A 144,179-nucleotide genomic window follows, 5' to 3' on the forward strand; every position below is an offset into this window, starting at 1 on the left:
GAGAAGGCATGGGAGAAGGTCATGTGGTCAGATGAGACCAAATTAGAGCTTTTTGGAATCAACTCCACTTACCATGTTTAGAGGATGAGAACAACCCCAAGAAAACCATCCCAACCGTGAAGCATGGGGGTGGAAACATCATACTCTGGGGGTGCTCTTCTGCAAAGGGGACAGGACGACTGCACCATATTGAAGGGAGGATGGATGGGGTCATGTATTGCGAGATTTTGGCAAACAACCTCCTTCCCTCAGTAAGAGCATTGAAGATGGGTCATGGCTTGGTCTTCCATCATGACAATGACCCCAAACACACAGCCAGGGCAACTAAGGAGGGGGTCCGTAAGAAGCATTTCAAGGTCCTGGAGTGGCCTGCCCAGTCTCCAGACCTGAACTCAATAGAAAATCTTGGGAGGGAGCTGAAACTCCAAAACTGAAAGATTTGGAGAAGATCTGTATGGAGGAGTGGACCAAAATCCCTGTTGCAGTGTGTGAAAACTTGGTCAAGAACTTCAGGAAACATCTGACTTCTGTAATGGTAGACAAATGTTTCTGTACCAATTGTTAAGCTCTGTTTTTCTAGGGGGTCAAATACTTATTTTATGCAATAAAATGCTAATTAATTATTTAAAAATCATACAATGTGATTTACTGGATTTTTGTTTTTTAGATTCTGTCTCACAGTTGAAGTGTACCTACGATAAAAATTATAGACCTCTCCATTCTTTGTAGGTGGGAAAACCTGCAATACTGACAGGGGGTCAAATACTTATTTTCCCCACTGTATATTCCTTCAGAGCCTAACCTAATAAGGAGTTGTTTGTGCAGAAACTGCTACCTGAAGCACCCAATTATCACTAACTGTCAGTAAGTTTCATCCCTGTCATTACGCCACAGATACATTTGACATTTCAAAGTTGCACATCCACCAGACAGAGAAGTCGAACTAGCTTTGCATGGCAACGGTTGAAAAGCCATACAAGAATTCACAGTTCAAAAGTATTTGGACACATAGTTCAAAAGTATTTGGACAAATAATAGCTATCGCATAATTAACCTTAACTATTGATTACATGCTTGATAAGCATTGATAAATGTTGATTATTATGTGCATATGAGTAATATATATCCTTCGCTATTAATCCTGTAATTGAAAAATGCTGAACTGTTGGGTTCTTCAATGTGCTCTTCACACTGCTGTCATTGTCAGAGTGCAGCAGATAATCAATAAATGACTGACTTTGCTCCTGTGAGCAGTTTTCCTGTCAGTAAAGCAAACTGAAGGCTGTCTGCGAGTTTACTCACAGAGACCACCTCCCTCCCCATCACTGACACACACTTCCTAACAAATTTGCCATCAGGTCCAGCTGATTTACCAGGATGCACCTTTCGGATCTCCGCCCTTACCTCATCCACAGTGACGTAATCTCAGTACGGTGCCCCCGCATAGCTGCTGGATGGAGCAGAGCAGCTGACAGCAGCAGAGGTGGAAACGCCGTTGGGTGGAGCAGAGCAGGAGGCAGCAACAGAGGTGGAGACGCCACTGGATGGAGCAGAGCAGGAGACAGCAGCAAAGGTAAAGATGCCGCTGAATGGAGCAGAGCAGGAGGCAGCAGCAGAGTCAAACCTGGAGTAAAAGCGATTGAACTCCTCGGCCATAGCCGTGTCCCCGTGTGGCCCACTCTCCTTCGCTTTGTATCCAGTAATGGCTCTCATATCACTCCACACTTCCCTCATGTTGTTGTTTTTCAGTTTGCTCTCTAACCGCCTTTTATAATCCAATTCAGCTTGCTTTATGCTCTTCTTCAGGTCATGTTGTACAGCTCTGATATGGTCCCTGTCCCTTGTTTTAAAAGCCTCCTTTTTCAAATTTAGTTGCTGTTTAATGCTGCTTGTTATCCAGGGCTTGTTGTTTGGGGAAACATCGCACTGTTTGAACAGGGGCCACCACATCCGTGCAGAATTTAATATAGTCAGTGACACAGTCCACCTCTCCCTCCAAGTTGTCATCAGTACCCTGTGTGACCAGAAGTGGGTTCCATTCAGTAGACTGGAAACAGTCGTTCAGATCTTCGCTGGTCTCTGAGGTCCACCTCCTGTGAGAACTGGTGGTTACAGCCAGTCTAATTACACGAGGTCTGTAGGACGAAAGTAGATGGACTAAACTGTGGTCTGACTTGCCCAGAGAGGGCAGGGCCATGACATTGTATGCATCCTTCACACTGATGTAAGAGATCCAGCGTTTTGTTGTGCCTTGTGGTACAGCTGACATACTGAGTGAAGCCTCCTATATGTGGGCCCAAGTCCACATGATTGAAATCTCCAGAGATAACAATCAGTGCATCAGAGCGTTGACACTGGATCCCTACCACGTCACGAATGATGTTACACGCTACAGAGGGGTCTGCGCACAGTGGAATGTAAGCAGTAATGGCGACGATGTGTGAAAACTCTTGCGGCACATAATAAGGTCTTAAACTCACCGCTAACACCTCCACCTCCCGGGAACAGATCTTCATGGTTATGTGTCTGGGGTGGCACCATTTATTGTTTACAAGCAGCACAAGTCCTCCTCCTTTCATTTTCCCACACTTCTGTGCCTCTCTGTCCGCCCGCACCAGAGTAAAGCCGGGCATATTGACAGCTGAGTCGGGGATAATGTCCGTAAGCCACATCTCAGTCAAAAAGAACAGGGTACACTCACGGTACGTCCTGTCCATTTTCAACAGTGCCTCCAGCTCCGCACATTTGTTAGAAAGTGAGTTGACGTTCCCCATGATGATTGATGGCAGGAAAGGTTTAAATCTGCATCGCCTACCCTTCAGCTTAGCCCCGGCTCGGCAGCCACGGAAGGGTTTTCTCAGCTCACGAGGGATCAGGTGAGTGATTCCTCTCTGTTTACTCCGTAGTAGAAGGAGCTCCTATGTGTGTATGTTATAACACACATCTTGTATCAAACACTATAAATACAACATTCATCCAGCGCTAACACAGAGCTACATGGGACTGCAGCCTCTACAGTTGGCGCATGGAGCAGAGTGAACCAGACTGACTCCAAATAAGTAGTTTTATTTAATTGTTTGGCTTTTGTTTTTTGTGAGATGCCCTCAGTACATGTAGTAGGGGCAGGTGCGCCATCTGGCGTTCAAGAGATTAAACTTCAGTCAGTGGGTCAATCTGCTCCATTTCGTTACGTTTTACCCCCATTTCGTTATTATCCATCCCCATTTTGCTAAAAAAAAATTAAATAAAAGTACTTAATGGAATCATATATGCAGGGGTGGTGGCCAAGTGGTTAGTACACTTGGGTTTGGTGCAGAAGGCCCCCGGTTCAAATCACACCACTGCCGCATTTCTCTAGGTAATGTGGAGTTGCGCCAGGAAGGGCATCCGGCATCAAACTTGTGCCAATTCAACATGTAGATCCACCTTGAATTTTCTGTGGCAACCCCGAGTGCAAACAAGGAAGCAGCCAAAGGGACTTAATTGAATCATATACGTTTTGCTCCTGTTTTGTTATTATCAGTCCCCATTTCGCTCCATTTCATTTAAAAATAATTAAATAAAAGTACTTAATTGAATCATATTTAATCATATTTGGAGTCAGTCTGGGCAGTCTGCTCCATTTCATTACATTTTACCCCCATTTCGTGATTATCAGGCTCCATTTCGCCCCATTTCGTCTATCTTGTATTTTAGTGTAGCCGATTTCTGTAATGTGGTGCAGCTCTCCTGTGTTCTCAGGTATGTGACTGAAATGGGAGTGAAAGAAAGATTTCTAAAATCTGAGGACATAACTGAGAAGAAACGAGCACAGGTTCTAGTAGGACTTGTTCTTGATTTACTGGACAACTACAACTGCAAAGCGAAGTTAGTAGCTCAATGTTACAGTGGAGCAGCTGTGATGGTGTCGGGGCTAAATGGAGTGCAGGCACGCCTAAAAGACGCGCTTCCCCAAGCACTCTTCATGCATTGTTATGCGCACACTTTAAATCTGGTCATGTCCCAGGGAGCATCAAACATCAGAGAATCCAAAATATTTTTTGCAAATCTCGGTGGACTGTCAGCGTTCTTTCCACGCTGAGTTTTGCCAAAGACAGCTGCCGCGCGTGGCACAGGTGAGGTGGAACTTCAGCAGCAGGCTGGTGTGACCACGATCAGGGGCGTCCGGGTACCTGCCTCTGAGCGTGCGTAATGAATTGAGAGACTGACTAAGAGTGATGACGTATTATTTTTAATTATTATTTGAACGTATAGACCCTCGGTCAAGTGATCTCCTGCATACCACAAAACCAAACCAAAAACTGATCTGAGAAACGACGCGAGACAGTAGATTAACCCCACATACAGCCCTCCATCACAAGCGCAAACACAGCACAATTGGGCATGACAGTCACACAACGGGCCAAAGATAAACCTTTCATGTAGATATACAGTGGTCCCTTGTTTATCGCGGGAGTTATGTTCTAAAAATAGCCCGCAATAGGCGAAATCTGCGAAGTAGTCAGGGTTATTTTTTTTACAATTATTATAGACGTTTTAAGGCTGTAAAACCCCTCACTACACACTTTATACACTTTTCTCAAACAGGCATGAACATTTTCTCACTTTTCTCTCGTGTGTAAACACTCTCAAAGTTCAAACCTTAGTAGAAAAATATGACCAACCTGTTTTCAGGCCCAAACATTTGTTTGAGAAATAAAAATAGAACGTTTTCCTATAAATAATTATGATGGCTTTTAGAACTAACAAATTTAATTTTAACGATCAACCTACGAGGTTGGACACATAAGAAATTATTAATAGTGACTGACCAGTATTTCACAGTTCCTCTGATCGCTGCAGGTGTCTTTTTCCGAGTGAAGAACACAGTTATGGGTAGTTGTTGGCGCTGTTTTTTCTTCTGGGCGAGAAGATTCTTATAAACAGACACGCAGAACACAATGCTCGTACTCTCCCTTTGCGGTGCCGCAACAGGTGTCCCGTCAGCTTGACAGAACACCGGCCTGCTTGATGAGGACGCAGAGCACAACGCACTGTAAAAAAAAAAAAAAAAAAAAAAAAAAAGCAAAATTGGACTAAAAAAATCTGCGAAACTGCGAGGCGCTATATTTTCCAGTATTTCTTTTTCTTTATTTTTTCTTTTTATTTTTGATAACTCTCACATCCGAGGGGGCGAGGTTGATGACGTGAGGGGGCGTCGCCCCCAAACGCCCCCTTGTGGCGCCGGGTCCGGTACTATGTACCCAGGGCCCAGAGCATGGGGTGGGGGCACGAAAAACTGGGATTAATACATCTTTGTGTTGCACATTATTAATGTCCATACAATTAGAATGAATGTATAAATGTTAAGAAACATAATTCTGTTCTAACAATAATATTGAAAGATCTTTGAGGGCCCTTCCCACCCCTGCACAGTTGTACAATGGTTTAGTCCAGGCGCATAGACGGCACTCTGCTCCCCCCCCTCCCCCCACACACACACATCCCAAACGGGATCTGACAGAAAGAGGAGCTGTTTAGTAGAGCTGAAACAACTCGATTTAATCGATTATTAAAATAGTTGTCAACTAATTTAGTCATCAGTTAGTTGTTAAATAACTTTGTTTTACCGCAAGTGTTTCATTTCTTCCATATAAGTCAACCGTTTCTGCAGCGCGTCATTGGTTTGAACCTTGAACTAATCAAAGCAGTGATTCGCAGATCGAAGCTGCATTATTGATTCATTGTTTTATTTCGCTTTATCTTAATTTTTCCCCACTAAAACCCCAAAGAGCCTATGTCTGTGAGTAATATTTACCTTTTTATGTTCATCTGACCTGTTATGGTCTTCTGAAACAGTTGATAGATGTATTTTATAACTTAAAAATGGGGCCGATGCTAACGTGTTAGCATGTCTATGGCGTGTTCAATGTTAAAGTTAGCATTAAGCTGTTGCAGCTGTCAGCAGTGTGCTTTTGTTTTCTGTATAATAATTCATGGCTCAGCGTTTGTTGTTGTAAAAGAGTCAAATGTATTACAAATTGTAATATTTAATTTATTTTTTATTTATATAATAGCAGGGGTGGTGGCCAAGTGGTTAATGCGCTTGGTTTCAGTGCAGAAGGTTCCTGGTTCAAATCCCACCCCTGCCACATTTCTCCATGTAATGTGGAGTTGTGTCAGGAAAGGCATCCGGCGTAAAACCTGTGCCAATTCAACATGCAGATCCACCTTGGATTTGCTGTGGCGACCCCGAGTGCAAACAAGGGAGCAGCCGAAGGGACTTACATTTATATATTAGTAATAATAGCAACAACAATAATAGTAATAATAACCAGTAATGCTACAATGCAATTTTAGAGAAAGAAACAAAAGAACCTGATTAAACACAACAGAAAAGATAAATCCAAGTAACAATGAACATAAATAAATAAATATTGAAATAAATAACTGTTTCCTGTGAACACCTAGTGACTCTTAAACCTCCACTTCACCCCTGTTTTATTTAAGTTTAATGACAATTTGTTTCGGGCAAACCGAAAAAAAAAAAAAGGAAAATTAAAATGCAGTAAACTGCACATTTGTGTCTTTTTTCATGAAAATATCTTATTAAATATAACATATTACACTTTAGTCAGGCCTTTAAAATACTTTTGTGGACTCTTGCTGTAATATGTTGTCAGTGGTTGAGATAGTTGCTGTAGGCATCTAAAAATGCTCATAATCGGGTGAAACCTGATAGAAATCTTTTTGTGGCGTGTCGGTGATGTATGTATGTGCAAAATAAAACACTACTCCAGGTATGTTTTTGACAAGAATATAACATAACTTTGTTACAAGCTCAAAAGTTGATGTTGCGTGATAAAGGCCTTTTAATAATAATTCACTTAAATAAATAATGGCAAAACTCACATGTAAGTAAAAAAACAAAACAAAACGATTAATCGAAAAAATAATCGACCGATGAACTGATTAGTAAAATAATCGTTAGTTGCAGCCCTAGTGTTTAGGCTGAATTAAAATATGTCTTTCCTAAAAAATCAAAGTTCGGATTTCAAAAAAGAAGAGAAAAAAGGACAGGAAAAGAAAACTAAATGAGGGAAAGCAGCTGCTAACCAAATTCTTTGAAAAGAGAGGTGAGCTTGAAAGCTAGCTATATTGAGTTGGTCTGGGGGACCAAATTGCACCATTTTCTAGAAAAATGGGGGGGGGGGTGTCTTCAGTATGACTAGTACCTAGGGCCCAGAATTTGGTGCTACGCCCTTGACCACGATAAGCGAAAACAAAACTTTGGATGTGCCATTCAGTCTGGCCAGAATGGATGAATTTTGCCAAAGTGTTGAGAGAGAGAGAAAGCAAAATTCAGCGACATTCATGAGGACACCATGCGAGCCGCAGGTGCGCTGAGCGTGCCCCGTGGGAAGCCTGATGCACGAGCACACTACAAACAGCTTCACTTGGCCGTGATTGATAACATTCTCACACAAATCAGGAACAGATTTGAAGATCAAAATAAAATGAGGTTTGCTGGACTTTTGGTTTAATGCATTTAAGCAGACATTTCCCGAGGCGGAGCTCCGAAGTTTGACAGACAGCTATGGTCCTCATTTTGATCTGAATCGACTGAAAGCTGAGCTCAAAGTCATGTACAATATGTCAAACTTTCACGAAGAAGTATCAGGGATCTCCTGGCTTTTCATAAAAAGATGGGCCTTTTGGACAGTATGACAGAACTGTATGCACTTGCGTGTCTGATCCTGACCATTCCCGTTTCTACTGCATTCGTCGAGCGTTCGTTCTCAGCCCTCAAACGGATAAAAACATATGTAAGGGACACAACTGGAGAAGAAAGACTCTCTTCTTTGGCATCTCTGTCAATTGAGAAGGAACAGTCAGCTGAAGCAGCGAGGACACCTGCACGACGGCATTATTGAACGCTTCGTAAAAAAGGACAGACACATGGATTTTATTTACGAGTAATGGGTGAGTTACTTTTCTATTACATTCTCATATAAGCTATAATAAGCATTTTTTTTTTCTTTTAATTGTTCACATGTGCTCTTTGAGCGTATTGATTGATGTTGAGCTTAATTTGGGCGCACTGAAAAGTTTTGCTGCATTGTATTCGTGGCTGTTCAATTATGTGCGCAGTGACTCCTGTATTTTGGCAAATTGTACATTCATATATTGATTAATGATTGATATACTCACTGGGATGCATCGTTGCTTTACTTGGCGTATTTTAATTATTTGCATATTGCTGGATGCATGTGGCATGGTGTGAAGTGTGGTCGTTGCGTTATCCTGCACAACGTGCATTTTGTTTACATAGGTTACAGTTGGTGTCTACTGAAACGACACTATATATATATATATATATATATATATATATATATATATATATATATATATATATATATATATATATATATAATCTCTAGAAATCTGACCAATTTTATTAAACCCTCCAAATCGTGACTATCCAGGGTTGGGACCAGGAAGCAGAGTTGTAGTCTTACACACCTCTCTGCAGCTTCTCTCCCCCTGCCATCCCCCCAATACCCCATCCCCTTAGAGACGGTGCCTGCTCCTAGACCACCAATAACCATTAAAAATCTTTTTAAGCATAAAAATTCAAAAATAAAAAAATAATATAGCACCTTCAACTGCACCACAGACTAAAACAGTTAAATGTGGTCTATTAAACATTAGGTCTCTCTTCTAAGTCCCTGTTAGTAAATGATATAATAATTGATCAACATATTGATTTATTCTGCCTTACAGAAACCTGGTTACAGCAGGATGATTATGTTAGTCTAAATGAGTCAACACCCCCGAGTCACACTAACTGTCAGAATGCTTGAAGCACGGGTCGAGGAGGAGGATTAGCAGCAATCTTCCACTCCAGCTTATTAATTAATCAAAGACCCAGACAGAGCTTTAATTCATTTGAAAGCTTGACTCTTAGTCTTGTCTATCCAAATTGGAAGTCTCAAAAACCAGTTTTATTTGTTATTATCTATCATCCACCTGGTCATTACTGTGAGTTTCTCTGTGAATTTTCAGACAATTTTCTGACTTAGTGCTTAGCTCAGATAAGATAATTATAGTGGGTGATTTTAACATCCACATAGATGCTGAGAATGACAGCCTCAACACTGCATTTAATCTATTATTAGATTCAGTTGGCTTCGCTCAAAATGTAAATGAGCCCATCCACCATTTTAACCGCACTTTAGATCTTGTTCTGACATATGGCATAGAAATTGAAGACTTAACAGTATTCCCTGAAAACCCCCTGTTGTCTGATCATTTCTTAATAACATTTACATTTACTTTAATGGACTACCCAGCAGTGGGGAATAAGTTTCATTACAGTAGAAGTCTTTCTGAAAGCGCTGTAACTAGGTTTAAGGATATGATTCCTTCTTTATGTTCTTCAATGCCATATACCAACACAGTGCAGAGTAGCTACCTAAACTCTGTGAGTGAGATAGATTATCTCATCAATAGCTTTACATCCTCATTGAGCACAACTTTGGATGCTGTAGCTCCTCTGAAAAAGAGAGCCTTAAATCAGAAATGCTTGACTCCGTGGTATAACCCACAAACTAGCAGCTTAAAGCACATAACCCGTAAGCTGGAGAGGAAATGGTGTCTCACTAATTTAGAAGATCTTCATTTAGCCTGGAAAAAGAGTCTGTTGCTCTATAAAAAAAGCCCTTTGTAAAGCTAGGACATCTTACTACTCATCACTAATTGAAGAAAATAAGAACAACCCCAGGTTTCTTTTCAGCACTGTAGCTAGGCTGACAAATAGTCAGAGCTCTATTGAGCCGAGTATTCCTTTAACTTTAACTAGTAATGACTTCATGACTTTCTTTGCAAATAAAATTTTAACTGTTAGAGAAAAAATTATTCATAACCATCCCAAAGACATATCTTTTATGTTCGGCTGCCTTCAGTAATGCTGGTATTTGGCTAGACTCTTTCTCTCCGATTGTTCTGTCTGAGTTACTTTCATTAGTTACTTCCTCCAAACCATCAACATGTCTGTTAGACCCCATTCCTACCAGGCTGCTCAAGGAAGCCCTACCATTAGTTAATGCTTCGATCTTAAATATGATAAAGCTATCTTTATTAGTAGGCTATGTACCACAGGCTTTTAAGGTGGCAGTAATTAAACCATTACTTAAAAAGCCATCACTTGACTCAGCTATCTTAGCTAATTATAGGCCAATCTCCAACCTTCCTTTTCTCTCAAAAATTCTTGAAAGGGTAGTTGTAAAACAGCTAACTGATCATCTTCAGAGGAATGGTCTATTTGAAGAGTTTCAGTCAGGTTTCAGAATTCATCATAGTACAGAAACAGCATTTGCGAAGGTTACAAATGATCTTCTTATGGCCTCAGACAGTGGACTCATCTCTGTGCTTGTCCTGTTAGACCTCAGTGCAGCTTTTGATACTGTTGACAATAAAATTTTATGACAGAGATTAGAGCATGCCATAGGTATTAAAGGCACTGTGCTGCCCTGGTTTGAATCATATTTATCTAATAGATTACAATTTGTTCATGTAAATGAGGAGTCTTATTCATGGACTAAGGTTAATTATGGAGTTTCACAAGGGTCTGTGCTAGGAGAGATTTTATTCACTTTATACATGCTTCCCTTAGGCAGTATTATTAAAAAGCATTGCTTAAATTTTCATTGTTACGCAGATGATACCCAGCTTTATCTATCCATGAAGCCAGAGGACACACACCAATTAGTTAAATTTCAGGAATGTCTTTCAGACATAAAGACATGGATGACCTCTAATTTCCTGCTTTTAAATTCAGATAAAACTGAAGTTATTGTACTTGGCCCCACAAATCTTAGAAACATGGTGTCTAACCAGATCCTTACTCTGGATGACATTACCCTGACCTCCAGTAATACTGTGAGAGATCTTGGAGTCATTTTTGATCAGGATATGTCCTTCAATGCGCATATTAAGCAAATATGTAGGGCTGCTTTTTTGCATTTGTGTAATATCTCTAAAATTAGAAAGGTCTTGTCTCAGAGTGATTCTGAAAAGCTAATTCATGCATTTATTTCTTCTAGGCTGGACCGTTGTAATTCATTATTATCAGGTTGTCCTAAAAGTTCCCTGAAAAGCCTTCAGTTAATTCAAAATGCTGCAGCTAGAGTACTGACAGGGACTAGAAGGAGAGAGCATATTTCACCCATATTGGCTTCTCTTCATTGGCTCCCTGTTAATTCCAGAATAGAATTTAAAATTCTTCTTCTTACTTATAAGGTTTGAATAATCAGGTCCCATCTTATCTTAGGGACCTCATAGTACCATATCACCCCAATAGAGCGCTTCGCTCTCAGACTGCAGGCTTACTTGTAGTTCCTAGGGTTTGTAAGAGTAGAATGGGAGGCAGAGCCTTCAGCTTTCAGGCTCCTCTCCTGTGGAACCAGCTCCCAGTTCAGATTAGGGAGACAGACACCCTCTCTACTTTTAAGATTAGGCTTAAAACTTTCCTTTTTGAAAAGCTTATAGTTAGGGCTGGATCAGGTGACCCTGAACCATCCCTTAGTTATGCTGCTATAGACTTAGACTGCTGGGGGGTTTCCCATGATGCACCCAGTGTTTCTTTTTATTCACCTGTTTTTGCTCTGTATGCACCACTCTGCTTTTAATCATTTGTGATTGATCTCTGCTGTCTTCCACTGCATGTCTTTTTCCTGACTCTCTCCCCTCAGCCCCAACCAGTCCCAGCAGAAGACTGCCCCTCCCTGAGCCTGGTTCTGCTGGAGGTTTCTTCCTGTTAAAAGGGAGTTTTCCTTCCCACTGTCGCCAAGTGCTTGCTCTTAGGGGGTTGTTTTGACCGTTGGGGTTTTTCTGTAATTATTGTATGGCTTTTGCCTTACAATATTATGCACCTTGGGGCGACTGTTTGTTGTGATTTGGCGCTATATAAATAAAATTGATTTGATTTGATCATCCTGGAGCTGATCAATGGGTGAGCCTTTGCCATTCTGGTTATTCTTCTATCCATTTTGATGGTTGTTTTCCGTTTTCTTCCACATGTCTCTGTGTTTTCTGTCCATTTTAAAGCATTGGAGATCATTGTAGATGAACAGCCTATAATTTTTTGCACCTGTGTATAAGTTTTCCCCTCTACAATCAACTTTTTAATCAAACTATGCTGTTCTTCTGAACAGTGTCTTGAACGTCCCATTTTCCTCAGGCTTTCAAAGAGAAAAGCATGTTCAACAGGTGCTGGCTTCATCCTTACAAAGGGGACACCTGATTCACACCTGTTTGTTCCACAAAATTGACGAACTCATTGACTGAATACCACACTACTATTATTGTGAACACCCCCTTTTCTACTTTTTTTTTTTTTTTTTTTACTAATAGCCCAATTTCATAGCCTTAAGAGTGTGCATATCATGAATGCTTGGTCTTGTTGGATTTGTGAGAATCTACTGAATCTACTGGTACCTTGTTTCCCATGTAACAATAAGAAATATACTCAAAACCTGGATTAATCTTTTTAGTCACATAGCACTACTATTATTCTGAACACTACTGTAAATACAGGTGGGGTAATCACGGTGCGATGACAGTCAGGTGTGGTGAAGGTAAGAGCGAGACAAAGATGAGGCCAGGAGGTGCAAGAGAGTGCAGTAAAAATAAAACACAAAGCAGACAGAAGCAGAGAATTTAGTGACAGAAACTACAACTTAAAATGAGACCAAAAAAGTTCAAGAAAATAAGACTAAGACTAAACAAGAACTGAACTACATGTGGCAACAGTATTATAAACACACAGTACAATCAGTGACTAAAAAGGAAAAGAAAATCAAAACAACAAAAAAGTAAATAAAGGGCAGTGACTAAACTAAAACAGCACTCACCATGAGGCTAAAGAAAACAACCAAACAGAAAATCACAGGGCAGGATCACAGAAGGAGGGCAAAATCATAACAGGAGCCAGGACAGGGCCAACCTATGACAGGTACGTTTAGTCTGTGAGGACTAAATGACAGAAGAGACAAAGTCACGACTTCATTTTGTGCTCAAAAACTCATTTATTGCCACAGCAGAGAAATAATCAAATCTCAAAAGCTTAAAGGGGCTTCATGACCATATTCTGAATTGTCAGTGGTGGGCGCCGTAGAGATATTGGACTCAGTGGGACAAATTTAAATCTCTGTACTCTGTCTTCAAGGTCCATGGTTCTCAACCTGAGGGAGGGGACCCCCTGCAATGCCCCTTTTACAATCAAAAACAACAACAGATATAACTGATTTGAATTTTTTCCAGAAAGATTTGGATTAATGAGGGTGGAGCAGGTCTAAGCAACAGGACGGATCTGCATCTGGATGGATTTCAGAGAATAGTAATAACCCTTCCAGTGGTACCACACCACTCCAACTGCAGACACTGAGTTATCACTACCCCAGCGGTAAATCCCGTTAGGGTTAGCATAGTGACAGCTACCATACCAGAATCCTCCATAGTACACTTTAGCACAACTTTTTGACCAGGTATCTTGGTCTTTGTCAAATGTCGAGAATTTCATTCCATTATGATGAGTCAGGGAATTTCCTGCAGAAACACAACAACCACAGTGTGTAATCACAGTACTACTACAGTAACTGTGTAAATGATAAACAGTAAATAGACAGGAATTCTGCTGTGATTTTCTATCAGATGTTCTAAGTGTTTTACAATGAGACACACACATACACACACGTTACAATCTCCATACTAACTCCACTTCCAGAAATATGACTATAAATATAGGAAATATAGACTGGAATGGACGTGCGCACCTCTATCTATTAGCGTCACTCAGGACAGGAAGGCGCCATTACTAAGGGTGGAAATGTGCAGCTCATCAATAATAAACTGACCACTTTTTTTGCACTAGCGTCACTATTTCTTAATGGATTTTAATAAATGTAGGCTTGTTTCAAAGCCCTTTGAAAGCTCTTTCCAATGCACCTATGCATGTGTGGGTGAAAAAAAAAACTTTTATGTAAAATGCAGAAATTTGGGGAAATTACAACAAACTGTGCTGCTTTTCTCGCTTTATTGTCGCTATTTGTTAACAGATTTTAATAAACGTAGGCTTGTTTTAAAGCCCTTTAATTGCTCTTTCTAATGAACCCTTACATGTCTAGGTAGAAAAAAATGTTTTATGTAAAGTGTGGAAATTTGTGGAAAATATTCCATTCTGTTCATTTACTGTGATTTTTTTTTTTTTTTTTCCTGTCATCATAATTCTCGATGGATTTTTATAAATGACGCTTGTAAGTTGTATTCATGCTAATTAAAAGGTCTAACGAACCCATACATGTCTGGATAAAAAATCCTTATGTATTAAAATATTAATCTGAAGTATGCCTTGACATTGTGCTCATTTATCTTGCTGCTTTTTCCACTGTAATATTACTGCTAGACTTTTAATAACAACATATATATGATTTTTACTAACATTTTATTACAAGTAGATATAAAGCCATTAAGAATTTATGACTTTTGACCCTCAGTCAGGGTAAAAAGTACCTCCTCCATCCCTCCAACCACACTGTTCAAATTTTAATGCCTCCTGTGACCACCATGTACATATTATATTAAACAACAACTGCAAGTATATATACATAAATATATTTAAACATTTTTGTTTCCGCATGTGAACGCAGCTTAATGAAAAGAACTTATGGCGTTGAGTTATAGTCTCAGTATATTGACATTAAATTGCGGCATAACGACTTTAAAATAGACATTTGTTTTACATAATTACATTAAGGCTCTTGTACAGTTCATTTTAGTACTGGAGAATTTGTTTTTGTGGTTCGTGCAGTTGATGATGAAGCACTGGCTGCCTTTTTCTCCTCATATCGCTTCTGTTTAACAGGATCAAGGCGCTCTCTCCACCCTCAGTAACGGCCGCCGTGCAGCACGCCGCTAATCACGTGACGTCCATTCCATGTTGTGTGGGCCGCTGAAGAGGAGGTACTGCTAGCCCACCACCACCAGAGGGCGCCCTGCTTGGAGTGCGGGCTCCAAGCACGAGAGGGCGCCAGACCCAGAAGAAGTGACAGCTGTCACTCATCCTCTGCACCAGCTGTCACTCGTTCATCATCACCACCATAAAAGCCGGACTGCAACTCCACCTCCCCGCCGAGAAATCGACTACCATTACTAAGGTAATTTCTCTGCTGAATTTAAACTGTGACTTACGTCTGATCTGTTTGCCGCCGTTGTCCTGTGGTGCCCTTTCAGCTGGGTTGGCGGTCAGTGAGAGAAGCGACGTCTTCGCCTCTCACTCCATCCAGATAAGTGGTTACAGGAGCTGCTAGTGTGTTCCTAGTTTGGAGGTGGAGGTGCTCCCTCCTCACTGTGTTTGGACTGAGAATTACTGAGTGTGCGGACTCACACTCACTCATCATATTTCTGCTTTCTGCCAGCAGTACCAGGGTCGACAGCCGAAGACAGAGGCCACCTGGGGACTCGGGACTTGGCGGCTCCGGTGTTCTTCAGACCGTTGGTGGTGGAAGCCGTGTGGGACGCGGCTTCTCTCTCGTCGGGGGTCTTCTATCTTCGAGCCTGCCCACACGTCACCTGGTGTTAAATTGACTGTGCAAATTACTGTACGTTTCGTTGTGTATTATCACAACATTAAATTGTTACCTTTTTGGCTTATTCATTGTCCGTTCATTTGCGCCCCCTGTTGTGGGTCCGTGCTACGACACCTTCACAACATTCCAGTCTCTATTTCCATGGACCGGCCAACTGACCATTGCCTTCACCCTTCCCAGCGTCTGTGTGAAATGATTTTTAACCATTTGACTATTGACTTGACCCTGAATTTAAGTAGATGCACACATGCATTTGTTATGATATGAACATGCGGAAAACAAATTATTATTTAGCAATTTATTTTTAGTGCAAAATAAATTTTCACTCACAATTTCAATATGAGCATCCTGTCCTGCTTCAAAGTATATAAAAAAAATTTCTTTAAAAATAAATCTTTCTCTGTCATGTTATTGCTTAACTTAAAAGTGTATAAATTAACAAAAAAATATCATCAAAAACAATGTAACAGTGAAAGTCTGAAAAAGTAAACAATACTCACAATACTTAGAGCTGTTGTCGCGCACCTTTTCCACCCAGCCATTTTCCTTTTCCCATTTGCCCATGTACTTTTGGTTTCTTTTTTGTTTTGTTTTTTTCGAGGAGGAGTAACGACGTTACAGACATTGCTGTTCGTAGGCGTGTCTGCGGTGCCAGTGTCGGTATTAGCCATGCTACTTTGTTATGGTCATCCGACGACCGTCGTCGGCTCATGATTCTCGTCCAGGATCTTCTTGCGAGCAGATGTCCCTCAACCAATGAGATAAGAGTGATTCTGTATCGTCAACGCGTGTCTGTCAGCTCATTGGTGAAGAGCAGGAGAAAGGCTGGGATCATATTTACCGTAAGTTTCCATATAAAGCGCCAGTCAATTCCATTGACATTTTACAGACTTTGATTCTCACAGAAATACGGGCCAAACTACATCCCGTTTCAGGTCAATACGGAACGCACACTTTTATTTCCAAATAAGAGACGATTCCGTTTTTCAAGGGACGGTTGGCAACCCTAAATCTGAGGTACCAGCGAGTACTTCTATCTTGAGATGCTAGCTGTGCACTGCTAATCTGAGGTGCTACTGTGACAGAGGCCAGTAGGAGTCACTGTGCATGTGATACTGTATAGGCCTCACTTCTCCGACTGGCCACTCAGGTCAGAACCTGAGTTTTAGCCGACTGGTCAGAGCGTCTGCCTCCCATGCTGGAGATTGTGAGGTTGCGTCCCGAGTGGAGCGAGCGGGAGGAGTCAATCACAACACAGACGAGAGAGTACAAGCTGCTACACTAGCGTGCACTGCTAACTCACCTGCCCCTCCGTTAATGAATCCTGACACGTGCATTCTGTAGCCATCACATGCTTCATCCACTGAGAACGACTTGTAACGAGCGTAGACTTGATTTCCAGAGAAATCCTCCATCAGGACCAGAAGCTCAGACTTTCGCAGGTACGTCAGGTGGTGGATGTTGTCAAGACCTGAAGATACACAAGTTACAAAGATGATGCATGTTCACAATATGTGTAATTTTATGACTGATGATAAATACAGGAAAATAACTCGACATCTTCAAGGGGAGATAACTGGACTTTAATTTATCTGTTGGTTCCACTTTGTTACATCAAATATTTTTAATCACAAAACATTTACCAGCAGCATAAATCTTTAGGACAATTAGCCTTGTTTACTTATTAATGTGGGTTAAACATTTTGAGAAAAGTCAGATGTCAGGTGATCTGTCATTCTGGACATCCCAGCTGGGCAACACCTACTGTTTGGACAGACATGGACTAATACCTGTCCACTGTGATGTGCGTGTGTCTGCTATATTTACATGGACATAAATAAAAACATATATCACTGTGGCGACAAGCTGCAGTACATGGAGTGGAGGTTGAAATGGACTGTCAGATCAGAACACGCAGCGGGAGATCTAACGTCATGTCACCCACTTGAGCTCTTTCTATTTATTTCCAGAGATCAAGAATCCAGTGACCAATTTCATATTTATTTACCACCCCAATTCCAGTGAAGATGGGACATTGTGTGAAATGTAAATAAAAACAGAATACAACGATTTGCAAATCCTCTTCAACCTATATTCAATTGAACACACCACAAAGACAAGATATTTAACGTTTAAACTGATAGACTTTTTGTTTTTGTGCAAATATTTGCTCATTTTTTAATGGATGCCTGCAACACATTTCAAAAAAGCTGGGTAAATGCAATGTTTTTATATGGTGTGTGATTTTAATTGTTTGGGGTTTTTTTTTGTAATTCTTCCATGTCCTTCCTGATATGAGGCAGATTCCTGCAGCTTTCAAAGAACAGCTCTGTAGTTCAGTGGTAAACTCTCTGACTGGCAATCAGAGCTTTTGGTAGGTGGGAGTTCGTGTTCCGTGGGTGGTATGTTGGTTTTTTTTTTTCTTCTTTTTTTTTTTAATTCCACATAAGCGGCATAATCTGGTCCCACAGGTACCGGCTGGTTTTTATTTTTTTATTTATTCCACATAAGCGGCGCGATCATGTGGTGCACCTCGCACTGTTCTTGCTCAACAGACACCGTCGCGTGCATGAACTCTCGCACTGGACTTGTGCACGCCTACTCGTCAGTGCGGTGTTTCGTGGTGCACAAATTCGAACTGTTTCGCCATTTTTGACCAGACGTCGACCAAACTTCGCACTATGTGTGAAGGGGCCTTAAAAATGTGCCTGTCCTGCCTTCACTGCACATGCATCACTTCTGACCATCTGTAGCGATTCACAGATTGACTGCACTCCAGTCATCATCTATCTCACCGACAGATATCTGACGTTTTGGTACAACAATCATTTCCACATAAATTCTGCATTATTTCATCATAAAAGACGGGGGAGTGATCAGAGCACCACAGCAGCACGTCTGAGTCTGACATGCTGCTGCTGTGCCTGCGTCATTTCAGAGCATCAGTAGCGAGTCACCGATTATCACCTCGTTTCTGCTTAAAACTGACTTTAAAATGATTTAAGACGATTTACTTTATTGTCTGATGGTTAATAATCACATTATTCCCTTTGATCACTTTGGGTGTAGACAGTCAGACTCCGACACATGGGCAGTGAAGGCAGGGCGGACCCATTTTTAGAGGGGGCCACTCGGCCACAGTGGGTAACTCTGTTTCATTGGCTGGAGAGCTCTTTGCACTGAGTGCTTCTGATTGGCTCACACAGATGCAAGTTATTTATGGGTGATTCTTTAACTACGGGCACTATTGGCCTTGTAAATGTAATTTCCACCACACCATTGCCTTACAATATAAAGCACCTTTGGGCAACTGTTTGTTGTGATTTGGCGCTATATACATGTGCTCTGATATCACTGTTTATCTCCATAGAAACTACCCAAACAATCTTTCATACAAACTGTTTAGGGACATTACAGTGTTGTGGTGGAAATTACGGCAATAGTGTGGGACAACTACATTTTGTTTAAAAAAATCACAACAGTTGTATGACATTGAATACCCCAATTATGTTTTGATTATTTTACTGAGATTTTATTCAGAGATATTTTAAAACATTAGAAAAATCGTTTCTTTACTATTCATTTTTATCATTGAAGATCAAAAGTCTGGGTGTGGGACAAGCACAAAACAAAATTTCACACTTTTATATAAAAGTGTGAAATTTTAGTCTATGATGACTTTTTCACCTTTTCTCAGCATCATTATATGCAAATATTGCTGTTTTGTGCTTGTCCCACACCCAGACTTTCCCCTTTTTTCTGTTTTTCACACAGTATGATCAAAGGACATAATAAGTGCCCGTAGTCTAAGAATCATCCTTATAGCACCGGCTGGTTGCTGCCTCCTCTTTTACTACTGTGCTCATTGTTCTGCATGTTAATTTTTTGCCACATAAAATTCTATTCATAAATAGTTTTTAGCCCAAGTGTTAACTGTTTCTTCACTGACATGCAAAATTAAAGCAGAACAGCAATAAATAAATGTCTACACTTTGCTTTGATAGTGTGTGTCTGCCTCCTTTTCCACCCTAGAGGAGGAGAAGGCGGAGACCAGCCAATAGCATGGAACCACGCCCCCTGACTACACCCATTTATTTGAATGAAGGGTCATGGGAGGCTGGAGCCTATCCCAGCAGTCACAGGGCGTGAGGACAGAACACACCAGTCTGTTGCAGGGCCACACATAGACACACAGTCACACACACACCTACGGACAAATTAAAATTTCCAGTTCAGTATTTTCTCGATATAACACAATGCACATTAAAGTCAATCTATTGGAAATGTTTTTCACTTTAACAGCTACAGTTTAAGAAAGAAACACCTTCAATCAAGCTGCTTCTTAATGTTTGTATTTATTTTTAAACCTTAAGTCTCTTTGGCTGCACCCTTGTTTTTACTCGGGGTCGTCACAGCAGATCCAAACTGCATGTTGATTTGGCACAAGTTTTACGCCGGATGCCTTTCCTGACGCAACTCCACAGAATGTGGCAGGGGTGGGATTTGAACTGGGAACCTTCTGCACTGAAACCAAGTCAAGTCAATGCCTCAATTCCACTTAGTGCAGAATTGCATTAGTAAAACTCGGACATTCAGTGTCAAGTTCCGGTCACATTACCTACAAGCGACAGGAAGCGCCAACAACTTGCCATTCATTTTCAATTAGAGTGAGCGTTTAGCAGCAGGAAGAGACAACAGTCACTCTGCCGCCAGCTAGGTGGGGCCAAAATAGGCCGGAAGTCTATTTCATGCAAATACAGAGTGATGCAATATGGTGACAGCCAATCAGAGTGAATAGGCAGCAAAACTTCAGCTAGTTGTGAGCTCAAACAAAATAATCTAACATGGTGTAAAATGCTGTAAAACAGCTACGTTTCTGTTTCTCATATGTTTTGAAAAAGTTACTGAGAAACGAAACATACACTTCTAAATCTAACAGTGCTGCATTTGTAACCAGATAACACCTCTGAAGACAAGTCATCTTACAAAGATGTAGTGTGAACGCTCCAGGAACAGCCATCACACGGCAAAGCCAAGTGCACGTCACTGTCAGTTGTAGCTAATGTGACCGTAGGGTCATAGTGGCTGAATGAAGTTGTGGATGTCAAAAAAATGCATTTATTGTCATCATTATTAATACATGAAAAATGTCTTTAAATTTTCTTTAGACGTGGATCTTTGTCTAAGGTGTGGGGGGGAGGAGCTTTTCACTCCCCTCTTTTGCTCGGCACCTGTACGGCCTCTGTAAATGAAAGGAATATCACACTCACCATCCATCAGAAACAGACTTGGTGCGTATTTGAACCAATGTGAAATATGTTTTAAAAACTCTCACCGTAGTAGCACTAGATGCTGTCTATTATTGCTCACTGTGGCAAAATGAGACTAGAGAGTAAGTAAACCCACCTTATGTCAAAAGTGATTGATGCCCTGTCAGCCAATCAGAATCGATGATGTCACTATGTCCTGCCCCTAAGCCCCTCCCCTAGTCCCGCCTCCAAGCCCCACCCCCTATGACATCACAGCCAATCAGAATTGACTGTCACTAAGCCCCGCCCCCCATTATGACATCACAGCCAATCAGAATCGATTACGCCACTATGTCCTGCCCCTAAGCCCCCGCCCCCGGCTCCTCCCCTAGTCCCGCCCCTGGCTCCTCCCCAAGCTCCTCCCCTAACCCTGCCCCAAGCACCGCCTCCAAGCCCCACCTCCCCTCCCACCCGGGTCTAATATTTTAATGTCATTTTATTTCATGAATTAAAGAATGATTAAAAATACCTAGATCTTTTTAATGTATTAAAGAATTAACTAATTCTGAAATAATTAAACATAAATCAGTGTCTATTATCTAATACCCGTTTAATATTTTTAATTCTTAAATTAAAGCGCCTCCTTTTATGGTTTTTAATGCCTCAATTAAAGAAGGAATAAAAAATACTGTATCTTATGCATAATTATGGGAGGTTTTCTTCAATTTAGTGATTAAACACGAATATTTTAATACGCCATTAATATTTCTTAATTCTTGAATTATCGCGTTTCCTTTTCTGTTTTTTAATTCGTAAATTAAAGAAGGGAAACAAATAGCCGTCTCTCTCGGCTGTAAGTCTTTGCAGCAAGACGGTCAAATACCCACGCATAGAGCCGCTCGCGGAAACATGACCCCACGGCTGTAATACCTGTTACAGACGCTAGCTGTGTCTGTGTGCGTGCGTGCGTGCGTGCGCGCGTGCGTGTGTGCGTGCGTGTGTGTGTGTGTGTCAGGCCGGATGGTCTTTTATAACATAGTAGAGAAGCGTTCGTCACGCTTGTTTGAAGGCTGAAAAAACAAACCTCCTTCTCACTCACACCAAATGGTGTGTCTTTTAAGATATCAGCCGATCGATCATGGTGCGCGGGACACCCGCTGATCGGAGATGCCGCCCCGAGGTGATGAAGGCGGAAAAAAAACAAAGTTTCTTCTCCGTCACTCCCGGCAGGGTGGCTGGGTGTCAGGCCAGATGGTATTTTTAGAGCAAAAGGTGCCAGTAAGTGTTTTTCACAAAAACCTCGTTTGAAAAACAATTTACCCTTTTCAACAATATTATAGGAAAGAACACAGGCTGTATAAGGTTTAGAATATGTGCTTTATTACATTCATTAGTCACACACAGAGAAAAAAGCATATGTTCATGGTTATTAAACACAAATTTGGTCCACTTACATGAAGAAAAAAGCATACGTCCATGTTTATTAAAGGGTAACCATCAGGCTGTCGCGGTAAATTAGCTGATAGATGATTATTATGTCTCCAGCTGCGTATAATAAACTCAAGTCTGCTCAAAGCCACTTTTTTAAGGCAACAAGTTCGCATATTTTTTTTGTAAAGTCAACTTATTATATTTTACACATTTTGGGATTCAAGCATTAAATCCTTATCTCAACACTTCACGGTAACGTTCACATGCCAGCAGCTTGGATGTTAAGTCCTAAATCTAAACATTTTCTTTGCTCACTTGTATTGCTGCAAGTTCCTGCTTTACCACCTCATTCTGACCAAGAAACATCTGAAGTGGGTCAAAAAAATAACTGAAACTGTTCTTGAAAGCAGCTTTCTCCTGGTTAGTTTTTAATACACCCTGAAGACATCACGATTCTCTGATCAGATTTCTTGGGAGACTTTCTAAAAGGGAGACATCTATTGTTTTAATATGAAAATCAGCCGTCAGCATTTTATGTCAAGTGTTCCCTGAAAATCACAGATAACTGAATGACGGAGAACTGAAGCAACAACTTTGAAGTTTCAAATAAAACAGGGTTCATCAGCATTTTCTGGTTTATCAGAATCTGAATCAGAACAGCTTTTAATGGCCAAGTATCCACAGAATACATGGAATTTGACTTTGGTTTGAGCCGCACTCTCTCTGTACACTGTAAATGCATGCAAACATACAAACGAATTAAGTTAACCAGACTCAGTTTTCAAGCTGTAGCTTCAAGAAAATTAAGTTGACCTGAATATGATGAATGAACAAAACTATTTTGAGAATTAAGCCGTCACTTGCTGGATGCTCACAGTAAATACATTACTGTAATTTATTTTTTCAGTACAGCAAAATAAACAAGTTACTGTAATCTAGATTTTAAGTGTATTTGAGTACTGCACACTCGCAATAATTAAGGTAATCAAATCTGCTTCAAGACAACATAAATTACTTTGTAAGGGAGCAAGTTTGCATTTTTTGATTATTTTCATTTTTAGTAAAGTCATCTTATTATTTTTTACAGTGTATGGCATGTAGAAATACCCTAAACAGCGAATAATCCGCAGTAAAAATTGTACAACGTGTTTTTAAAAACCGCTTGTAATTATGAAGAAACTAGTTTAGCTAACAACTGCTACAGAAAGGTGAACATTTATTAAAATGAATCTGAAATACACGAGTTGACCAACATCAGGAGGGTAAGAGTTCTAATGTTAAAACTCACTGTTGTTACTCCGCTGTTTTATGATTTGTAAAAAGCTGCACCAGGCACTTGAAAATTGCACATTTCCGACCAATTCTGTCAAAAACATTAACAGCCTGTGAGCCGACACACTGCTGTCAGTGTGACAAGAGGAAAGTGTGTCATGTAGAATCTGTGCATTTGTTCAGAGCGTATAATTATAAATCTCAAGTCGTTTTAACGTGGATAAAGATTTAAATGCGATTGTTTTGCAGAAGTTCCACTGAAAACACACAGAAGCTGTAATTTTTTACAATTCACACGCCGTATCTTTGATAGAAACAGTCGGTGGTCATTTATTGAGAAATCTAACTGGCGGAGGGTTTTACGCTTTAAACGCTTATTTGGTTGTGAAAAGCTCCACAAAAACTTCTACTTTTCGAGCTGATGCTGACTGTTTGCATAAATTTTTGGCTGAGTGGGGAAACGTCTGACATTATATAGCCAATATGTTTTTTTTTCTTACTTTACGAAACTTTAGTCATATTACTAAATCATTGTTTTTCTTTTTTTCTTACCTCATGAAGGCGACTCTCTCTCCGGCTCCCCGTGTCGTCTAATAACCCTCTGGGCTTCATTTGTCTTCTTCTTCTCGTTAAACCAGAATAAACTTTTTATGCATCGCAATTATTCTCTCTCAAAAACATTCATTAATACCAGTCCAAAATATCCTCGAACCTCCGGGCATCTTGCAGGAGCGACGGTCACGTCTCGCCACAAACTGAAAGAAAAGATGCGACTTATTAAATATTTAGCCTACACTTTAAAAAAAAACGTCATGATGTGATTTTTTTCTTCTTACCGTGTAACACGAGTCCGTCCCCGCGGCGCCCTGTTGACGGTTCGACAGACCTCCGTCGGTTAGAACACACCAGCTCCGCGTTATTAACCTGTATTTTTTAATATAAATTAGATTTCAGAGGGTTTACTATCTCTGTTGCTGTGTCTGGGGGAAAAAAAAACTTGATTAAACAGTGTTAAATAAACTCCTAACAGAATATCCACAAACTGTAACACAGACCATACTTATTAATGAAATATTTACACTTTAAAAAGTTATGAGCTGATTTTCTTACGTCATAAAGGAGAGTCTGTCCCTGGCGCGTCGTGTCGTCTAAATGATCCTCTGGGGTTAATTTGTCAGGCCGAATTCTTCTGCTCCATCAGAATAAACTTTTCTCACCGTGGGGCTCTATATCTAACAAAAAACATCATTTAAAAAAATGTTTTTACCGCCGAGGATCTTTTTTAAAAAAAAAAAAAAACAGAAGCATTTCTATAAAAGATTACTTAATTCACTTGCCGTGAAAGACTTTCGCACTCTGAAGAAAAAGAAAACTTCATTCCGAGAGAATGAACGTCTGCTCCTGTCAGCGGCTGGAATGAAGGAAAAACACTGCAGCAGGAGGCGGGACAGAAAACTGGTCCAGCCTCCGGATTTAGCCTGACACCTCGGACCGAGGGACACAGCAGGACCTCATAAAAATATTGCTTCAAACGGGACCTGTGACGCTGGCCCGGTTTGTCAAAAGAGGTGCGACCTTTTGCGCTAAACACCCCAAATACACACACACTTTTAAGACGCAAATATCCCCAGCCCCGCGCGTGTAGTGGTCCCATACTATGAACAAAAGTGGATGGATAGCAAAGTCATGACGGATAATACAGAAATAGTGGACCTTTTAATAGTTGCACTAAAAGAATGAAACGCTACTCACAGGAGAATTAGTTTTCCCAGCTTCAGACTGTCTTATTCCAGACATGTCAGAAACCGCATGAACAAAACATCTACATATCTTTAACACCAAAGAGATTTAAATATATCTGTACATACATATGTACATACTCATATTTTTTCCCATTTCTATTTCCATGTTTCCTTTTTGTGAATATTTACAAATAAAATAAAGGTCACTGCGTGTATTAAATACATATCAGCGCCACCGGGGCGTCGTACCAAGATGTGCTGTCTTTATACACCGAAAATACTATCGCAAACGATGATCTGGTTTCTGATTTTGTGAAAAGATATCGTAATTGCCTTAAGAAAAGGGGCAATACCTCCTGTATCCAGCTACAAGGACCTTCGCACACTTTTAAATGCTGTGACAGCTTGTGTTAACCTTTGATCCTAATTTTTTTTTTTTTTTTTTATGTTTTTTCACGTGAAAATGTAACCCCTGTCTTAGGACAACCTCCCGATCATACCTTTTAAAGTTTTATCGCGTTTGCACGCTTTAAAACATTGTTATTAAGTACACAAAGAAGTGTTAATCTTTGATCCTAAATTTTTTTAATGTTTTTTTTTTCACCTGAAAATGGGTTGGATGTGTGAGAGCGGCCTTCCGATCATACCTTTAAAGTTTTACCGCGTTTGGATAATTTAAAACGTCATTATTAAGCGCAGAAAGAAGTGTTGACCTTTGACCTTGAATTTTTTATGTGCGTTTTTTGTGAAAAAATGCTTCTGGTGTGTTGAGAACGCTCTCCCGATCATACCTTTAAAGTTTTACCGCGTTTGGACGTGTTTAAAAATTGTCACGGCTCGTGTTAATCTTTGATCCTAAAATTTTTTAATGTTTTTTTTTGCCTGAAAACGGACCGGATGTGTTGAGAGCGGCCTCCCGATCATACCTTTAAAGTTTTATCGCGTATGCACGCGTTTAAATATTGTCCCTCACATAAAAACATGTTCAAGCTAAAATATCTAAAAATATTTCTAGTACCCTCAACAAAGCAAAAATATTTATTGAATTACAAAGCTCTACATATTTTATATCATTCACTTGTTTCGCCATGTCTGAATTACTGCGTGGACGTTTGAGGCAACATTTACAAATCCTCACTTCGACCATTACCTTTATGATACCTTGTCAGTATTCATGACAGCCAATTAAGCAGTGTCTTTACTATAACCTTGATTAGCAATTTTAATGCGTATTCTTTATTCTATACAACATATAGCCTATTGAAATGATGTAAACTAAGGTGCAGCAATACAAATTCTATGGAAAAGAAGAGACTTACATGATTAATTATAACATTTATTAAAATAAGGGCTTACTTTCATCAATCAGCAACTCCGTCACTACATAAACGGAAAGTTCACCCCTTAAAAGTCCAAATTTAAACACTGCTGACAAGACGAGCGGGAGTAGAGCGTTCTTGGTCACCTATATGAAATTCCACTCAAGATCCATCAGGTTCTTGAGCAGTGTGGCTACCTGGGGATTCACCGTGGTTGACTTTTTTTGAACAAGTCTACCCGTCCTTTTGGAAGTGGTCATGCCGCAGCAGGTCTTTGTCACCCTTTCAGGATTGATCCCAGTGTATCACCTGAAAAAACGGTAGTCCGAGATCGGAGGTTGGACATAAATAAAATCTCCAATATAGAGCACGGCTGGGTAATAAAATCAGAACTATGTTTAACCAGATACATTGATGAGATGGCTATTGGCGCATTCCAAACATATGGACATACAGGATTGTTGATAAACAATCACTAGTAATTTGGACAGGATCTTCAGCATCTTCTTTGTCTTTCAGCCGTTCCCGTTAGGGGTCGCCACAGCAGATCAATCGTTTCCTTCTCACCCTGTCCTCTGTCACACCAACCACCCGCATGTCCTCCCTCAGCACATCCATGAACCTCCTCTCTGCCCTCCCTCATTTCCTCCTGCCTGGTGGCTCCATCCTCAGCATCCTTCTCCCTATGGGTCCCTCCTCTGCACGTCCAAACCATCACAATCTGGCCTCTCTGACTCTGTCTCCAAGCTGTCCCACCTGAGCCGTCCCTCTGATATGTTCATTCCTAATCTTGTCACTCCAAAAGAGGGTTGTTGTTTATAGAAGAAGTGAACCTTCTATCGTTAATTTCATTTCAATTTATGTCATTACAGCACCACGAGAGAGTTGACCATACAATTTAATGTCAAAATGACTGCTGTGAATAGGTCAGTTGGAGAAGAAGAGGCTTACTGTTATGTGTCGATGCAGATTGAGGAGCGAACCTGCGTCAGACAGGACCCAGCACTAAAAATAACCAAGAAGCGGTTCCATCAACAAAAAAACAATTTATTTTTCACCTGTGCCTAAATAAATCATACAAAAAAAAACCCAACCCAATGTCCTTCAGGAGGAGTGACTGCTGGCACGCTCTCCAGTGTTCACGGGGAGAGAAGTCCCATGCTCCTGGACTCACTACCAACAAACAGACACCCCCCAGGTGGACACGACAAACTGATTCTCTGTTGAAGCACAGAAGATGTGAGGCACGTTAGCTATTATAGCCATTTCTTTCACAGAACACATGCTATCAGCAACACATCAAGGTTTATACTTTTTATCTTTATGCACATGAGCAGCTTCTCACAATAAGTGGAGGATCACTTATCCTGCACGCCACAACAGTGAGAAGCAAGCCACACCATTCTCATCACAATTTCACGTATACTATGTAGCAAAACATCAAGTTATTATCTACAATTAATCCAACAGTTAATTACCTTTACTGTGTGCTGACAGCATGTGTCCTCACCCTTCCTTGCTTCACAGGCTTATTGTGTCAAACCCAGGTGCAGTCCTCAGCGTCTCACAAACGAACATCACAAGGTCGAGTTCCCGGCAGTTCTGCTTGGCTCACACCTGCCTTAAAAGCAGAACGCCATCCAATTATCTGCTACAGCTGAAAGTCTTTAGGGCTGCACGTGAGCACCAGTCCCAGGTGCCTCACATGATATTGACGAGGGTGAGGATTCTTCAGCCAGCACCTTCTTTTCCACAGACAAATCAGCTTCCATGCCACCTGAGGAGCAAAGAAAAGAAAACAACACCAAAACCTCCAGCCACACCCCCCGACACACAACACTTACTTTTGAATGAATTCAAGTGTGCTGGCAGCCTCCTCTTGGTACTGTAGTACACTGAAATTACAGCGTCACAGTTACACGCTCTGTCCCATCTGAAATATGAAATTGGAGTTATTTCAGAAAGCATCTTGAAAATATCTCTAATCGGGTTAACATTCATGCTTTGCTGGGATGACTATAACTTCGGCTCATCTGATGCGAATGCGCAAATTCACCAAATACCAAGCAGTGTTATTAGATCATGGGGAGGGTGAGGGTCTTCTCGATGTCAGCCTATGGAAGATGACTATAGGGTACAGAAAATATATACATGTTGTGAGAATATTCAGTGCAATAAAAATTTAAGAAAGAAGAGGAACAAACTTACGTCTGCAAGAAGGACAAGTCCATCCGTGGGCTCTCTGAAATAGACCATCAGCAGCCGGACCACATGGAGTGTCACCTTAGAATCCTGCGAGAACCATCTGAACATCTTTGTCGGCAGTTTTGCTCGAAAGTATTCCACAATAGCTCTTCATATTCTTCCACGGTGAGTTCCAGGAGACGCAGCGCGTGAAGGTTTGTGAGAAGCTCAAAACGAGAATAGGTGCCCCTCTTTTGGCTGAATTTTGACTTTTAAGGGGTGAACTTTCCGTTTATGTAGTGACGGAGTTGCTGATTGATGAAAGTAAGCCCTTATTTTAATAAATGTTATAATTAATCATGTAAGTCTCTTTTTTTCCATAGAATTTGTATTGCTGCACCTTAGTTTACATCATTTCAATAGGCTATATGTTGTATAGAATAAAGAATACGCATTAAAATTGCTAATCAAGGTTATAGTAAAGACACTGCTTAATTGGCTGTCATGAATACTGACAAGGTATCATAAAGGTAATGGTCGAAGTGAGGATTTGTAAATGTTGCCTCAAACGTCCACGCAGTAATTCAGACATGGCGAAACAAGTGAATGATATAAAATATGTAGAGCTTTGTAATTCAATAAATATTTTTGCTTTGTTGAGGGTACTAGAAATATTTTTAGATATTTTAGCTTGAACATGTTTTTTTATGTGAGGGACAATATTTAAACGCGTGCATACGCGATAAAACTTTAAAGGTATGATCGGGAGGCCGCTCTCAACACATACGGTCCGTTTTCAGGCAAAAAAAAACATTAAAAAATTTTAGGATCAAAGATTAACACGAGCCGTGACAATTTTTAAACGCGTCCAAACGCGGTAAAACTTTAAAGGTATGATCGGGAGAGCGTTCTCAACACACCAGAAGCATTTTTTTCACAAAAAACGCACATAAAAAATTCAAGGTCAAAGGTCAACGCTTCTTTCTGCGCTTAATAACGACGTTTTAAATTATCCAAACGCAGTAAAACTTTAAAGGTATGATCGTAAGGCCGCTCTCACACATCCAACCCATTTTCAGGTGAAAAAAAAAACATTAAAAAAATTTAGGATCAAAGATTAACACTTCTTTCTGTACTTAAGAACAATGTTTTAAAGCGTGCAAACGCGATAAAACTTTAAAAGGTATGATCGGGAGGTTGTTCTAGGACAGGGGTTACATTTTCACGTGAAAAAACATAAAAAAAAAAAATTAGGATCAAAGGTTAACACAAGCTGTCACAGCATTTAAAAGTGTGCGAAGGTCCTTGTAGCTGGATACAGGAGGTATTGCCCCTTTTCTTAAGGCAATTACGATATCTTTTCACAAAATCAGAAACCAGATCATCGTTTGCGATAGTATTTTCGGTGTATAAAGACAGCACATCTTGGTACGACGCCCCGGTGGCGCTGATATGTATTTAATACACGCAGTGACCTTTATTTTATTTGTAAATATTCACAAAAAAGAAACATGGAAATAGAAATGGGAAAAAATATGAGTATGTACATATGTATGTACAGATATATTTAAATCTCTTTGGTGTTAAAGATATGTAGATGTTTTGTTCATGCGGTTTCTGACATGTCTGGAATAAGACAGTCTGAAGCTGGGAAAACTAATTCTCCTGTGAGTAGCGTTTCATTCTTTTAGTGCAACTATTAAAAGGTCCACTATTTCTGTATTATCCGTCATGACTTTGCTATCCATCCACTTTTGTTCATAGTATGGGACCACTACACGCGCGGGTCTGGGGATATTTGCGTCTTAAAAGTGTGTGTGTATTTGGGGTGTTTAGCGCAAAAGGTCGCACCTCTTTTGACAAACCGGGCCAGCGTCACAGGTCCCGTTTGAAGCAATATTTTTATAAGGTCCTGCTGTGTCCCTCGGTCCGAGGTGTCAGGCTAAATCCGGAGGCTGGACCAGTTTTCCTGTCCCGCCTCCTGTTGCAGTGTTTTTCCTTCATTCCAGCCGCTGACAGGAGCAGACGTTCATTCTCTCGGAATGAAGTTTTCTTTTTCTTCAGAGTGCGAAAGTCTTTCACGGCAAGTGAATTAAGTAATCTTTTATAGAAATGCTTCTGTTTTTTTTTTTTTTAAAAAGATCCTCGGCGGTAAAAACATTTTTTTAAATGATGTTTTTTGTTAGATATAGAGCCCCACGGTGAGAAAAGTTTATTCTGATGGAGCAGAAGAATTCGGCCTGACAAATTAACCCCAGAGGATCATTTAGACGACACGACGCGCCAGGGACAGACTCTCCTTTATGACGTAAGAAAATCAGCTCATAACTTTTTAAAGTGTAAATATTTCATTAATAAGTATGGTCTGTGTTACAGTTTGTGGATATTCTGTTAGGAGTTTATTTAACACTGTTTAATCAAGTTTTTTTTTCCCCCAGACACAGCAACAGAGATAGTAAACCCTCTGAAATCTAATTTATATTAAAAAATACAGGTTAATAACGCGGAGCTGGTGTGTTCTAACCGACGGAGGTCTGTCGAACCGTCAACAGGGCGCCGCGGGGACGGACTCGTGTTACACGGTAAGAAGAAAAAAATCACATCATGACGTTTTTTTTTTAAAGTGTAGGCTAAATATTTAATAAGTCGCATCTTTTCTTTCAGTTTGTGGCGAGACGTGACCGTCGCTCCTGCAAGATGCCCGGAGGTTCGAGGATATTTTGGACTGGTATTAATGAATGTTTTTGAGAGAGAATAATTGCGATGCATAAAAAGTTTATTCTGGTTTAACGAGAAGAAGAAGACAAATTAAGCCCAGAGGGTTATTAGACGACACGGGGAGCCGGAGAGAGAGTCGCCTTCATGAGGTAAGAAAAAAAGAAAAACAATGATTTAGTAATATGACTAAAGTTTCGTAAAGTAAGAAAAAAAAACATATTGGCTATATAATGTCAGACGTTTCCCCACTCAGCCAAAAATTTATGCAAACAGTCAGCATCAGCTCGAAAAGTAGAAGTTTTTCACAACCAAATAAGCGTTTAAAGCGTAAAACCCTCCGCCAGTTAGATTTCTCAATAAATGACCACCGACTGTTTCTATCAAAGATACGGCGTGTGAATTGTAAAAAATTACAGCTTCTGTGTGTTTTCAGTGGAACTTCTGCAAAACAATCGCATTTAAATCTTTATCCACGTTAAAACGACTTGAGATTTATAATTATACGCTCTGAACAAATGCACAGATTCTACATGACACACTTTCCTCTTGTCACACTGACAGCAGTGTGTCGGCTCACAGGCTGTTAATGTTTTTGACAGAATTGGTCGGAAATGTGCAATTTTCAAGTGCCTGGTGCAGCTTTTTACAAATCATAAAACAGCGGAGTAACAACAGTGAGTTTTAACATTAGAACTCTTACCCTCCTGATGTTGGTCAACTCGTGTATTTCAGATTCATTTTAATAAATGTTCACCTTTCTGTAGCAGTTGTTAGCTAAACTAGTTTGTTCATAATTACAAGCGGTTTTTAAAAACACGTTGTACAATTTTTACTGCGGATTATTCGCTGTTTAGGGTATTTCTACATGCCTTACACTGTAAAAAATAATAAGTTGACTTTACTAAAAATGCAAACTTGCTCCCTTACAAAGTAATTTATGTTGTCTTGAAGCAGATTTGATTACCTTAATTATTGCGAGTGTGCAGTACTCAAATACACTTAAAATCTAGATTACAGTAACTTGTTTATTTTGCTGTACTGAAAAAAATAAATTACAGTAATGTATTTACTGTGAGCATCCAGCAAGTGACGGCTTAATTCTCAAAATAGTTTTGTTCATTCATCATATTCAGGTCAACTTAATTTTCTTGAAGCTACAGCTTGAAAACTGAGTCTGGTTAACTTAATTCGTTTGTATGTTTGCATGCATTTACAGTGTACAGAGAGAGTGCGGCTCAAACCAAAGTCAAATTCCATGTATTCTGTGGATACTTGGCCATTAAAAGCTGTTCTGATTCAGATTCTGATAAACCAGAAAATGCTGATGAACCCTGTTTTATTTGAAACTTCAAAGTTGTTGCTTCAGTTCTCCGTCATTCAGTTATCTGTGATTTTCAGGGAACACTTGACATAAAATGCTGACGGCTGATTTTCATATTAAAACAATAGATGTCTCCCTTTTAGAAAGTCTCCCAAGAAATCTGATCAGAGAATCTTGATGTCTTCAGGGTGTATTAAAAACTAACCAGGAGAAAGCTGCTTTCAAGAACAGTTTCAGTTATTTTTTTGACCCACTTCAGATGTTTCTTGGTCAGAATGAGGTGGTAAAGCAGGAACTTGCAGCAATACAAGTGAGCAAAGAAAATGTTTAGATTTAGGACTTAACATCCAAGCTGCTGGCATGTGAACGTTACCGTGAAGTGTTGAGATAAGGATTTGATGTTTGAATCCCAAAATGTGTAAAATATAATAAGTTGACTTTACAAAAAAAATATGCGAACTTGTTGCCTTAAAAAAGTGCCTTTGAGCAGACTTGAGTTTATTATACGCAGCTGGAGACATAATAATCATCTATCAGCTAATTTACCGCGACAGCCTGATGGTTACCCTTTAATAAACATGGACGTATGCTTTTTTCTTCATGTAAGTGGACCAAATTTGTGTTTAATAACCATGAACATATGCTTTTTTCTTCAGGTAACTGGAACAAGTACCTTTTTTCTTAACGTATGCTGTGTTTAATAAACATGAGCAATTGCTTTTTTCTCTGTGTGTGACTAATGAATGTAATAAAGCACATATTCTAAACCTTATACAGCCTGTGTTCTTTCCTATAATATTGTTGAAAAGGGTAAATTGTTTTTCAAACGAGGTTTTTGTGAAAAACACTTACTGACACCTTTTGCTCTAAAAATACCATCTGGCCTGACACCCAGCCACCCTGCCGGGAGTGACGGAGAAGAAACTTTGTTTTTTTTCCGCCTTCATCACCTCGGGGCGGCATCTCCGATCAGCGGGTGTCCCGCGCACCATGATCGATCGGCTGATATCTTAAAAGACACACCATTTGGTGTGAGTGAGAAGGAGGTTTGTTTTTTCAGCCTTCAAACAAGCGTGACGAACGCTTCTCTACTATGTTATAAAAGACCATCCGGCCTGACACACACACACACACACACACGCACGCGCGCACGCACGCACGCACGCACACAGACACAGCTAGCGTCTGTAACAGGTATTACAGCCGTGGGGTCATGTTTCCGCGAGCGGCTCTATGCGTGGGTATTTGACCGTCTTGCTGCAAAGACTTACAGCCGAGAGAGACGGCTATTTGTTTCCCTTCTTTAATTTACGAATTAAAAAACAGAAAAGGAAACGCGATAATTCAAGAATTAAGAAATATTAATGGCGTATTAAAATATTCGTGTTTAATCACTAAATTGAAGAAAACCTCCCATAATTATGCATAAGATACAGTATTTTTTATTCCTTCTTTAATTGAGGCATTAAAAACCATAAAAGGAGGCGCTTTAATTTAAGAATTAAAAATATTAAACGGGTATTAGATAATAGACACTGATTTATGTTTAATTATTTCAGAATTAGTTAATTCTTTAATACATTAAAAAGATCTAGGTATTTTTAATCATTCTTTAATTCATGAAATAAAATGACAAAATATTAGACCCGGGTGGGAGGGGAGGTGGGGCTTGGAGGCGGTGCTTGGGGCGGGGTTAGGGGAGGAGCTTGGGGGTGGGGCTAGGGGAGGAGCCGGGGGCGGGGGCTTAGGGGCAGGACATAGTGACGTCATCGATTCTGATTGGCTGTGATGTCATAATGGGGGCGGGGCTTAGTGACGTAGTCGATTCTGATTGGCTGTGATGTCATAGGGGGCGGAGCTTGGATGCGGGACTAGGGGAGGGGCTTAGGGGCGGGACATAGTGACATCATCAATTCTGATTGGCTGACAGTGTCATCAATCACTTTTGACATAAGGTGGGTTTACTTACTCTCTGAGACTGACACACACTGTTGATGAATATAATGGCTTGTTGTGTATTTAAAGCAGAGTGTTTGTTTTTAAAATGTGCACTGTGGTTCTGCAGTGAATCAGCAGCTGTGACCCTCTGTCCAGTCCAGAACCACTGCACTTATAAAGTGAAGCAGACAGAATGGACAAACACTTATTTAGTGACTCTGGTTTAGTTGATCAAATACGATTGTCATGTCTTTAGGTCAAAGACATTTCTAATTTCTTAAGATTTATAAGTTAGCTAAGAAGTTATAAATAAGTTCTTGTTGGTAAATAAATATGCTAAAATGTATGATAAAATTGTTAAAATCTATGGTTAAAAAAGTTAAAGTGAGACATCTTCTCCCTAAAGGATCGTTTTGGTTATAGTTTGGAGTGAATGCTCTTCATGATAATAGACAATTTTTAACGTTATTTCTCTCTGTGAGAACAAGCTAGCTGGACTGCAGAAAGAAACCTGAAAAAACTCATGAAGACAATGTTTGCTCTAAAACGTTTGAGCCTTGGGAAGTTTTTGTCTTTTTACCACACACCCACAGACAGCAATAGCAGTTACAACAACTACTAATACTACTACTATATGTTTTTGGAAGAAAACTTCACTAAAGCAAGAAAAGCAAGCCTTGTGTCCAGAGTTTGCTTTATGGGTTCGTTGGCTGTCTAGTAGCACACAGACACGTGTTGTGACGACAGCACAGTGATCAATCAAAAATACCATGATTAGATCGATTTTGATTAGCTAAGATCAGTCTGGGACAGCCCTAGTTTGGAGTTGATGACGTTTTCATGTCTCACCAAGCCAGTACTCTCCAGCGGCGCTGCCGAAGCCCATCTTATAGCGATCCCAGGGCTGGTAGAAGTTCACCATGCCGTCCACTCTCTTCTGGAACACCTGAAGCCGTAATTATTAAACACCAAAAATCGACACAGAGAGGAGCGTTCAAGGTGTCAGACAAAAGTGCAGAATGTTGAGAAAAATGAAACACGGTGATGAAGTCAGGCGATGAACATTTCCAAGACACTGATTATGTCTTGGCCTTTATTTATATCAGTTATGAAGAAATACAAACCATAAAACTAAGAGAATGTGCAAGAAGGAGACAAGTGAGGAAAGCCACCAAGACACCCAGACAACCCTGAAGACTTTATAGGCTTCTATAGGCTGAATAAAATATCAGTAAAATAATCAAAACATAATTGGGGTATTCAGTGTTATACAACTGTTGTGATTTTTTTTAAACAAAATGTAGTTGTCCCACACTATTGCCGTAATTTCCACCACAACACTGTATTGTCCCTAAACAGATAGATAAATAGATAAACAGTGACATCAGAGCACATGTATATAGCGCCAAATCACAACAAACAGTTGCCCCAAGGCGCTTTATATTGTAAGGCAATGGTGTGGTGGAAATTACATTTACAAGGCCAATAGTGCCCGTAGTTAAAGAATCACCCATGTGTGTGTGTGTGTCTATAACTTTGATCACGGACAAACTGGGGAGAGCTGACATTTGCCGTTTGGTATGCTGATGTATTTTGGGCCCAGGATCAACGCTGCAAAAACAGAATATTGACATAACTAATTAATTACTCCAAACAAAGCAATACATGCACTCCTCACTGACACAATATATACACTGGCAAGTGAACAGGTGACTCCAATTTCTTTATGTGCAGCAGCTGATGACATCATCAGCCACATTTCAAAATATGAACAGTTACTGCAGTGACTCATAATCAGCTTGTCTAAAATTGTTATAACAACAATTCCCTTGCTCTATTAATGCCTCTGAAGAAATGAACAGATTCAGAAAAATACATATTGTCTTAGTTGTTTTAGCTACTGAACTAAGAACTATTAATATAATACTAGACTAAGTATACACTTTACTGTACCATGCAAGATTTCACCTGCTTTGAGAGAGAAACCCCCATCCTGATAAATATATTTTACTTAGAGAAAGTAAATTCTGAAATATCAAAATTATCTATCAATTTACTCTTGAAGTACAGCTCTTCAAAACTTTGTAATAAAATTGGTTGATGACTGAATTGCTAGTTTTATGATGCCATGACAGAAAAAAATAAGCTCATTAATCTGTCTTTCAAAGTTGATCCATTATTTTGGGGTGCCAAATATTGTAAATACCAAATTTGAGCTTTATGCGTCCATTCAGAGCTGATATATTGCTTTCTGAATATGCAAATACAGGTTCAAAATGGGTTCGCGCCATATTACGGTACCCTACTTTGCAATTTTTTTCACTATGAAGGCATTTGAGCTAGATAAATGTTTTTTTTTTTTTTTGACATAATGTTGGTATATCAATATGCTCAAAAGAGACTGGAGGCCTATTTTGGAAATTCTACGATCATGTTCAATTTTCAAGAGTCAATAATTGACAAACCCTTCAAGTTATGACCACAATGTTTAACACACATATAACTAGTACCCCAGATATGTGTATTCTACAATATGAAGATTATCCATTGAATCCCTTCTTTAATACAGCTCTTTGAAATTTTGTATTTTTTGTGAGAATGGACAAACTGCCAAATTTGTGATGCTACAGAATGAAAAATTAGCTCTGTATCCCATTTTTGAAATTTACTACTGTATTTGGGGTGCCCAAATAGGGTATATTCCAAATTTGAGCTTTATATCTGCATTTTTAGCTGAGATAATGCCTTTTAAAAATGAAAAAAAGCTCAAAATGCATTCGCAAGTGTAAAATAGGATTGTGGGTACCCTGATTTTATATATATATATATATATATACGAGGTCTGTCCATAAAGTATAGGTCCTTTTTATTTTTTTCAAAAACTATATGGGTTTCATTCATATGTTTTTACGTCAGACATGCTTGAACCCTCGTGCGCATGCGTGAGTTTTTCCATGCCTGTTGGTGACGTCATTTGCCTGTGAGTACTCTTTGTGGGAGGAGTCGTCCAGCCCCTTGTCGGAATTCCTTTGTCTGAGAAGTTGCTGAGAGACTGGCGCTTTGTTTGATCAAAATTTTTTCTAAACCTGTGAGACACATCGAAGTGGACACGGTTTCGAGAAATTAAGCTGGTTTTCAGTGAAAATTTTAACGGCTGATGAGAGATTTTGAGGTGATACTGTCACTTTAAGGACTTCCCACGGTGCGAGACGTCGCGCAGCACTCTCAGGCGCCATCGTCAGCCTGTTTCAAGCTGAAAACCTCCACATTTCAGGCTCTATTGATCCAGGACGTCATGAGAGAACAGAGAAGTTTCAGAAGAAGTCGGTTTCAGCATTTTATCCGGATATTCCACTGTTAAAGGAGATTTTTTTTTAATGAAAGACGTGCGGACGGGTCCGCGCGTCGGGACGCAGCCGGCGCGGTGCGGCGGCACAGGAAAAACACCTCCGTGTTGATAACCATTTGTAAAATCCAGGCGGCTTTTGATGGCTTTCAGTGGAGTGAGTATATGAGAAATTGTTTAACAGCTGGACATGTTCCAACTTGTCCTTAAGGCTTCCAACAGAGGTGTTTTTCCTGTGGAGGAGCGTCGCGGCGGCTGCGAGCCGACGCTGCAATCCGCCCGCACATCTTTCATTAAAAAAATCTCTTTTAACAGTGGAATATCCGGATAAAATGCTGAAACCGACTTCTTCTGAAACTTCTCTGTTCTCTCGCGACGTCCTGGATCAATAGAGCCTGAAATGTGGAGGTTTTCAGCTTGAAACAGGCTGATGATGGCACCTGAGAGTGCTGCGCGACGTCTCGCACCGTGGGAACTCCTTAAAGCGACAGTATCACCTCAAAATCTCTCATCAGACGTTAAAATTTTCACTGAAAACCAGCTTAATTTTTCGAACCGTGTCCACTTCGATGTGTCTCACAGGTTTAGAAAAAAGTTTGATCAAACAAAGCGCCAGTCTCTCAGCAACTTCTCAGACAAAGGAATTCCGACGAGGGGCTGGACGACTCCTCCCACAAGGAGTGCTCACAGGCGAATGACGTCACCGACAGGCGTGGAAAAACTCACGCATGCGCACGAGGGTTCAAGCATGTCTGACGTAAAAACATATTAATGAAATCCATATAGTTTTTGAAAAAAATTCAAAGGACCTATACTTTATGGACAGACCTCGTGTGTATATATATATATATATATATATATATATATATATATATATAAACAAAAAAAAAAAAACTACTTGGAATTAAGCAGAAATATTTTGCATATGTTCATCAGACATATGTGGGTACTTGTAAAAAAAAAAAAAAAAAATCATGAGAATCCGAGTCTGACCAGGGAAGATTTTGGAAAATCTGATGATTTCACACGGAATGACCCAAAAGAAAGTGATTTCCATTGTGGTCCATTTAAAAATCAAATGACAAAATGGAAGTAATAATGAAATAAAATAACAATAATACAGAGAATAATAATAATAAGAATAGTGTGTATATGATAACAAGAACCTAAACAATTCTTAAATACATTAAGACAGTAAATTAACATTAAAAATTATGTAATTAACAGGAAATAAAAGGGCTGAGTTCTTCTTCTAAAAACTGTTGAGATCTAAGGTTCTAAAAACATTCTGAACTCACACACATTCCAAATCAATATAGAAACTTTGTATAATTTATTATCACCCTTGAAAAAGGTCAGCTACTGATTTTATAAACACTACACAATCTAGATGCCGTGGATCCCCACAGGCAACGCGCTAGTAAATTTTAATTTTTCAAGTTTTGTGTCCAATAAACAAGCAAACCACTGAAATAACACTGGAAACAATTACAAATCTAATAGAAATATGAAGCTGAAAAACACTGAAATCAGCTGTTGTCCTTCGTGGATTCATGTATCCATTGATGATGTCCTGCTTTGATGCTATTTTGCATTATCTGTTTGTCTGACAATGTCATGTAATTTGTTACTCAGATGACATTATAGGATTCACCTGTTACCTTTTAAAAAAATACATTCCTTTCTGGTGTTTAGTACACACTGGTGACAGCTTAATCAAAAAAAAGCTAAAATAAACACAAAGTCTCTACACAGACACCAGGGGGTGTAGTAGAGTCCACAGAGACTAAAGTGTTTCTATGTGGACTCTGAGATGAGAATAAGATGAACCTCAGACTATTTCTAATTCTGAGTGGAACCTGCTCGTTTTGATGCTGACAGGTTTTTATATGTTTTTTTTAACGGTCTTTAAAATTTTTGGGAAGCTTTTATTTTGACAGACTAACAGGAAGTGCTCAGAACCACTCTGTGGGACTTAATGACTGGACATAAACTGAAATACTCACTGTCCAACGTCCCCCCTGTGAATTCATGTCACAGTACACCTACATGAGGACACATTATTAAAGGAATTAAAAGTAAGCAAACATCTGAAAGTCAAAAAGTCTCCCAGAGGAGATGAAAGTCTACCTCCACACGAGATGTGGCTCTGATGGGATAGATGACATACACTCCACTGGGATGGGTTGTGTTCTGGTGATGGATGTCACTGCAGTCCCGTGGTAGGAAGGACTTATTTCCGAAGGTCAACACCAGCGCCAACAACAGGAGGATGATGTGGACCTGAAAGCAAAGGTGATGATGAAGACTCTTCAATCTGACTTCAATCCACTAAAACTTGTATTACAGGTTTAAAAAAACAACAACAAAACTGCACATGACAGCAACTTTGGGATTAAGAACGGGGCTCAAAAACACTTCAGTGATTTTCCTGTCGGACAGGGAATCGAACCAAGAACCCTCTGGTCATTCAATTCAGTCTATTGTCATCATACACAGCAGAGCCGGTCCACTTAAATTATCAGCACCAATCAGGCAGTAAAACATAACAAGAGCAGCATTCAAAGATAATCAGAAATAAAATACAATGTGATAAAATACAACACTGAGCAATACAAGGCAAGAAGAGGAAGTTCCTCAGTCGTCTGTTATTATTGATAAAGTGCTGATGTGATATGGGTGGCAGTGAAAGTCGAGGACCTTGGCGGACCAGACCCGGGCGGCGGGGGCTAGCTCTGAGGTTGTGGACCGTCACCTGTGGGGGAAGGAGCTAGAGCTAGAGCTTGTGCGGGAGGCGGAGCAATACCAGTTAGATCCAGTGGGCCTTGCCTCCACGCACAGCCTCAGCTCTGGAACCACTCTCCTTAATAGGCGTTGGACCTTATTCTTCTCTAGAGTTGCCCAGGGTGTGAGGCACCGGAAGGGTATGGGAATACTCACGAGTCCCCGGCTGAGCGCCGCTATGTTGGAGTTTACCCCTGTAGGTGGGAAGGTCACCTCCCTGTGCCTTTGGGTGGCAGGGGGGAAACTCTGACTGTTGTTTGTGCGTATGCACCAAACAGCCGTTTGGAGTATTCGGCCTTCTTGGAGTCCCTGAATGGAGTCATGTATTGGGCTCCGGCGGGAGACTCCATTCTTCTGCTGGGGGACTTCAACGTACACATGGGCAATGACAGAGACACATGGTGAGGGGTGATCATCGTATAATCATAATATGATCTTCATAGCTGGAATACAATGTGCAGGTGCGGCGTGCCCCACTGCTGTCCGGTGGCGAGTTGATGCGTGTCATTGGCTTGGTGTGGCGCACCACAACTCAGTTAAACAGGACATGACAGCTATAATACACCTATTATGACATGGACACCATGTACCTCTGTAGGAGGAATAACAGGGCAACTGGTCCACTAGGCCTTCACAACATAAATAAAAATAAAACTCACCTTCAGAACGGCTCCAGGTATGTGTCACAACACAGGGCGAACTGTTGTGAAAGTGTAGGAACACGGACCCACAACAGGGGGCGCAAATGAACGGACAATGGAGTAAGTCAAATAACAACACTTTACTGTTGTGAAACTCACACAACAAACACAACAGATTACAATCTCGGGAACAAGCCGAATTCCAAGGTGTCGTGTGGGCAGGCTCGAAGGTAGGAGACGTCTGTCCAAGTCGAACTGGAACCACTCGATTTCCACCGCCACCGAACCCCGGGAATACTGGAGCCGCCAAGTCTCGAACTCCCAGGTGACCACTGCCTCCGCTTGTCGGATCTGGTACTGCTGGCGAGGAACAAAAACAGTCAGAGGTGGGTGCGCTGCACCCAGCAACACGGACGGTGGTAACACCACCTCCTCCTCTCGTCAAGAAAACACTGAAGTGCAGGAGTGTGAGTACTTATCCAAATACTGTTTCCTGCTGCTCTTCTCTCTCTCTGTATAAAGGCAAAAAGTAATCAAGGTTGATATAATCGGCTGGATACGTTACCTCCTCGGTAGAAACGATATCTCGGCAATGAGGTGGAGATGCCGTCCTGCTGATATACCCCACTGATGATTGCTGTCAGCTGTCTCAGGTGATGGGTGACAGCTGTCACCCTGGCTGCTCCTGTGAGGCGGCAGCGCCCTCTGGTGCCTGGAGCCCGCACTCCAGGCAGGGCGCCCTCTGGTGGTGGTGGGCCAGCAGTACCTCCTCTTCAGCGGCCCACACAACAGCGAACACCAGCAGGAGCTGCAGCCTGTGGTTACCACCCTCTCATTGTGGCAGTGCTGTAAGCTGCCAACATAAGCACACAAATGCCTTGTCCTTCACAAAATATAATTCCCATATGGTGCAATGCTCACGGCACGTAACACATGATTGCAAGCGCCACACAGTCTGAAGCATTGACTGCCAGGTGCCAGGTGATTGCCAGGGCACACACGTGAACCACAGTGCGGTCAGCTCACGGACCTAATAACCCACAGAGCGGAAAGGCATGGGGCTGGAACACATGTTCCCTCAGCTGCGTCTGTGTGCAGTTGATCACGCTGCTGCATGTGCATGAGGCTGGAACACATTTGCGTGCTCATAAACAGCTGATCGCTTTTCTGCATGTGTGTGAGCCCATCTGGACAGTGTCTCCTATTGTCCGCCAAACAGCTGATTCTCTGGTGGGTGTGAGAGAGAGAGAAAGGGGGGGGTGTGCATGTGCAATGGGGAGGGGGGTATGTGGCCACTGGTGCATTAATGTCATGACCTGCCTCCACTCTGGTTTCCATATTTTATCTAATATATAGACCAATGTGTGTCATGCAGGGTCCCCTGTTCATGGGTTCACTGCAATGCACCAGAGACAGGTAGCTATTACTGGTAATAACGGCTGTGGGTGTGCACGATGGCGCACAGATGTCCATAATAATCCGATCACACGCATCAAATGCACTCCAGTGATGCGATCGTCAAGGGGCCCTGGTGTATATGTGATCGGTCCATGGGTTGGATGTCATTTGACACCCAGCAGTGTGACATGGCAGGTCCTCAACAGAGCAGACCAGAGCGCTTGCTCTCTCACACCTCTCCCTTGTTTGCCTTACACCCAGACCTCGGGAGTCCATCGGGCCGCACATGTACAGTTGCATTCTGCATATTCCTGATGCATTCTGGGATTTCATGCTGTTTCTTTTTCTCTCTTTTTTTTTTTTTTTGCTTCTTTTATTTTCTTTTTTTTTTTATCTTTTTGTATTTCATGCTGTGTTCTGGCTGCATTCAACCTGCACTCTGGGTAGTTGTACTGTATTTGGGAGCTGCTGCACTCTGATTTTGCGCAAATCATTCAAGTCAGCTTCGACACACATTCTGGGTATTCATACGGCATTTGTATACTGCTGTCCTGGCAGGCCCATTAAAACTTAAGGAAATACTTTTTTCGAATGTTCCTCAGAATAAATGTATGGCTCGGTTTGGTCCCATTCTATCTCATATTATTGCAGTCTGGCGCTGCTGCTAAAAAAGTCTGGGATCAAGTGTAGCTGGAATCCATGTCTCCAGTCTTTGATAATGAAGGTATTCTGATCAATAAAGTGGCTCCATAAAATGGGCCAATGTAGGCAATGGCATTATAATGGTGTACGCTCCCTTGGTAATGTATTTGGTGATAATGGACTTTTGTCATTTGAAGATCTTTGTGTTCAGTTTAATTTGCAGAGCTCTGCTTTCTTTTTTATGTCCAGTTGAGAACTGTTGTGAAAACTTTTGGGGTACCGTGGCAGACCCCACTTAAAGACCACCCACTCCTTAAACTGATGAATAGCACTTGTGGATCTTAGGGTCTTTTTTCTAGACTATATGTGCACATTTTAGAAGAGTTGTATGTCCCATTATATCTGGATGCTTGCTGGAGAACTGATGTTCCTAATTACCTCCTGAGTTTTACAGTGAAGCGGTTTGGGACTCTGTGCTTTGTTCGTCCAACAACTTTGATCATCAGTAATTCACCTGAACTTTATTAACAGGACATACATGACGCCTCCTAAACTCACAATATGAAGCTCAAATCTGACCCAAACTGCACCTTATGTCACACAAACTCTGTGGGTACATTTCTTCATCTGGTTTGGGAGTGTCCAGGTGTGTTTTATTTTGGGGAAGTAGTAAGAAACAGTTTGTCCAAACTTTTACATGTTAACATTCCTTTGTCACCGGTGGTTTTATTGCTGAATGATATGTCTCAACTTAAGTTGTGCAAAGCACAAGAAAAGGTCCTCATGGCCAGTTTACCTGCTGCCAAGAAGATGGTGGCAATAAGGTGGAAACCCCCACATTCTCTGTCTTACCGTCAGTGGGTGTTGTCTTTTATAGATGTAGCATAGTTTTTCAAGTTGTCCACTGCACGTGCACACTATGCTAAGGGCCCTGTCCCACTGGCGTTTAGGAGGATTTGCGCATGAAATGAGAGACAACAGCTGAGCGGTCTGCAACAAAGGTGGGTGGAAATGACAAATTGTCCCGGGGTGGATCAGCGAATACATGAGGAAGAAAAGCAGATATAACAGGGAACAGAGCGAAGGCGATTGCGGAGGCGCCCCCATGAGGGGCACAGCGGGCCGTGATGCACTCGCTTCATCAATGCCCACTCTGTCTTGCATGTAGCGACATACCATTGCGACCGTGATTATGCGGCCGTGCTGGCCGCGCGTCATATCTGTTTTGCACGCTGTCCCGGTCCGCCGCCAAGCCGCACCAACCCGTCGGTTGCGGATATCAGCGGATGACAGGGGATATGCGGCGTTGGTTGTGTATGTCCTGCGTATGTCTTCAGTATGTGTTCAGGCAGTGATGTGGATCTCATGCGCAGCAGGATTTTTGAGCCCCTCAAAAATCCTGGCTGCGGACATGCGTGCCTCTGCGGATGATCACAGACATGTTCGGATGGCGGCCGACTCATACAGGAATGTTACACGGTTATTGCGGTTGTTTTGCGGATGTGGGCCACTTTGTGCGCATTCCATCCGCAATCCTCCTAAACGCCAGTGAGACAGGGCCCTAGGAGGAAACTATCGTTCTCTGGAATCGAGTAGTGGTTGATCTTAAGGCTTTTTGACGTGGAGGTTACCTTTGATGATGTGTTGGCAAGATTTGAGTCATGTCTCCAGAGTGTGTGGATGTGGCACTTTCAGTGAGGTTGTCCTGGGCCTGTTTATTTTATTTTGTTTCATGATGTTTGTCAGGTCCTTGGTGTGTTTTTCTTGGTTACAAAGTTAAATAATAAAATTTGGGTCAACCACACACAAAAAAGGAACTAAGCTATAACAAAAGGCTGGACCTCCATTTGACTGTGTAGGAACATCACAAAATGATCCAAAGCTTCATCAAATTAAATAGTCTTTCATTTATCAAATATTTAGAAGTCAGTTTGGACACAGGCCACCACAGGAACAGACATCAGTACATTTGAGGGATTTCTTTCTACACCCACAATCGGACTTTCTACACTCTTGCTTGGCCCACAGCTCAGTAGTTTATGCCAACAAGTTTCATGCTCAAGCAGCATATCTGCCATCACTATTGAGTAATTCAGCTTTCAGTGTAACTGACGTATCACAATCAAGACCTTTGTATCCATTTATAACAATAAGATATCTAGAACCTGCTCCCTTATCAGATCAATCTGCAGGACATTGCAACTTGTTTGTCCTCTTTTCCTGACACAGTATACAACATCATGTCCAATCAGTCTGATCTTTTTCATCCCCTTTGGGAAAATACTGTTCACACAAACACAAGAAAATTGATCACAAAAGAATAGATCCAACTAATCACCTACAGTGATTTTCAGTACCCAGAATGATACCCATCACCACAGAATGAACAAATAAATCCAACATCAAGAGAGTTCCAGAACTGGAGATACAAGCTAAAATAGTCAAACACTGCCAGTGTTACCTGCAATAATTTCAGTCTGGTCTTTCAGTTTGAATTGAAGACAACTTATGGTGAAATCTGCAGGCGTTTTGTCATGAAAGGATCCTATTAAAATGGGTTCACTGTCACACAGCATCCTTTGTGCATACAACTAAATTTATTCATTCTCTGAGAAAATAACCCTGTAAAAGTCTAATCATATTATTTTACATATATTATGATATATTTTAAAGTGGATTTAGCAATGTGGTCTACTGAATTGAGATACATTTACTTTATGTCGTGTGATATCATGTAACGCACTATGTGCTGCCATCTGCAGATCAAAAGAAACCGATCACTTGAGTTACTCTGTACTTTGGAAATAGAATATAGCATGCAATGCTTTAGTTTGCACTAACACCTGGTCCACAGTTGACCATGACATTTTGTTCATATAGGTCACATGACAAAGGGCAAAGGTCAAATAAAAAATTTCTATCCAAGTGTACATACAAGTGTATTATGTATCTACAATCAGCATAGGTTCTGAGAAATTATCCTTCTTAGTAACCGGCTGTTAACAGATGACCAGATGGATGATGGATGGACAGAAAAAGAGATATATAGAATTGCCAAAATAATATTCACAAGCACATAATATACAGTGTGAGAGCAACATGTGCACTGTAAAATTAACTATAGCCATTATTTTACAACAGTACAGCATATAAGAGGGTGTCCAAATGTCGATGATACTACCTACCACCAGGGGGCACTTTCAGCCTGTCACTATGTCTGAAATATTCAGTTGGTCATGCTCTATGACTATGCCAAAGGGCATGTTTGTATCACAAAATGCATGATTCACCTGAGTTTTCCAGCTTATCATGTAGACTTTTATGACCTGCTGCAGGTCCAACCGCTCAGCAACAGTGGTGATAGTGTGTGGAAAAAACTGTGCAGAGTAAATGTGCAAATGGGAGGCAGGGTAAATATTCTGACATGTCAATCCAAGATAAGGAAAAATAAGAAATTATAGACAAACTGTAAGCAGGATATGAACAGAAATATATCCAGTGGTTCAAGTGAGTTGTCGTTTTGAGGACAAACTCATTAGTTGTGACTTTAACTGTATTTATTTCTGTTTCTCAGCATTCAGAAAACATGGTAATTGTTAGGATCCCATTGGGTTGTTTTTAGGGTCTTGGTAATTTGTGTCAGTCCTTGTCCATCTGTCCCGTCTTCTAAATGGTCAGTGTCCAAGATTTCTGTTGTAAAAAGGCCCTTTTCCACGACATCGATCCAGCACTACTCAGCTCAACTCGACTCGGTTTGGTTCCAGGCGCGTCGTTTTCCACTACAAATAGTACCTCCTCAACGTGGTCGGGGTTTTTAGAGCAAAGTCCAGTGACGTGGTTTTATACGTGACACAAACAACAATGGAGGATTCTGCGTGCTGACTGCTCTGTGGGGTTTTTTAAGAGAAAGCAGCAGATGAAACACGTTTCAAAAGTACAGGAGACTTTGAGAAATCATACAACAATATGAAGCCAAAGACGAGAGGATACAAGCTGACGATGCATGAACGGTAAGCTAATTGTAGCTAGCTTCCTAGTAAGTAGCTCATAAGTAAGTCCAGTGGACAATACTGTAATAACTGCAAGTTGTTTCTATTAAGTGTTAAAATGGTGGCTGTCAAAATAAAGCACTATTTTGAATTAATTACAGCACCTATAACGCCTTTAGTCACACTTAGCTCTGTTTTGTTTAAACGTGACTTGGTCTGGAAATAAAGACTTGTTTTTGAAAGTAATAACTGGGTTGTTAATACTTTTCATTCCAAAGTAACTTGCTTTGATAACGTATTAATAAATCTCAAATGTGCGTTTACTGACATTCATGCACAAAATGTTAGTTCGGTTTTAATGACCGTGAATTAACATCATCATTGAACTCAAACAGCCTTAAAGCTGATGTTTTCATCCAGATTTTAATGTTCAATGGACAGATTTAAAATTACAGTTAAACAGTTCTCCTGATTTAAGATCAATTTATGTCACAGCTTGTTTAATACCTCCTTGACATATGTAACAGAAATCACCCAGATCCTTTTAATTTTACCAGATTATTTAATGCCCCAAACACACACAGATATGCAATTAAATGATTCACTTAGATTAAGTAATCACAGACCTGTAATCAATTACATTATTTTAAAATCACCTGACAGCACTAATTAAAATATGTATGCTCTGTGTGCGTGTTTCAGATGGTTTTCTCAGAGTCACCGCTGTAAAACGCTGACACAGAATGGGACACCTTTGTCATCATTTGCCTACATGTTACACACCTGTTGTCTTTCATTGAATTTTGACCAACAATACATTTTTGTACTTTCTGCAGAAATGTCTCCACTTTTGTGCCACATAAATTTGATTTGTAAAGGTTACCAAGGTTTACTGACATAAATTAAATGCTGAAAAATTGGAATCCTGTTTGAGCATAATCCAGTAGTAAAACAAGTTTTACATTTAATGGGGCCATAAATGTAAATGAAAGTAAACGAACAGTAAAACTGGTTGTTCAAAAATATCTGAATAAATTATTTCATGTTAAATCTCATTAAACCATAACCTTCGTACAGCCAGAACTCCTTGATGTAATGGCGCTATCACTCAAGTGTCTAAACCTTTTTGTTTATGTTAAATACCATTTGTTAAAATCTCAGTTTAAACATAATTATTCCAGCATCTTTGTAAAGATTCAGCCAGATGTAGTGTGCAGTGTCTTCTGGAGTGGCAAATCCCAAATTAAAAATTCTTAGAAATGAATCATCATTGCACCAAAACATCAATGACAAAATGTGTTTTACTGTTGACTCAGCCTGAACTGACACAAAATTATGATACAGTCACATAAGTCAAAGTGTTTACTGCAACTAAAAGAAGAGCAAATAAAGAAGAGCAGGTGTCATTGAGGATCAATCGGATTTGTTGATCACGATGGGCCCAGTTCAGCTTCAGCCTCAATCAGGATGGACAGATTCTACTGCTGGAACAGGCTCCATCTTCTCTTGACTGGACAATAATCAAGATAGAAATGGGAAGTGATTAACAAAAGCAAGTTTAAATAATAATAACAATATAATAATAATAATAATAATAATAATATATAATAATAATATATAATAATAATATAATAATAATATGAGCGAAGCTCACTCATGGTACAGGGCGTCCTAAACAGGAAGTGCCAAAATTCAAGTCCACAGTAAAAAAGGAAACGTTCAAATGTCAAACACTTCCTGGGTTGACAGACGAGATCCCATGGAATATCACTGGAACTCAGTGGCAAGCTGGGAAGTGCCAAATTCTCAGTCACAGTGAAACAGGAAATGTTGAACACTTCCTGGCAGCGAATTTGCAAAACGTAGGATGGTAGGGGAAGGTTCTGCCCTTTTCACCTCTGGGTTCCACCCTTTTCACCTCTGATTGGCTGGAAGGTGATCAGCAGTAGGAGTCTGTTTTGAAATGTTATCTCGTGCTCAGGCAGGGCAGACTGACTGACTGACAGCTGAGTAGAGAGAAATGTTTTAAAAGTGGTAAATGTTTTAAGCTAAGTGGTAAATATATCTGCAAAATAACGAGAAGGCTGTACTTGATTATCGCAGGTGAACAGTTTATCAATGGCTGCTCACCATCGCATCTTCAGTAAAGTTACTATCCTAGTAGTGAGCAAACTAACATTAACGTTATCTACGCTGCCATTTCTGCTCGACCCCCACATGGCTGCTTGCAGCTATATATTTTTTATGTATTTGTATTTGTTTTTGTTGCTCCTGCACCTTTGAATATTTGCACGATCCCAGATTAAATAAAATATAGGTTTATCAGTATAAACAGATAAACCGTATAAACAGTCATTTCTATATTGTATTTATTACATTTCATGTCAACACATAAATGCAAGCGCCTGTTTTTCTTTGTTTCTTTTTGATATTAGAATTCTACAATCTAGTAATAAACTGTTATACATGTTCATGCCTTATTTCCCTTATAGACCGTTTCTTCCTGAATGATGCCTTGAAAAAGTTTCTGGTGACCCAGTGTATCTTACTACCAGTCACCTCGTTATTACTTCACATTATTAAACCATTTAATCCCCAAATTTTCCCAGACATGAAAATATGTAAATCATGTGCCAAATTCGCCAGTGCGTCCTCATCAAGCTCGCTGCTTTGGCTGCTGTTCATTGTCGGACTATCCATGATACAATCATACGGAATATCCATATTGAGACCAACACACACGTCTCGCCTTTTCATGTTATCGTCTGTGGACAGTTCTTGAGTTGCGCATGATATGATGTCTTCACTTTATGCACAGCAGGCGGGTACTGGGATACCCGCCCGCTACCCAATACCTGCCTGCTACTGCGGGCAGGTATAGCCAGGTAGCGTAAATGTAAATCTATGCTACCGGCCCAGCAACGCCTCAGTAAGTGATAATCAAGGTTGGGTAGGATTACTTTGAAAGAATACACGTGGATTACATGTATGTATGTACATACATTTGTATTACTATACATGTGGATTACATGTATGTATGTACATATATTTGGATTACTTGTAATCTGATTACTTTTGGATTACATTTCAAAGTAATCCTACCCAACCCTGGTGATAATAATGGACTATTATGACATGTTAGGCCCACTGAGGTGGGGGTGGGGGGAGGTATGTTTACGATTTTAATTTGAGTGTGTTGAACTGAGCTGGCACAAAGTCATAATAACATTTCTGAGTGAGATACGAGGTCTGTCCAAAAAGTAACGGACCTTTTTATTTTTTCAAAAACTATATGGATTTGAATCACGTGTGATTGCGTCAGCCAAGCTTGAACCTTCGTGCGCATGCGTGAGTTTTTTCACGCCTGTCGATTGCGTCATTCGCCTGTGGGCAGGCTTTGAGTGAGCACTGGTCCACCCCCCTCGTCGGATTTTTATTGTCAGGGAAATGGCTAAGCGACTGCCGCTTTGCTCCATGACATTTTTTTCAGAAACTGTTAGAGACAGCCAGTTGGAAACCATTCGAAAGATTCAGATGGCTTTCGGTGAAGATTCTGTCAGCGTCACATGGCTTAAGGAGTGTTAAAACCTTTTTAAAGACGGCCCACAGCAACAACACCTTTCACCTCACCTCACCTTACCTGGTTTCCAACACCTCCGTGTTGGAAACCATTCGGAAGATTCAGACGGCTTTCGATGGCTTTTCAGTCGAGTGAGTATCCGAGAAAATGTGTAACAGCTGGACATGCCACAACATGTCCTGTGAGACTTCCAACACGGAAGTGTTTTTTTGTTGCGCGCCATGAGCGGCTCCGTGCCGATGCGCGAAATCCTCTGCACGTCCGTTGCTTTTTGGACAGACCTCGTATGTTCATATTTTGATGATTGCACAGAGAAAAGTGTGAATTCTGGAAAATTTGCCAATCTTGGTGATATGTTTATTTTAACAAACCTTCCTAAGGTTTTTTTTGAGAGCATTGGTGTAACAATATGATTATGTCTGTGCCACTATAATGTAAACAGCTCTGGTCATGTGACAAATTGCACTACGCACTTGATATTGCACATACCTCATTCAAAGCCTTCCATGTCTCCATTTTTGCTCTACATGTACTGATGATTGATTCAGTAACATTTTTAAAGCCTTAAAAGTGTCAAGTTTTTTCCGGTCACAATTGTGACCAATGGGTTGAAATGGGTTAAGAGTGGAGATTTTTTTTACTGCATAGGCCTACATTTGGACCCAGGCATTGCACAAATCTGCATACGCTTTAATAGGATACTGTTCAATGGAGCCAACAGAGTAAACAACAATCCAACACTGTGATGACATTGTAAGTTCACATTTTCATCTCAAAACTACCCCAAAAAGCTAAGACTAATCTAAACACGCTCTAAAAAAGGCTATGAAAACATGAGCTTGGAATATAAATATAACGGCATGGCGCATATATGTGCGCATACTGTTACGATCGAGATAAGACAACGGCAGTTCTTGAATTTAAGATTAAGTTTTATGGCCAAATCAAATAGCCAATCATGGTAGACACCTTCTAACCAATCAGAGGCGAAAAGGGCGGAACCTTCCCCTATTATCCTACATTTCGCAAATTCGCTTCCTGGCATGGGTGGAGCTAGAGTGGAGGCCAGGGTTTCACTGGACTCCCCTGAAATCTGATTGGACACAGATGATTGACATGTCACGACACCACACGTCTGGTTGAAAGAGCTGAATTTTCAAATCAGTGAGTTACATTGACTGCTAGGTTCCTCCTGTCCAGTAGTTGGTGCTGTGCACCACAAAAAGTTCTAATCCACCTTAGTAGAAAAAGAAAAATGTTTGCTTCAGATTTGAACTGAACACGTTGTTTGAACTATGGACTTCTAATCACACCAAACATATTGGTGTGTAAACGACGATATTTTATGTCAGAAATGAGGTCCAGGTTGTTAAAAGCAGCATTTCTCCTTTAATTCGGGGGGTCTTATATACACGTTTAACCTAACAGACAGCAGCTGGTTCATGCTCTGCTGGCTTTTTAGTGCAGCAGATAACTGAAACAATCCTTCAAATGGTGATACAAGCATCAAATACAGCTGGAGCAAAATTAATGGAGCAACTTTAACTTTTGACCCCTGTACAAACTGAAACTGACCTTTGTCACCATTGTTAGAATTTATCATTCTTATCACTTATCATGTTTCCATCCCCTGACTTGTCTAAAGAAAACTGGCAATAAAACTGATTATTATTTACAGGTTTTTATCAAGTTTTAGAGATTTGCTTTCAGTTTGAATGTGAAGAGGATCATTTTAGAAATTTTTAATTCTTTATTTTTTGTTTTTCTTGTATTTAAAATGGTATAAAAATTAAAAATTAAAACGGGGTCTAAAAGGTTTTAGTCATGCTCATGTTCTCAAGAGCCATTTTACTGAAACAAGTCTGAAGGACCTAAAGGACATGATTTGATGGCGAGAAGCTTTTCCAGGCATGTGAGAGGCAAATATAGAAAAATGCTTAAAAAGGTGGGGTGGGGGGGGGGGTGTCTAGGGGAGGCGGAGCTCCCCCAGAAGCTGAAAGGTTTTTGCTGTGCTAATGCTCTGCTGAAGCATTTACTCAAAATAAAGTCTGAAGGACCTAAATGACATGGTGAGATGTTGACGAGCTTCGCTCATTCATGTCCGCGACATATGCATATCCATCCATCTATCCATCCATCCATTTTCTTCCGCTTTATCTGGATCGGGTCGCGGGGCAGCAGCTCAAGCAAAGCCGCCCAGACCTCCCGATCCACACACACCGATGCCAAGGCGTTCCCAAGCCAGCCGAGAGATGAAAATAAAGTCTGAAGGACCTAAATGACATGGTGAGATGTTGACGAGCTTCGCTCATTCATGTCCGCGACATATGCATATCCCATCCTCCATCCATCCTCCCATTTTCTTCCGTATCTGGAGTCGGGTCGCGGGGGCAGCAGCTCAAGCAAAGCCGCCCAGACCTCCCGATCCACACACACCGATGCCAAGGCGTTCCCAAGCCAGCCGAGAGATGTAGTCCCTCCAGCGTGTCCTGGGTCTTCCCCGGACATATGCATATTAATAATAATAATAACAATAATAATAATATAGTATTTGGGAGCTAAGAGCTACATGAAGACATTTATTCTTACCCTTGATAACATGTTGCTGTGTGATCCTGCACCTTGATGAAGCTGGTGACGGGTTAGAGGAGCCTGGGGAGTCATTTTAGGGCGGTGTCCAAACCCTCCTCGCTTCTGGAAGTGGATTCTTCAAGAAATACACACGACTTTATTACAAGCACAACACGACACGGCAACATGTTAACCCTCTGGGGTCCTAGGGCATTTTTTGTACAGTTCATTCGCCTGGCATTAATGTTTTATTATTGCTATTAACAGCTATTAACAGCTCTCCCTGCATCCCACAATCAAGTTTCTCTTTTTGTTCAGGACAACCTGTGCTTTCAGAATATATGTGTTTTTGTTGTGTTTTATATTGTAATAAAGGTTTACAATCAAAAATAGGCAAGGAAAAATAAAGCGAAAAATAATTTTCCACACACATTTATTCAAAACACACAGCGAACTATAATAAACAACTGTTTTGACACTTTATAAAGGTAATTTGAGGTCTTCTGTGAAACACTGTACAACAAAAAGGTTCAAACAATAAACACAAACGCACATTTTGAACAATATATTCAAAATGGTCTATGTGCTTTGTTATTTTGATATGGTAATCAGTGCTTTACGCAGAGAAAGCAACAGAGTTATCCAGTAACATTCACATGCAAACTAGTGGAGCAATCCTGATAGTTACACACTCTTCTCTCCTGAGATTTGCCCCATGAGACTGTTAACGCGCTTCTTGTTAATGTAGTTTTATTTCCATGTGTTTTTATATTTGTCTATTTATTGGTATTTTATTGTATGGATGAATTGTGTATGTATGTATGTATGCTCTCGGGCAGATGAATTTCCCCTTATAGGGGATGAATAAAGTATCTATCTATCTAATCTATCTATCTATTTTTATATCCAAAAATCACCAGGCCAGCAGAATTACATCCCATAGTGCTACCTTAATTGATAATATATTCAGCAATGATATTGAGAATAACACTGTGAGTGGATTATTAATCAATGACATTAGTGATCATCTACCAGTTTTCATCGTTTATAATAGAAACCATCGGCGGAATCAGCCAGAGGAGAAAATAAAATACAGGCGAGTGCGGACAGAGGAAAACATGAACACCTAAAGAAGGATTTACAGGAGCAAAACTGGGAAAAGGTATACAGTGAAAGTGATGTTGATAGTGCATATGAAACTTTTTTACAAATATTTACATCATTATATGATAAAAATTGTCCAATTAAACAAGACTACAGAAAACAAAAAATCCAAGCTCGACCATGGATGACGAAAGGGTTACGAAATGCATGTAATAAGAAAAATACACTGTATAGGAATTCATAAAACTAAAGACTAAAGAGGCAGAAAATAGATATAAGAAATACAAAATAGATTAACTAATATTATACGGGTATGTAGGAAGGAATTTATAGTAACATATTATATAATAACAAAACAATATTAAAGGAATATGGGATATATTAAATAGCATTATTCAAAAAGGTAATAAAAAACAGAGTTACCCTCAGTATTCATTGATAAATAATGTCAAGAAGGAAAATAAGGATGAGGTAGTCAACGGTTTTTAAGATTTTTTGTAAATATTGGACCAAGCTTGGCAGAAAAAATTCCCGATTCCCAATCTGAGGATTGGGATAATAATCTTATAGAAAGAAATCCCTGTTCAATGTTCCTCACAGCAGTGGATGGAAATGAAATTATAGACATTGTGAATAATTGTAAATATAAAACATCTACCGATTTAAATGAAATTGATATGGTGGTGGTAAAACAGGTCATTGAATGGATTGTAGAACCATTAACATACATCTGTAACTTATCATTTCAAACCGGTAAATTTCCCAATCAAATGAAAATAGCTAAGGTTGTGCCGCTGTATAAGACTGGGGATAGACACCACTTCACAAATTATAGACCTGTTTCTTTGCTTCCACAATTTTCCAAATTATTAGAAAAGTTATTCATAAGATTAGACATATTCATAATAAACATAAATTACTTACTGATAGTCAATATGGATTCAGAGCACATAGTTCAACATCACTTGCATTAATAGAATCAGTTGAGGAGATTACAAACGCCATAGACCACAAATTACATTCAGTTGGAATATTTATAGACCTTAAAAAGGCTTTTGATACAATTAATCATGACATATTAATCAATAACTTGAACAGTATGGGATTAGGGGGTTGGTGTTGCACTGGGTGAGAAGCTACTTAAGTAACAGAAAACAGTTTGTGAAGTTGGGGGAATATACATCATCATGCTTGGACAATGCTTGTGGCGTCCCACAGGGGTCAGTATTGGGTCCAAAACTGTTTCTAATTTATATAAATGATATTGTCAATGTTTCCAAAATATTAAAATTAGTATTATTTGCAGATGACACAAGCATTTTTTGTTCAGGGGGGATTTGCAGGAGTTACTGAGGAGGATCAGTATAGAAATGGGAAAATTGAAATATGGTTTGACAGAAACAAATTATCATTAAACTTAAGTAAAACAAAATACATGTTATTTGGCTATTGTAATACAGACATACAGGTTCAGTTACAAGTCGAGGGGGTAGATATTGAAAGGGTACATGAAAATAAGTTTCTGGGGGTGATAATAGATGATAAGATAAACTGGAAGACTCATATAAAACATATACAAAGTAAACTGTCAAGAAGCATTTCAGTTCTAAACAAAGCGAAACATATTCTGGACCACAACTCACTCCGCATTCTTTACTGCTCACTGGTTTTACCATATTTACAGTACTGTGCAGAGGTATGGGGTAATACTTATAAAGGTACAACACAATCACTATCAGTAATGCAGAAAAGAGCTATAAGAATTATTCATAATACTGGCTATAGAGATCATACAAATCCACTATTTTTACAATCCAAATTCTTAAAATTCACAGACTTGGTTCATTTTCAAACAGTACAAATTGTGTATAAAGCAATAAACAATTTACTTCCAGCAATATTAAAAATATGTTTTTTAACAGATCAGGGATTACAGTCTGAGGGGGAAATTTAATTTAAAGCATCAGTGGGCACGAACAACATTAAAAGGTTTCTGTATTTCTGTCTGTGGGTGAGGATGTGGAACAGATTGGGAGTGGGGCTCAAGCAATGTCCAAGCATGAACCAGTTCAAACAGCGGTACAAAAATATGTTTTTTTCTGGGTATAGGGAGGAGGAAGGGTAATGAGGGTTAGGGTGTTTTGTTTTTTTCCTTCGGCTTGTAATATATAGTATTTTGTATGTAAGTAGGTATGTGAAGGTGTATATTTATGTTTGTGCATATATATGTGTATATATGTATATGTGTATGTATGTTGATGTTGTATGTATATATATATGTTTATGTATATGTATATATATATATATTGATATCGATTTAGGTGTGTAGGAATCTATGTGTAATGTGGCAAAGGGTATTACTGGTTGTGGGGAAGAAGGGTAGGGATAAAAGCTGATGCTTCACCCTACCCCTTTTCGGACATGTTGGGTACACAGTAGGAACTTTTTTGTTGTTGTCTTTACTGATCTATCTTGTAATTGTTGTTGTATCAAATGTTCGAAATAAACAGTTTTCATTCATTCATTCATATCTATGTTTTAGCATGTGAGATTGTCATCAGAGGCTCTCCGTCTGCTCCGTCTGCTTTCACTTTCGCTGTGCGTAATGGTGCAGGGCGTACTGAGTATGTACTAATAGTATGTACTCATTGGAGCACCCAGGGGGCTAGTCAAACGGGCCAACTAGTAACATATCATTCCTGAAAATGATCTTTGGCTTTTCACATGAGGTAAATCTGCCATACAATTGGATTTTGGAGAAGCATGTGATGGTGAACCATTTCCGACTGGACACTCACATTGCGCAAGTCATCACACAGCTTCTATGAGGAATACAAAGATGGCCAATGGCTGGCTCGAAAGTCCACGGAGTTAATGCCTTAGAGGCATTAAAATATGACCTTAAAAATCAAAACTGGGAAGAAGTTTATGTCAGTGATGTTAATGTAGCATATAACTCATTTATGAAAATATTGATGAAATCATACAATAAAAATTGTAAATTAATTGAAATTAGTAAGAAAGAGTAAATAAACCATGGCTGACAAAGGGAATAAAAATGCTTGTGCAAAGAAAAACTATTTATACAGGTGCTTTTTAAAATTGCAAACAAAGGAATCAGAACATAAATACAAAAAATATAAAAAACTATTAACAATAATTAGGAAACAAAAAAAAGATTATTACAGTGAAAAACTAAATAAGAGTAAAGATAATATGAGGGTAACATGGGGAATTATAAAAAGTGTGATTGATAGTGATGGAACGAAAGAAACTATTCCAAATTACTTTGTTAAGGAAAATAAAGAGATATATGATATAAAAGAAGTTGCAAATGGGTTTAATGATTATTTTTCAAATGTAGGGTCAAGTCTGGTGGGAAATAAACCAATAATAGAAGATAAATTATGTACATTGGTAAATTCGGTCAATAGTATTTTCCTGGACAATGTGGAAAAAGATGAAATAAGAAATATTGTAAAAAAAACTGTGTAAGCAAAAGATCAACTGACCATGAAGATTTAGACATGATGACTGTAAAAAGTATAATAGAAATTGTTATTGAACCATTTACTTATATTTGTAATCTGTCTCTGTCAACTGGGGTTTTTCCAGATGAAATGAAAATTGCTAAGGTAGTCCCATTATATAAAAATGGAGACAAACATAATTTTTCTAATTACAGGCCAGTATCATTGCTTCCACAGTTTTCTAAAATTATGGAAAAAGTTTTTGTAACAAGATTGGATAAATTTATTGAGAAACATCATATTTTAAATAATGCTCAGTATGGATTCAGAACAAAACATTCGACAGCTATGGCAATTATGGAACTAATAGAGAAAATATCAACAACAATAGATAATAAGGATTATTTTGTAAGTATTTTTATTGACCTGAAAAAGGCTTTTGATGTTATAGACCACTCAAGATTGCTCCACAAGTTACAACAATATGGAATAAGAGGTGTTGCACATCAGTGGGTAAAAATACTTAGAAAATAGAAAACAGTTTGTTCAGATAAATAATACCAAATCAGAATTGTGTAACATTATTTATGGAGTACCACAAGGATCGGTACTTGGACCCAAACTGTTTATTTTGTATATCAATGAGTTTGTGAATGTATCCAATGTGCTTGGCAGCATTTTATTTGCTTTGAGTTGGAAAAAGTTAAACATTGGTTTGATATAAACAGATTGTCACTAAATATTAATAAGACAAATTTCATATTGTTTAATGATAGAGCGAAAAAAAATAATGTGTCATTACAAATAGATGGAATGGATATACAAAGGGTAAAAGAAATGAAATTTTTAGGAGTCATGATTGATGAAGATCTTACATGGAAGTCACACATAAATTACATAAAAGGAAAAATAGCGAAAGCCATTGCTGTTTTGCATAAAGTAAAATATTCATTAAATAGTTATGGTTTATTAACATTGTACAATTCATTGATTGTCCCATATTTAACTTACTGTGTAGAAATCTGGGGATCAACATATACAACCTATATACAACCTTTATTTATTTTGCAGAAAAGAGCTTTAAAAGTGATTAGTAACAGTGGTTTTAGAGATCCATCTAATCCATTGTTTATTAAGTATAGGGTACTTAAATTTCATGATTTAGTCGATTTGAAAATATTACAAACGATGTACCAAGTTAATAAAAATACTTTACCAACAAACATTCAAAATATGTTTGAAAAAAGAGTAAGTAGTTATAAATGAAAGGAATAGAAGTCTTTAAAAAACCAAGATTTAGAACCAAAGTAAAGGAAAGGAGTATTGCAGTAAACGGTGTCAAATTATGGAACAATCTTAATAAAGAAATTAAAGAATTAAGGTCGCTTAAATTATTTAAAAAAACATATTAAATTAGATGTATTAAGTAAGTATGAAACTATGAAGTAAGTCAGTGGGCTGCAAGAAAGTCAAAAAAAAAAGTAAACTGTTAATAATGTTTGGAGTGTCTTAAGTTTAAATGTAACCTGTCAGTGATGTAATCTATTAATTAATGGTCATAATTATGAAATGGGTCAGTGGTATGTGACAAGTTAAAGAAATGCAATCTGTTAAATAATGTTGACTATGATGCTGTATATTGAAAGATTGTATTGTTAAAAGGGGCAGAAATCATAAGACTTGTTCTTCTTTCTGCTCCTTTTCATTCTGGTATTGTGGTGCTTTTGTTTTTTGCTTTTCTGTTTTTCTTTTAAATGAATGAAATAAATATAAAAAAAAAACTTTTTAAGCAAAAAAAAAAAGTAAGTTTCTATCTCATATCATTAAAAAGTTATTTATAATTTAGTAAAGCTTGGTCTTAGTCGTCATATACGATGGCGTCGGCCCCAGAGGGTTAAAAAACTGGCATTAAATTAGATGTACACACGTTCATTATTGACATGCTGACGTTAGGTGTGCTTTTATTTGTTAGAAGTGAACACTTTCAAGCTGAGCACAGAGTTAGCTAGCTTGCTAATTAGCAATCAAAGCTAAGTACGAGCTCACTGTTTCTGCATACGCTAGTCAACGATGTTACTTTCATTTTCATTTTGGCATCTCTTCACTGGCTTCCTGTCCCAGTGAGATCAGATTTTAAAGTTCTGCTACTAGTCTATAAAATTGTTCACAGAATGGCACCTCCCTACCTAGCTGACCTAATTAAACCTTACGTACCATCCTGGGCTTTGCATTCTCAAGGTGCAGGACTATTTGTGTCCCTAGGGTAAATAAAAAGTCTGCAGGTCATAGAGCTTTCTCTTTTCATGCCCCTGTTCTCTGGAATGATCTCCCTGTATCAATAAAACAGTCAGATTCTGTAGAGACTTTTAAGTCCAGACGTAAGATGCACTTATTTTCCCTTTCGTATGGCTAGCATACTGGCATAATATGTTTCTATGCTTTTTTACTCTTTTAATTCATTTTATTAGTAAACGGAGCGTGCCACGGCCTCAACTTTACCTAAATTCTGGGTCTTTTAGTGAAGCTTAGGGCTAGTGGCCGGCGATCACCTTAATATTTCTCCTGTCATTCTTGTTGCTTAATGCTGACAAATTACACTGTATTTGTCTTTCTGATGCTTGATTCTGCTTTTTTCTTTTCTCTCTGTTAGAGGTGTAGACGGTATCTGTTCCAGAAACCGTCCTGTGCACCAGCAACATTCCCTGTATGTTCGTTTTATGAATTGTTTAGTAATTTGTGTCTGTAGCATGGCACAAGCAGAGGGTCATCCCTTTGAATCTGGTCTGCTTGAGGTTCCTTCCTCAGAGGGAGTTTTTCTTTACCGCTGTTGCTCTGAGGGTTGGTAAGGTTAGACCTTACTTGTGTGACTCGCCTTGAGGCAACCTTGTTGTGATTTGGCACTATATAAATTAAAATAAATTGAAAAATTAAATTGAAAATTACTTTAACACAAGTTTAGACTCAAAATATCCTTGTTTGTTAAAGTGCTCTTACTGCCAATGGGTTAAGTAATGTTTAAACGGTGCTTTCATGCAGACTACGAACTATAAAGTATTTACAAAATCACTTACCAGTCGTGGTCATTCTGCCTCCCAGTGCTCGCCAGTCAGTGACCATAAATGGTGTTCGTGTGGTCAAACCATTTCCAGCCCTTACAGTTCTACCCACTCCGGCTGTTGTGGTCCTGTAATCACTTTTTCGGCTTTTCTCTGCATTCCTGTAATGTCCGGTGAGCCATGAGCGGCACAAAACTGGGAGATCTTCTCACTTCGTCCAGCTCGCTCTGTATTCTCTCTTCCACCACAAAACACAGAAAGTCCGCAACTCATCCATGGATCAGGGTGTGGTTTTGTGCGAGTAAAAAAATAACTTGCCATGAAATGAAAGAAACTGTCGCTGTAACACCGCAGCAAATATTTAAAAATGGCGGGTTTGAATCTCGTCTCGGACGGCGCTCATGACTCGTCCAATGATGATATTCTCTGACGAGTCAGTGGCCGTCAGCCTGTTGACGTCACATTTTAGTATCAACTCGGCTCGCTTGGAACCGCTCCTGAGCAGGTACCAAAAAAAGCACCTGGTACCAGGTACTAACCCTAATGGAAAAGCAAAAAACCAAGTAGAGTCGAGCCGAGTAGTGCTACTTTGTGCAGTGGAAAAGGGCCTTTAGTTCTCTGTGTCCGAGTTCTTTGTCAACCTGTCCGGACTTGTCCTGCGTTAGTCAGTATTAGTTCTCTGTGTCTGTTCATCTCTTCTGTCTGTGAGTGTCTGTGTATGTGGGCGTGTTGTATGGATGAATGAGTGGTAGTTGTGGGTGTGTTTGCTGGAGGCGTGGAGCGTAGGTGATAACACATCTTGTCTCAGGCACTCCTCTTTACCTCTTACCTGTGTCTCTCTCTGGTCTGAGTCTGGGGTCCCGGTCCCCATTTCCGTATGTCTTCACTGCTGTCTCTCTGTGTCCGTTCCCTCCGCAGGCTCGTTAGCAGGCTGCTCCTCACTGCAGGCGTGCTGTGTTCTGTCCGTCATGGTTCAGTCCCACCTGTTGGCTCATGTTATATTTCCTGGTCATGTCTGTCTTGTCTTTCTCACTGTATCCTCCAGTCATGTCTCCCCCCAGTCTTGGCATCATCCTTCATTTTTGCACCTGGGACTTTTCATAAGTGTAACTAGTTTCTGTATCACTGTGTCTTATGTTCCGTTCGCTGCTGCCCTGTTATATCACTTGGTCTGCCTTCTGCCACATTCACACCGCACGACACGCGACGCCACAAATTTGCATGCCTCGCCTGGCGATGGACGTGCCACCTTCGCCCGATGTGTCGCTCTGCTTTCGCTGCGAAAATTCACCGCAGTGTGTCATCAAATAGGAGGAGCTTCCATTCCGCTTGCCAGCTACAGTTGTCAGTCAAGTCAACACCGGCGGACCTTGATCACACGGAGCGAGTTGCTGTGCTCTATTTGTTGTGGAAAGCTGACAAACGTCACCAGCGGCGCCATCCCTGGGTTCATAACATCCTCATGAGACGTTCACAATTCGGGGAGTTTCATCATTTGCTGCAGGAGCTGTGTCAACATGACGGCCGCTTTCAGTTGTACTTCTGCCTCTCCAGGTCCCATTCCCGCGCACACATGTGAACAATTTAAAAAAAAATCTGGCTGCTGCTGCAGTTTCTCGCTGTCCTCTCCAACTCTGTCATAATTGTTTTATAAACCAGTCACCATTTGTTTTATTGTACATCTGTGTAGTTAATAAAATTATATTACAGACGATTCATTCGCACGCATGTGAAAAAAAACTGGCTGCTGCCACTGCTGCGGTGCTGCTGCTCGCTCTCCCCTCAAACTCTGTCATAATTGTTAAATAAAGGACAAAAGGGACATAAGTCCTGCTCACAGGCTGGCTACCAGACGGGACATGTCCACATCAGTATAAACTCCAGACATCTCCACATCACTACATATCCAGTCCCTGATTGGTCATCGCGACGCGACAAGATGAAAAGTTCAGATTTTTCAACTTGGGGAGGAGGCAACGCGATTTGCGCCACTCGCGCCAATCGTTTCATTCGCGTTCATTGTGTCAAATTGCGTGGCTTGAACTTTTGTGGCACCACAACCCGTCCTTCCATAGGGATCACATGGCAACCTGTCGCCGCCGTCGCTTGCGTGTCGTCCGGTGTGAATGCGGCATTCCAGGTCCATGTCATGTTTGGTTCTCTACTGCCTTCTTGTGTCTGAGTTGTCATTTGGTCTGCCCTCCGTGTCCATTTCATGTTCGGTTCTCTGCTGCCCTCTTATGTTCACCTTTGTCCATCACATCTTCTCTGCTCTTTTCCCAGCTGCAATCCATCGTCTCATTAGTGAATCAGTATTTAACATCACCTGTGTTCATGTTCCTTGCGGGTCCATTGTAGGTGGTTGTCTTTGTGCAGTACTGTTTAACATTCTGTTGTTAAAAGTGACTGCTTACCTTTTGTGATGTCCTGTGTTCTCTCCACTACTCCATTTTTGTAAGTACTAAGTTCTGTTTTTTGTACTCCCTTGAAGATTGACTGCCTTAGTTAATATACAAATAATGAATGTTTATGAGTTCAATGTTACGAATATTTCATGAGGTGAAAGCTGGAACATACCATTCAACGAGGTGAAGCCAAGTTGAATGGTATGTTCCAGCTTTCACTGAATTAAATATCTGTTCCACTGAGAAAATGTAGAAACATTCATTATTTGCTTTATATAAAAGCTAAAATTGATCCTTGTCATTTGACATTTTATTAATTTATAAACAACAGAAAAGGGACTTACATTTTGGTTTTCCACTGCTGCTAAAGTCCAAATTGTGACGTGTAGTCCAGTGATGCTGTGCACTGACTTAGGACTTCCATTAAAAAAAAAATAAAAAATGAGACTGTGTAGTTCCTCAGCCCAACCAAAAATCATATCGGCTTTTCATCTGAACAGTTCTTCATACATCCAGACGGCTTACAGTGGAGTGGATTTTGTGTGTGTTACAAGAATTAGCAGCATCAGTTAGCTCAATCAAGTCATCGTGTTGTTGTCCCCCTTGCGCATGCACACACATGCAACTGGGTTGGCGCTTGTGTGCGTGTGTACTACAAAAAAAAAGAGTGCAGTGAAAAAAAAAACAACCATGTCAGAAATGAGTCCAGCTTTTCATTCTTTGTTCCTTCTAACAGCCTCCAGACAGCGCAGTGGATTTGTTTTGTGTGCGTTACAACAATTAGCAGCGTCAGTTAGCTCAATCAAATCATGTATTGGTAGAGTCGTTGTCCCCCCTGCATGCGCACACGTACTACCAAAAAAGACTGTATACATCTTCAGGGCAGTAGGAAAAAAAAAATCACATCAGAAATTAGTCCAGCTTTTCATTCCAACTTCCTGCCAGCAGCCTCCAGACAGCGCAGTGGATTTGTTTTGTGTGCCTGCACATGTGCATACATGTGCACAAGGACATGCTTGTGCATGTGCAGGTGCAATGGTACCAAATGTATGGAACCACTTTTGGACTCTAAATGCAATGCAACACAAATGGGATGAATTAATCCATGTCATGTGACATACAAAGCACCAATCAAATGACAAGGATCCACTCAGCCATTATAGAAACCTTGCCCTGGATATTCACCCGAAGTGGGTTGATATTGTATTTTTGTTGTGCCTACTCAGTCTCCAGTTTTTGTCCACCGCTCACCAACTGTAATTAAACCCTGGCATCTTCTGAATCCACCTGTGTTTTACTGTCCTGCATCTTTGGGAATTATCAGATTCTGTTTATATCTTGGCCTCAAATCTTAACAGTAATTATGTGACAACCAATATTCAGCCATGTTTGAGGTGTTGAACTGTACATGTTTCATGTGTGGTGCACTATGCACCTAAAAAGTGAAGCATTGTTTCCAAGACGTAAAAAATAAATAAATAAAAAAATCCCAGGTTTCTTTTTCCTTGTTAATTTCTGACTTGATGTCAAAGAATATTAAAGGTTTTTTTTTTCTTGTAAAAAAATCTTTTTTCTTCCAAATTTGTGACTTTTGCTCACAAATTTACAAGATTAAAATTATATGGGGGGGGGTGAAATACAGTGAGGCAAATAAGTATTTGATACACTGTTGATTTGGCAAGTTTTCCCACCTACAAAGAATGTAGAGGTCTGTATTTTTTATCGTAGTACACTTCACTGTGAGAGACAGAATCTAAAAAAAAACACTGTATGATTTTAATTAATTAATTTGCATTTTATTGCATGAAATAATATTTGATACAATAGAAAAAACAGACCTTATATTTGGTACAGAAACCTTTGTTTGCAATTAGAGAGGTCAATCACTGCATCACTGCAGCGTCTGCAGTGATGCGGTCACTGTATCGGACCGTCGTGGTGAAGAGAGAGCTGAGTAGGAGGGCAAAGCTCTTGATTTACCGATCGATCTACGTTCCGACCCTCACCTATGGTCATGAGATTTGGCTCATGACTGAAAGAACAAGATCGCGAGTACAAGCGGCCGAGATGAGTTTCCTCTGCAGGGTGGCTGGGTGCTCCCTTAGAGATAGGGTGAGGAGCTCTGTCACTCGGGAGGAACTCGGAGTCAAGCCGCTGCTCCTCCACGTCGAAAGGAGCCAGCTGAGGTGGCTCGGGCATCTTTTCCAGATGCCCCCTGGACGCCTCGATGGAGAGGTGCTCCAGGCACGTCCCATCGGGAGGAGGCCCCGGGGAAAACCCAGATCACGCTGGAGGGACTACTTCTGTCAGCTGGCTTGGGAACGCCTCGGGGTTCCCACGGAGTAGCTGGGGGAGGTATGTGTGGATCGGGAGGTCTGGGTGGCTTTGCTTGAGCTGCTGCCCCCGCGACCCGACGTAGGATAAGCGGAAGAAAATGGATGGATGGATGGATGGATGGATGGACCTTTGTTTGCAATTACAGAGGTCAAGTGTTTCCTGTAGTTCTTGACAAAGTTTTCACACACTGCAGCAGGGATTTTGGTCCACTCCTCCATTCAGATTTCCAGATCATTCAGGTTTTGAGTTTCAGCTCCCTGCAAAGATTTTCTATTGAGTTCAGGTCTGGAGACTGGCTAGGCCACTCCAGGACCTTAAAATGCTTCTTACGGAGCCGCCCTGGCTGTGTGTTTGGGGTCATTGTCATGCTGGAAGACCCAGCCATGACCCATCTTCAATGCTCTTACTGAGGGAAGGAGGTTGTTTGCCAAAATCTTGTGATGTATGACCCCATCCATCCTCCCTGTCCCCTTTGCAGAAAAGCGCCACCAAAAATGATGTTTCCACCCCCATGCTTCATGGTTGGGACAGTGTTCTTGGGGTTGTTTTCATCTTCCAAACATGGCAAGTGGAGTTGATTCCAAAAAGCTCCATTTTGGTGTCATCTGACCACATGACCTTCTCTGATGCCTCCTCTGGATCATCCAGATGGTCACTGGTGAACTTCAAACAAGCCTGGACATGTGCTGGTGAGAGCAGGGGGACCTTGCTGCCCTGCAGGATTTTAAAACATGACAGCATCATGTGTTACAAATGTAATCTTTGTGACTGTGGTCCCAGCTCTCTTCAGGTCATTGACCAGGTCCTCCTGTGTAGTTCTGAGCTTTCTCAGAATCATCCTTACCCCACAAAGTGAGATCTTGCATGGAATCCCAGACCGAGGGAGATTGACAGTCATCTTGTGTTTCTTCCACTTTCTAATAAATAATCATAACAGTTGTTGTCTTCTACCAAGCTACTTGCCTGTTGTCCTGTAGTCCATCCCAGTCTTGTGCAGGTCTACAGTTTTGTCCCTGGTGTCCTTAGACAGCTCTTTGGTCTTGGCCATGGTGGAAGGTTGGAGTGTGATTGACTGAGTGTGTGAACAGGTGTCTTTTATACAGGTAACAAGTTCACACAGGTGCAATTAATACAGGTAAAGAGTGCAGAATAAGAGGGCTTCTTAAAGAAAAATTAACAGGTCTATGTGAGCCAGAATTCTTGCTAGTTAGTAGGTGATCAAATACTTATTTCATGCAATAAAATACAAATAAATTATTTAAAAATCATACAATGTGATTTTCTGAATTTTATTTTAGATTCTGTCTCTCACAGTTGAAGTGTACCTACGATAAAACTTACAGATCTCCCCATTCTTTGTAGGTGGGAAAACTTGCAAAATCGATAGTGGATCAAATACTTATTTGCCTCACTGTATTCCTCTCCCCCCCCCCCCCCCCCCATCTTTTATTTTTAGTACTTTTAATGTCCTAATAAACTGTCACATTTTCAATTCTGACATTAAATAAAACTGAATTAAAATTTAATTTTTAAAAAAAGCCCTTTGTGTGCATCAATATTTAATATGTTTTTATTTTACATCATTTCTTGCAGACCTGAAATCAGTCTGAATTTTCAGACCTACCTTCATCGTTCACTTTGTGCTGAACTGAGCTGATGAAGTTCCTGATAGGGATCAGATCCGGATCTTCTGAAGTCTGGGGAAAGTTTTTAAAAAATGATTAAAGCAGTTTTCTGTAACGAGTTCATCACAGCAGTGTGACAGCTGTCAGGTTCTTACCTCTCCGATTTCACAGACGTCTGTCAAACTGCATCTTGCTGCTGCTGCACCAAATAAAAACATCACGCACTGTGATGTCACAGCAGTCTGACCAATCACAAAACAGGCTGTGGCATGCAGGTGATTCAAACAGACATCCTTCCAGGAAATAAACACACACACACACACACACACACACTCAAATAGTTTGTGTTGAATCATTGAAATAAGTCATTTATGATGATCTTTGACCACAAAGAAAGCTTATCCTGGATGTTTTTATTTGGCCGAGACTCTGTAGCTGTTAAACGTGTTGCTTTCTGTAGCTGGCAATCAATTCACCCTATTGAGGTTTCAAATCCCCCAATTCTCGCAAGATCTCAGAGGTGCCCGTCACTGCGAGATGTATATTATATTAAACTGTATATGTCGCGGACATGAACGAGCGAAGCTCTTCAGCATCTCACCCTGTCATTTAGGTCCTTCAGAGTTTTTTCAGCAAATGCTCCTGGGGAGCATTAGCATGGCTAAAACCCTTCAACTTATTTTCTAAGATCAAAATATTTTTACATGTAATATACACGCTAAATAGTGACTGACTTACCTCAAGACCTGTCAAGGTGCACACCGCCTCTCAGTTTAGCGTTCCTGGAAGTGTTCAACATTTGACATTTCCTGTTTCAGTGTCAACTTTCCACTGAATTCCCACAAGATCCCACAAGATCTTCTCTATTGTCAAACCAGGAAGTGTCAGTTCAAAATGTATTCAACTTTTGACCTGTTTCACTGTGGACTCAAAATTTGGCACTTCCTGTACCATGAGTGAGCTTGCGCTGCTTCACACATATTATACATATATATTATAATGGTTACACAACTCTCCATAGCGAATAAGTTTCTTTTTTTTTTCTTTGTTGGTGGCAGCCGAGAGTTTAAAGGTCAAACATTTTTGACAGTGCCACAGGTTTTGAGTTGTCCTGTTTTATTTTTGTTTTATGATGTTGTCAGTTCTTGGTGTGTCTTTTGTTGGTTACAAAGTTAAATAAATAAAAATTTGGTCACAAATAAACTCAAATTTTTAAAGAAAGGAACTAAGCTATAAACAAAAGGCTGGACCTCCATTTGACTGTGTAGGAACATCACAAAATGATCCAAAGCTTCATCAAATCAAATAGTTTTTTATTTATCAAATATTTAGAAGTCAGTTTGGACCCAGGCCACCACAGGAACAGACATCAGTGTATTTGAGGGATTTCTTTCTTCACCCACAATCGGACTTTCTACACTCTTTCTTGTCCCACAGCTTAGTAGTTTATGCCAACAAGTTTCATGCTCAAGCAGCATATTTGCCATCACTATTGAGCAATTCAGCTTTCAGTGTAACTGACGTATCACAATCAAGACCTTTGTATCCATTTATAACCACAAGATATCTAGAACCTGCTCCCTTATCAGATCAATCTGATCTTGCAGGACATTGCAACTTGTTTGTCCTCTTTTCCTGACACAGTACATCATGTCCAATCAATCTGATCTTTTTCATTCGATTTGGGAGAACACTGTTAACACAAACACAAGAAAATTGATCAGGAAAAAATAGATCCAGTTAATCACCTACAGCAATTTTCAGGACCCAGAATTATTTTGCATATTTTATATTTCTGAAATGACTCTAGCAATGTGGTCGACTGGAGTGAGATGAATTTACTTTTTGTACTGTGATATCATGTAACGCACCATGTGCTGCCATCTGCAGATCAAAAGAAACTGATCACTTGAGTTGATCTGTATTTTGGAAATATAGTTTAGCATGCAATGCTTTGAAGTTTCCTAGAAGTTCCTCACCATATCATTTTGGTCCTTTAGAATATTTTTTCAGTAAATTGTTCAGGGGAGCATTAGCATGGCTAAAACCCTTCAACTTACTTATTTTCAAAGATCAAAATATTTTTACATGTAATATACACGCTAAATAGTAACTGACTTACCTCAAGACCTGTCAAGGTGCACACCGCCTCTCAGTTTAGCGTTCCCGGAAGAGTTCAACATTTGACATTTCCTGTTTCAGTGTCAACTTTCCACTGAATTCTCACGGGATCTCCACTGTTGTTGATCCAGGAAGTGTTGCTGCAGGAAGCGTTCAACACTTCACATTTCCTGTTTCACTGTGGACTCATAATTTGACAGTTACTGTTTCAGTGTGAACTTACCACTGAATTCCCGCATGATCCCACGAGATCTCCTCTATTTTCGATCCAGGATGTGTTCAAGATTTGACCTGTTTCACTGTGGACTCAAAATTTGACACTTCCTGTTTGGGACTTCCTGTACCATGAGCGAGCTTGCGCCGCTTCGCACATATTATACATATATATTATAATGGCTACACGACTCTCCATAGAGAATCAGCTCCTTTTTTCTTTGCTGGTGGCAGCCCAGAGTTTAAAGCTCAAAGGTCAAACATTTCTGACAGTGCCACAGGTTTTGGTTCCATGTGTGTCAACAGTCAATCTGTCAAAACTCCACTGTGATTCCAGGCTCCTATAATCTCACTTACTGTGTTCATTACAACTCCAGCAAAAACAATGCTGCATCAGTCCATGCACAATGCTCAGTGCACTCTCTCCAATTACAGCCATTGAAGCTTGGAACTCCTTCCTACCAGTTTAAAACCTCAATCATGGGAGAGACTAAATCACAGGTGGAGTGTGTGCTTGTCATCACAAACTATTCGTAGGGTGGGGGTGTCAGCAGAAACCATTTTTAACAAGCATGTCTTAAACTGGCACGTCCACTCAGTTTAACAAGCTGGGCCTGGAACTTCGGAACTTGCCATTTGTATTACCCAATGTGTACAGGAGTTTCAGGAAAGAAGAACCAAGGCGTGAGGATTCAAGGATTCAAAATAAGTTTACTGTCATATGCACATAGGAACATGTTCCCTGCACAATGAAATGTGTTTACTGCATTTTTACCCATCCTAATTGCCAGTTAGGAGCAGAGGTCGCCTTTTTTGGTGCCCGGGGTGTTGTGTGGGCCGCTGAAGAGGAGGTACTGCTGGCCCACCACCACCAGAGGGCGCCCTGCCTGGAGTGCGGGCTCCAGGCACCAGAGGGCACCGCCGCCTCACGTGAGCAGCTACGGTGACAGCTGTCACCCATCACCTGAGACAGCTGACGGCAATCATCTGTGGGGTATATCAGCAGGACGGCACCTCCACCTCATTGCCGAGATATCGTTTCTACCTACGAGGTAACGTATCAAAGCTGACGGAGTGTATCCTTTTGGATTAGTGTATAGCTTGTGGAGTACTGTTCCAACGAGAGGTGGAGGTAACTTCCCTGCTGTTCGGAGTCTTGGGTGCAAACGCGCCCCCATCTAACTGTTCTTTGTTCCTCGCCAGCAGTACCAGGTCCGACACGTGGAGGCAGTGGCCACCTGGGAGTTCGGGACTTGGCGGCTCCAGTATTTCCGGGGTCCTGTGGCGGAGGAAGCCGTGTGGTTCGGGTCTTACCTTGGAGAGGCGTCTCCTATCTTCAAGCCTGCCCACACGACACTTTTGTGAATTGACTGTTGTCCATTTCGTGATTGGTTGTATTCGTTGTGCACGTTCACAACAGTAAAGCCTTGTTATTTGACTTTCTCCATTGTCCGTTCATTTGCGCCCCCTGTTGTGGGTCCGTGTACTGAAACTTTCCCAACACGGGGACCCAGCTCCAGATGTATATCCCTGCCCTAGGTCACGAGCAGGGCTGAGAAAACCTTGACCAGCCTCATGACACACTTAACAAACAACAACACACATAAGCCGGTCTGGTACATGAAGACATATAAAAGCACACACAAGGAAAGAATTGGGAAAAGAAAAAACCTCCATTGCTGCTGTGTTGAACTCACGCAGCACCACTGGAGAGCAAAAAAAAAAATCCATAGCACAGAAAAACAATCGTAACAAAAAACAAATCACAACAGACAACAGCCGAGACTTGGATGTGTCCAGTGTCCAGACAGACAGCCCGGAAGGCCGTGTGAGGCGCCATCGACAGGCCTTATCTGTCCATCCTGGGGGGGATCCCAGTCCTGAATCAGTCCACCAGAGTCTCAAGGTCCCACAGTCAACATCTCAGGACTGGGAAGGGAGGGAGGGTTAGATGAAGAGGCGGGGGAGATGAGGAGCGAGGCTATCAGGAGTGTTCCCTCAGGGGGAGGATTTATCCCAGCGGCCTTGAAGGACAGCTGGTGTTTGGAAACCAAATAGATATCCAGATTAACAGACCCCTGGCAGATTCCACAGTCTGAAATTTCAGAGTGGCTCCCAAATACATCTGAATAGAGGAGATGTGGTCTTACTGATGATCAAAGCGGTTTTCCAGTGCAGCCATTCTCCCTGAGATGGATTCCAAAGTGCGGTTGACACCCGCCGACTGAGCTGACACTGCCCTTCCAATCGAATTAATCATGTGGGGCAGCCTGGACGGGCCAATTAATGCCGCCTCCACCTTCTTAATTTTCTGGTAAACCAGTGCTATGGCCGCCCCACACAGCAGAAACCCGGTCACCACAGCTCCAAATAAGTAAACATCTTCAGCGTCCTCCACAAACAACGTGTACAGGCACATGACTTGCCACCTCCGCCAGCTGTCCATCACGTAACCCGCCACACGTGTCCCGGCAGAACAGGTCGGGTCCTCCGCTCCCGAGTGTCTTGTGGAAAAAATAGTATCAATTGCGTTCAGAGACCACTTGATCAGATCCATTTTGCCGTTTTCCTGCAGGGCTGGCAGCCTCACAGACAAAACACGCTACAGTAGCAGGAAAGTTGGAGAGGGAGGAGGAGAGCAAAATGTGACCATCCCGACCGAGAGCAAGAAGGCCAAAAAAAAAAAAAAAAAAAATTATGGAATTATGTAAATTTCTGGAATTTACATAATTATAATTTGCATAATTTACATAATTCTGGAATTGTGTACATTTCTCAGCCAATGAGAAGTCAGTACCCATTACGTCATTCACATGATTAGCATAGTATTAGCACACCAAAGCAGTGCCTTTAATGCCATAGGTATTAAAGGCACTGCGCTGCGGTGGTTTGAATCATATTTGTCTAATAGATTACAATTTGTTCATGTAAATGGGGAATCTTCTTCACAGACTAAAGTTAATTATGGAGTTCCACAAGGTTCTGTGCTAGGACCAATTTTATTCACTTTATACATGCTTCCCTTAGGCAGTATTATTAGACGGTATTGCTTAAATTTTCATTGTTACGCAGATGATACCCAGCTTTATCTATCCATGAAGCCAGAGGACACACACCAATTAGCTAAACTGAAGGATTGTCTTACAGACATAAAGACATGGATGACCTCTAATTTCCTGCTTTTAAACTCAGATAAAAACTGAAGTTATTGTACTTGGCCCCACAAATCTTAGAAACATGGTGTCTAACCAGATCCTTACTCTGGATGGCAATTACCCTGACCTCTAGTAATACTGTGAGAAATCTTGGAGTCATTTTTGATCAGGATATGTCATTCAAAGCGCATATTAAACAAATATGTAGGACTGCTTTTTTGCATTTACGCAATATCTCTAAAATCAGAAAGGTCTTGTCTCAGAGTGATGCTGAAAAACTAATTCATGCATTTATTTCCTCTAGGCTGGACTATTGTAATTCATTATTATCAGGTTGTCCTAAAAGTTCCCTAAAAAGCCTTCAGTTAATTCAAAATGCTGCAGCTAGAGTACTGACGGGGACTAGAAGGAGAGAGCATATCTCACCCATATTGGCCTCTCTTCATTGGCTTCCTGTTAATTCTAGAATAGAATTTAAAATTCTTCTTCTTACTTATAAGGTTTTGAATAATCAGGTCCCATCTTATCTTAGGGACCTCGTAGTACCATATCACCCCAATAGAGCGCTTCGCTCTCAGACTGCAGGCTTACTTGTAGTTCCTAGGGTTTGTAAGAGTAGAATGGAAGGCAGAGCCTTCAGCTTTCAGGCTCCTCTCCTGTGGAACCAGCTCCCAATTCAGATCAGGGAGACAGACACCCTCTCTACTTTTAAGATTAGGCTTAAAACTTTCCTTTTTGCTAAAGCTTATAGTTAGGGCTGGATCAGGTGACCCTGAACCATCCCTTAGTTATGCTGCTATAGATGTAGACTGCTGGGGGGTTCCCATGATGCACTGTTTCTTTCTCTTTTTGCTCTGTATGCACCACTCTGCATTTAATCATTAGTGATCGATCTCTGCTCCCCTCCACAGCATGTCTTTTTCCCGGTTCTCTCCCTCAGCCCCAACCAGTCCCAGCAGAAGACTGCCCCTCCCTGAGCCTGGTTCTGCTGGAGGTTTCTTCCTGTTAAAAGGGAGTTTTTCCTTCCCACTGTAGCCAAGTGCTTGCTCACAGGGGGTTGTTTTGACCGTTGGGGTTTTACATAATTATTGTATGGCCTTGCCTTACAATATAAAGCGCCTTGGGGCAACTGTTTGTTGTGATTTGGCGCTATATAAAAAAAATTGATTGATTGATTGATTCTGGGGAAAATGTGCCGATACATATATGGGTCCTTATTCTAAAGATTGCAATGCTTTACGCTACTGCTGTGGTGAACTTATTGGAGTTTCTTAAAGCTTTTTCAATTTATTTTCATTTATATAGCTCAAAATCATAAAGTTGCCTCAAGGCACTTCACACAAGTAACATCTAACCTTACCAAATCCCAGAGTAAGCACACAGGTGACACTGGTAAGGAAAAACTCCCTCTGATTTGAGGAAGAAACCTCAAGCAGACCAGACTCAAAGGGGTGACCCTCTGCTTGGCCCATGCTACTGACACAATTGGAAGTTTGCCGGTGCACAGGACGGGAGGGTTCCAGAAGTCGCAGAAGTTAATACCACTCCCATCTCTGGATGGAACCGCACCTCAAACAGAGAGGAAAAAACAGAATCAGGCATCAGAAAGACAACAAATACAGTATAATTTGTCAGCACTAAGCAAAAATCAAAGCAGAAAAAATACTAAAGTGATCGCCTTTAGATTGACTCCATTTTCTAATAACATTAATTTAAAATGGCAAAAAGCATAGTAACATGCTATGCCAGTATGCTAGCCATACGAAAGGGAAAATAAGTGCATCTTAAGTCTGGACTTGAAAGTCTCTACAGAATCTGACTGTTGATGCAGGGAGATCATTCTCCAGAACAGGGACACGATAAGAGAAAGCTCTGTGATCCGCAGACTTTTTATTGACCCTAGGGACACAAAGTAGTCCTGCACTCTGAGAACACAGAGTCCTGGTACACAGAGGCTGGTACGTAGGGTTTAATTAGGTCAGCTAAGTCGGGAGGTGCCAGTCCGTGAACAGTTTTATGGGCTAGTAGCAGAACCTTAAAAATCTGATCTCACTGGGACAGGAAGCCAGTGAAGAGATGCCAAAATGGGTGTAATGTGGTCAAACTTTCTGCTTCCTGTCAAAAGTCTGGCAGTAGCATTTTGAACCAATTGGAGACCCCTAATGCTGGACTGCAGTAAACCAGAAAATAGAATATTGCAGTAGTCAAATCTAGAAGAGACAAATGCATGAATCAGGGCCTCAGTATAAGCCATAGACAGGATGGGGCAAATCTTCACTATATTTTGCAGGTGGAAGAAAGTAGTCCTTGTAATATCTCTCCTGTGGAGGTCAAAGGACAATGTAGGATCAAAAATTACCCCAAGGTTCCTCACTTTGTCAGTGTGATGTATGACACACGAGCCTAGGCTAAGTGCTAGCTGGTCAAACATGCCGATGTCTCACTGGACCAAGAACCATCATTTCAGTCTTGTCAGAGTTTAAATGTAGGAAATTGCTTGACATCCAGTTTTTCACTGATGCAAGGCAGTCTTCTAAGGATTTTATGTGGATGAGATTACGAGGAGTTATCAGCATGTGCAACTGAGTATCATCAGCATAGCAATGAAAGGTAATCCCAGAATGCTGCAATATGTGCCCAAGGGGTGCTATATAAAGGGAGAAAAGCAGGGGGCCTAAGACTGACCCCTATGGAACCCCAAATTTCATGATGTCTCACTGGACCAAGAACCATCAGTCTTATCAGAGTTGAAAAGTAAGAAATTGCTAGGCATCCAGCTTTCACTGATGCAAGGCAATCTTCTTGTGGTTCTGTCTGTGTTGGGGTTTTAGTTTCCTGTCTCTTCTGTGTTAATCTGTTTCACATCTGTTACCAGCTTTTATTTGATCTGATCGCCTGTCTGCTCCCATCTCTTTAGGTTCTCTTTATATTATTTCCCAGCCTTTTATCTTGTATCACCTGTTTTCTGGTTTATCATTCTTTGCATATCCCTGCTTTTGTCTTAGTCATTTTCTGTCTGTCTCAGTAGTTTTGTCATTTCCTTCTCACAGTCCCTTCCAGCTCTGATATCACATCTTGTCACTTTCACCCTTTTTCTTGTCTAGTATTCTCTGCATTTGGCCTCTATCACCTTACAGTATTTAGCACTCTCCGCTTTCCTCTGGTGACCCTTTATGTCCTCACAGGTCTTACTCTCTGTCTTTGAATTAACTCCATCTAGTGTTCATTTGAGGTCCCTACACATAATTAGGTCTGATCATTTCCACTTGCTAATGTCTACAGCTGTTCTCTGATTTGTTTGTCTATTTAAAGGGGCTCTGGTTTATCTTGCCTTGTGGATCCATTGCAGTAGTGCATGATGTTTGCAGTGAGTTGGCTGATGGTAGTGATGGCAATTTCGAAGCCTTATGAACCAGTGAACCACTGCAACACAACTGGCTGAAAATCGACACACTGCTTCGACACGTTTGATACAGTTTGAAGGGTGACATCTGCTGGATTGCTTTGAGAATTACCTTGAGCGAGTGCCCTGACAAATGTTTGCATTAATTCATGACTGATGTGGTTTGTTCTCGAAAAATAATAATAATAAAAAAAATGTATTATGTATTATTGTGTCTTTTTAATGTAATAAATAGTCCCTACAGATGCACCCATAATAATAAGTAGATTTGTGTTATCATTCCTCAAACTACATTTGGATAAAATGTGACGGGAAAAGTGAGAAAGGCATGTGCTTCTGCAACTGGTGCTTATGTTACTGTAATTTGTAAATTAGAATAGAGGGGATAGGAGACGGTGATTGTGCAACTTTCAACAATTTTTATTAAAAAAAGAATAATTTCAACGGTGATGGACTTTAATTGGCTCCTCTTCTGCCTCACCACCTCTCCAGCTTTGGAGAAGACCCGCTCGCAAGGCACTGATGTTGCTGGCATCGACAAATATTTTTTTGCTATTCTCTGTAAATTGGGATAGACTGCGGCTCATGTCGCCCAGTATTTGAGCCGGCCTTCTCCTCTGGAGGTAGGCATATGTTGGGTCAAACCTTTGTAGTAAAGCCCTGAAGACTTTGCTCTCCACTATTTTGAATGGTCGTGCATCTTCCACAACATAGTCCACCAGTGCCTCATCTAAATCAGCTTGTCTGCCTTTAGTGGAAATACAGTATGACATACTGAGCTATTTTTGTTTATGAGTATGTTTTAATCTTAGATAAAGAATAAAATACAGGTTATATGGCCTGATTCCTGTTCCAGGAGCAGCAGCAGAAGCAGCAGCCATTGATGTCTCGGGATGTTTGGACCTCAGGTGTCATTGAAGACGTATTGTTACTGTACCTCAACTCTTGAGCACAAATCAAGCACTTGACCTTTTTGGGGCTTATTAGATCAAAGTGCTCCCAAGCAGTTGATCGTGCTCATTTTGGAACTGGCTCCTCCATGTCCCTTCCTCACCACTACTCACTCTCTCACACACACACTCACCTTTCTCACACCTTTCACTTCAACTAAATCACAGCTCTTCAGTCACTCAGCTCAGTCTCTGATCTACCTATAATACATAGTTTAACCTATAACCTATGTTGATGTACTGTGTGAATAAATGTTGTATATGAATGGATGCCTGTTGTGTATGGTGTGTGTCTGTCTATGTTAGATCCTATGTGTATGTAGCTAACTATACTAAATGAACTCTAAACTATGCCTAAATATAAATTAATGCTTTCCTTGGCTCCGATTCACATGGTGATCGGCAATAACAATGTCGCTAGCAATCTCCTCCTCTCAAAAACCCACGGTTTGAGCTGCGTTTCAGAGCTCATTTAAATACTTGGCAGGTCATATTGGAATGCCCAGAATATTCGAATTTTCCGCGAAGCTCGACACATGGTGTGACGTAACGAGGCCTCGCTCGCAGTGGTCACATGATGGGGGCGTGCTCGAAACGCTGCTCACTGACACTTCTGGTTCAAAAAGCTCAATGCTGTGTCGAGCAGACTGACTCAAGCTTAACATCACTAGTTGATGGTATGTTTCTTGTTGCCTCTTTTTAGTGAGTATTAACCTTTTTTTTTGCACTCTGGAGTTGAACTCATTTAGTAAGCAAGAGAGTTTTTCTGAGTTAACTCTTGTCTCTGAGTTCATACCGTTTTGGTAAGAAGAAAGGACTGTTTTGTTTTTGTCATTGAGTTGGAATTCCACATCTACAACCCCTGGCAATAATTATGGAATCAAGATGTTTAATTTTGTAGAAAAAAAGCAGATCACAGACATGACACAAAACTAAAGTCATTTTAAATGGCAACTTTCTGGCTTTAAGAAACACTATAAGCAATCAGGAAAAATAATTGTGGCAGTCATTAACGGTTACTTTTTTAGACCAAGCAGAGGGGAAAAAATATGGACTCACTCAATTCTGAGGACTAAATTATGGAATCACCCTGTAAATTTTCATCCCCAAAACTAACACCTGCATCAAATCAGATCTGCTCGTTAGTCTGCATCTAAAAAGGAGTGATCACACCTTGGAGAGCTGTTGCACCAAGTGGACTGACATGAATCATGGCTCCAACACGAGAGATGTCAATTGAAACAAAGGAGAGGATTATCAAACTCGTAAAAGAGGGTAAATCATCACGCAATGTTGCAAAAGATGTTGGTTGTTCACAGTCAGCTGTGTCTAAACTCTGGACCAAATACAAACAACATGGGAAGGTTGTTAAAGGCAAACATACTGGTAGACCAAGGAAGACATCAAAGTGTCAAGACAGAAAACTTAAAGCAATATGTCTCAAAAATGCGCAACAAAACAAATGAGCAACGAATGGGAGGAAACTGGAGTCAACGTCTGTGACTGAACTGTAAGAAACCGCCTAAAGGAAATGGGATTTACATACAGAAAAGCTAAATGAAAGCCATCATTAACACCTAAACAGAAAAAACAAGGTTACAATGGGCTAAGGAAAAGCGATCGTGGACCGTGGATGACTGGATGAAAGTCATATTCAGTGATGAATCTCGAATCTGCATTGGGCAAGGTGATGATACTGGAACTTTTGTTTGGTGCCATTCCAATGAGATTTGTAAAGATGACTGCCTGAAGAGAACATGTAAATTTCCACAGTCATTGATGATATGGGGCTGCATGTCAGGTAAAGGCACTGGGGAGATGGCTGTCATTACATCATCAATAAATGCACAAGTTTACGTTGATATTTTGTACACTTTTCTTATCCCATCAATTGAAAGGTTGTTTGGGGATATGAAATCATTTTTCAAGATGATAATGCATAGTGTTTCTTAAAGCCAGAAAGTTGGCATTTGAAATGACTTTAGTTTTGTGTCATGTCTGTGATCTGCTTTTTTTCTACAAAATTAAACAACTGAATGAACATCATCCGAGGCTGGTGATTCCATAATTTTTGCCAGGGGTTGTAAGAAATAAATGACATTCCTCAGCTGAACAGAGTCTGAGTTTTTTTCTCATTTGAAGCAGTTTCTTCAGTTTGTATTTCACCTGTTATTAAACAAGACTCCAGCTTTGATTTCCACCTAAGGAGAGAGCGTTCAGTTTGAACTCACTTTTATGAACAAGCTAAACCTCAGTTTGATTCAGTCTGTGTTGACGCTATCCATCCATGAAGAAAAGAGATTTGCTAAGTTTGAATTCTGTCTGACACGCCCCTTCCATGAAAAGAGTTTTCTGTTCATTCTCACTTTTCATTAAGAGTTTGTCTGTTGTGTGGGCCGCTGAAGAGGAGGTACTGCTGACCCACCACCACCAGATGGCGCCCTGCTTGGAGTGCGGGCTCCAAGCACGAGAGGGCGTTGGAGCCGCTGGAGGTGACAGCTGTCATCAATCAACACCAGCTGTCACCCATCACCACCACTATAAAGACCGGACTGCAACTCCACCTCCTCGCCGAGAAATCGTCTACCATACAGGTAATTTTCTCTGCTGAACAAAACATTGAGTAATAGTCTGAACTTCTTTTGCAGCCGTTTTCCTGTGGTGCTTGCCTTATCTGTGGGATTGGCGTTTGGTGTGATCAGCGACGGCTTCGCTTCACACTCCAACCAGATAAGTGGTTAGACAGGAGCTGCACGAGTGTGTGATTGGAGGTGGAGGTTCTCCCTCCGTAACTGAACACAAACTGTGGGATTACTGAGTGTGCGGACTCACACTCATCCAGAACTGTTTCTGTTTTCTGCCAGCAGTACCGGGTCTGACTGCTGAAGACAGTGGCCACCTGGGGCGCAGGGCTTGGCGGCTCCGGTGTTCTTCAGGTCCGTTGGTGGTGAGGCTTGTGTGGGTTCCGGCTTCTCTCTCACCGGACGTCTCCTATCTTCGAGCCTGCCACACGTCACCTTTTGTTGGATTGATATAACACATTTGTATCTGTCTGTATCACGTTGTGCACCTTCACAACATTAAATTGTTACTTTTTGGCTATTCCATTGTCCCTTCATTAACGCCCCCTGTTGTGGGTCCGTGTCACGACACCTTCCCAACATTGTCCAATCCTTTTAAGTAGAAGGTTTCCTCAGTTGGTCCACACCTTGATGAAGAATATTCCTCTGTTTACTCATGCCAGTGTCAAGACTGTTCTGCAATTGAACTCTGGGTTGGTATTACCTGAGTAAATAATCCGTTATTTATCCTCACCCTCGTGTCTGAGCTGTCCTGCATCCTGGGGTTCTACACTGTTTACCTAAGTCCTGGTTTCAGCTGCCATAACTCCTCACACTTCTAAGGATTTTATGTGGATGAGATTACCGTCAATGTCCGAATAGGCGTGGCACAGAAGGTGGTTGGCTGCATTTGCAAAACTTGCAGACACAAGCATGAGAGTAAGAAGGCTTTATATCACAAAACAGGCTGGAATTCGGGACACAGGTTGTCAGTCAGAGAGGCAGCGGTACAGGAAGGCGATGGGCTGAGGCGTAGTCAAAAAACAAGCACTGGTCAAGACGCAAGTAGACAAATTCATGGGCAGAGGCAAGAACGAGGTCAAAAAATGGAACACTCTTCAAAACATAAGAAGGCAAAAACAGAGCAAGACTACAGGCTGGAATGTGGACTAGAAATCACAACAAATGCAGCAGCATGGAGAAAGTGAAAGGCTTGAATAACAGACAGGGTAATCAGGGTGTGGATGTGAATCAGGTGTGTGGAAGAATCTGGGAGGGGTGTGGCGCACAGAAGAAACAGGGGAAGTGAGACAGGTGGATGTGACTAACAGAAACAGCCCAAAGTGACTGAAAATCCAAACCAACTGTGATTTTTTTTTAAAGATACTTAAAGCAAAGAAGAAGCAAATAAAGGCAGAGACCAAACTAGAATGGCACTTAACGGGTGGCTAAAGAATAATTGACAATTCAACTGACTATACAGAAAATAAATACTAAGCAGAGAATAAAGCCAGTGACAAGTATTTCACACCGAAAGGAGATAATCAGACTAGACTAAACAAGTGACTAAACTATGATGTCCAAATATAAGCAACCAGTGACTAATACAATAACTGGAAAATCAAGGACAAATGGCCCACAGACACAAACAAAACAAAACATAAGCTAAGATCTGGAGCAAATCCTGACAATTAACAGCAGTTATCAGCATGTATAACTGAGTATCGTCAGCATAGCAATGAAAGGTAATCCCAAAACTCCGCAATATGTGCCCAAGGGGTGCTATATAAAAGCAGGGGGCCAAAGATGGACCCCTGTGGAACCCCAAATTTCATGTCACTAAGGTTAGAGGTAGTGTTGTTGGACAAAATACAGTGAGAACAACTGGTCAGGTATGATGTCAACCATGCGAGGTCACTCCCAGTAATCCCATATTGATTGTCCAGCCTATCAAGTAGAATATGATGACCCATGGTATCAAACACAGCACTAAGATTTCACAGCACCAGAACCGTAGTGGTGTCTGAATCCATTGCAAGCAGAAGATCATTCACCACCAGTGGTGTCAAAAGTACACACATTTGTTACTTAAGTAGAAGTATAGATACTGCAGTTTAAAAACACTCTGCTAAAAGTTGAAGTATCAACTTGACCTCTTTACTCAAGTAAAAGTGAAAAAGTATGTGCTCCAAAACCTACTTAAAGTATAAAAGTATAAAGTAACCTTAAAAAAAAAAAGGTAGATGCCACTATATGAATTGAAAGCTTAATTTAAAAACTGATTCGTTCTACATGTGGCCCAAGACCCAAAACCCAAAATTACCCCCCAACACCACCTGCACGAAAATGTTTCAATTCTAGAAGCTCTGAAATGCAATTTGGGACTATTCCAGACAATAAACTGCAGTGAGTGCAGCATCCATTTAGTGAAGGAAAAACAAAACAAAACACAACTTTCCTTATTCAAATTCATTCCAGTAGTATTCTGCTTTTACTAGGATGCAGCAGTTTTCTACAACCCCTGGCAAAAATTATGGAATCACCGGCCTCGGAGGATGTTCATTCAGTTGTTTAATTTTGTAGAAAAAAAGCAGATCACAGACATGACACAAAACTAAAGTCATTTCAAAAGGCAACTTTCTGTGTGTGTGGAGTTATGGAGTTATGGCAGCTGAAACCAGGACTTAGGTAAACGGTGTAGAACCCCAGGATGCAGGACAGCTCAGACACGAGGGTGAGGATAAATAATGGATTATTTACTCAGGTAATACCAACCCAGAGTTCAATTGCAGAATAGTCTTGACACTGGCATGAGTAAACAGAGGAATATTCTTCATAAAGGTGTGGACCAACTGAGGAAACCTTCTACTTAAAAGGAGTGGACAAACTCTTAATGAAAAGTGAGAATGAACAGAAACCTCTTTTCATGGAAGGGGCATGTCAGACAGAATTCAAACTTAGCAAATCTCTTTTCTTCATGGATGGATAGCGTCAACACAGACTGAATCAAACTGAGGTTTAGCTTGTTCATAAAAGTGAGTTCAAACTGAACGCTCTCTCCTTAGGTGGAAATCAAAGCTGGAGTCTTGTTTAATAACAGGTGAAATACAAACTGAAGAAACTGCTTCAAATGAGAAAAAAACTCAGACTCTGTTCAACTGAGGAATGTCTTTTATTTCTTATAGTTTGGCAGATAGTTCTGGAGAAAATCACTGAAGAAATTAACAAATTGAAAATATGGTTTGACCGAAACAAACTGTCATTAAATAAGACAGGGATGAAGTGGAGGTGTAAGAGTCACTAGGTGTTCACAGGAAACACTTATTTATGTATACTCAACAAAAATATAAACGCAACACTTTTGGTTTTGCTCCCATTTTGTATGAGATTAACTCAAAGATCTAAAACTTTTTCCACATACACAATATCACCATTTCCCTCAAATATTGTTCACAAACCAGTCTAAATCTGTGATAGTGAGCACTTCTCCTTTGCTGAGATAATCCATCCCACCTCACAGGTGTGCCATATCAAGATGCTGATTAGACACCATGATTAGTGCACAGGTGTGCCTTAGACTGCCCACAATAAAAGGCCACTCTGAAAGGTGCAGTTTTGTTTTACTGGGGGGGGATACCAGTCAGTATCTGGTGTGACCACCATTTGCCTCATGCAGTGCAACACATCTCCTTCGCATCATCCGTGAAGAGAACACCTCTCCAACGTGCCAAACGGCAGCGAATGTGAGCATTTGCCCACTCAAATCGGTTACGACGACGAACTGGAGTCAGGTCGAGACCCAGATGAGGACGACGAGCATGCAGATGAGCTTCCCTGAGACAGTTTCTGACAGTTTGTGCAGAAATTCTTTGGTTATGCAAACCGATTGTTCCAGCAGCTGTCCGAGTGGCTGGTCTCAGACGATCTTGGAGGTGAACATGCTGGATGTGGAGGTCCTGGGCTGGTGTGGTTACACGTGGTCTGCGGTTGTGAGGCTGGTTGGATGTACTGCCAAATTCTCTGAAACGCCTTTGGAGACGGCTTATGGTAGAGAAATGAACATTCAATACACGAGCAACAGCTCTGGTTGACATTCCTGCTGTCAGCATGCCAATTGCACGCTCCCTCAAATCTTGCGACATCTGTGGCATTGTGCTGCGTGATAAAACTGCACCTTTCAGAGTGGCCTTTTATTGTGGGCAGTCTAAGGCACACCTGTGCACTAATCATGGTGTCTAATCAGCATCTTGATATGGCACACCTGTGAGGTGGGATGGATTATCTCAGCAAAGGAGATGTGCTCACTATCACAGATTTAGACTGGTTTGTGAACAATATTTGAGAGAAATGGTGATATTGTATATGTGGAAAAAGTTTTAGATCTTTGAGTTCATCTCATACAAAATGGGAGCAAAACCAAAAGTGTTGCGTTTATATTTTCTGTTGTGTTTCTATTCAGGTTCTTTTTGCCTCTTTCTCTAAAATTGTATATAATAATCATTTGATTATTAATATATAAACAAAAATAAATTTAAGAAATATTACAATTTGAAAACAAATGCACCCGAACGTGATGAGCTGCATTTGCTTAATGCTAAGTTTTAACATTGAAAATGCCATAGACATGCTAACGCGTTAGCGTTGCTCCTGTTTTTAAGTTATAAAATACATCTATCAACTGTTTCAGAAGACCATAACAGGTTGGTTTAACATAGAAAAGGTAAATAATACTCACAGAAGTATGCTCTTTAGGGTTTTAGCGGGGGAAAATTAAGTGAAAGAAAGAAAGAATAAACGAAGCAGTAGGTCGAAGCATTGCTTCAATCTGCGAACCACTGCTTCGATTGGTTCACGGTTCAAAGCAAAGCCATGCTGCAGAAAAGTTGATTACAGGCATACATGACGTGAAATATATATATATATATATATATATATATATATATATATATATAAACAATAAACTGAAGCCAAGAGTAACGAGGCTGTTTGTTTTAAAAATGTAAGGAATGGAAAGTACAGATACTTGTGTGAAAATGTAATGAGTAGAAGACAGAAGTAGGCAGAAAAATAAGTAAAGAAGTATAGATACCTAAAAAGTGTACTTAAGTACAGTAACGAAGTATTTGTACTTCGTTACTTGACACCTCTGTTCACCACTTTATTAAGAGCCATCTCTGTGGAATGATATTTTCTAAAAGCAGACTGCAGGACACCTGCATCACGCCGTTATTGAAGGCTTCGTAAAAAAGGACAGACGCATGGATTTTATTCTCATATAGGCTATAATGAGCATGTTTTCTTTTAATTGTTCACATGTGCACTTTGAGCAACTTTGAGCTTAATTTGGGCGCACTGAAAAGTTTTGCTGCATTGTATTCGTGGTTGTTCAATTATCAAATCAAATCAATTTTATTTATATAGCGCCAAATCACAACAAACAGTTGCCCCAAGGCACTTTATATTGTAAGGCAAAAGCCATACAATAATTACAGAAAAACCCCAACGGTCAAAATGACCCCCTAGGAGCAAGCACGTGGCGACAGTGAGAAGGAAAAACTCCCTTTTAACAGGAAGAAACCTCCAGCAGAACCAGGCTCAGGGAGGGGCAGTCTTCTGCTGGGACTGGTTGGGGCTGAGGGGAGAGAATCAGGAAAAAGACATGCTGTGGAAGAGAGCAGAGATCAATCACCAATGATTAAATGCATAGTGGTGCATACAGAGCAAAAAGAGGTGAATAAAAAGAAAGACTGGGTGCATCATGGGAAACCCCCCAGCATTCTAAGTCTATAGCAGCATAACTAAGGGATGGTTCAGGGTCACCTGATCCAGCCCTACCTATAAGTTTTTTCAAAAAGGAAAGTTTTAAGCTTAATCTTAAAAGTAGAGAGGGTGTCTGTCTCCCTAATCCGAATTGGGAACTGGTTCCACAGGAGAGGAGCCTGAAAGCTGAAGGCTCTGCCTCCCATTCTACTCTTACAAACCCTAGGAACTACAAGTAGCCTGCAGTCGAAGCGCTCTATTGGGGTGATATGGTACTAAGAGGTCCCTAAGATAAGATGGGACCTGATTATTCAAAACCTTACAAGTATGAAGAAGAATTTTAAATTCTATTCTGGAATTAACAGGGAGCCAATGAAGAGAGGAGAATATGGGTGAAATATGCTCTCTCCTTCTAGTCCCCGTCAGTACTCTAGCTGCAGCATTTTGAATTAACTGAAGGCTTTTCAGGGAACTTTTAGGACAACCTGATAATAATGAATTACAATATTCTCGACATTTGACAAAGACCAAGACACCTGGTCAAAAAGTTGTGCTAAAGTGTACTATGGAGGATTCTGGTATGGTAGCTGTCACTATGCTAACCCTAACAGGATTTACCGCTGGGGTAGTGATAACTCAGTGTCTGCAGTTGGAGTGGTGTGGTACCACTGGAAGGGTTATTACTATTCTCTGAAATCCATCCAGATGCAGATCCATCCTGTTGCTTAGACCTGCTCCACCCTCATTAATCCAAATCTTTCTGGAAAAAATTCAAATCAGTTATATCTGTTGTTGTTGTTTTTGATGGTAAAAGGGGCATTGCAGGGGGTCCCCTCCCTCAGGTTGAGAACCATGGACCTTGAAGACAGAGTACAGAGATTTAAATTTGTCCCACTGAGTCCAATATCTCTACAGCGCCCCCCACTGACAATTCAGAATATGGTCATGAAGCCCCTTTAAGCTTTTGAGATTTGATTCTTTCTCTGCTGTGGCAATAAATGAGTTTTTGAGCACAAAATGAAGTCGTGACTTTGTCTCTTCTGTCATTTAGTCCTCACAGACTAAACGTACCTGTCATAGGTTGGCCCTGTCCTGGCTCCTGTTATGATTTTGCCCTCCTTCTGTGATCCTGCCCTGTGATTTTCTGTTTGGTTGTTTTCTTTAGCCTCATGGTGAGTGCTGTTTTAGTTTAGTCACTGCCCTTTATTTACTTTCTTGTTGTTTTGATTTTCTTTTCCTTTTTAGTCACTGATTGTACTGTGTGTTTATAATACTGTTGCCACATGTAGTTCAGTTCTTGTTTAGTCTTAGTCTTATTTTCTTGAACTTTTTTGGTCTCATTTTAAGTTGTAGTTTCTGTCACTAAATTCTCTGCTTCTGTCTGCTTTGTGTTTTATTTTTACTGCACTCTCTTGCACCTCCTGGCCTCATCTTTGCCTCGCTCTTACCTTCACCACACCTGACTCTCATCGCGCCGTGATTACCCCACCTGTATTTACAGTAGTGTTCAGAATAATAGTAGTGCTATGTGACTAAAAAGATTAATCCAGGTTTTGAGTATATTTCTTATTGTTACATGGGAAACAAGGTACCAGTAGATTCAGTAGATTCTCACAAATCCAACAAGACCAAGCATTCATGATATGCACACTCTTAAGGCTATGAAATTGGGCTATTAGTAAAAAAAAAAAAAAAAAAAAAAAGTAGAAAAGGGGGTGTTCACAATAATAGTAGTGTGGCATTCAGTCAATGAGTTCGTCAATTTTGTGGAACAAACAGGTGTGAATCAGGTGTCCCCTTTGTAAGGATGAAGCCACCACCTGTTGAACATGCTTTTCTCTTTGAAAGCCTGAGGAAAATGGGACATTCAAGACATTGTTCAGAAGGACAGTGTCGTTTGATTAAAAAGTTGATTGTAGAGGGGAAAACGTATACACAGGTGCAAAACATTATAGGCTGTTCATCTACAATGATCTCCAATGCTTTAAAATGGACAGAAAACACAGAGACACGTGGAAGAAAACGGAAAACAACCATCAAAATGGATAGAAGAATAACCAGAATGGCAAAGGCTCACCCACTGATCAGCTCCAGGATGATCAAATCAAATCAAATCAATTTTATTTATATAGCGCCAAATCACAACAGTCGCCCCAAGGCACATAATATTGTAAGGCAAAAGCCATACAATAATTACAGAAAAACCCCAACGGTCAAAACAACCCCCTATGAGCAAGCACTTGGCGACAGTGGGAAGGAAAACTCCCTTTTAACAGGAAGAAACCTCCAGCAGAACCAGGCTCAGGGAGGGGCAGTCTTCTGCTGGGACTGGTTGGGGCTGAGGGGAGAGAACCAGGAAAAAGACATGCAGTGGAAGACAGCAGAGATCAATCACCAATGATTAAAAGCAGAGTGGTGCATACAGAGCAAAACAGGTGAATAAAAAGAAACACTGGGTGCATCATGGGAAACCCCCCAGCAGTCTAAGTCTATAGCAGCATAACTAAGGGATGGTTCAGGGTCACCTGATCCAGCCCTAACTATAAGCTTTTTCAAAAAGGAAAGTTTTAAGCTTAATCTTAAAAGTAGAGAGGGTGTCTGTCTCCCTAATCCGAATTGGGAGCTGGTTCCACAGGACAGGAGCCTGAAAGCTGAAGGCTCTGCCTCCCATTCTACTCTTACAAACCCTAGGAACTACAAGTAGCCTGCAGTCGAAGCGCTCTATTGGGGTGATATGGTACTAAGAGGTCCCTAAGATAAGATGGGACCTGATTATTCAAAACCTTACAAGTATGAAGAAGAATTTTAAATTCTATTCTGGAATTAACAGGGAGCCAATGAAGAGAGGAGAATATGGGTGAAATATGCTCTCTCCTTCTAGTCCCCGTCAGTACTCTAGCTGCAGCATTTTGAATTAACTGAAGGCTTTTCAGGGAACTTTTAGGACAACCTGATAATAATGAATTACAATATTCTCGACATTTGACAAAGACCAAGACACCTGGTCAAAAAGTTGTGCTAAAGTGTACTATGGAGGATTCTGGTATGGTAGCTGTCACTATGCTAACCCTAACAGGATTTACCGCTGGGGTAGTGATAACTCAGTGTCTGCAGTTGGAGTGGTGTGGTACCACTGGAAGGGTTATTACTATTCTCTGAAATCCATCCAGATGCAGATCCATCCTGTTGCTTAGACCTGCTCCACCCTCATTAATCCAAATCTTTCTGGAAAAAATTCAAATCAGTTATATCTGTTGTTGTTGTTTTTGATGGTAAAAGGGGCATTGCAGGGGGTCCCCTCCCTCAGGTTGAGAACCATGGACCTTGAAGACAGAGTACAGAGATTTAAATTTGTCCCACTGAGTCCAATATCTCTACAGCGCCCCCCACTGACAATTCAGAATATGGTCATGAAGCCCCTTTAAGCTTTTGAGATTTGATTCTTTCTCTGCTGTGGCAATAAATGAGTTTTTGAGCACAAAATGAAGTCGTGACTTTGTCTCTTCTGTCATTTAGTCCTCACAGACTAAACGTACCTGTCATAGGTTGGCCCTGTCCTGGCTCCTGTTATGATTTTGCCCTCCTTCTGTGATCCTGCCCTGTGATTTTCTGTTTGGTTGTTTTCTTTAGCCTCATGGTGAGTGCTGTTTTAGTTTAGTCACTGCCCTTTATTTACTTTCTTGTTGTTTTGATTTTCTTTTCCTTTTAGTCACTGATTGTACTGTGTGTTTATAATACTGTTGCCACATGTAGTTCAGTTCTTGTTTAGTCTTAGTCTTATTTTCTTGAACTTTTTTGGTCTCATTTTAAGTTGTAGTTTCTGTCACTAAATTCTCTGCTTCTGTCTGCTTTGTGTTTTATTTTTACTGCACTCTCTTGCACCTCCTGGCCTCATCTTTGCCTCGCTCTTACCTTCACCACACCTGACTCTCATCGCGCCGTGATTACCCCACCTGTATTTACAGTAGTGTTCAGAATAATAGTAGTGCTATGTGACTAAAAAGATTAATCCAGGTTTTGAGTATATTTCTTATTGTTACATGGGAAACAAGGTACCAGTAGATTCAGTAGATTCTCACAAATCCAACAAGACCAAGCATTCATGATATGCACACTCTTAAGGCTATGAAATTGGGCTATTAGTAAAAAAAAAAAAAAAAAAAAAAAAAGTAGAAAAGGGGGTGTTCACAATAATAGTAGTGTGGCATTCAGTCAATGAGTTCGTCAATTTTGTGGAACAAACAGGTGTGAATCAGGTGTCCCCTTTGTAAGGATGAAGCCACCACCTGTTGAACATGCTTTTCTCTTTGAAAGCCTGAGGAAAATGGGACATTCAAGACATTGTTCAGAAGGACAGTGTCGTTTGATTAAAAAGTTGATTGTAGAGGGGAAAACGTATACACAGGTGCAAAACATTATAGGCTGTTCATCTACAATGATCTCCAATGCTTTAAAATGGACAGAAAACACAGAGACACGTGGAAGAAAACGGAAAACAACCATCAAAATGGATAGAAGAATAACCAGAATGGCAAAGGCTCACCCATTGATCAGCTCCAGGATGATCAAATCAAATCAAATCAATTTTATTTATATAGCGCCAAATCACAACAGTCGCCCCAAGGCACATAATATTGTAAGGCAAAAGCCATACAATAATTACAGAAAAACCCCAACGGTCAAAACAACCCCCTATGAGCAAGCACTTGGCAACAGTGGGAAGGAAAACTCCCTTTTAACAGGAAGAAACCTCCAGCAGAACCAGGCTCAGGGAGGGGCAGTCTTCTGCTGGGACTGGTTGGGGCTGAGGGGAGAGAACCAGGAAAAAGACATGCAGTGGAAGACAGCAGAGATCAATCACCAATGATTAAAAGCAGAGTGGTGCATACAGAGCAAAACAGGTGAATAAAAAGAAACACTGGGTGCATCATGGGAAACTCCCCAGCAGTCTAAGTCTATAGCAGCATAACTAAGGGATGGTTCAGGGTCACCTGATCCAGCCCTAACTATAAGCTTTTTCAAAAAGGAAAGTTTTAAGCTTAATCTTAAAAGTAGAGAGGGTGTCTGTCTCCCTAATCCGAATTGGGAGCTGGTTCCACAGGACAGGAGCCTGAAAGCTGAAGGCTCTGCCTCCCATTCTACTCTTACAAACCCTAGGAACTACAAGTAAGCCTGCAGTCTGAGAGCGAAGCGCTCTATTGGGGTGATATGGTACTATGAGGTCCCTAAGATAAGATGGGACCTGATTATTCAAACCTTATAAGTAAGAAGAAGAATGTTGTGTGCTGGGGTGTTTAGCTGGCTTGGTTTTTGTTTGTTTCTCCCACCAGGTGGTATGCATTCAGGACTGAGTGGCTGAGCATTAGGACCTCACCCTGAACACCTGAGGCTTATCACGTGCAGGTCATCAGGACTCACAGCTGTGGTGCATTTGTCTTGATTAGAGCATGTTGCACTTAACCTTGAATGCACAGTGTGTGTTTGCCAGAGACTCGACCTTGTGAGCAGACGTGTGAGATCGACGTCAGGAGAACAATCTCACCATTACGGACGCAGAGACCACTCCAGGTTTGACGCCACAGTCTGTGAAGGAGGATTGGGTGAGGTCTCACGCTCCTCAGCACACTTCCTGAGGTAATTTGGTTTTGGTGACTTTTATGAAGTAATGACAGTGGATTTGGTGTCCCTCACACCTTGTTGTATTGAGCTGTCACGTTATGCTAATTGTCTAATCAGCTTCTGCTGCAGTGGAGATTTGAACTGAGTTGTTCCGTGCCTGCAGGGTGAGAAGCTGATATATATTTAAGCCAGGAAGTGTTTGCTGATTGTGTGCACCTTTTGAGCTGTGTCTCTCTCTGGGTGGAGAGTGTTGGACTCACCTCATGTTTTCTTTCTTCACAGACTCGGTTTGTCGCGGCCACCTGGGGGGTGTCGGCGGGGTCCCTGGGTCCGAACTGCTGTGGCTCCGGACCGTTTGCGCTGCTGAGAGCGCGCCGTGTTTTCACCTCACCAGACTGCGGACATTTTTGGTTGTGTATCACTGCACTCATTATGATTATTAAATTCTGTTATCTTTTGAACCGTGCTCTGCTTATTTCATGGTGGGTCCTGTCAAACGCTGGGTCGGTGCCCCGACCGCGTCCGACACATAACAAAGAATTTTAAATTCTATTCTGGAATTAACAGGGAGCCAATGAAGAGAAGCCAATATGGGTGAAATATGCTCTCTCCTTCTAGTCCCTGTCAGTACTCTAGCTGTGCATTGATTTACTTACTGGGATGCATTTTTGCTTTACTTGGCGTATTTTAATTATTGGCATATTGTTGGATGCCTGTGGCATGGTGTGAAGTGTGGTCATTTTGTTGTCCTGCACAACATGCGTTTTGTTTACATAGGTTATAGTTGACATCTACTCAAGGCTCTGACTGAAACCTCACGACGCGCCACTGTATGTGTGTGTATATACCGTAGTGTTCAGAATAATGGTAGTGCTATGTGACTAAAAAGATTAATCCAGGTTTTGAGTATATTTCTTATTGTTACATGGGAAAACAAGGTACCAGTAGATTCATCAGATTCTCACAAATCCAACAAGACCAAGCATTCATGATATGCACACTCTTAAGGCTATGAAATTGGACTATTAGTATAAAAAAAAAGTAGAAAAGGGGGTGTTCACAATAATAGTAGCATCTGCTGTTGACACTACAAACTCAAAACTATTATGTTCAAACTGCTTTTTTAGCAATCCTGTGATACACTAAACTAGTATTTAGTTGTTTAACCACAGTTTTTCATGATTTCTTCACATCTGCGAGGCTTTAATTTTGTTGGTTTGGAACCACGATTTTGCCCATTTCCTAGTGTGCTTTTGGTCATTGTCTTGTTGAAACACCCATTTCAAGGGCATGTCCTCTTCAGCATAAGGCAACATGACTTCTTCAAGCATTTTGACATATCCAAACTGATCCATGATACCTGGTATGTGATATATAGACCCAACACCATAGTAGGAGAAACATGCCCATATCATGATGCTTGTACCACCATGCTTCACTGTCTTCACTGTGAAGTGTGGCTTGAATTCAGAGTTTGGGGGTTGTCTTACAAACTGTCTGTGGCTCTTGGACCCAAAAAGAACAATTTTACTCTCATCAGTCCACAAAATATTCCTCCATTTCTCTTTAGGCCAGTTGATGTGTTGTTTGGCAAATTGTAACCTCTTCTACACGTCTTTTATTTAACAGAGGGACTTTGCAGGAGATTCTTGCAAATAAATTAGCTTCACACAGGTGTCTTCTAACACAGCACTTACAGGTAACTCCAGACTGTCTTTGATCATCCTGGAGCTGATCAGTGGGTGAGCCTTTGCCATTCTGGTTATTCTTCTATCCATTTTGATGATTGTTTTCCGTTTACTTCCACGCTTCTCTGTTTTGTTTTTTTTTTTTTGTCCGTTTTAAAGCATTGGAGATCATTGTAGATGAACAGCCTATAATTTTTTGCACCTGTGTATAAGTTTCCCCTCTCCAATCAACTTTTTAATCAAATTACGCTGTTCTTCTGAACAATATCTTGATCATCCCATTTTCCTCAGGCTTTCAAACAGAAAAGCATGTTCAACAGGTGCTGGCTTCATCCTTAAATAGGGGACACCTGATTCAAACCTGTGTTGTTCCACAAAATTGATGAACTCACTGACTGAATGCTACACTACTATTATTGTGAACACCCCCTTTTCTACATTTTTTTTTTTACTAATAGCCCAATTTCATAGCCTTAAGTGTGTGTGTGTGTGTGTGTGTGTGTGTGTGTGTGTGTGTGTGTGTGTGTGTGTGTGTGTGTGTGTGTGTGTGTGTGTGTGTGTGTGTGTGTGTGTGTGCATATCATGAATGCTTGGTCTTGTTGGATTTGTGAGAATCTACTGAGACTACTGGTACCTTGTTTCCCATGTAACAATAAGAAATATACTCAAAACCTGGATTAATCTTTTTAGTCACATAGCACTACTATTATTCTGAACACTACTGTGTGTATGTGTGTGTGTGTATGTATATATATATATATATATATATATATATATATATATATATATATATATATATATATATATACTTGTTGTCATATATATATTAGTTTCCTACAGTTTGATCCAGAGCAGCAGATCTGATGTCCATTTCTGGGCTGCAAGTATTTTATTTGTAGGATATTTCTCCTGGTATGTATTCTCAGCCAGTCACAAAGTCAGTACCCACTACGTCATTCACACGATTAGTATACGATTTAGCATACCAATGAGCATGCGCCAAAAAGTGAACAAACGTGCCGAACAATGAACACACAATGTCCACCACTTGAAGCTGCGCTTGTCACTGTGACAGTAGGTCCACTGATGACCCAGACGTCTCACAATTGAAGGTAAATACCGCATGATTTGTTTGTTTTTGCCTATTTTTTGCTTTCTATTTGTTTGGAAATTGACTTTTTGAATCCTGATGGTTCTGTTTAAGGTTTATATTTCTTTTGTTTAATAAAAGATGAATTTGATTACATCAAATTTCACTGTTGAATGTCTTTTGAATCTTGATGATTCTGTTCATGGTTCTGTTTATTTTGTTTAATAAAAGAAGATATATTTGACATCAAATTTCACTGTTCCCTCTTCCATTAACCCATGAATTATTTGGGACCATCTCAAAATAAAAGTGAAGCCAAGAAAACCACATTTAAAAGATTTCACTGATCTACTGCATCGAGAGATGGACACAAAGACACTTGGTGAAGGACACTTGTTACTGAGGCCCAGATACAAACCCTACAGTCTGAGACACATTAGAGCAGACAGCATTATCACACACAAAACATGTTTCTACAACAGCTTCTTTCCAGCAGCTGTAAGGCTGATGGCCAATCTATAGACTATAAATGTACTGGAAACAAGCGTTGTTGTTTTATTTTATTTTATTTTTTATTTTATTTTATTTTTTTAAGATGTTTTAAGATTTTATTTTTAAGATGTTCTTTTGACTCTAAGGGTGACAATACAATTCCTATGTATGTGTACAATTTTGTTGTGCTCTACAAATGGCAAATAAAACTTTGAAACTCTTGAAACTTTGAAATAAAACTTTGAAGAAAAAGAAAGGAAGTGCTACAAAACAAACGGACGTGTCTGCTTCTATATTTAGAATTCATTCATGAGGCAAACAAAATGTTAACACATGGCAGGTGCAATTTGGAGTGTTGGCCAGTGTTTGTTCATCTTTTGGTGCAATTTTTATGGAGTGATACATTAATTCAAATAACTTTAATGTATCTTTAAACTCTCTATCTTTAAAAATATATCTTTAAACTAATGTTTTACTCCATAAATGAGAACTCTTTTTAATGGAGTGATACGTCAGCTTAAAGATTAAAACGTACAAGTCAGACTCCAGTCTTAAGCATTAAATTGTCTACTTTTTGTGAGAAAACAGGATAAATTTATGGGATTATTCCAACATCACTACACTCCAACAGCACGAAGGTCAGCTTTTTGAAGCACAAAATACAACTGCATTTATTATCAGTACATTTTACCCAGAATGCAAGTGGGGGCCAGTGTTTGTTCACCTTTTGGCGTGTGTGCATTAGCATGTTAATCGTATGCTAATTGCGTGAATGATGTAGTTATTACTGACTTTGTGATTGGCTGAGAATTTAGATACCAGGAGAAATATCCTATAAATAAAATACTCGCATCTGGGCTATGTTGTGGGAGCCGCCGTGTTCCATCGGGTGGCTTTGTGTCTGAGGAAAGATGGCTGAATACATACATGTCAACCCCTGTGCAGGTCCACCTGTATAACCAAGTGAGAAAATCCATAAAATCAACACAAAATCCTTATAATCTCCAAATTGCACCAAAATCAGTTTTATTACAGTACACACAACCGCATAGCGGTATCACATAACTGGGGTTTTGTCCATATATTAATAACTAACACCAGGGATCTCCATGGGCTCTTTTATGGTGGAGGTCCTCCACAGTTAAATCCTCTTGCTCCACAGTACAATTGCTTGGTCTCAATAAAATCACTGTCTATAAGTATGTTGTAGGTATTTTGTACAAACTCAATATATTTCCCGTGAATATAGTGTCACACAGCTGTTCTATTTTTACAGAAACAAGAACTCAGAATAACAGATCACTGTTCCTCTTTGGCCCTACCATGTGAGACTGCTCTGCCCTACGATTGGATCTTGGAAAACCATGTGACGGTGAACCAATTCCGATTGGACACTCACGTTGCGCACGTCATCACATTTTCTATGAGGAGTACAAAGATGGTGGATGACAGGCTGGAATTTCGCAGAGTTAACGTTTCAGCAAAAAAAAAGTAAGTTTCTATCTCATATCATTAAAAAGTTATTTATAATTTAGTAAAACTTGTCCTCAGCCGTCGTATACAACGGCGTCGACCCCAGAGGGTTAAGAAAAACAACGGTAAAATAAATTTACAACAGAAAACCATGAATATCCATAAGACTTTATTTGTACGTCCGTATGACTCTGAAACTCGGAAAAATCCGTATAATTTATGGACAATCCGTATAGGTTGACATGTATGTGAATACGTGCCATTTAACCTGGATTCAGGTATTTATTAAATCATATTTTTGTGGACTGTGCAGTGGTTCTCTTAACGGTTTACTTTGATGTGGACATTAAAAGTTTTGAGCCATGTACTTTCTCAGTCATCGTGCATTAAGTGGGCCAAACAACAAGCCGAATTATTCCAGGTGTAATAAAATACTCCAAAACAGACACAGTGGACAACAAGCTAAAGACGAGAGGAGGAGAGGCTGGCCTCAGACGCTGTTATTCAAAGTGACCACGCCCCCAAATTTACAGAAATTTATGGCTTATAATGTCTTAAACTAAGAGGTTAGGAAAAAAATTTTACCCCTCTGCTCAGTTGTCTCGGAGATGTCATGCTCAGAGGTTAGGTCTTCGTTCTTTGCAGTATTTTCTCTTTGATTTTCTGGTTTTACCTTTCATTAGTTTGTACTTTATCATGTTAGTCTGTTTGGTTCTGTTTATTGCTTTGTTTACTATTTAGTTACTGGTTTCATTCTTTACCTTATCATTTAGTTATTATTGCTTTTCTGTTACACTTTCGTCACTGAGTCATTCTTTGGTTATCATTTATTCTGTTTATCATCTCATTTGTGTTTTCAGTTATGCGGTAGTATCGGGTTTTGTTTTCTGTTAATTAGTTTTTGTTTGTTTTGTCATCTGGTTGTATTCTTCAGTCATAGTCAGTTCCAGCTCAGTTTTTTTCTTAGTGTTTATTTTTCTATTCAGTTCTTATGTAATTTATCTTCTATGTTTATAATCTGATGGTTCGCTTTTTGTTCTCATGTTCAGGTCTTCATTGTAGTATTTTATTCTGTTCTCAGCTGCTGTTCATAGTCCTCTGTTTCCGTTTGACCTCTGTTCTCAGTTTGCCCTCACGCCCATCTGATTTGGTTCACATCACTGCACCTGCCTCGTCTCTTTCACTCACACTCTTGGCACCTGCTCACTCATTTTTGTATCTCGCATCACTCTACCTTATAGTCCCCCCTCACTATCTTGCACAGTGTATCATCTTTGCCCAGCAGCCACACCCCTCCATTCTAGAATCTTCCCTCCACATGTGCACCTTGTTACCTAAACAGCCTGCATGTGCACCTCGTTAACACCACCTGTTATTTAAGCCCTCACAAGTCACTGCCAGATTGTTGATTTTGTGTCACTTTCCAGGCTTGTTCCCTTGCTCCGTTTCTGCCTCTGTATTTTGACTGCCTCATATTTTGACCTTGTTTCTGCCTTGCCTCTGATAGCCCATCCACCATGTTTTGTTTTTGTTTTCTTTGTATTTTTACCTGTGCCTGTTATTGAACTACGTCTCTACCTCTCGCCATTCTGATACCTTTGCTTCGCTGCTGGATTCCCTGTGTACCGACCTCCTGCCTGTTTCTCTTATTAAACCTTTTGAACTCTATCAGTCGTGTGAGATTGCATTTGTGTCCACCCAGTTTGTGCCACGCCTGAGAGGAGGGAACTATCTATAGAGACCAAGACTGCTATTTCTGCCAGGCTGTTAAAGTTAGACATTTTAACATGGAGCCCTACAGGAAAGTGCTCTGTTTTGGAGCCAGCCTCAAGTGGCCAGTCAAGAAACTACACTTCTGCATCTGCCTCATTTCACGCAGCCTCAGGTTATTGTTTTCTTCACCCACAGCCTTTGAATCGGGACAGCCTAGTGGTGCCACTTTTGACGTAAAAGCCTGTTGATTGAAGTCTAGAACCTGTTATGGATAAGACGCGGAGTGAGGAGCGGTCCAGTATCTGACTGAACCCAGCATGAAATAATCAGAAGCAGTTCCAAAAAGAAAACACATTTATTTTTCTCCCCTTTGTGCTATACATAAAATACTAATTAATTAAAGTTCTGGTGAGGTGAAAAGGCGGCGCGCTCTCTCAGCGTCTCAACAGTCGTAGTCCGAACGTTCAGGACTCAGGAGTTCCGCTGACACCCCCCCAGGTGACTTTTTCCCAGAACTGTACTCTGCGAAGGAGGAACAGAGATGAGATTATTCAACACTATTACTACGAAATATTGTTTGGAGGCAAACTTATCAGCTACACGTTTAGGTCTGAATTCCAACTTAATTCAAGGAGGCTGCTGCTCACAGCTAGTGGAGGATCATTAATCCGCACGCCACTGCCGTGAGGAGCACACCAAACACTTTCCACCAATAATTACTTATAGCTGCGTATAAGACGTCAATTTACATTCACGGATAAACTTTTCAGAATATTCACCTCTGCCGTGTGCTGACAACGTTTGTCTCTCACCCTCGTCCTCCTTCACAGGCGTGATGTCAGACTCTGAAACGGCCCTCAGCGTCCCCACACAGTCGTCACAAGGTCGTATTCTCCGGCAATCTTATCCAACTCACTGCTGGTTTAAATGTAGTTCTTCATCACTACATTGGTACCAGCTGGAAGTCCTCAGATCTGCACGTGAATATCACAGGTGTCGTGGATTGTCCTGATAGAGAGCCGCACGAGAATGCAACAGGTGCAGCCAATCATCGTAACAGAGGAGAGAGACTCTTCTGCAGCACATTTTCCTCAGAGAACAGCCCCAAATCACCTGGGAAGGAAAATAAACACAAAACAACCCAACCTTGTCCAGCCAAACCCCCCCCCAACACACAACAGAACCGTGCAGCTGCTGAACTGGGACATAGAAAGAAACATTTAGCAAACTGAAAGTGGACAAACATGATGCAGCCTATTTATGCTGTAATCAGTTATACTTCATTTTGGCATTTAGGTTTTAACTGTCCGTTTTTTTTTTTTTGTTTGTTTGTTTTTTGAGGGGGGGTGTACAATTCACTCAGTTTTTTTTGTTGTTGTTTTTTTGTTTTTTTAGTGGACAATGACTGAAGGAAAAAACTAGATTTGTTGACGGACTTATTAAACAACTGTTACTGAACTAAAAAGAAATAAAAGCAGACGGACTTTGTCTTCAAATGACGAGCAGCTTTGGGAAGTTGAACTGTTTTTTTTTTTTTTTTTACACACACAGAAAACATGACGTTAGCTACTGTCAGGGTTCATGTATGTTGTACAGATGGTGGTGGACACAAATGCAGACCCACAGGCAGAGATGGTGGAATAATCAAAAGGCTTTATCTGTTAGCAAGGCAGTGGTTCAGTACACAAGTAGGCAGACAGCAATGCAGAGGTAACAGGCAGACGTTGGGCTGAGGTGTCGTCAAAAATGAGCAATGTTCAAAAACATGGTGAGGCAGAGTATACGGACAGCGATGAGAGCAGAGTCCAATAAACAAGCAGGGTGATGCACGGTCAGGCAAACAGTTCACAAACAAGACTATGGAGTGAAACAAAGTAAAAGGGCTGGGACGAGGGCAGAAGCACAAGGCATAGAGCACAACGAAGTAGCAGCGGAAAACATGAAAGACGGGGCTTAAATACAGGTGGGGTAATCAGGGCATGATGAGAGTCAGGTGTGGTGAAGGTAAGAATGAGACAAAGATGAGGCCAGGAGGTGCAAGCACAAGCAGAGTGAAGGCTGGTGCAAGAGAGTGCACACAAAGCAGACAGAAGCAGAGAATTCAGTGACAGAAACTACAACATAAAATGAGACCAAAAAAGTTCAAGAAAATAAAAGACTAAACAAGAACTGAGCTACATGTGGCAACAGTATTATAAACACACAGTACAATCGGTGACTAAAAAGGAAAAGAAAAGCAGAACAAGAAAGTAAACAAAGGGCATTTACTAAACTAAAACAGCACTCACCATGAGGCTAAAGAAAACAACCAAACACAAAATCACAGGGCAGGATCACAGAATGAGGGCAAAATCATAACAGGAGCCAGGACAGGGCCAACCTATGACAGGTACGTTTAGTCTGTGAGGACTAAATGACAGAAGAGACAACGTCACGACTTCATTTTGTGCTCAAAATTTCATTTATTGCCACATCAGAGAAAGAATCAGGTCAATTTCAATCTCAAAAACACCTTAACGGGGCTACAATGCTTTTTCTGAATTGTCAGTGGAGGGGGCACCGTTTTATCTAAAGTAGAGACATTGGACTCAGTGGGACAGTTAAATGTCTGCACTGTCTTCAAGGTCCTTGGCTCTCAACCTGAGGGAGGGGACCCCCTGCAACACCTTTTTCAATCAAAAACAACAACAGATATAACTGATTTGAATTTTTTCCAGAAAGATTTGGATTAATAGGCAGGTGGAGCAGGTCTAAGCAACAGGACGGATCTGCATCTGGATGGATTTCAGGGAATAGTAATGACCCTTCCAGTGGTACCACACCACTCCAACTGCGAACACTGATTCATCACTACCCCAGCGGTAAACCCCGTTAGGGTTAGCAGTGTGACACATATTGTACCAGAATCCTCCATAGTACTCTTTCGCACAACTTTTTGGCCAGATGTCTTGGTCTTTGTCAAATGTCGAGAATTTCATTCCATTATGATAATCCAGGGAATCTCCTGCAGAAACACAACAACAACCACAGTGTGTAATCGCAGTACTACTACAGTAACTGTGTAAATGATAAACAGTAAATAGACAGGATTTCTGCTGTGATTTTCTATCAGATGTTCTAAGTATTTAACAATGACGCACACACGTCACAACCTCCATACTAACTCCATTTCTAGAAATACTATGAAAATTTCTACCTCAACATTACTATGACTACAATTCAGGCAGTTAACGGCAGAACGTTTCAACTGATCAAAAGGGGAGGAGCTTCCTCTGACAGGGGGAGGGATCAGAATTAGCCACAACGATGAAGAAAGAATTCAGTATATTTTGTTATATTGGTTGTTCATTTATTTTGTCAAAACCAGACCAAAGGCCTGAAAGAAGGAAGAAGTGCAACATTGAACATTATAATTATTGTTTCTGGTTCTCAACAAGACAAACCGAGTGTTTGTATGAAAACAAATAAATTCAGTGGAGTCTTCCATGCCCTAATATCTATATACGGTGGAAGTTTGGTGAGAATCCATGAAGTAGTTTTGACATAATCCTTCAAAGCCTATATACTGTGAAATCTTAATCCAGAATACAGATCCAGATCACCTCCAAAATTTATTGGAGTCTTCCATGTACTAATATGTATCTGGTGAAAATTCCATCAAAATCCATGCAGTAGTTTTGATGTAATCCTGCTAACAGAAATCCTTCAAAGTGTATATTAAGTGAGATCTGGATCACCTCCAAAATTTAATGGAGTCTTCAATGCCCTAATATGTGTAATAATAAGTTTGGGGAGAATCTGTGAAGTAGTTTTGACATAATGCTTCAAAGCATATATAAAGTGAAACTTGATCCAGAATTTGGATCTAGACCCGAATCACCTCCAAAATTTAACGGAGTCTTCCTTGGTCTAATATCTATTTTGTGCTGAAAATGTCGGCAAAATCCGTACAGTAGTTTTGAAGTAATCTTGCTAACAGACAAATGAACACTGATTATTTTGGTGGACATAATAATTAGTTGAATGGCGTAAGCAGTGAGTCACCCCTTTGAGTCTGGTCTGCTTGAGGTTTCTCCCTCAATATCATCAGAGGGAGTTTTTCCTGACCACTGTTGCCTGTGTACTTGCTCTAGCGGTTGGTAAGGTTTGACCTCACTTGTGTGAAGTGCCTTTAGGTAGCTTTGTTGTGATTTAGCTCTATATACATGTAATATATTGTAATTAGTTGTTTTACAAGCTCTACCTGTCTACTTTTTTCCAAAATCAGTTTTTTCCTAAAACAAATTTCTAAAAGAAATGTAACTACAAACTCCGTGATTGTGTATTCAGTGTTTTGTAAGTTTTCAATCTATGCCAGCTATATAATTCCGAGTTCAGTTTTGCACTGTTGCTTCACAATGAGAAGGACATGGGATTGCTTCCCATCTCCTATGTGAGGCTGCTGTTCCTGGACTTCACTTCTGCGTTGAACACCATCATCCCACAGAAAATGGTCTTTAAGCTGTCTGAACTAGGAGTAACTTGGTCCTGGACTTCCTGACTGGGAGGACACAGAGTGTCAACACCACCATCATCCTGAACACTGGCTCGCCCCAGGGTTGTGTGCTCAGCCCACTGCTGTACACATTGATGACCTTCGACTGCAGAGCCCAGCACGAGAATAATAAGTTTGCAGATGACACAGCAGTGATCAGGCTCATCAGCCAAGGGGATGAGGCAGCGTACAGGTGATAAGTGGAGAACCTGACATGGTGGGGCAGGGAGATAACAACCTCATCCTCAACACTCAGAAGACCAAGGAGATAATTGTTGACTTCTGCAGGTCAGCCCCCCTTCCCCCTCTACATCAACAGAGCAGCGGTGGAGATGATCTCCTCCATCAGTTACCTTGGAGTCCACCTCTCCAACACTCTCACCTGGCACACCAACACCACAGCTGTCATCAAGAAAGTCCACCAATGCATCTATTTTTTGAGGAAACTGTGAAGGGCCGGAGTGAACACCGTGGTTCTCAGGGCCTTCTACAGCTGTGCAGTGGAGAGTGTCTTGTCCTACTGCCTCCCTGTGTGGTATGGTGGCTGCACGGTGGCAGAGAAGAAGGTGCTGCAGTGAATGGTGAAGTCTGCACAGAGGACCATCGGATGCAGCTTACCGCCCATTGGGGACGTCTACATCTCCAGATGTAGAGACAGAGCCACCTGCATCCTCTGAGACTCCACCCACTCTGTGCACAGTCTGTTCACACCCCATCCGGGCAAAAACATCCAGACTGAAAAACAGCTTTTACCCAAATGCTGTCAGACTGGACAGTTAAACATCTACCACTGAACTGTGATCATTGCACTAACATGCACATCGTCGCTTTTTCTTTAATGCTCTAACGCTGCCGCTGACCCTGTGCCTTGTACATATATTCTATGGCCACAAGGAGTGCATATATTACAAGTATACATTGGAAGTTAGATTAAGGTTAGGTTAAATTGTCACTAGATCAGTTGCTATTAGTGTCACTAGTCTTAGTTAACTACACCGAGATCTGGAGAAACTGTATTTCGTTCTGCCTGTAAGGGTCAAGTGACAAAGTGAGTCTGAGTCATGGTCCTTTCTGTGTGGAGTTTGCATGTTCTCCCCGTGTCTGTGTGCGTTCCCTCCGGGTGCTCCGGCTTCCTCCCACTTCGAAAGACATGCAGGTTCGGTGAATTGGACACTTTAAATTGTCCATATGTGTGAGTGTGAATGAGTTTGTGTGTTGATATGCAGCCTGGCATTCTGTCCAGCGTGTACCCGCCTCATGCACTGTGACTGCTGGATAGACTCCAGCCCCCTGTGACCTTTCTGGCATATGAACAGCACCCAAAGCAGCCAGCCTGATGAGGACGCACTGCCGAATTTGGAGAGCAGCGAGCGCCAGCCAACACGTCAAAAGTTAAAGTGAGCCAACTTTTTATGTATGCGTTACGTGTTGTGTATCTTAGTAAAGTGATAATAATGCAAATAACATGCTGTTGTTGTGCGGTATGCATTTTCTGAGTCCCTCCATCCATGCCGCCGCCCGCAATGACAGCTATTCACCCTCATCTAACACGGAAGAATAGCTGTCATTTTGGGCAACTGGGCATGGACGTCGGGCCTCTGAAAATGCATACCGCCTTCCAAAAGCATGTTATTGTATTAGTATTGTCTCCGGTACACTTGCAACTACCAACAAGCTGATTTTGAGTTTTAACACCACAATCTCTTCAGTTAACATCAAAGGTGACCACAGACACAAACAATGAGTCAGCACCTCTGTCTTTGAGTGTCCTGTCCACTGCTGGAAGCTCCTGTATATTACACAGTGTGCAGCGGTGAAGCAGTTGAGAGGAGCAACAAAGCTCAACTCTTTACTCAACAGCAGTGTCACAGTGAGGCGAAGGTCTTGGAAAATAAAGCAGTGCTGACTTATGGTTTTGATTTATAAATAAAATTAATACCGACAGAATAACTCCATTAATGTCAATTCTGTCATTTGTACAAAGTTAAAATATAACATATCTTTTCATTTTAAATAATGCACTAATTCTGAAGTTTTGTAACAAACACAGACAGATGCCAAAGGCATTATGGGCAAAATGTGCCTCCACTAACACTGATTGGTTGACCCATTCATTCTAAGTAAAAACCAACACGTTAATGTGAGGTATGTGTTAGTGTTTACATATAAATGTGCTTTTGGAAAATATGCCTTTTTTATTTGTGTGTGTTTATAAAAAAAAGCCATTTGCAAAGCCAAAAAGTCAACTTGTGATAGACAACCGTCTGATATAACCAGGGTCAAAATAAATAGAACACTTCCACTACCTGGCGTCCAGACGCTCATGCTGCCATGAACACTACTGGCCAGTAGATGGCAGTAGAGACCATAAAAAAACTTCCCAAAACAAATTTCCAGATAATCCGTGTCTGCTACAACCAGGGTCAAAATAAACAGAACATTTCCATCTCCTGGCATCCAGACACTCATACTGCCATGAACACTACTGGCCAGTAGATGGCAGTAGAGACTGTGAAAACTTGCCAAAACAAAATTCCAGATAATCCGTGTCTGCTGCATGGAATTTAATAAACGCAAACTGAATTTCAGACATCTTATATATATTAGTCTGGAACAAAGATGACAGACACTGTTTGACATAAGCAGGAGTAAATCATGGAGATGCAACCTGAGCTTTTTCTGGCATTTTTACATAAAACAAACTCAATAACATCTATAAACCCAGCAAATATATTCAAGGGAGTTTTAGGCACAATAGACAAAGGGTTTAATGCTGTTGTCCATGTGGAGCCTGATCAGAGCATCTCAAATGCATTTCTTCTGTCGTGACTGTACAGAGGTTACCCATAATGCACCTTAACACAGCATGTCCACACTAAAACCTTCAAAATTAGTGCATTATTTTAAAACTAAAACATATATGATATTTTCACTTTATAAAATGTGAGACGTGACATTAATTTAAATAACTTGTCCGAAATTAGTTTGGTTAAAATTTTAACCATAAGTTAAAACTTTATGCCTCTGGATGAGTTGGGTGATAGTGCCAGGGCATCAGTATGGGGTTAAAAGAAATTATTATTTTTTTTTTATATAAATAAAAATGTGTGGCCGCTTCTTTGGTTGCAGAGAATAGAGTGGTTTCTCCTGGAACCACCTCTCCTCTGTTTGCAGAGGATAGAACTGTACATCTACTACACAACATTTAAAAGGTGGATACTTAAATCTTTGATATCAGACTACATAAATGTTTGTAACTGCTAAGCTTTGCTCACCCCATCTGCAAAAATATGTTAGCGGTCTAAAATTTATCAGACCAAAATTTATCAGAAAATTAGTCCACTGATGATTTTCAAAGTTATCTGAAAAGCTAATCCGATAACGAAAACATAAGCTTCGATAATTAGAGGTTAGCGGATCTGTGCTCACCACTGCTAACATGTCCCATTAACCTGAGGTACTAGCTGTGTATAGGTAACATGAGGTACTAACCTGCTAACTTGAGGTACTGGTTGTGGACTGCAGACCTGAGGTGCTAGTGAATACTGCTAAATCAATCAATCAATCAATTTTTTATATAGCGCCAAATCACAACAAACAGTTGCCCCAAGGCGCTTTATATTGTAAGGCAAGGCCATACAATAATTATGTAAAACCCCAACGGTCAAAACGACCCCCTGTGAGCAAGCACTTGGCAGCAGTGGGAAGGAAAAACTCCCTTTTAACAGGAAGAAACCTCCAACAGAACCAGGCTCAGGGAGGGGCAGTCTTCTGCTGGGACTGGTTGGGGCTGAGGGAGAGAACCAGGAAAAAGACATGCTGTGGAGGGGAGCAGAGATCGATCACTAATGATTAAATGCAGAGTGGTGCATACAGAGCAAAAAGAGAAAGAAACAGTGCATCATGGGAACCCCCAGCAGTCTACCTCTATAGCGGCATAACTAAGGGATGGTTCAGGGTCACCTGATCCAGCCCTAACTATAAGCTTTAGCAAAAAGGAAAGTTTTAAGCCTAATCTTAAAAGTAGAGAGGGTGTCTGTCTCCCTGATCTGAATTGGGAGCTGTTTCCACAGGAGAGGAGCCTGAAAGCTGAAGGCTCTGCCTCCCATTCTACTCTTACGAACCCTAGGAACTACAAGTAAGCCTGCAGTCTGAGAGCGAAGCGCTCTATTGGGGTGATATGGTACTACGAGGTCCCTAAAATAAGACTATATATAATCTGACTATATATTGCTAACTTGAAGTACCAGCTGAGGTACTAGCTGTATACTGCTACCTGAGGTTCCAACTGGATATTTCTAACCTGAGGTGCTCTTGAGTACTGCTAACCGGAGGTTTTACTTGCATATTGCTAATTTTAGGTGCGAGCGTGTAGTGATACCCTGAGGTGTCAGCTATACACCGCTGGCAACTGTGTAGTGGCAACTTGAGGTGCTGAGATTTAGTGCCAAACTGAGGTACTACCTGGAAACTACTAAGCTATTTTCCTAGTTTTTACTGCAAACCTGCACTGATAGCTGAGAGTTGTCAACCTGGGATGCTAATCTGAGGTACCAGCGAGTACTTCTATCTTAAATTGCTAGCTGTGCACTGCTAATCTGAAGTGCTACTGTGACAGAGGCCAGCAGGAGTCACTGTGCATGAGGTACTCAATAGGCCTCACTCCTCCGACTGGCCACTCAGGTCATAGCCCAAGTTTTAGCCGACTGGTCAGAGCGTCTGTCTCCCATGTTGGAGATTGTGAGGTTGCGTCCCGAGTGGAGCGAGCGGGAGGAGTCAATCACAACACAGACGAGAGAGTACAAGCTACTACACTAGTGGGCACTGCTGACTCACCCGCCCCTCCGTTAATGAATCCTGACACGTGCATTCTGTAGCCGTCACGTTCTTCATCCACTGAGAATGACTCGTAACAAGCGTAGACTTTATTTCCAGAGAAATCCTCCATCAGGACCAGAAGCTCGGACTTTCGCAGGTACGTCAGGTGGTGGATGTTGTCAAGACCTGAAGATACACAAGTTACAAAGATGATGCATGTTCACAATATGTATAATTTTATGACTGATGATAAATACAGGAAAATAACTCTGGTTCGACGTCTTCAAGGGGAGATAACTGGACTTTTATCTGTTGGTTCCAGTTTGTTACATCAAATATTTTTAATCACAAAACATTTACCAACAGCATAAATCTTTAGTAGGACCATTAGCCTTGTTTACTTATTAATGTGGGTTAGAAATATTGAGAAAAGTTAGAATTTGAGTTCTTGATAAACTATTGCAGCAGGGATTCGCCTCCTCCGCTGCAGCAGAAGTGGAGGTCAGTAACCAGCAGTGCTGTCGCCGACCGAACGGTCCTCCCTAAGGCCCCTTCACACATAGTGTGAAGTTTGGATGAAGTGCGCATGACGCAGTTATCGTACGCAAACCGTTTGAAATCGTCCCTGCCTCTAACTTCTCTAACACCTGTTGCTACAACTATTTGCGCACACCAGCAGCTGAAAAACAGTGTGCACTGTGCAAACCCATTGCACCCTCTGGCGGTAGGTGTCACCAAATTCCAGGTGACACGCATCTAACACCGCTCACATGGCACTTGCAAATGTGTGGCCAGTCGCACTCTTGGCATGACAGCAGACTGCAGGTGACCACTGTCATACTGGCAGAGAAATTTGTCAAATTTCCACACAACTGTGGCTTTGGTGTGTGCGCTGAGAACTGACAGGAGGTGTGTCTATGACAGAAGCGGCTGTCGTGATCTGTCATTCTGGACATCCCAGCTGGACAACACCTACTGTGTTTGGACAGTCACGGACTAACACCTGTTCACTGTGGACATAAATAAAAACATATTGCCGTGGCGACAAGCGGCAGCGAGCGAGCATGGGCATGGAACAGACAATGACAACCTGCCAGGTTGAAACGGACCGTCAGATCAAAATATGCAGTGGGAGATCTGACCGTCACGTCACCCACTTGAGCTCTGTTCTACATGATGTGATATCTGTGCTGCGGCGCGCCGTAAAAAAAAAAACGCGTGTCGGGCAGAACATGTGGACATCAGAGCACTGCTTCTCATTCATGTAATTTTATGACTGTATCTACAGAGAAACTCTCACACCGGGCTTGTGCATGCCTGCCTGTTGGCGTGATGTTTCGTGGTGCACAAATTCAAACTGTTTCGCTGTTTTCGACCAGACGTCGACCAAAAATCACACTGTGAAGGGGCCCTTAAAAAAAAAAAAAAAAGTCTGCCCTGTCTTAACTGCACATGCGTCATTTCTGAGTGTCTGCAGCACTGTGCAGTGAAAGCACAGTGGTTTACTGTTTCATTGGCTGGAGAGCTCTTTGCACTGAGTGCTTCTGATTGGCTCACACAGATGCAAGTTACAGATGCTCATTTTTCTGCATGTTAATTTTTTGCCACAGAAAATTCTATTCATAAATAGTTTGTAGCTCAAGTGTTAACTGTTTCTTCACTGACATGCAAAATTAAAGCAGAACAGCAATAAATAAATGTCTCCACTTTGCTTTGATAGTGTGTGTCTGCCTCCCTTTCCACTCTAGAGGAGGAGGAGGCGGAGACAATAGCAGGGAACCACGCCCCCTGACCACACCCACTTATTTTAATGAAGGGTCATGGGAGGCTGGAGCCTATCCCAGCAGTCACAGGGCGTGAGGACAGAACACACCAGTCTGTTGTCAGTTTCCAGTTCAGTATTTTCTCGATATAACACAAAGCACATTAAAGTCAATCTATTGGAAATGTTTTTCACTTTAACAGCTCTGCCACAATTTAAGAAAGAAACACCTTCAATCAAGCTGCTTCTTAATGTTTGTATTCATTTTTAAACCTTAAGTCCATTTGGCTGCACCCTCGTTTTCACTTGGGGTCGCCACAGCAGATACAAATTGCATGTTGATTTGGCACAAGTTTTACGCCGGATGCCCTTCCTGACACAACTCCACATTATATGGAGGAATGTGGCAGGGGTGGGATTTGAACTGGGAACCTTCTGCACTGAAAGTCAAGTCAATGCCTCAGTTCCACTTAGTGCAGAATTGCATTAGTAAAACTCAGACATTCAGAGTAAAGTTCCGGTCACATTACCTACTAGTAGTGGTGGGCACAGCGAACCAAAAAGTTAGCTTCGATAACAGCTACTTGAAAAGTTACCGTTTTTATAAAGCTAAACCACCAAAAACTTTATCGGAAGCTACTGCTAGCCAATAACTTAGAGTATTGTCTCCGGTACACTCTCAGCTACTAAGAAGCCGATTTTGAGTTTCAACACCACGATCGCTTCTAGTAGAGTCAAAGGCGATCACAAACCCAAACAATGAGTCAACCTTTCTGTCTTTGTGTGTCCTACCCACTGCTGGAAGCTCCTGTTTGCTGTATATTTTGCAGTAGTGAAGCAGTTGAGAGGCACTAATTTAAACTCTACTCCTGTAAAAAAAAAAAAAAAAAAAAAAGAAAGAAAAAAAGCCATTTGCAAAAGTCAAGTTGTTATTAGACAACGGTCTGATATAACATGGGTCAAAATGCATAGAATACTGCCATCTACTGCCACCCAGATGCTCAGACCCTAACCCATAATCCTTTGCGTGCCAGAGAGTCGCTGCGGTTTAAACAGCACAGAGAGAATCCACATAACGATAACTGGAAATGAACATTATACAACCAAAATGTACATTTTTATGCTTTTCATCTGCTGCAGCAACTCTCTGGCGCGCAAAGGATTATGGGATATCTCAATACTTGAGGTGAATACTGCCATGAACATTACTGGCCAGGAGATGGCAGTAGAAACCCTGAAAACTTACTAAAACAAATATTCCAAAGAAATAATCCGTGTCTGCTACGTTTAATCTGCGTGGAATTTAATGAACGCAAACTAAATTTCAGACATCTTATATATATATATATATGACTGTGGAACAAAGAGGACAAACGGTGTAAAGGGCCTTTCACACCGTACACTATATAAGCTTCAGGCAACGCCAACCAACGCTTCACCACACAACGTCAGATGCTTCGCTTCGGAAGCGACAAGGGTGCGGAGATTGCTACGTCACACTCTGGCTGTTTCCATAAGCCGATAAAAACTTGAGTGATCGCCATCTTGAATTTGCATCACCTGAACCACAAAAAAAGCTTAAAAAAACAGCAGTACAACGATTCTCCCATCACCCTGCTGGGAGAAGCTTTGTTCAGCTACTTTTTGGAGTGACGCCGGCCGAGGGAGGACTGATGACTTGGTGGGATATCGATCGAACTGTGACAGCAGGCCGACCTGCACGGAGAAGCCGGAGTTCAGGCATCATCCCTGGGTAGAGCGAGGCAGGCAGCCGGGGTGATGGAGCAGACCTACTCAGTCCAAAATCTCCCACTTTTTGGATATATGCGAAGTCCCAGTTTGGCCAACGGAGCTTAGTTTTGCAGCTTTATGGAGGTGAGAATAATATAAAAATAAAACATGATGTTTACTGCACTGCTGTGAAGGTGTAATGATCGCTAACGTTAGCTTAGCCTTTTAGTTGATCTGAGTGGACGCTTTAATTTGTAAATGGTTCAGTGTTTTTTTTAATACTTTTACCAAATAAAGCTACAGCTTTTTTCGGAGACCACAAAAGCTCAACTTTAAATAACTTGTTTGTTTTTTACAGGTGTTTTTTCTATATACATATACAGTGGTGGGCATAGTTCCCATAATCTGATAACTGATAATTATCGAAGATAAAGTTTTCATTATCGGATTATCTTTTCAGATAACTTTGAAAACCATTATCAGACTAATTATTATCTTCCAATAAATTTTTGTCCGATAATTTTTAGACCGTTAACGTGGCAAACAAAAGTGAACAGATGTGTAGTTCTACCCTATGCAAACAGAAGAAACTGCTCTATCCTCTGCAGACAAAGAAGACCTTGTCACAAAAAAAACCCCCCAAAAAAACTCATTACTTTTAATCCCATACTGATGAGTGGCCAATATCACCCAAGTCATCCAGAGGCATACATTTTTAACTTATGGTTCATATTTTAACCAAACTTATTTCGGACAAGTTATTTAAATTAACGTCTCATTTGAAGTTTTATAAAGTGAAAATATCAGATATATGTTTTAGTTTAAAGTAATGCGCTAATTTTTAAGGTTTTAGTGTGGACATGCTGTGCCCAGCAGTGCATTATGGGTAGAATAGGGTAATCTCAGTACGTTCACGACAGAAGAAATGCATTTCAAACACTCTGATAAGGCTCCACGGACAACAGCATTAAACTCTAGTGCCTAAAAGTCTCCTGAATATATTCTCTGGGTTTATAGACGTTATTGTGTTTGCATTTGTTAAATTCCACGCATCTTAAATGTAGCAGACACGGATTATCTGGAATTTTGTTTTGGTAAGTTTTCACAATCTCTACTGCCATCTACTGGCCAGTAGTGTTCATGGCAGTATTCAAACTGAAGCTGGGCAGACACTGTATGATATTTTCAATCACTGTACTCGGTTCCAGCTCAAACTGTACGACAGAACCTCATGCTGTAAAAGTTCAGAGCGCACGATTTATGTTCTCACACATTGTACGTTCAAAAACCACACGTCGGACTCGTGTTTCCAGAAGCAAAACATAAACAGAACCTTTTTTCCAAACTTAATTTAAAAAACTCTTGATGGGAGACATCAAAGTTTAAAATCAAAGCAAACAAAAAAACATTAGTCATCAGGAGGTGGTCGTGAGATGTTAAACGCAGCTCATTACTCCATGTATACTAAATGATGCAGGACGCGCGATTAACCTGAAACTCTGTGCGATCCAAAAAATTCTCGCATGAATGAAAAATCAGCTGAAAAACAGCCAAAACTTGTACTGGCACCAGTAGATCATGGCAGTGTTCTATTTATTTTGACACCGGTTATATCAGACGGTCATCTAATTACAACTTGGCTTTTTGTTTTTTTTTTGTTTTTTTTTTTGAAAATGCCTTTTTTTTTTACAAATAAAAAATGGCATATTTTACAAAAGCACATTTATCTGTCAACACCAACACACGACACATCTCACATTAACGTGTTGGTTTACATAGAATGAATCAACCAATCAGTGTTAGCCGAGGCACATTTTACCCAGAATGCCATCTGTCTGTGTTTGTTACAAAACTTCAGAATTAGTGCATTATTCAACATTAAAAGATATATGTAACTTTGCACAAATGACAGAATTGACATTAATGGAGTTATTCTATCAGTATTCATTTTATTTATACACCAAACCATAACTCAGTACTGCTTTATTTTCCAAGACCTCCGCCTGACGGCGTTGTGAGTAGAGAGTTGAGCTTGCGTCTGTGCTGCAAGCTATGTAGTAAACAGGAGCTTCCAGCAGAGGGCAGGGTGCTCAAAGACAGAAATGCTGACTTATTATTTGGGTCTGTCGTCAAAATCAGCTTGTTAATAGTTGCAAGTGTACCGGAGACAATACTGGAAATTATCGGCTATCTGTAACTTCCGGTACATTTTTGGGTGGTTTATCGTTGTAGCTTTATTGAACATAACTTTTCAGTTATCTGACACACACACACACACACACACACACACACACACACACACACACACACACACACACACACACACACACACACACACACACACACACACACACACACAAACACTAGTGTTTCTTTATATTTGATATTTTTATTTTTATATTTTTTATAAAGTGTTCAATGTTTGTTCTTGGAGTCAAATTTTTCAAAGGTTAGTAACTGCAATGATTTACCATGCCACTAACATGATGTCCACATATGTGGACAGACGGATATGCTAGTTTTGTTGAAATGTCCACAAATGTGAACAGTGGGAGTTGGGATAGTTTTGGTTGTCAACAATAGATTACTACATCGAAAACAGATGTAACTTCCTTCATGAATTAATCTAAATAGATTTTTCTTATGTTTTTAAAAACAGATTACACTCTGTCTCAAGCATTGGAGTTACTGGGGTTAATTGGTGGAGATACCTCAGAGTTGGAAGATTTGTCAGACATTGATGATCCCGTGGGGGATGCTGACTATCAACCCCCACGGCAGGACCCAAGCAGCAGCGAGGAGGACAGTAGTGTACGTGAAGACCCCATTCAACACTCCTCTAACCCTATCAGGGGATGTAAATGTCACCGCGATGAACATGAAAAATATCGATCAGATCATGAAAGTGCCGGTTCATGAACTCCCAGACATCGCTCTTAGACATAGCAGGGTGATGCTGATGTGTCAAAAAATGTCCCTGTAGATACAACACCAGAACCAAGCCATCAGAAACAGACCAAGAAAAGGCAGGAGATGCAATGGAGGGCTTCTCCACTAACACCAAATCAAGCCCACTTTGTCTGCGCAACAGCTGATGGTATTGTGCTGGACTTTGACATCTCTCGAGGTGCAAATGCACTCCTTGAACAGGTTGAACAACCAGAGGATCTAGGTTTGGGAGGCTTGGTTAAAGATTGTCTGTCTCAAACTCTGCATCCCAAAGCAAATGTCTACTGTTTGGTTCTTCACATCCATCCAAATTGTGGAGCGAATGATGAAGAAGCAGATCTATGTAACTGGTACAGTGATGAAAAAGCGGATCGCTACAGCAGTACAGAAGCTACCGATGTACAAATCAATGAAAAAGAGTGAAAGAGGTACCTCGGCACAAGTTACTACTAAGGATGGAAAGGTTTGTGCTGTCAAGTGGTATGACAATAACCCTGTATTGACGATGCCTGCTGTTCATGAGAGAGAACCAGAAAACACCTGCCAGAGATGGGACAAAAAACTGAAGTGATATGTGGCCATCCCCTGACCAAATATTGTCCGGGAATACAACTTCAAGATGTGTGGATTTGACCTTGTAGATAGAATGATGAGTTACTATTGCATGAATGGCCATACAAAGAAGTGGACACTGCGGATGCTAATGCACTTCATGGATATGGCTTTAGCTAACAGCTGGCTACTGTACCGCAAAGACCTCACCGTACGTGGCAGAGCAAAGAGGAACATCATGCAGTTCCTTGAATTTTGAATGGAAGTGGCCAGGACCTTATTGGCTCAGCATGACAATGACAACTCTGAACTTTCAGAGCAGAAAGATGACCAGGAAGTTTTGGTCCAAGGGAAAAGGCGTCCAGTAAAGGCAGTGCCCCATGTGTCAGTCCGGAGGCAGGCTAATGGACATATGCCAGAGATGCTGACCATGAAAAAAGCAAAAGGCTGCTCCGGGAAAACTCGTGTGCAGTGTGTTACGTGCAAGGTGTTCCTCTGATTACAGGCAGATCGCAACTGTTACAGAGCCTTTCACACATAGACGCAAACATTTTCCCATGGGTGGAAAAAATGTTGAAGAAGTAGTTTTGGAGTGAAAGAGAATTCTGCCATGTTCAGCAAATTGAAATTAACAGTTTGAAACAGTAGCAATGCAAAATGTTGTTGTTTGTCATTGCACCTTGTTAAAGGTGTACCTATTTCTGCAATAGCCCTTTATATGAGCCAATTCGCTCAAAGGAGCATTATTGTTTCTCATGTTTTTGCACTCAGGACAAACGCTGCTGTGTTCAGGCAACAAATAGAGTTTTGCACATAATTACTCAATTGTCACTTTATTGTGTTCTATTGGAATTTAAAATGAATGTCCACATATATGGACATCAGTTTTCTCAGAAACTGCATAATGTCAAAAGATAATTATTTGTTTTTACACTCGTCAGGTCCCAATAACCCCAAATAGTAAAAGAGAAATTAAAAATGCATGCCATACAAAAGTCCAGGTCTTAGGAGGTAAAACTGTATGCCTCTGGAAGACTTGGGTGACATTGCCAGCAAGTTAGTATGGTGTCAAAGAAAATGACCCCCATCCTTGCAATTCTATACAAGTGAATATACAAAATATGCTTTGTCACAGTGGTCTACAAAATCTGCTGTAACTGTGTACTGTATACAGTATTGAACATTTACACTATACCTGTTCTGTTGTCTGAATGTCCGGATTATTGAAGCCACAGAGAAACAGCTGAGGTTAGGTTGGACTCGAAGTCCTGCTTCTCTCATTGACATCCCATGAACCAGAACATGGTCAATGATTGTGGCCCGAATTTCATCATTTACTATAACTCATTGTCTTCCTCTTCATCCTCTTCCTACTCCCCCACCTCTAACACGCACCCGTCCCCTGCGCCTTTGGTTTCTGTCCATTGTTGCAATGAAACATCAACCAGCCTGTTTCAACTCTGGACTGGCTTATATTGGTTGTCACATCATTAGACACAAGTGTTAACAGTTTTGACTAGTAGTGTCATATTGGTGACATCTGTGCTTTAATTGTGTTGAAGTTCTGCTTTGTTTGGTTAGTAATATAATTAAGAAGTGAATTATTATGCAGAATGTGTTTTATAGTATGAAAATGTGTTTAGAGTTTTGCAAAAAGAGTGAATGAGTTTTGCTAAATGTGTCTACCTATGTGAAAGTCATCTACGGTTTTGCCAAAAGGGAGATTAATTCAATAACTGTGTAAAGGCATTTGAGAATTTTATTTAGGGAATAGGGTTTTGTGTTTTAGCAACTGAGAAAAACTGTAATAGGAAGTACTCCGGACACTGTGCCATCCAGGGTGTCCTGATTGGAACACTGTAAAGTGTGGCTTTCTGAGCTCTGCTTTTAAACACATCAGGGCGGGGGAGAGTTACACATACAGTGTAAAAAGAATGCATCTGTTCAAACATAAACACAGAGTTACTTGCACAGGAATAAGGAACAGGATGTCAAAACAAAGTCTAGACTGAATTGTCCTATCTACAAGAATGACGGCTGTGATGATCAGAGTCTCTTTCATCCAAAAGAATCTGGGGTCACTTGGAGGTCTTGATACGATGTCCTGCTGTGAGCCATTGAGCAGAGTTGAGTTCTGCAGTGCCACTCAGAGATCATTTGTGTGATAAGGGAAGGCTGGAGGAATGTCTCTTATCAGATACCTTCACACTAAGCATGCCTTAACTTTTAAGCCCCTTTCACATTGGCGTATTCGTAGAGCTGCTCATTGGGGCGTATCGTCTATGCCGAGTTGAGCAGCTCTATGCCCACTTTTAGCAGCTCTACGTCGAGTTTTTGCTCCCTGCGCAGCAGTATGTTGAGGGCTACATGCGTAGGACGGAAGAAATTAAACATGTTTAATTTTCTTTGGCGTAGAACGCTGGACACAGTTTTAAGCAGGTCTGTGCACAGGGCCGCTGCTAAGGTTTTGGAGGCCCCCCCACCCCCATACAAGAGAACCCCCCCCCACACACACACACACAAAAGTTCTACTCAAACCGTTACTATTTATTAAAGCGTTTAAGTTTAGTGTTTAAAGCTACATCAAATCAGCAAAGCCAACGCAACCTAGCTTAAGCAGCACCACTGAACATTAAGTAATCAAAACAGTTTAAACCTTTAACACGTACTTACCAGCAAGGGATGCACGGGCATCATCTTTTGTTTGTTTTTCCTCCATTTTCAGCTCCAGACTCCTGCTGTCGCTTCATTGTTTAATTGTGGCATAGTGGCAACTTATCGTCTCGTGTCAGAATCGAATGTGGGCTAGCAGTGCTACTTCAGTTAGGCGCAGGGTTGCCAGTGTCATGTATTGTGTTTATCCTCTATTGTGTGGTTGGGTTTTGGTTTTGGATTATCTTGCTTTTCTGGCTGGGTGTGCTTTACTTGGGTTTTCTGGTCCGTATGTCTCTTGGCTGCCTTCTTTGAGCTTGGTGGGGAGCGAATCACTTTGGTTGGGTCACGCCTTGTTCTGGGTCTTTCTGCACTTATCACTGGGAGTATTTAAACACCACTGGTTGCACCGGGTTTTTGCCTGATCGTTGTGCCCTGTACCATCGCTTCTAGCTCTGTACCTTGCTCTTTCTAAGTCCTGCTTCCACCTTGTGTTTTGACCACCTGCCTGTATTTTTTGACCACGCCATTGCCTGATGTTTTGGATCTGTTTGCTTCTCTTGGACTGCCTCTCTGTGTACCGAACCCAGCTAAGTCTTTCAGTAAATGCCTCCTTGAATCAGAGCTATGTAAGCGAGTCCTGCATTTGTCTCCAGCCTTCTTTTTCTGACAACCCTGATAGAACGATCAGACCAACAATGGAGACAGCGGACTTGAACCCGTTCCAGTTAGCTGTTCGTCACCGTAGCTGCCAGCTGGCAGAACAAGAGGACCGCATCACCGCCTTAGGCACCGGAATCTCTGACCTGGCCAAGAGACAGGACGCCTTCATGTCCTCAGTGAGCACACAGATTAACCAGCTTATCACCTCCCTGACACCTCAGGCTCCGTCCGCCTCGGCCTCTACCAACCAGCCGCCGACAGGACCAAGTGCGGCCCCGCCGGTACCTACAGCTGCCCCTGTCATCTGCAACCAGCTATCTCGACCTGAGCATTTCTCCGGAGAATCCGGAGACGTCAAGCCCTTCCTTACACAATGCGATTTTCTTGGACTGCCTCTATGTGTACCAAACCCAGTAAGCCTTTCAGTAAACGCCTCCTTGAACCAGAGCTACGTAAGCAAGTCCTGCATTTGTCTCCAGCCTTCTTTTTCTGACAACCCTGATAGCCAGATTGGGTGTTTTCCCATCCAATTGGTTTGTTTAGGGTAAAAATATGGCACTGGAGGAGTTTTTTGTATAGAATTGCCACACACATTTTAAAAACCAGTTCAAATTGCGCAGGATTTAGTGCCTCCATGCATTTTTGAGCATTTATTGGACTGAAAATCGTCACATCTGGCAATCCTGGTTAGGCGACACAGCGAACAGAGAAAGACGCAAACAGGGCTGTACCATTTCAGGGAATTGGGGCGGGGGTGGATGGGGGCTTTATATTAGGCAAAAAAACTGTTAATTTGCCCCAATTAAGTAATGGGGTAGGGGCCTACACAATGTTTAAAGACAAAAACGATGGGCCTATTCATAAATAATTCATATTGATTTTGAAATGTAATAATGTAATAATTTCAACACATTTTTCGGTCAATTGGAGGCCCTGCAAACTAGTGCACCATGGTTGGTGCCCCACGCAGGCTGCGTAGTCTGCTTATGCCGAACGGCGGCGCTGTCTGTGCAGCACAGCGTTACTGCGTGCAAGTCTGTGCAACACTGCGCTCCTGTACACAACCAAGAACTGAATGCTGCATCCAGCTGGAGAACATGATCACACAGCCCACAGCGCCTGTGTGCTCAGAACAGGGAATCAAACCACAACTCAGAAATCCAGAAATACAACTGAAACAGCAGGTCGGTCACTCGCTCTCTCTCTCGCGCACTCTGTCTGTCTGTCTCTCTCTCTCTCTCTCTCTCTGTGTCTGATCAAACCTGTGACTTTAAAATAAAAGTGCACTTGTGCATGTCGGAGCTCTCATCAAACGCCCTGATCGATCAGCTCTGATCAAACCTGTGACTTTAAAATAAAAGCGCACTCGGTGCATGTCGGAGCGCTCATCAAACGCCCTGATCGATCAGCTCTGATCAAACCTGTGACTTTAAAATAAAAGCGCACTTGCTGCATGTCGGTGCGCTCATTAAATGCCCTGATCAATCAGCTTCGATCAGACCAGGGACTTTAAAATAAAAGCGCACTCGCTGCATGTCGGTGCGCTCATCAAACACCCTGATCATGGCAGTAATGCAACTGTAAAAACTGTAAAATGTCAAGCTAAATGTAAGGCACTTTCTAAATGAGCTTTTCACAGTTTTATCCAACAATGGTGCAGAGTGTTGAAAAGTTAGACCGCTTAGGCTGCCATCTTGAACTGCCCCCGTGAGGAAAGTGTGCCTCCAGTTTGCGGTCATGGCGGAAACTGAGTCGGATGGACTACCACTCTGACGTCATGCCCATCTGTCAACATCCTCGCGCTGATCGGTATAAGACTGATGGCACGGACCAATCCCCCTCCCAGAATGATAGAGTGATATTTTTATTTTACAAACAGGCTGAATGGCAGCAAAAAGAGGGCGCCAGAGGTACCTGGTTCATTGGCCTTGACACAGGTATATTTCTACAGGCTTCCATGTTTTGGCCTGATGCCTTGTTACCGAGCAGCACGAGGCGGCGGAGCCGCTGAGCGAACCGAGGATGTTGACAGACGGGTGTGACGTCAGAGTCATAGTCCATCCAACGTTCCCCGCCATGACCGCAAACTGGAGGCAGGCTTTTGTCACCAAAAACAGGAAGTTAAAACAGGAAGTACACAGGAAGTACACAAGAAGCATGATGGGAGAAACAGGTGCATGATGGGACAACGCCGTTACCTGGTTACCGCTGTCATTGCGGCGGTCGTCCCATAGGACACAAGTGAAAGGCTGGCGTAGGAATACACTGAGCGAGCCGCATTACGACTTTGATCAACAAAGTAGTTCTGAAAAATGAATTAATATATTTCGTTCGTGTACTAATTAAAAGGCAGGAAACGCATAGAAACGGTGTTAACTGGTTATCGCTTTCGCTGCATTTGTTTTGCACTCGTCACACCGGACACCAGCAAAAGGCAGGCGTAGGAATACACTGAGTGAGCCGCATTACTGCCGTAATTTCTATCAACAAATTGAAACATCTCTCTACGCTCTGAGTTGAAAGAGGAAAAAAACTATCAGAATCTTTCATTAAATAATCCAGTTACTTTTTTGTTGCGTAGATGCCGATTCATTCAGTTTATGTATGGTTTATGTATGGTAAAGGCTTCGTGTTTCCAAAACGCTCTGTTTGCTCGGCGAGAGCGGGGGGGGGGGCTTCACTCATTTTCACAATGAAAAGTTAATAGTTTTCATTGGAGCTGTTTTGAAACTACAAACTGTTTACAAGCTTCAGTGTAACAGGAAAGTGGGGGAAAAGTTTTTGTAATTGCAATGTAATATGTTGTCAAAAAAAAAAAGGACAGTAAAATACAGTATATTTAAGTGCAGAGAGTCACCTGGATTTTAAACATGTGGGAACTTTTTAAGATGTCATTCGAGCCAGGGTTTCCTACTTTAAAATAGCCCGGTGCAAAACAGTTCAATGAAATAAGTTATTATACTGTTCATGTGGTTATCATAGAAAAATGGCCGTGCCTGCAGTCTGCTGCTGCATGGAATTCTGATGCAATGATTTTCTGCTAACATCAGAAAGCAGATTGTCAGGGTCAAACACCTTTACACACCTAAGAAAGAATGGACACGGGATGCAGCAAATCTTTTTTGTCAGCTTTGCAAATGGAAGAGCAGTCTCAGAGCACACAGTCTCCACCTCTCTCTTCGACTGTTTCTCTTTGCTCAGCAACTTTTATTCACTCAAAAAACATGATGTACATGCAGGGCGTGATCGTATATTGGTTAAATGGTCACATGAGTCATACAACATGTCAGTTACCTTGAGTAGAGGCACATGCAAAACATCCTGTGCAGCTGTTGAGCAAAGATCAATTAAAATCCTTTCTTTAGGATTGTTGACTTAAGCCTCGGTCCCACCGAATAATGAAGGCTGAAGAAGGAGCCACGCATGGGTGTGGGGTGATTATTTGAAGAATGACCCACGTTTTGATCTATCACGTATCCACTATGAAGGTGCCACTATGTGCCTCTCTGTACCCCGCATGTGCCGCGTAGCAGCCTCTAGTGAGCCACGACCGACCTGTCATTACAGCCTCGAATGGCTCACACCAGCCACACTAATTCACGTAGTGCCATGATAGCGCCATGATAACGCCATGTTGGCGCACATTTAGGCATGAGTTTGGTCCAAACCTCCAGCCCTCCCACACCTGGTCCCTTCAAAGTGTGGGTTTTCAATTCACAGATTCACAGCAGCATTTAAAGATGTCCCTTCTGTTTTTTTTAAACGCAGTCCAAAAATAGACACTCCAGCACAGTTCCGAAGTTGTGCGCTGTGCGCCAGGCTGCTGTCCACCTGTAATGCACCAGACCAGCTAGACCTGAACCACGTGTTCCTGGAGAGCTGCCTCTGTGCTCCTCGCTGGCTCTGCGGCTCTCTGGCTTTTCTTCTGTGCTTTAAACACACAAAACTTTATGTTTGTCCATTTATTTCTGCAAAATCGCTCTTTTGCGCGCACGCTGCTGTTGTCCTTTCATGGACAGCCACCTCTGTGCTCTTTCTAAGTGGCTTCCTTTCCATCCGTAGCTTGCTGGCTTTATTTTTTCCCTGGCTTTAAACACAGTCATTTTTACAACGTGAATCCACTTTTAACTTTGTGTTCGTCCGTTTATTTCTGCAAAAGCGCTCTTTTGCGCGTGGTGCCGTTTTATTATATACACCTGTGGATCATTTTCAAAAAAAAAAAAGTATATATATATATATATATATATATATATATATATATATATATATATATATATATATATATATATATATATATATATATATATATATATATATATATCTTTATTTCTTCCGCAGCTTACAAGTTATCATGATACAACTTTTAACTTTGTGTTATGTCTTCAAAATCAGTCTTTTGCACGCTCTACACCTGTGTTGCCGCACAGCTCCTGCTCTTAGCTGCTCCACCGGAGTTATTATCTTCCATGGCTTTAAACACACATCCACTTTCACGCAGTCACCCAAATTTTAACTTTGTGTTCATCCAGTATTGACTGAAATATCACTCTTTTGTGAGCTGGCGTTCTGCCTAAATGCTTGTTTGAAGCGTGATGATGAGTCACTGCGTCAGTGCGCACACAGCAGAGCTCATGTGATCCATTAACAAGATATTAAATCAACATACTTTTACATACAACAGACATCAACATACAGACATACTTTTACAGCAAGGAACTGTTTTATCAAGCTATAAAAAACATTAAAAATAATTACCTTAAGCTGTTCAAAATACATCCCACATGGAGCAGGAAAGAGAGGGGGAAAAAAGTGTTCAGATGAAACAGTCTGCTGATTCTAGAAGAGGTGTTTTCAGCATCCAAGGTTTGGCACAAAATGATTAATCCACTACAAAATAATTATTTTATATAGAGTCCAGCGCACAGAGCAGGTGGAATTGTGTGCGCAAGAGGAGAGCTGTTCCAACAATAGCCCCTCAGGTCCTGCGAAGGTGCCAGGCGCACAGATAATGGACTTTTTGCAGACTCATAAGCACCACGTAAATGCCTTGAAACAAAGGAGAGGATTATCAAACTCTTAAAAGAGAGTAAATCATCACGCAATGTTGCAAAAGATGTTGGTTGTTCACAGTCAGCTGTGTCTAATCTCTGGACCAAACACAAACAACATGGGAAGGTTGTTAAAGGCAAACATACTGGTAGACCAAGGAAGACATCAAAGCGTCAAGACAGAAAACTTAAAGCAATATGTCTCAAAAATCAAAAATGCACAACAAAACAAATGAGGAACGAATGGGAGGAAACTGGAGTCAACATCTGTGACCGAACTGTAAGAAACCGCCTAAAGGAAATGGGATTTACATACAGAAAAGCTAAACGAAAGCCATCATTAACACCTAAACAGAAAAAAACAAGGTTACAATGGGCTAAGGAAAAGCAATCGTGGACTGTGGATGACTGGATGAAAGTCATATTCAGTGATGAATCTCGAATCTGCATTGGGCAAGGTGATGATGCTGGAACTTTTGTTTGGTGCCGTTCCAGTGAGATTTATAAAGATGACTGCCTGAAGAGAACGTGTAAATTTCCACAGTCATTGATGATATGGGGCTGCATGTCAGTTAAATGCACTGGGGAGATGGCTGTCATTACATCATCAATAAATGCACAAGTTTACGTTGATATTTTGGACACTTTTCTTATCCCATCAATTGAAAGGATGTTTGGGGATGATGAAATCATTTTTCAAGATGATAATGCATCTTGCCATAGAGCAAAAACTGTGAAAACATTCCTTGCAAAAAGACACACAGGGTCAATGTCATGGCCTGCAAATAGTCCGGATCTTAATCCAGTTGAAAATCTTTGGTGGAAGTTTAAGAAAATGGTCCATGACAAGGCTCCAACCTGCAAAGCTGATCTGGCAACAGCAGTCAGAGAAAGTTGGAGCCAGATTGATGAAGAGTACTGTTTGTCACTCATTAAGTCCATGCCTCAGAGACTGCAAGCTGTTATAAAAGCCAGAGGTGGTGCAACAAAATACTAGTGATGTGTTGGAGCGTTCTTTTGTTTTTCACAATTCCATAATTTTTTCCTCAGAATTGAGTGATTCCATTTTTTTTTTGTCTGCTTGGTCTAAAAAAAGTAACCGTTACTGACTGCCAATTTTTTTTTCCTAATTTCTTATAGTGTTTCTTAAAGCCAGAAAGTTGCCATTTGAAATTACTTTAGTTTTGTGTCATGTCTGTGATCTGCTTTTTTTCTACAAAATTAAACAAGTGAATGAACATCCTCCGAGGCCGGTGATTCCATAATTTTTGCCAGGGGTTGTATGCTTGTGCCACACTGCCAATAGCAGTCTGTCAGGACTCTGGTGCCTTTTGATGATGGAGCAATGGTTAAACACCAGCACTTGTAGGGGCCGTCTTTACACCACACTCTGTCTGGCTCATGTCTCTTGGCTGCCACGGCAACGCTGGTTCGGTTACTGCTACAGTCTGGACTTAAAGCACAGCGTAGAGAAGCCGTCTCACTGACGTATGTGCAGCGGGTGTAAGTACTCTTACAGAGTGAGGGTGGTATTTCACCTACTTTATTCGTTCCATTTCCTGTAACGCACACATCGAAGACCCCAAGGTGGCCGACATCCCTCATCACCTGGGGTTCGGCCAGTTGCGGCCAAGCTGAGTAATCTTTGTGTCTTAGCATTGTGCAGTTAGTAAAGATTAGGGGTCTGGATGTCTTGTAAGGCTTTAAATAGTCTGCCTGTGCCATCGTCTTTCCATCACCAAGGTGTGTTGTTACACTACCAGACATCCGATGTCCACGTCCTTAAGAAAAGTGGTATAGACGTCGTAGCGGAATGTTGACGTTGGCATGCGAGCACAGACATAACAGTTGGTCATGTTGTTGGAGGTGGCAGTGCAGTTGACAAAGCGCCACCACGTTACCTTGATAATGATGCATTAAGGTGCCATTAGGATGTGCTTCAGAGCGGCGGTGTCTGTCTTGGAGTTTACTTCTTTTTTCCCACTCTTGGGTCAGCCACCACATAAGAAGTCCAATCAGTATCCCACACACTAAGACCACAACACAACAGCTACCTTCGCAACGCCGGTGACAGCGACGTCCCTGCCGCCGTTCTCCAGCCAGAACACGGCGCCCCACCAGAGCGTCCTCCGGTAGCATTGTTGCTCAGCTTACAGCGTCACCGAAACACCTCACACTAAATGAGTAGGGATCAGGTGGTTGCTTCACTGACGTTGAGACGAATCACCTCTAGATGGTGAAACCCCTTTGTAGTCAGACTTCCCCACTATTCGTTGGAGGGTCTGGCACACGCTGTAGCTTACAGTGGCTTAGGTGGATCCAACTGGGTCGCTCAGCGATCTTCACAGCGATGGGTGTCCTCAGCAGCACTTGGTATAGCCCTTCCCAACATGGACTGGACCAGCACTTCCTTTTGATGGTTTCACGAACACCCAATCACTGGGCTGAACCAGCGGTTTTAGCAATTTCATCAGCAAATCTATTACCATTAGACACCACATCTGTGCCTTTAGTGTGTGCTGCACATTTGCACAAAGCCAATGAAGCGGGTAAACAAATGGCAGACAAAAGGTTTTTCAGAAGAGCAGCATGAGTTACGGGTTTGCCAGTAGATGTCACCATTCCCCTTCGCTCCCATTGTTTTTCCCAAGAAAAAGACTGTTGAGAACGCATACTGGCTGTATGTATAAATAGTTACTTTTTTTATCTTTGGCCAAAACACAAGCTCTAGTCAGAGCAATGAGTTCAGCAGCTTGTGCAGAATGCGTGGGTGTTATTTGTTTTGCTTCAACAATACCATTCTGTGACGTCACTACAGCATATCCTGTCTGCATCTCTCCCTTATCATTTTTGGAGCAAGAACTGTCAACAAACCAGACTTCTCCTTCAGGCAGGGGAGAATCTGTCAGATCGGCTCTAGGGAGCTGGAGACTTTCAGTAACAACAACACAACTATGTAGGTCTCCATCCTCCTCAGTGGGGAGGAGAGTAGCTGGATTTGGTGTGGTGCATCGCTTTATGATCACATGGGGTTGTGACAACAGTGTAGCAGTATAACATAAATGTCTGGCTGGTGATAGAAAATTCATTTTAGCCTGTAGCAATAAAACATCTACAGCATGTGGTACTAGGAGTGTAGTTGGGTGAAACAAAACAACATCAGCTGATGAATCAATGGCCATGGCTGCAGCACAAACAGCTTGAACACAAGGGGGCAGTGCTTGTGCTAAAGGATCCAATCTTTTTGAGTAGAATGCACTTGGCTTCAATTTTCCTCCATGAGATTGTAGGAGCACAGATTGCATGAAACCAGATCTGCAATCAACTGTTTGTGTGAATGGTTTAGAATAATCAGGAAGTGACAGCACAGTAGAGGACGTTAGTTCTACTTTCAAATCACAAAACTGTTTTTCTGCCTCCTTGGTCCAAGTGATTTTATCTGACAGTCCCATGGGGGTGTCATAGATCAGATTTAGTAACAATTGTGTTTTAGCAGCATAGGATGGGATCCAAGCTCTGCAATAATTACAAAGACCCAAAAAAGCCATCATCTGCTTCTTAGTCACAGGTTTGGGAGTGTTTGTTATAGCCAACTTCCTCTGCTGCTGAATTTCCCTCCCTTCGGCAGTAAGTGTGTGATCCAAATAATCAACACATGGTTGCACCCATTGCAGCTTTTGCTTTTTCACTTTATTTCCTGTTTCTGCCAAATGAGCCAAAAGGGCTAGAGAGTCAACTTTACAACTCTCAGCAGTGTCAGACGCAATCAAAATGTCATCAACATACATGAGAACTTGACTTCCTCGTGGGGATGTAAATGTGGACAAACAACTAGTAATGGCCTGTGTGAAGATGGTTGGGCTGTCTGTGAAACCCTGTGGCAATCTGGTGTATGTATATTGTTTACCAGCATGTGTGAACGCAAACCAGAACTGAGAATCTGGGTGAATCGGAACCGAGAAAAAAGCATTGCTCAGATCAATCACTGTAAAAAATGCACTATCTGGTCTCAAAGAGTTCAAAAGCGTGTGTGGATCTGGCACTAATGGGGCTCTTGTTTCAACGGCTGCATTAACGAGCCTGAGATCTTGCACCATACGCCAGTCGACACCATTTGCCTTTTTAACAGGAAATATAGGAGTGTTACATGGCGAATCAGGACATTCTCTGAGAATTCCTGCTTTCAACAACCCGTCAATCACAGGTTTAATACCTTCATGTGTCTGCTTTGAGCGGGTATTGGCGCGCTCTGCGTCTCCAGTCGGATTTAGGTTTCAACTGCACTGGAGCTATAGACTTGATAAGTCCCACATCGGTGGGATCTTTGACCCAAAGTGTTTCAGGGAGGTCTGCAAGATCAGCCTCCTCCTCCGCTGTTAGCAGAGTACCAGCTGTTTCTGGTCAGGATATGTCAAAGACATGAACAGCAGGGTGCGCACTGGTGAGCAGCCCCAAAGGTTTGTGGTAAATTCGTGTGGAGGGGCTAAACTCCCAGCCTTTCTCATCTTGGGCCTGATAGTCAGAAGCACACACAGCTCGGGTTACAAATTGACCTACATCTTTCCACTGCAGAGTCTGAGGCTTATACAATGACATATGAGGGCTCCATGGCATGAAAAACAACGGGACTGGTTTAGGGCTAATGGCCGGCATTCACCTTAGTATTTCTCTGTTTTTCTTGTTGTTTAATGCTGGCAAATTATACAGTATTTTTTTTGTCTTTCTGATGCCTGATTCTGTTTTTTCTCTCTGTTTAAGGTGCAGCTCCATCCAGAGATGAGAGTTGTATTCGTGTTGGCGACCCTCCTGTCCTGTGCACCAATAGCATTTCTTGTATATTCGTCCGTGAATTGTTCTTTGAATTGTTCTGTTATTTATGTTTGTAGCATCGCCCAATCAATCAATCAATTTCAATCAATTTTATTTATATAGCGCCAAATCACAACAAACAGTTGCCCCAGGCACTTCACATTGCAAGGCAAGGCCATACAATAATTATGTAAAACCCCAATGGTCAAAACGACCCCCTGTGAGCAAGCACTTGGCAACAGTGGGAAGGAAAAACTCCCTTTTAACAGGAAGAAACCTCCAGCAGAACCAGGCTCAGGGAGGGGCAGTCTTCTGCTGGGACTGGTTGGGGCTGAGGGAGAGAACCAGGGAGAGAACCAGGAAAAAGACATGCTGTGGAGGGGAGCAGAGATCAATCACTAATGATTAAATGCAGAGTGGTGCATACAGAGCAAAAAGAGAAAGAAACACTCAGTGCATTATGGGAACCCCCCAGCAGTCTAAGTCTATAGCAGCATAACTAAGGGATGGTTCAGGGTCACCTGATCCAGCCCTAACTATAAGCTTTAGCAAAAAGGAAAGTTTTAAGCCTAATCTTAAAAGTAGAGAGGGTGCCTGTCTCCCTGATCCGAATTGGGAGCTGGTTCCACAGGAGAGGAGCCTGAAAGCTGAAGGCTCTGCCTCCCATTCTACTCTTACAAACCCTAGGAACTACAAGTAAGCCTGCAGTCTGAGAGCGAAGCGCTCTATTGGGGTGATATGGTACTATGAGGTCCCTAAGATAAGAAGGGACCTGATTATTCAAAACCTATAAGTAAGAAGAAGAATTTTAAATTCTATTCTAGAATTAACAGGAAGCCAATGAAGAGAGGCCATATGGGTGAGATATGCTCTCTCCTTCTAGTCCCCGTCAGTACTCTAGCTGCAGCATTTTGAATTAACTGAAGGCTTTTCAGGGAACTTTTAGGACAACCTGATAATAATGAATTACAATAGTCCAGCCTAGAGGAAATAAATGCATGAATTAGTTTTTCAGCATCACTCTGAGACAAGACCTTTCTAATTTTAGAGATATTGCGCAAATGCAAAAAAGCAAGTCTTACATATTTGTTTAATATGCGCTTTGAATGACATATCCTGATCAAAAATGACTCCAAGATTTCTCACAGTATTACTAGAGGGTCAGGGTAATGCCATCCAGAGTAAGGATCTGGTTAGACACCAGGTTTCTAAGATTTGTGGGGCCAAGTACATAACTTCAGTTTTATCTGAGTTTAAAAGCAGGAAATTAGAGGTCATCCATGTCTTATGTCTGTAAGACAATCCTGCAGTTTAGCTAATTGGTGTGTGTCCTCTGGCTTCATGGATAGATAAAGCTGGGTATCATCTGCGTAACAATGAAAATTTAAGCAATGCCGTCTAATAATACTGCCTAAGGGAAGCATGTATAAAGTGAATAAAATTGGTCCTAGCACAGAACCTTGTGGAACTCCATAATTAACCTTAGTCTGTGAAGAAGATTCCCCATTTACATGAACAAATTGTAATCTATTAGATAAAATATGATTCAAACCACCCGCAGCGCAGTGCCTTTAATACCTATGGCATGCTCTAATCTCTGTAATAAATTTTATGGTCAACAGTATCAAAAGCAGCACTGAGGTCTAACAGAACAAGCACAGAGATGAGTCCACTGTCTGAGGCCATAAGAAGATCATTTGTAACCTTCACTAATGCTGTTTCTGTACTATGATGATTCTAAAACCTGACTGAAACTCTTCAAATAGACCATTCCTCTGCAGATGATCAGTTAGCTGTTTTACAACTACCCTTTCAAGAATTTTTGAGAGAAAGGAAGGTTGGAGATTGGTCTATAATTAGCTAAGATAGCTGGGTCAAGTGATGGCTTTTTAAGTAATGGTTTTAATTACTGCCACCTTAAAAGCCTGTGATACATAGCCAACTAATAAAGATAGATTGATCATATTTAAGATCGAAGCATTAAATAATGGTAGGGCTTCCTTGAGCAGCCTGGTAGGAATGGGGTCTAATAGACATGTTGATGGTTTGGATGAAGTAACTAATGAAATAACTCAGACAGAACAATCTGAGAGAAAGAGTCTGTTGTGACAGTGTAGTGACACGGACCCCAACAGGGGGCGCAAATGAACAGACAATAGAAGGAGTCAAATTTGAACACTTTACTGTTGTGAATGCCACAACCGGAACCACACGATTTCCTCCGCCACCGAACCCGAGAGGATACTGGAGCCGCCAGGTCCCAATCCCCCAGGTGGCCACTGTCTCCGCTTGTCAGATCTGGTACTGCTGGCGAAGAGCAAAGACAGTCAAGTGTGGGTGTGTGTACACCCAGTACAACAACGGTGGGAATTCCACCTCCACCTCAAATCACACACTCGTGCAGCTCCTGTTTCAGCACTTATCTGGTAAAGAATGAGAGGCAAAGACGTCGGCACTCTCACAAACCACCAATCAGCGGACAAGGCTCCACAGGAAAGCGGCTGCAAAAAGAGGTCAGACTAAGATACAGTGTAGTTTATGGCTGAGAATATTACCTCCTTAGAAGAACGATATCTCGGCGACGTGGTGGAGGTGTCATCCTGCTTTTATCTGGGGTGAAGTGCAGATGATCGGTGACAGCTGTCATAGTTGATGAGTGACAGCTGTCACCCTCGGCCTGTTCCTGTGAGGCGGCAGCGCCCTCTCCTGCCTGAGCCCGCACTTCAGGCAGGGCGCCCTCTGGTGGTGGGCCAGCAGTACCTCCTCTTCTGGCGGCCCACACAACAGAGTCTAACCAAATACCGGCATCACTGAAAGCAGCCAAAGATAACGATACGTCTTTGGGATGGTTATGAGTAATTTTTTCTCTAATAGTTAAAATTTTATTAGCAAAGAAGTCATGAAGTCATTACTAGTTAAAGTTAAAGGAATACTTGGTTCAATAGGACCTCTGACTCTTTGTCAGCCTGGCTACAGTGCTGAAAAGAAACCTGGGGTTGTTCTTATTTTCTTCAATTAGTGATGAGTAGTAAGATGTCCTAGCTTTACGGAGGGCTTTTTTTTATAGAGCAACAGACTATTTTTCCAGGCTAAGTGAAGATCTTCTAAATTAGTGAGACGCCATGTCCCTCTCCAACTTACGGGTTATCTGCTTTAAGCTGCAAGTTTGTGAGTTATACCACGGAGTCAGGCACCTTCTGATTTAAAGCTCTCTTTTTCAGAGGAGCTACAGCATCAATGAGGATGTAAACTATTGATGAGATACTCTATCTCACTTACAGAGTTTAGGTAGCTACTCTGCACTGTGTTGGTATATGGCATTAGGGAACATAAAGAAGGAAACATATCCTTAAACCTAGTTACAGCGCTTTCTGAAAGACTTCTAGTGTAATGAAACTTATTCCCCACTGCTGGGTAGTCCATCAGAGTAAATGTAAATGTTATTAAGAAATGATCAGACAGAAGGGAGTTTTTAGGGAATACTGTTAAGTCCTTCAATTTCCATACCAGTAAGTCAGAACAAGATCTAAGATATGATTAAAGTGGTGGGTGGACTCCTTTCATTTGGAGCAAAGCCAATTGAGTCTAATAATAGATTAAATGCAGTGTTGAGGCTGTCATCTCAGCATCTGTGTGGATGTTAAAATCGCCCACTATAATTATCTTATCTGAGCTAAGCACTAAGTCAGACAAAAGGTCTGAAAATTCACAGAGAAACTCACAGTAACGACCAGGAGGACGATAGATAACAACAATAAAACTGTTTTTTTGGGACTTCCAATTGAGAGGGTCCCCCTTTGAGTCTGGTCTGCTTGAGGTTTCTTACTCAGAGGGAGTTTTTCCTTACCACTGTTGCTCTGGGGGTTGGTAAGTTAGACCTTACCTGTGTGAAGCGCTTTGAGGCAACTCTGTTGTGATTTGGCGCTATATAAATGAAAATAAATTGAAATTGAAAATTGAAATTGACTGGACTGGTGCTCATCAGTTCTGTTGCTTACAGTCTTCCCACGGGAACTTTCCTCGTTGCTGGGCTCAGCGGTCAGCATGGGCGTGTAACACAGCACAGTGCAGAAATATGAGCATGAGATAATGAAATACTGAACAAGTGATAATATATAATGCTGAATACTGAACAAGTGATAATATATAATGCTGAACAAATTATAATAACTGTAAAATAATTCCTGTGGTATTAAGAGCATAATTTCTCTGACACAGATGAACATCACCTGGACCTCCACTGGCAAGCTACAAACAAGCATATGACAAAACAAAAGTGCATCGCCAGAGTTCTGTGTCTGTTATGTTAAAAAAAAAACAAAGACAAGAATTAGGACCCAAATAGCTGAGAACAGACCGGTATGAAAAAATTAACAATTTATTATGGTAACACAATAAATGAGAAATGTACAAAGCTGAGAAACCAGGCACTAATACAATGCTAATACAATGTTCTTATGCTAAACTTGGGCGTTGTCCTTCATCTGAGTGGTCTTGATCCCTCTATTTTGTGGCATGGTCCTGCCCACACACGCTGTGCAGCCTTCTGTTCTCTTTTCTCCTGAAGTGACATCTGTTCTTAAACTGATAAATTGTTTTGGGGCAAAAACTGCCAACTAAGGGACTGTCAGCAAGTCTCATCACGCGGTTATACCACAAGAATGTTTGCACATTTCAAAATTGCACAGCCTTCTGACAAACAGGTCTAATCATACCCGTGCATCAAGTTAGTCTCCTTATCTGACGGTTTGTGGTCAGTACTGGCATCCTGTTCCATATGCTGTTTGCAACATATGGATATTTCTCAATATATCCAAAACAGGGACACATCACATTTACAACACTTTGAAAATGATTATATAAGTAAATGATCTTTATAACAGCATGCTAAGAAACTGAACTAATAAAGCTAAAGCAAATATTGAAACAAAAGCAAATATAATCATAAACATAACATACCTTTAATTTGGTACACACAATACACAGTTCAAAAGCATACAAACATATATTTCAAAAGTATTTGAATATATAGATATCATGTAATTAACCATAACTATTGACTGTTGTGGCTGGCGTGCCTGGCTGGCTTTTGTGTGTCTTTTGTTTCTGTCTTTTGGTTTTCCTCCCAGGTGGTGCGCATTTGGGACTGAGTGGCTGTGTAGCTGAGTTTATCAGGACCTCACCCTGATCACCTGAGGCTGATCACCTGCAGCTCGTCAGGACTCACAGCTGTGGTGCATCTACATGGATTGGAACATGGTGGCATTTAAGACTGGAGTACACAGTGTGTATTTGCCAGAGACTCGACCTTGTGACCAGACGGGTGAGATCGTCGTCTCAAGAGCCATCTCATCATCAGTGGATGCAGAGAACGTCCAGGTTTGATGCATGGTCTGTGAAAGGAGGGGGTGAGGTCTCACGCTCGTCAGCACACTTCCTGAGGTACGTTAGATTTTGTGACTAACATTTATACAGTCAGTAAATGTGGTGTCCCTCACACCTTATTATATTGAGCTGTATGTTGGTCGTTTAAATCAGCTTCCACTGCAGTGGAGTTTTGTGAACAGGGTGTTCTATGCCTGCAGGGTGGGAAGCTGATTTGCATTTAAGCCAGGAAGTGTTTGCTGTTTGTACACCTTTGAGTGGTCTCGCTGTGTGTTGAGTGTGGACTCACATAATGATTTCTTCTTTCACAGACTCGGTTTGTCGCGGCCACCTGGGGGGTGTCGGCGGGGTCCTTGGGTCCGAACTGGTTCTGGCTCCGGACTGTTTTGTGCTGCTGGGAGCGCACCGCAAATCCGCCACGCCAGACCGCGCACTTATTTGTTTGTATTTTTTCACATCACTGTTATGTTTATTAAACTCGGTTATCCTTTGTACCGTGCTCTGCTTATTTTATACTGGGTCCTTCAAACGCTGGTCGGTTCTCTCCGGGCTGCGTCCGACACATAACAATTGACTACATGTTTAATAAGCATTGATAAATATTGATCACTATGAGCATATGAATAATATATTTTTCAACAGCAACAGGCTCTATTAATATGATAAATGATCACTTCCAAACATTAAAACACACTCATAAATGTGACAATATAGTCTTGGCTCAATAAAAGATAAAGAATAATAGGATGATTCTGAATTGGGAAAAAAAGCACAAATGGTTAAAGCATATTTAAGCACATTTAGGATATATTCCTTCACTGTGTACACCTTTTGGTATATATTTTAGACAAATAACATTTTCAATCGGGGGCCAAATAGGTGTCAGTGAAGATTGCACAGGGGTCAAAATTAAAAAATGTTCCAATCATGTTGAAAAACAGCAAGAATGGTGACAAAGGTCAGTTTCAGTTTGTACAGGGGTCAAAAGTTAAAGTTGCTCCAATTTTGGTAAAAAGTGGTGCAAATTATTGGTTGCGTTGATAGGATTAACAATTGTCGGATTGAATAGTTTTGACTGTGTTGAATGCTTGGTCTGTAAGGTAAAGGTCAAACAATGTCGACGTCCATTGGATTCTATGGCATGTGACATATGTTATACCATAACATGACAACTAAGCATGACATATGGTGCAAACTATTCCTTTTAAAAACCCTATTAACTCAACCAATAATTTGCATCATTTTTTTACAAAATTGGAGCAACTTTAACTTCTGACTCCTGTACAAACTGAAACTGACCTTTGTCACCATTCTTGCTGTTTTACCCCATAACTCCATAACATTCAGTCATATAGTCCAAACTATACCTTTTTGGAGTAGTTATGATCAGACACATAATGTGGTATAGCTTTCAATATGATTGGAACATTTTTTTTTTTATTTTGACCCCTGTGCAATTCTTCATTGACTCCTATTTGACCCCCGATTGAAAATTCAAATGGCTAATGTTATTTGTCTAAAATGTATACCAAAAGGTATACACAGTCAAATTTTGGTGCTTATTTGAACAATTCCTCTGCAATTATTGTTATGTGTCGGACGCAGCCCGGAGAACCGACCAGCGTTTGAAGGACCCAGTATGAAATAAGCAGAGCACGGTACAAAGGCTAACTGAATTTAATACATAACAGTGATAATATAATAACAAAAAGGTGCGGCCTGGCGTGGTGCGCTCCCAGCAGCGCTAACGGTCCGGAGCCAGAAGCTGTTTCGGACCCAAGGACCCCGCCGACACCCCCCAGGTGGCCGCAACAACCGAGTCTGTGAAAGAAGGAACCATTATGTGAGTCCACACTCTACACACAGAACACTTAAAGGTGTACAAACAGCAAACACTTCCTGGCTTGATTACTGATCAGCTTCCCAACCTGCAGGCATGGAACATCCAGTTCACAAAACTCCACTGCAGTGGAAGCTGATACATGACTAACAAACAGCTCAATACAATAAGGAGTGAGGGACACCACATTTACTGACTGTATAACTGTTAGTCACAAAATCTAACGTACCTCAGGAAGTGTGCTGACGAGCGTGAAACCTCACCCCCTCCTCTTTCACAGACTGTGCATCAAACCTGGACGTTCTCAGCATCCGCTGCTGATGAGATGGCTCCCGAGACGACGATCTCACCCGTCTGGTCACAAGGTCGGGTCTCTGGCAAATACACACTGTGCACTCCAGTCTTAAATGCCAACATGTTCCAATCCATCCAGATGCACCACAGCTGTGAGTCCTGACGAGTCGCAGGTGATCAGGGTGAGGTCCTGACAGCCTCAGCAACACAGCCACTCAGTCCCAAACGCACGCCACCTGGGAGGAAAACCAAAAAACAGAAACAAACCGGCAGCCAGGCCCCCCCAGCCATATAACAATTATTCTGTTATCTGCTGCACTATAAAGGAGGGAGAGGTGGCTGGAACAGATGCAGGTGCAGAAAGCTCTCAAAGCAGATGGCAGTGAAGTGGAACCCAGACCAGTTAGAACCAGACTGTTGTGTGTTGGGGGGGGTTTGGCTGGCCAAGAGACTGTTTGTGTGTTTTGTGTATACTTCGGGTGGTTTGTGGGGGGCGTGTCTGAGGCTGTGATGATGGATGAAGCATCTCTCACCCTCCATTGTCATCATGCCAACCCCATGCACCTGATGAGCAGTTCATGTGCAGATCTAGAGAACTACCAGCTGAAGAGGATGCACCTGATGAGCAGTTCACGTGCAGAGCTAAAGGACTACCAGCTGAAGTGGATATCCTGATCAGCAGTTCACGTGCAGTTCCAAAGGACTTCCAGGTGAAGTAGATATCCTAATGATGTACTACATTTAAGCCATGACTGCTCTGTGTAAGGTGCTGGGGACTCAACCTTGTCTCTTAAGCCCCTTTCATCGGCGTATTCGTAGAGCTGCGTATTGCAGCTTTGTGTTTCATTTAAATACGCCCAAAATGCACGCATACTCAGCCTTTTTCCGTGGTCGTTTCATACCTGCATGTGTTGACTTTTTTAATGTGTGCACACAGTCACGTGTACCTTGCCGCTATTTAAACTCAGTTCACTCCTGCCTGGTGTGCAGAACACATCACTGCACTTGGAAAACAGTAGTTTTTACAGTTGCATTACTGCCACGATCAGGGCGTTTGATGAGCGCACCGACATGCAGCGAGTGCACTTTATTTTAAAGTCACAGGTTTGATCAGACACACAGAGAGAGAGAGAGAGAGTGAGAGAGAGAGAGTGAGGGAGAGCATGTGCGTGAGAGAGAGCAAGCGACCGACCTGCTGTTCTGTTGTGTTTCTGGATTTCTGATTTGAGGTTCGATTCCCCGTTCTGAACACGCAGGTGCTGTAGGCTGTGTGATCATGTTCTCCATGATCCTCCTGACGCACTCAGTTTTTGGTTGTGTACAGAAGCGCAGTGTTGCACAGACTTGCATGCAGTAACGCTATGCTGCGCAGAGCCACTTACGAGGGTAGATTGAAAAGTTCTCGGCCTCACCTAGAAGGCAGGGCAGCATCTCCAAATCTATGATGCAGTTGTAAACTATTATGCCTTGTATGGTTATGCACTAACATTCATGCGTCTGAAATGGATGAATATTTTGTGGACTGATGAGAGTAAAATTGTTATTTTTTGGGTCCAAGGGCTGCAGACAGTTTGTGAGATGACCCCCAAACTCTGAATTCAAGCCACAGTTCACAGTGAAGACAGTGAAGCATGGTCGTGCAAGCATCATGATATGGGCATGTTTCTCCTACTATGGTGTTGGGCCTATATATCGCATACCAGGTATCATGGATCAGTTTGGATATGTCAGAATACTTGAAGAGGTCATGTTGCCTTATGCTGAAGAGGACATGCCCTTGAAATGGGTGTTTCAATAAGACAATGACCCCAAGCACACTAGTAAACGAGCAAAATCTTGGTTCCAAACCAACAAAATTAATGCCTCGCAGATGTGAAGAAATCATGAAAAACTGTAGTTATACAACTAAATACTAGTTTAGTGATTCACAGGATTGCTAAAAAAGCAGTTTGAACATAACAGTTTGAGTTTGTAGCGTCAACAGCAGATGCTACTATTATTGTGAACACCCCCTTTTCTACTTTTTTTTTTACTAATAGCCAATTTAATTGCCTTAAGAGTGTGCATATCATGAATGCTTGGTCTTGTTGGATTTTGAGAATCTACTGGTACCTTGTTTCCCATGTAACAATAAGAAATATACTCAAAACCTGGATTAATCTTTTAGTCACATAGCACTACTATTATTCTGAACACTACTGTATGTACATGTGATTTCTTAAATTTTTATTTTTAATGAATTTGAAAAACTAAAAAACATTTTTCATGTTGTCATTATGGGTTGTTGTGAATACAATTTGAGGTTAAAGGATGAATTTACTCCATTTTGTCTCATATCATTGTTATGCAGATGATATCCAGCTGTGCATCTCGTTTACCTCTCAGAATGTTACAAAGGTACCTATCATTCAAACTGTGTTAATGTCATAAAAACCTGGTTGGCTGCTAACTGTGTTGCTTAATACAGTAAAAGCTACAGTTCTCGTTTGTGCCCCTGATGAGTTTGTTCCCTCAGTGATTTTGAACCTCGACTCTCTGTCCTCTTCTGTTCACTCAGCAGTCAGAATCTGGCTCAATCTGGATCTCAGTTTTGACACACGTTACATATCTGGTCCTGGATGCACCACATGCAGATACACTTCTGACAGCCGAGTCCAGCAAGACAAGCCTGGATCTTAGTTTTGATCCAGGACAACTGCAAACCCAGACACTCTGATTCCTCTCAGAGATGATCAATTTGCAATTAGTGTATCCATTGACTCTGCAAAGAACACAATGTTTTCAGAGTCAAAGTAAACCTTTCCTCACCAACAACAACAAACGGTTACCATGACCAGACCAATACCCAGAAAAAAAAAAAAAAACAACAAAAAAAACAGTCAAACCAGGAAATGTTCGTGAAAGATAATGCTTATCTTAGAAGAACAAAACACATTCTTGACTTTGATCCAAACTTCTGTGAAAACCTCTGGTCAAAGGTTACTTGAAAACGTGATATGTTTTCAAAAATAAATCTACAGTTGTATGCAAAAGTTTGGGCACCCCTGATATTTTCATGATTTTCCTTTAGGAATCATTGGTTGTCTGGATCAGAAATTTGCAAAAACTTTTTCAAAAAAACCTTTTTCCACATACACAATATCACCATTTCCCTCAAATATTGTTCACAAACCAGTCTAAATCTGTGATAGTGAGCACTTCTCCTTTGCTGAGATAATCCATCCCACCTCACAGGTGTGCCATATCAAGATGCTGATTAGACACCATGATTAGTGCACAGGTGTGCCTTAGACTGCCCACAATAAAAGGCCACTCTGAAAGGTGCAGTTTTGTTTTATTGGGGGGGGGATACCAGTCAGTATCTGGTGTGACCACCATTTGCCTCATGCAGTGCAACACATCTCCTTCGCATAGAGTTGATCAGGTTGTCAATTGTGGCCTGTGGAATGTTGGTCCACTCCTCTTCAATGGCTGTGCGAAGTTGCTGGATATTGGCAGGAAGTGGTACACGCTGTTGTATACGCCGGTCCAGAGCATCCCAAACATGCTCAATGGGTGACATGTCCGGTGAGTATGCCGGCCATGCAAGAACTGGGACATTTTCAGCTTCCAAGAATTGTGTACAGATTCTTGCAACATGGGGCCGTGCATTATCCTGCTGCAACATGAGGTAATGTTCTTGGATGTATTGCACAACAATGGGCCTCAGGATCTCGTCACGGTATCTCTGTGCATTCAAAATGCCATCAATAAATGCACCTGTGTTCTTTGTCCATAACAGACGCCTGCCCTACCATAACCCCACCGCCACCATGGGCCACTCGATCCACAACGTTGACATCAGAAAACCGCTCACCCCACACGACACCACACACGCTGTCTGCCATCTGCCCTGAACAGTGTGAACCGGAATTCATCCATGAAGAGAACACCTCTCCAATGTGCCAAACGCCAGCGAATGTGAGCATTTGCCCACTCAAGTCAGTTACGACGACGAACTGGAGTCAGGTCGAGACCCTGATGAGTGACGACGAGCATGCAGATGAGCTTCCCTGAGACGGTTTCTGACAGTTTGTGCAGAATTTCTTTGGTTATGCAAACCGATTGTTTCAGCAGCTGTCCGAGTGGCTGGTCTCAGACGATCTTGGAGGTGAACATGCTGGATGTGGAGGTCCTGGGCTGGTGTGGTTACACGTGTTCTGCGGTTGTGATGCTGGTTGAGGTACTGCCAAATTCTCTGAAATGCCTTTGGAGACGACTTATGGTAGAGAAATGAACATTCAATACACGAGCAACAGCTCTGGTTGACATCCTGCTGTCAGCATGCCAATTGCACGCTCCCTCAAATCTTGCGATATCTGTGGCATTGTGCTGTGTGATAAAACTGCACCTTTCAGAGTGGCCTTTTATTGTGGGCAGTCTAAGGCAACACCTGTGCACTAATCATGGTGTCTAATCAGCATCTTGGTATGGCACACCTGTGAGGTGGGATGGATTATCTCAGCAAAGGAGAAGTGCTCACTATCACAGATTTAGACTGGTTTGTGAACAATATTTGAGGGAAATGGTGATATTGTGTATGTGGAAAAAGTTTTAGATCTTTGAGTTCATCTCATACAAAATGGGAGCAAAACCAAAAGTGTTGCATTTATATTTTTGTTGAGTGTACTTCAATAACAGATAATCAGATAACTGAAAAGTTATCTTTGATAAAGATAAAACAATAAACCACCCAAAAATGTATTGGAAGTTACAGATAACCGATAAATTCCAGTATTGTCTCTGGTATAGTTGCAGCTATTAACAAGCTGATTTTGAGTTTTAACACCACGATCACTTTTGGAAGCATCAAAAGTGACAACAGACCCAAACAATGAATCAGCACTTTGGTCTTTCAGTGTTCTGCCCTCTGCCAGAAGCTCCAGTTTGCTCCATGGCTTCCAGTACATAGGCAACTGAGAAGAGCCAGAAAGCTCAACTATACCCAACTGCAACACTGCCATCAGGTCGAGGTCTTGGAAAATAAAGCAATGCTGACTTATGGTTTGGTGTATAAATAAAGTGAATACTGATAGAATAACTCCATTAATGTCAATTCTGTCATTTGCGATTTAAGATATAACGTATATCTTTTAATGTTGAATAATGCACTAATTCTGAAGTTTTGTAACAAACACTGACAGATCGCAAAGGATTCTGGGTAAAATGTGCCTCCACTACACTGATTGGTTGATTAATTCTATATAATCCAACATGTTAATGTGAGGTGTGTCGTGTGTTGGTGTTTACAGATAAATGTGCTTTTGTAAAAAAGCCATTTTCAAAAAAAAAAAAAAAAGCCAAGTTGTAATTAGATATTACAACTGACATAACCATCTGACATAACCGGTGTCAAAATAAATAGGACACTGCCAACTCCTGGTGCCATTGTGAGTTTTTCCCCTTTTTCAGCTGATTTTTCATTCGTGTGAAAATTTTTTGGATCGCACCGAGTTCAGGTTAATCAACAGCAGTGTCACAGTGAGGCGAAGGTCTTGGAAATAAGCAGTGCTGACTTATGGTTTTGATTTATAAATAAATTAATACCGACAGAATAACTCCATTAATGTCAATTCTGTCATTTGTACAAAGTTAAATATAACTTCTTTTCATTTTAAATAATGCACTAATTCTGAAGTTTGTAACAAACAGACAGATGCCAAAGGCATTATGGGCAAAATGTGCCTCCACTAACACTGATTGGTTGACCCATTCATTCTAAGTAAAAACCAACACGTTAATGTGAGGTATGTGTTAGTGTTTACATATAAATGTGCTTTTGGAAAATATGCCTTTTTTATTTGTGTGTGTTTATAAAAAAAAGCCATTTGCAAAGCCAAAAAGTCAACTTGTGATAGACAACCGTCTGATATAACCAGGGTCAAAATAAATAGAACACTTCCACTACCTGGCGTCCAGACGCTCATGCTGCCATGAACACTACTGGCCAGTAGATGGCAGTAGAGACCATAAAAAAACTTCCCAAAACAAATTTCCAGATAATCCGTGTCTGCTACAACCAGGGTCAAAATAAACAGAACATTTCCATCTCCTGGCATCCAGACACTCATACTGCCATGAACACTACTGGCCAGTAGATGGCAGTAGAGACTGTGAAAACTTGCCAAAACAAAATTCCAGATAATCCGTGTCTGCTGCATGGAATTTAATAAACGCAACTGAATTTCAGACATCTTATATATATTAGTCTGGAACAAAGATGACAGACACTGTTTGACATAAGCAGGAGTAAATCATGGAGATGCAACCTGAGCTTTTTCTGGCATTTTTACATAAAACAAACTCAATAACATCTATAAACCCCAAATATATTCAAGGGAGTTTTAGGCACAATAGACAAAGGGTTTAATGCTGTTGTCCATGTGAGCCTGATCAGAGCATCTCAAATGCATTTCTTCTGTCGTGACTGTACAGAGTTACCCATAATGCACCTTAACACAGCATGTCCACACTAAAACCTTCAAATTAGTGCATTATTTTAAAACTAAAACATATATGATATTTTCACTTTATAAAAAGTGAGACGTGGCATTAATTTAAATAACTTGTCCGAAATTAGTTTGGTTAAAATTTTAACCATAAGTTAAAACTTTATGCCTCTGGATGAGTTGGGTGATAGTGCCAGGGCATCAGTATGGGGTTAAAAGAAATTATTATTTTTTTTATATAAATAAAAATGTGTGGCCGCTTCTTTGGTTGCAGAGAATAGAGTGGTTTCTCCTGGAACCACCTCTCCTCTGTTTGCAGAGGATAGAACTGTACATCTACTACACAACATTTAAAAGGTGGATACTTAAATCTTTGATATCAGACTACATAAATGTTTGTAACTGCTAAGCTTTGCTCACCCCATCTGCAAAAATATGTTAGCGGTCTAAAATTTATCAGACCAAAATTTATCAGAAAATTAGTCCACTGATGATTTTCAAAGTTATCTGAAAAGCTAATCCGATAACGAAAACATAAGCTTCGATAATTAGAGGTTAGCGGATCTGTGCTCACCACTGCTAACATGTCCCATTAACCTGAGGTACTAGCTGTGTATAGGTAACATGAGGTACTAACCTGCTAACTTGAGGTACTGGTTGTGGACTGCAGACCTGAGGTGCTAGTGAATACTGCTAAATCAATCAATCAATCAATTTTTTATATAGCGCCAAATCACAACAAACAGTTGCCCCAAGGCGCTTTATTTGTAAGGCAAGGCCATACAATAATTATGTAAAACCCCAACGGTCAAAACGACCCCTGTGAGCAAGCACTTGGCAGCAGTGGGAAGGAAAAAACTCCCTTTTAACAGGAAGAAACCTCCAACAGAACCAGGCTCAGGGAGGGGCAGTCTTCTGCTGGGACTGGTTGGGGCTGAGGGAGAGAACCAGGAAAAGACATGCTGTGGAGGGGCAGAGATCGATCACTAATGATTAAATGCAGAGTGGTGCATACAGAGCAAAAGAGAAAGAAACAGTGCATCATGGGAACCCCCAGCAGTCTACCTCTATAGCGGCATAACTAAGGGATGGTTCAGGGTCACCTGATCCAGCCCTAACTATAAGCTTTAGCAAAAAGGAAAGTTTTAAGCCTAATCTTAAAAGTAGAGAGGGTGTCTGTCTCCCTGATCTGAATTGGGAGCTGTTTCCACAGGAGAGGAGCCTGAAAGCTGAAGGCTCTGCCTCCCATTCTACTCTTACGAACCCTAGGAACTACAAGTAAGCCTGCAGTCTGAGAGCGAAGCGCTCTATTGGGGTGATATGGTACTACGAGGTCCCTAAAATAAGACTATATATAATCTGACTATATATTGCTAACTTGAAGTACCAGCTGAGGTACTAGCTGTATACTGCTACCTGAGGTTCCAACTGGATATTTCTAACCTGAGGTGCTCTTGAGTACTGCTAACCGGAGGTTTTACTTGCATATTGCTAATTTTAGGTGCGAGCGTGTAGTGATACCCTGAGGTGTCAGCTATACACCGCTGGCAACTGTGTAGTGGCAACTTGAGGTGCTGAGATTTAGTGCCAAACTGAGGTACTACCTGGAAACTACTAAGCTATTTTCCTAGTTTTTACTGCAAACCTGCACTGATAGCTGAGAGTTGTCAACCTGGGATGCTAATCTGAGGTACCAGCGAGTACTTCTATCTTAAATTGCTAGCTGTGCACTGCTAATCTGAAGTGCTACTGTGACAGAGGCCAGCAGGAGTCACTGTGCATGAGGTACTCAATAGGCCTCACTCCTCCGACTGGCCACTCAGGTCATAGCCCAAGTTTTAGCCGACTGGTCAGAGCGTCTGTCTCCCATGTTGGAGATTGTGAGGTTGCGTCCCGAGTGGAGCGAGCGGAGGTCAATCACAACACAGACGAGAGAGTACAAGCTACTACACTAGTGGGCACTGCTGACTCACCCGCCCCTCCGTTAATGAATCCTGACACGTGCATTCTGTAGCCGTCACGTTCTTCATCCACTGAGAATGACTCGTAACAAGCGTAGACTTTATTTCCAGAGAAATCCTCCATCAGGACCAGAAGCTCGGACTTTCGCAGGTACGTCAGGTGGTGGATGTTGTCAAGACCTGAAGATACACAAGTTACAAAGATGATGCATGTTCACAATATGTATAATTTTATGACTGATGATAAATACAGGAAAATAACTCTGGTTCGACGTCTTCAAGGGAGATAACTGGACTTTTATCTGTTGGTTCCAGTTTGTTACATCAAATATTTTTAATCACAAAACATTTACCAACAGCATAAATCTTTAGTAGGACCATTAGCCTTGTTTACTTATTAATGTGGGTTAGAAATATTGAGAAAAGTTAGAATTTGAGTTCTTGATAAACTATTGCAGCAGGGATTCGCCTCCTCCGCTGCAGCAGAAGTGGAGGTCAGTAACCAGCAGTGCTGTCGCCGACCGAACGGTCCTCCCTAAGGCCCCTTCACACATAGTGTGAAGTTTGGATGAAGTGCGCATGACGCAGTTATCGTACGCAAACCGTTTGAAATCGTCCCTGCCTCTAACTTCTCTAACACCTGTTGCTACAACTATTTGCGCACACCAGCAGCTGAAAAACAGTGTGCACTGTGCAAACCCATTGCA

At 41.1% G+C, this 144,179-nt stretch overlaps 2 protein-coding genes and 2 long non-coding RNA genes across 4 annotated transcripts; all 4 read right to left on the reverse strand.

Annotated features, from left to right (window-relative positions):
- Positions 1-13,072: 13,072 nt before the first annotated feature.
- LOC117530496 (microfibril-associated glycoprotein 4-like) lies at positions 13,073-67,932 on the reverse strand. The gene is made up of 7 exons (XM_034193412.1): positions 67,904-67,932; positions 67,748-67,820; positions 40,277-40,429; positions 40,153-40,191; positions 35,650-35,746; positions 16,930-17,097; positions 13,073-13,587 (listed from the first exon to the last, which is right to left on the reverse strand). The coding sequence occupies exons 2-7, from the start codon at positions 67,751-67,753 to the stop codon at positions 13,334-13,336; spliced, it is 717 nt and encodes a 238-aa protein (XP_034049303.1). The 5' UTR covers positions 67,754-67,820; positions 67,904-67,932; the 3' UTR covers positions 13,073-13,333.
- A 513-nt stretch (positions 67,933-68,445) lies between these two features.
- Positions 68,446-68,702, reverse strand: LOC117530504. Its single transcript, XR_004566381.1, has 2 exons — positions 68,661-68,702; positions 68,446-68,557 (listed from the first exon to the last, which is right to left on the reverse strand). It is a non-coding gene; the product is annotated as an uncharacterized LOC117530504 (long non-coding RNA).
- Positions 68,703-69,750: 1,048 nt separating this feature from the next.
- On the reverse strand, positions 69,751-70,209 carry LOC117530506. Its single transcript, XR_004566383.1, has 2 exons — positions 70,161-70,209; positions 69,751-69,941 (listed from the first exon to the last, which is right to left on the reverse strand). It is a non-coding gene; the product is annotated as an uncharacterized LOC117530506 (long non-coding RNA).
- Positions 70,210-100,668: 30,459 nt separating this feature from the next.
- LOC117530500 (microfibril-associated glycoprotein 4-like) lies at positions 100,669-107,545 on the reverse strand. The gene is made up of 2 exons (XM_034193416.1): positions 107,357-107,545; positions 100,669-100,990 (listed from the first exon to the last, which is right to left on the reverse strand). The coding sequence occupies exons 1-2, from the start codon at positions 107,466-107,468 to the stop codon at positions 100,737-100,739; spliced, it is 366 nt and encodes a 121-aa protein (XP_034049307.1). The 5' UTR covers positions 107,469-107,545; the 3' UTR covers positions 100,669-100,736.
- Positions 107,546-144,179: the final 36,634 nt, after the last annotated feature.

The sequence above is a fragment of the Thalassophryne amazonica genome, chromosome 18 (genome assembly GCF_902500255.1).
Source record: "Thalassophryne amazonica chromosome 18, fThaAma1.1, whole genome shotgun sequence".
Taxonomy (NCBI): Eukaryota; Metazoa; Chordata; class Actinopteri; order Batrachoidiformes; family Batrachoididae; genus Thalassophryne; species Thalassophryne amazonica.

What these genes read in the sequence shown, in the direction of transcription:
- LOC117530500 (XM_034193416.1), bottom strand. Translation starts at nt 107,468, where the DNA reads ATGGAGGATTTCTCTGGAAATAAAGTCTACGCTTGTTACGAGTCATTC. An exon ending in ATTCATTAACGGAGGGGCGG is followed by an intron (nt 100,991 to 107,356) that starts GTGAGTCAGCAG and finishes GTGTTTCTGCAG; the next exon opens with GAGATTCCCTGGATTATCAT.
- LOC117530496 (XM_034193412.1), bottom strand. An exon ending in CGCTGGAGAGTACTGGCTTG is followed by an intron (nt 17,098 to 35,649) that starts GTGAGACATGAA and finishes GTGTATCTTCAG; the next exon opens with GTCTTGACAACATCCACCAC. An exon ending in ATTCATTAACGGAGGGGCAG is followed by an intron (nt 13,588 to 16,929) that starts GTGAGTTAGCAG and finishes GTGTTTCTGCAG; the next exon opens with GAAATTCCCTGACTCATCAT.